The sequence below is a fragment of the Homalodisca vitripennis genome, chromosome 7 (genome assembly GCF_021130785.1).
Source record: "Homalodisca vitripennis isolate AUS2020 chromosome 7, UT_GWSS_2.1, whole genome shotgun sequence".
In the NCBI taxonomy this organism is placed as follows: Eukaryota; Metazoa; Arthropoda; class Insecta; order Hemiptera; family Cicadellidae; genus Homalodisca; species Homalodisca vitripennis.
In genome coordinates this window covers 18,431,659-18,575,837 of record NC_060213.1, presented here as the reverse complement: position 1 = coordinate 18,575,837, position 144,179 = coordinate 18,431,659, and the positions used below count along the sequence as shown (strand labels likewise).

General features: G+C 32.9%; 8 protein-coding genes across 10 annotated transcripts; 5 read left to right on the top strand and 3 right to left on the bottom strand.

The window, feature by feature from the left end:
- Positions 1-3,123: 3,123 nt before the first annotated feature.
- On the bottom strand, positions 3,124-5,451 carry LOC124366947 (zinc finger protein 431-like). Its single transcript, XM_046823566.1, has one exon. The coding sequence runs from the start codon at positions 5,293-5,295 to the stop codon at positions 4,258-4,260; it is 1,038 nt and encodes a 345-aa protein (XP_046679522.1). The 5' UTR covers positions 5,296-5,451; the 3' UTR covers positions 3,124-4,257.
- Positions 5,452-18,534: 13,083 nt separating this feature from the next.
- LOC124366948 (zinc finger protein 677-like) lies at positions 18,535-22,367 on the bottom strand. Its single transcript, XM_046823567.1, is given in 2 exon segments — positions 18,535-21,937; positions 21,939-22,367. Coding segments are annotated over 2 exon segments (702 nt in total). The 5' UTR covers positions 22,200-22,367; the 3' UTR covers positions 18,535-21,496.
- A 21,480-nt stretch (positions 22,368-43,847) lies between these two features.
- Positions 43,848-53,942, top strand: LOC124366945 (mitochondrial mRNA pseudouridine synthase Rpusd3-like). Its single transcript, XM_046823563.1, has 6 exons — positions 43,848-44,133; positions 45,808-46,060; positions 46,581-46,767; positions 48,687-48,803; positions 50,765-50,926; positions 53,702-53,942. Exons 1-6 carry the CDS (start codon positions 43,965-43,967, stop codon positions 53,924-53,926), a joined length of 1,113 nt encoding a protein of 370 aa, XP_046679519.1. The 5' UTR covers positions 43,848-43,964; the 3' UTR covers positions 53,927-53,942.
- Positions 53,943-58,691: 4,749 nt separating this feature from the next.
- Positions 58,692-62,677, bottom strand: LOC124366504. The gene is made up of 2 exons (XM_046823091.1): positions 62,464-62,677; positions 58,692-59,048 (listed from the first exon to the last, which is right to left on the bottom strand). Exons 1-2 carry the CDS (start codon positions 62,508-62,510, stop codon positions 58,742-58,744), a joined length of 354 nt encoding a protein of 117 aa, XP_046679047.1. The 5' UTR covers positions 62,511-62,677; the 3' UTR covers positions 58,692-58,741.
- A 4,353-nt stretch (positions 62,678-67,030) lies between these two features.
- Positions 67,031-93,999, top strand: LOC124366629. The gene is made up of 17 exons (XM_046823226.1): positions 67,031-67,212; positions 67,823-67,979; positions 69,862-70,114; positions 71,294-71,364; positions 71,607-71,718; positions 72,507-72,734; positions 73,491-73,599; positions 77,362-77,494; positions 79,752-80,214; positions 80,288-80,648; positions 80,751-80,991; positions 90,886-91,046; positions 91,706-91,862; positions 92,522-92,774; positions 92,900-93,010; positions 93,508-93,610; positions 93,777-93,999. Exons 1-17 carry the CDS (start codon positions 67,092-67,094, stop codon positions 93,941-93,943), a joined length of 3,201 nt encoding a protein of 1,066 aa, XP_046679182.1. The 5' UTR covers positions 67,031-67,091; the 3' UTR covers positions 93,944-93,999.
- An 8,957-nt stretch (positions 94,000-102,956) lies between these two features.
- On the top strand, positions 102,957-108,086 carry LOC124366944 (alpha-tocopherol transfer protein-like). 2 transcript variants are annotated; one of them, XM_046823562.1, is made up of 7 exons: positions 102,957-103,495; positions 104,589-104,735; positions 105,584-105,740; positions 106,389-106,641; positions 107,365-107,475; positions 107,757-107,859; positions 107,943-108,086. In XM_046823562.1, the coding sequence occupies exons 2-7, from the start codon at positions 104,621-104,623 to the stop codon at positions 108,044-108,046; spliced, it is 843 nt and encodes a 280-aa protein (XP_046679518.1). In that variant the 5' UTR covers positions 102,957-103,495; positions 104,589-104,620; the 3' UTR covers positions 108,047-108,086. The 2 variants fall into 2 exon arrangements, with proteins under 2 accessions (XP_046679518.1, XP_046679516.1); XM_046823560.1 differs by having other exon boundaries at positions 103,191-103,495; positions 104,597-104,735.
- Positions 108,087-108,188: 102 nt separating this feature from the next.
- LOC124366943 (alpha-tocopherol transfer protein-like) lies at positions 108,189-123,614 on the top strand. Its single transcript, XM_046823559.1, has 8 exons — positions 108,189-108,290; positions 115,314-115,460; positions 116,182-116,330; positions 118,536-118,692; positions 119,424-119,676; positions 120,796-120,906; positions 121,032-121,134; positions 122,882-123,614. Exons 3-8 carry the CDS (start codon positions 116,216-116,218, stop codon positions 123,040-123,042), a joined length of 900 nt encoding a protein of 299 aa, XP_046679515.1. The 5' UTR covers positions 108,189-108,290; positions 115,314-115,460; positions 116,182-116,215; the 3' UTR covers positions 123,043-123,614.
- A 7,888-nt stretch (positions 123,615-131,502) lies between these two features.
- On the top strand, positions 131,503-142,838 carry LOC124366942 (alpha-tocopherol transfer protein-like). 2 transcript variants are annotated; one of them, XM_046823558.1, is made up of 7 exons: positions 131,503-131,691; positions 133,825-133,967; positions 134,796-134,952; positions 135,564-135,816; positions 137,272-137,382; positions 137,752-137,854; positions 142,095-142,838. In XM_046823558.1, exons 2-7 carry the CDS (start codon positions 133,844-133,846, stop codon positions 142,256-142,258), a joined length of 912 nt encoding a protein of 303 aa, XP_046679514.1. In that variant the 5' UTR covers positions 131,503-131,691; positions 133,825-133,843; the 3' UTR covers positions 142,259-142,838. The 2 variants fall into 2 exon arrangements, with proteins under 2 accessions (XP_046679514.1, XP_046679513.1); XM_046823557.1 differs by having other exon boundaries at positions 131,504-131,691; positions 133,837-133,967; positions 142,095-142,837.
- Positions 142,839-144,179: the final 1,341 nt, after the last annotated feature.

Sequence of the window (144,179 nt, the reverse complement as noted above, 5' to 3'; positions counted from 1 at the left end):
CAAGAATTGAATTTTAAGTGGATTCTATCACAAATCTAATGACCAAATTTATGTGTGATCAAAATAACATTCACACAGAATTATTGTGACAAAACACGGTCGACATTTAGGTTCTCAGCGAGTAGCTCACAATAAAATAAATCGAATGAACTGCAGCTCCAGAGTATCTTACGCCAATTGCTCTCAGATCCCAGTTCCTTAATTTAAATTAGGCCTACATGAAATACATTAATATATGTTGCAAGTCACTTTTTTCTCTAATACATTAAAAACTAATAAATTCTTTGTTTATGTACCAACAATGAACGCCTTTATGAACAATGACAGACAACAACAAAATTCTTAGTTGACAATAATAAACTGCTTTATTTACCATAAGGCTTAAAATATTCACAATATATATTACAAAACTATATAAAAGAGACTTTAGATAATAAAAAACAAGCACAATCGTACAGTAATTTCATACAATAATTCTTGTATATATGACAACATCATAGATAAGCTGTTTTATTAGAAATGCACCTGATTGTCGCATGTCTAAATTTTAATAAACAAATATGTCACAGAACAATAGATATTAAGACAAAAAATTCATTAAACATTAAATATATGACTATCCTATCTGTAGGTAGGCCTGAAATATAAATTACAATTGTTTTGCATCTAAGGGCAAATGTACTGAGAAATACGAGTATTTATGTTTGTAATAAATGACAATTAAAAACTGTCATATTAATGCTTCATTAGTTTGATTCCATAAAATAGAATTTTGAAATGTAATTATTAAATTAAATATAAAACATTAAATTTATTATATTTCAATACATATTTAACGTTACTCAATTTATTATGTTTAAATACATATTTAATGTTACTCTAACAATGAACTGTTTTGTCTAAATCACGAGCCTAAATTGTTTGTCGGGAAACAGCGGCAAGTAAACAAAATTATATCATATTTTTAATTATAGATAATTAAACTTAGAAAAAAACACTCCATTTTCATTGAGCTATTAAATTAAATACGTAATTTAATTATGGTTTCATATAAAATAGCGTAGTTTTAATTATATCGAGAAACATGATCCGTTGAGTTTTCTCGATTGCATTAAACTTGCACTGTTACGCTCAGTGAATACACTTAACTAGACTATCAGTAGAGTTTCTATCGGAGAGGACACCCAATAAGCAATTCCTGTACAATAAAACTGACACAGAATATATACTTGACTAACTGTGCATTAAAAACCATAATATTTTACCTTCCTTAATATTCCAAAAAACGTATTTTGTCCAGCTAAAATAACCAAATCAACCAATGTCAAATCAAATTAAAACAGCTTTTATTTTCACTAACATCTATAACTGTACGTACAACAGTAAATATCATATATTGAAGAGGAAAAATAACATATTATAGTATGTATGATACAAATTTTTCCATACAAAATAATAAAAAACTTATATCTCAAAAGGATGAATAATGCATCGAAATTAAGATAGCCAATTAAAATTTAAAACAAATAAAAACAGCATTTATCATTAGTTTTGGTTTGCTGTCTAATTACTGTTTATTAAGAAATTTAAAAGAAAAAAGCCTACATGGGTTTTAATGAACTCTGCGTAGACTCAAATTTGAACATTGTAAGTTTATGTTCTTACTATCTTAATCAGTGCGTTGATTAATTTTATGAACATATTAATTGAAAAAATTAACTGATGAAGAATAAATTGTTGATATGATTTTAATTCATTCTGTTAATTAGGGAAATTTAGAAAAAATTCAGAACGCTACGTCATGAGTGACAATTATTTACAAAAATAGGACAATGTGTGCGAGAGGGAGGAATCTTAAAATATATTACTTCGTTAGTCGGAGCATTATTATGTAATATTAAGTCGTATGGTAATTTTGAAGAGAAATTAGGCATTACTATTCTTATTAGTTACAACTTAGATACTTACGTGATTAAAGTTGGGAAAGAATGTATCTTAATGAATTATTGCACATGCCTTTGCACAATTTATTTGAGAAAGGCTAACGTTTTACGTTTTTTCATTTTTTATTGTAGGCCATAAATAGTTCATGCCAAAATGAAGTATGATAAATGTAATTGATTTTGTAATTAATTATTGGATTAACGTAATACATTATTTGTTGCGTCAAACATGAAGATGAGGTTCCTCAACCATACAAAGGTATTGAATTTTCCAAAGAGTTAAAAAGGAACAGTAAAAGTTAAATGTGGATTACTGACCGTTAGAACTGTTAATTTTTTTCATAATCCTCTAGAATCGCTATTTTACTTTTACTGGACAATATATGACAAAGTTGTAAATGAATAATAAATTTATTAAGGTTTTGTTGAAAGTCTGGTACAGAGAGCTTAATAACATGAATTTGATTTTAAGTGCTCTTTTTACTCCCTCTCTCCTGAACCAAAACAGCACAGTTTCTCTTAAACAGTTACTTTTATTAAAATATATTATAAATCAAACCAGTTCAGAAGATATAAAGTTTGGCAGCCAACAACATAAAAATGAGTAAACCTTACTATCTACGTACTTTTCATTTAAATTTATGTTTAGGGAATCAATATAAGCCATATACAGTAGGTAGCCTATGTCAAAAAAGTAACATTTGTATGTGATACTAATGTGATCTTGAATTCTGTTAAAACTAAAAAACTTAATAACTGATCTATTTATTTTTTATGCTTAAAAAGAGCTGTTTGCCACATTTTATCTAGTATTATATCGTACTGGTAACGTACAAGTACATTATAAAATCTCATTTTTACAGCTACATTTAATTGTTTATAGTTTTATTAGTCAGTTCTATAGTGAATTCCATTTTTAATAATCTCATAAAGAAGATAATGCATTCTACAGTTTTATTTTAGTTTGTTCCTCCTAATATAGGTAAGTCAAACCCCATACGTAGTGTCGATTTTAGAAATTTCCAGGTCGACCATTGAAGTTGAATAAGAATTTGGACGACCGTAGGTGTTGAATAAGAATTTGGAACTTGTAGAACATCATGCACTTGCAGCCTGCAGGTTTATTGTACATTATAGGGAAATGGGAGGGAGTATGGTAGTAAAAATAACTGGCTGAATGTATCTTCCATATTGGGTTTATTAGACATATGACAGACAGTTGTTTCGTTAATAGATAATATGCAATTGTTATAACTTTTCCTAGACTCGTAATCCTCTCTAAACTAATTTTAAATTTTAAGCCAGTATCACTTTACTGAACATAATCACGCTTCTTTCCGTGGTAGTAGTTCCAAATTCTTACAAATAGGACGTCAACCTTGATCACTATTGCTATGACATTCATATGTGGTATGATATTGAATAAGAATTACACACTGATGTATTACAGTGCAAGTACCAGTCGAGCTGTTACTTCACCTGTTTGATTCACTCAGACGTTAGTAGACATCAGTATTTTGCTGAGAAACACTGAAAAACGTAGGTAGCAATATAGACTGGACATACTGTAAACTGTACCGAAATGTCTTCTATGAAAATGTACAGGCCTACTGAAGTCCGATAATACATGTGATTAATAATAAAGGTGTGTTTCAGTAAATGGCAGACTTAAGATTACAACAATTTGGGTGTTACCTAGAACTAAAACAAATTCTTCCGTTATTCTATGCGATTGAAAGACATAAATTTAATATCCTACACAATTAATTATTTATAGTTCATTAGAATTTTTGTAATGGTCAAAGTTAAACTTACCATAAAGTACGAGAAATAAACTATATAATGAATAATGGAGTGTGGACATTGTAAATTTCAAGTAAACTGAAATTTAAATAAGTTACCGCTGATTATAATATGCTAATAATAAAATAATCCACTGAGTTTTTTTAATGTTTGTAAGGCAGTGGTGCGAAAGTTACAATTTTGCCAGTGTTTGTAACTTATATATTACTACTTACAATATGAACAATATTAAAAACACAATGGTTGATTAGCATCCAAAGACCTTAACTTGAGGAACTGAAAAATTTCCAAAGGTGGGTTCACCATGTTTATCACCTATTGATGTGGATTCCTAAATATTTCACTTCATTTCGGTGTGTTAGTTGAATGATGTTAAACAAAACATGTGAACAGTTTCCCTTTGCATATGCTTTTTAAGTGTCACTGTCAGTACTCGCATACCTGCAAAGGAAACTTGCAATCTCACAGTACATACTAGGTTTTTTACATGCAGTTAATGTATGTTTTCTATTTACGGGTTTTCTACTTTATGCTTTTGCATATGCATTTTAAATTGTCTACTATCAGCACTTTCATAGCTGCAAAGAGAACACTTATAAGGATTTTCACTAGTATGTCTTGACATATGCCTTTTTAGGGCTCCACTATAAGCAGTCTCATACATGCAAAAGGAACACTTGTAGGGTTTTTCACCAGTATGCCTTGATATATGTTTTTTCAAATGCTCTTTTTGAGTACATGTATAGCTGCACTGGGAGCACTTATAAGGTTTTTCACCCGTATGTATTAACATATGTCTTTTTAAATGTCCACTATAAGCAGTCAGAAAGCTGCAAAGGGAACACTTGTAAGGTTTCTCGCCTGTATGCCTTAACATATGTCTTTTCAAAGACACACTTACAGAACATGCATAGTTACACTGGGAGCACTTATAGGGCTTTTCACCTGTATGTCTTAACATATGTTTTTTTAAACCTCCATTATACGCAGTAGTAAATCTGCAAAGAGAACACATGTAGGGAATTTCATTCGTATGTTTTAACATATGAATTTTTAAGGCTTCATTGTAAGCAGTCGCATAACTACAAAGAGAACACTTGTGAGGCTTTTCACCTGTATGTCTTGCTATATGTTTTTTCAAATTCTCTTTTTGAGTACATGTATAGCTGCACTGGGAGCACTTATAAGGTTTTTCACCCGTATGTCTTAACATATGCTTTTTTAAATCTCCACTATGAACAGTCGCATAATCGCAAATGAAACACCTGTAAGAATTTTCACCCGTATGCATCATTATGTGTTTTTGTAAATTTCCACTTGTGTAACTAGAATAGTTACAAAAGGAACACTTGAAAGGTTTTTCATCTGTATGCCTTAACATGTGCCTTTTTAAACTACTGCTTACAGCACTCGCAAAGCTGCAAAGGGAACACGTATAAGGCTTCTCACCCGTATGCATCAACATATGCTTTTTTAAACTGCCACTGACAGTACACGTGTAGCTGCACAGAGAGCACTTATAAGGTTTTTCACCTGTATGCGTCAACATATGTTTTCAAATTTCCACTTTGGCTACACGCATAGCTGCACATGGAACACTTATAAGGTTTTTCACCTGTGTGAATTACCATATGAGCTTTTAAACTCCATTTATAAGTACATGAACAACTACAGAGAGAACACTTGTAAGGTTTATCACCTGTATTGCTTAACATCTCTGGAAATTCCTCACTAGTAATAGCCAAATAACTGCAATGGGAACACCTGTAATGTTTCTTGAAAGTATGTGTCACTGTATATTTTTCTATAAGTTCCCACTTACGGTATTAGCATAGCTACAAAGAGATAATTTAAAAGTCTCACACTCGTATGTCTTAACATATGCTTTTTTTAATCTCCATAAAAAAGGCAAAGCCGAAGGGGACATTTGTAAGGTTATTCATCCGTATGTGTTAATATATGTTTTGCTAAACTTCCACTTTGTTACTTGCATAGCTACACAAGCAACATTTAAAAGGTTTTTCACTAGTATGCTTTGACACGATCTCTCGCTATTCGTAGTTGTATAGTTGCACAGAAAACATTTAATAAAGGCTTCACCTATGCGATATTCTTTGAGTTTACTGTAGTACTAGCTAAAGTAAATGTATCAAATACAATTGATTTTTAAAATTTGACTTAATTTTCTTTTCTTGCATGTACGTAGTAGCACAAGAACTAAATCACTCACTTATAGTAGTAAATTTCCAAATACTTATAGTTGTTCTGTTTTAGATCTTGTTTAAGGTAATAATTTTAAGTATATAACTAGCACTTTGTTTTCTGTAGACTATGTGGTTAGCTGACTCATGACGGTGAAACTATCTGAAAATAAAAAAAACATTAGAGACATATGAGTAATAATAGGCTGTAATAAGATACAGACAAGGTTGATGGGTTGTCAATTGTTTCACAAAGTAATTTGCAAATTTATTTAATATTACAGCATTCCTACAGCTCTCAACAGCCAAGCATTATAACAAGTTCACGAATATATATTTGATATTTTTCTACTAGGAAGTAAATACTTTACATTTTTCATGTACCTGTGATATATACATTATTCACAATGCATTTCAGTGTACATGATGTATAAATTAAATTAAACCAGGTTGGTCTTTAAGAAAGGAGTTGTATACCAATCACATTTATAGAAGATTACATTGTTTTCCTTAATTAATTTATTTACTCTGAAGGGATCTTGGATGCTATAAGAGATACATCAGAATATAATAAAAAAACTTAATTTTTGTATATGATATTAATGTTAAAACAGCGACTCAGTTTATATAATTTTAATTTTTTTAAAGCTTTCAATACGGCCATTTTAGATATTACACAACTTAACGATTTCAACACTCTTTGTTGCTTTGCACATATACAATTTTTAGTGATCACTGGTCTTGAAAAATTATTCATTACAATATTTAAAAACTAGAAGTTTCATGCAGAATTCATGTAAAAACTGTTCTAAATGGTACTAATAAGAGAGCGTCACTCTATCCTTGTTTTTCTCAAACTCAAGAAAGCATTTTACTTGGTTGAGAGAGACCCCTCCCTCACTCAACCACCCTCTCATCTTCAACCCAGCAAGAATGTCAATTTCATTGTATTGGTTTGTTTTAGATATTCAATTTAATTGTTGTTGCAGTTATATTTGTACTAAATTAGCCCATTATTTGTTCTTATAATTGTTATTGGCTCTTTGGCCATCTTGGCTGTTAATACTGTCAAAATTGTATTACAATGGGGATATAAGTAAAAATAAAATAAAGGAACCTTGACCACCTAACAGGCAATTAGGTCAGTTTACATGACAAGTATTTAAATAAATCAGAAAATATAACAACATCGTAAAACCAAGAAAAAGACAGTTAATTTTCTTCATTGATATTTAGTTTTAGTCTTCGCAAACTTGAATTTTATAAAGATGTAGTGATTTTTAAAACAAAATAATATATTTACATACTAAAAATTGTGTTAACAGGTTGGTATATACAGAACTACTTTTACAGCAATAAACAAGGTATTCACATATGCATTGTATTACTCCAACTAAGAAGGTAATTAAAAAACTGTAAATGGCAACAAAATAACAATGACAATATATTTAATACTAATGTAATCAATTGACAATAGCAACATCCACAAGTGTACAAAAATGTATAGGAAGTAATAAAAATAACCAAAGTAATATTATTAGTATAGCAATTTTGTAACAAGTTAACAAAAATAGTAACAAGAGTAACAACAATTTAAATAGTGATTATAATAATTTGTAACTAACTGTATTGATTTAATTTAATCATTATTGGTTGATTATACCAAAAGGTGTAAGTAAGCAACATTTTTTGCTAATATCGGTATAAAGGCCAAGCCCGTATAAAGCCGTCTTATTGTTTACCCAATTTTTGACGCTTATCATACTCTTACATATTTTTTAACCAGAGTCTATAACAAATCCTGTGGGCAATTGTTTACTTTAGCCACTTCACAATTTTTTTTTTTTTTAAGAAAAATGCTTAAAAATCCAATTGAAACTACAAATAGCAATTAAATTTCAGAAAGATTCTTAATCTCGTAAAAGGCACTAATAGATGAACGGGCTAATAGTAATGCCTCAGAGCATCCGTGCTGCCCCGCATTGATGACAACGAACGATAAACATCCCTCGAGATATACCGATCAGTAAAATATAGAATTACAAAAGGCTAATCACTAATGTTCACTAGGGGTTACAACTCACCTAGTCATATTAAACTTGTCTGAAACAAGAGTGTCTTCTCAGCTAGAGGACAATAGCCACAAATTGGCCAAGAATTGTAAAACTCTATGTCGAACTCAAAAGTACACAATATCAGATTGACATACCAACGCAACAAAACACTTGTTAAAGCAACCACTTCATAGGTAAAACACACTTTTTTACAACTTACTTACTTTTCTTTTTATTCTTTCCGGAGGGGTTGGCCTACATATCGGTTTCTGCTGGATTACTATTAGTTCTACAAGCTTACTATCACACGAACACAATGCAAGTCAAATAAAAAATGGCTAATGGCGACAACAAAGCACGAAGTAATCTTTATTTGAAATGCACAATGATGCAAAATCCAACCAATCACTAGACGGGAAAAATAATTTAATAATAAGATGTGCAAATAGGATACGAATAAAAAACATCCCTCGAGATTTGCACCGATCAGTAAAATATAAAACTCTAAAAGACTAATCACTAATGTTCACTAAATATTACTAATTTGCCTAAACCATGTTAAACTCATCTAAAACAATGAAATAGCAATGCATTGCATTGCTTAGTTAGAGGACAATCACCACCACATTTGTTGACATAGAAAAAGAATGTAGAATTATATGTGAACTCAAAACTACACAATATAAGAGCATCATTATAACACAATCAATAATCTTGATAGAGCAACAACAACACAGGTAAATCAGGTCTGTAGGTAAATCACAAGAAGTTATACAATACAAGCTTACTAGGGTGACCACTTAAAACATCTTTTCAAATTCCCGCTTTTTCCCGGTCGAAAATTTTCGATTCCCTAGTCTAATTTAAAATCAATTAGACAACAATTGTAATACTATATTAATTTAACCCTTACGCCGAGTTGAACAGTGACGGTTTATCGTCACTAGCTGTATTTATAAGAAATGCCACAAAGATGTGGTGCTCTAGCAATCTATCACTAGCGACATGCGAGAAACTAGGTGACGATTATTTTAGAATATTTATTAAACTTAAGTTTGTTTCTTACAATATTTATGGTAATTGTCACATTAACGGCCGAAGCGGCAAAATACGAGTTTCGCGTTATAAATTATTGAAATCGTCCTACAGAACAAAACAATATACGGTAAAACAATATACGGTACAACTCTTAAAATGCCCGACACACCAATTCACTACGATTTGTTGAACTAGTGGATGGTTGACCCATGATCGTCACGCACTCACTCGATCCAAACTACAGTACACGGTATCTAGTGAAGCACTGACTTCTGCCCCGGAGCGTTCAGATAACAGATACGCTATCAGTTCCAGCCGCAGATAATATTTACGACACACCAGTTCACTACGATTATTCGAACTAGTGGATGGTTGATCCATGATTGTCACGCACTCACTCGATCCAACCTACGCTACAAGGTATCTCTGACTTCTGCCCTAGAGCGCTCAGATAACAGATACGCTATCAGTCCCACACGCAGATAATATTTACAGATGTATAGACACAGCACACAAACAGAACATTAAAACTTAACTATTAATGTATATACCCTCTAAAATCATGTTATTTGTCATTTGCACCCCCTAAAACCATATATATTTTTGTTCAGGAGGATGATCAGAATACGTTGATAACATCAAATTCGTGATTTGCCAGGTCGACCTTTAATCTTATAATTTCCATATTTATTACTTTGTTATATCTAATTCAATTTGTATGCATTATTGTTTTCCCACACTGTAAACAAGATTCGGTGTTATTAACCTATTGTAATATTGTGTTGTAATAGTATAATGTTTACATAGAAAATTGTATTAATATTTGATAGGTTCTTTTAATAAATAAAATGTCTTTACCGCGATGCATTTCTTAAGGAAGTTTTTACAACTCTATCACCAGCCCTGATGTCATAGAGAAATGTCATTCCTTCGTAAACCTCTAGGATGCAGTATGAAGGTATGTACCAAATTTCATAACTCCATCTCTCAAGGATTTTACTAGGTGTTGATAAGTAATTCAGGACACTTATTCTATATAAATGAGTCTCGATAAACTAATTTGGTTAAAAAGACACAAATTCCATAAGTTTAAATTCACTTTCAGTCTAAGATATTTCAAGTACCATTGTACAGTTTGCTTTGTGCCCCGATCGAGAAAATTAGATCGGAGTAGGATAAGCGGGCCCGGTCTTGATATTGCTTTTTACAATAATCGATACTTATATATCGAATAACAGTGTGTTATGTGTGTAGTTTAAATGGGGGTTTAAAGAGACATATGTTGACCCATACAGATGAGAAACCCCATAGGTGTTACGTTTGCAACTTTGCATCTAATCAAAGTAGAGATCTAAAAATACATATGTTAACTCACACTGTTGAGAAACCACATACGTTAATGTTTTCTATGCAACTACGAGTGTACAAGGAAAGTAAGTTCAAAGTTACATTTATGTTAATTCACACAGATGAAAAACCTTTTAGTTGTTCTTAATGTAGCTTTGCGTGTGTTACAAGTGGAGGTTTAAAAAGACATACTTTAAGCCACACAGGCGAAAAACCGTATAGGTGTTCCTTATGCAGCTGTGGGTATACTAGAAGTGAAAGTTTGAAAACACACATGGTAACCCATAACAGGAGGAGTAGTATAGACATTTCATATCTGTTAGGTAATTTTAACTAAATATGGTTCACATGCTTTTACCATCTGCAAGTAAAATGTCTTTGGTGGTAATTCAATTCTCAATGACAAGTACTAAAATGTACATCATCATAATAATACATAAAATTTATGAACTGTTTACCTATTCTTATAAGCTGTGTGTGTCGTTTTTACTTACTTTTTACTTCTTCCATTTGAACATTAGGCGTTGGAATCATCAATATGTGCATCATTATATATATTTAAGTTACAGTTCACATGTTGTTTCAGTATAAAAACAAAATTTAATAAATAATTACATTTAAATTTTCATATTCGTTTATTTACAGCGTTTTGTAATTTGTTGTATTGAATACACTATAATCTATATTCATAACATGAAACCATGGACTGAAGTAGCATACAATTTTTGAATTTTTGCTCTGTTTTAAGTGTTTAATAATACATTTTTTTATTATAATCCAATATATGTAATATATTGTTCCCACAAAAGTTTAAAATTTAAAAGGATAAAAACATCACTATATGAACAAATCTTATTTAGTTTTGCATACAATTATTTGACAATAACTAATTTTACTAAGGATATACATTTTCCTCTAATATTTTTTTAAGGAAGGAGGTACACCTAGAATATAATTATTTGTAGTAAATAACAACTTTCAAGATGGTGAGTTTTTAAATATTAATTGTATTAAAATATATAGATATAAGGTGGTATTATAAACAATAGTAAACTTTTCTAGTCCAAACTAAAATGAAAAATCAATATGTAGTATTTATTATTACTAAATAATACTACATTTATTACAAACTGACTAAAGGATATGCTGTAATAAAATTCCAAATTCACTGCTATAATACTTAGCAGTGCCTGCTGTTTAGAAAAATTATGTTATATTGTGTGTATGTTAACGATGACCGTTCTCGGGGAGCCAGTCGCGAAAATATATAAAAAAAATGGATATATTAAAAATAATATTTTTTAATTCTATGTTTCTTCCAGATTAAGAATATATATGACACTTTATAGTTATTATATTTCGTTATTGATATAAAATATTGTTAGTAAACCCTTACTCAATTTTGAAGCTCGCTCTAAGACTGGCCTGCGTTAGGAGTGATTTGTTATAGTATAGTGTTTCACTTTGGAATTTATTTTTCGGCTTAGGTTGGCTACATTGGTTTGTTTATATTCTGCATTGTAAATAATCATTTGACAACATTGTCATGTGTCATCTACCAGACTGTTTGTTTACTTTAGCGATCAAGTGTTATAGTTTGAATTTGTGTTTTAGTGAAAGATTCCTTTTATTTGTCAGAGTGTCTTATCTTATATTGTTACATAAACTAATTTGCTTGTTAACTATGCCTAGAATTAAAAAGTTTAACCATAACAGTAAGTTTAGAGGTAATCAGTTTACACGCACTAGGCCTAACGCTAACTCTTCGAACAATGATCCTACGCCATCTACAAGCTCTAACAGGCCAAAGAAGTCATCTGGTTATAAGAAACTGAACAGTTCTAAACTGCCTGTTGTTAGTGAGTATAACAATACAAATATGTACATTTCATTGTCAACCTGGAGGAAGTGTCCGCATTGATTCGAAATGCAAGTTTTGTGACTGTACAGATTGTCTTGAGATTAGCCTTGATGACACATTCAAGTCAGGTATTGTTCATCGCATGGTTTTAACGTGTACTAATTGCCAACATTTTCAGACCAAAATAAATTCCAAGGTTGTAAACAGAGCTTACGAGTTGAACTTGAGGTACATATATGCACTTAGGTCGATAGGAAAAGGAACTCAGGCTGGAAGAACATTTTCCGCTGTAATGAACATGGCTGAACCGACCAACAAACCTAACTTGCACAAAAAGTTAATTTTAAGTGCGGCCACTGACGTATGTGATGCATCACTCAGAAATGCTGCAACTGAAGCTATAGAGGATAATGAGGGAAACCGAGATGTGCCTGCTGCGTTCGATGGAACCTGGCAAAAGCGGGGACACACATCGATGAACGGCATTGTTACTGTAACTTCGTTTGACTCAGGAAAGTCTTGGACTTTGAGTGCATTTCTAAATATTGCAATTTTTGTGCTCAAGGAAGTTTGTCATCAATGCCGGAAAGAAAAGAGGCACATAAGAACTCTGGCCTATGCACCCAAACTTATTCAGGATCCAGTGGTGGGATGGAGGTGGTCGGAGCTAAAATCCTTTGTGCACGACCTGAGGCAAAGCTAGGCCTACGCTACATCCAATACTTGGGTGATGGCGACTCAAAGGTTTTGCAGCGGTTCTGGAGATTAAGCCATATGGTGATAATGTTAGTATATGTAAGTTAGAATGTGTTGGACACGTACAGAAACGTGTAGGCACCAGATTGCGGAAGTTGAAGAAAGAAAATAAAGGCGTGAAATTGAGCGATGGTAAGTTATTGGCAGGAAAAGGAAGACTAAAAGATGAAGAGATAGACCAGTTGCAAAGGTACTATGGCCTATCTATTAGGAAAAATACAGAAAGCGATATATATGGTCACCTTTTACCATAAATTGTCTTCTGACGAGAAGCCTCAGCACCAGCTGTGTCCTAATGATAGCGAAACATGGTGTCAATTCAATAAGCAGAAACAAAAAGGAGAAGCCTACAGCCACAAACACTCTTTGCCAGATGCTGTCATGGATTTGATCAAACCTGTTTTTAGAGATTTGTCAAATCCAAATCTTTTGAAACGGTGCTTACACGGGAAAACTCAGAACCTGAACGAGAGTCTGAATGGTGTTATTTGGCACAGATTGCCAAAAACTGTTTTTGTAGGACTAAATGTAATTAAATTAGGTGCAACTGATACTGTCATGTGCTTCAATGAGGGATCCATAGCCAAAACTAATTTCTTCAAGCTCCTGGGGTTTCAACCCAGAAAGTTTATGGTCGAAGGCCTACGAAACATTGATAGTGAAAGGATAAAAAGAGCCAGCATAGAAATAAGAGAGGGAAACAAGAAGGAGAGAGTAAGAAGGAGGCTTTTGAAGAAGAAACGAGAAGAGAGTGAAAGTGCTGATTACTGTCCTGGTGGATTTTAGAAGTAGTGTTTAGATTTTTTGACTTTAAACTCAATTTCCCGAAACCTGTGTTTTTTAAACTTAGGAACCATTATTTTAAAAACTATTCAACGTATCATCTTCAAATGTTGTATATACCTCCTCCATACTATGGTGAGTAATGTCATGCATTGTTGTTAGATTTTAACCAACATATGTTATAATAAAAAATATATAACTTTTTCACCGGTTATTCATTTTTAAGCAATGATTAGTTTTGTTTTATAATTTGAAACATTTATTAAATAACACTCAAATTGCATGAAAATATGCCTTAAGTAATAACAATCACACACCAAAAATTTCAAGTCTGTATCTTTAATACTTTTTAGTTATACGGTACCTATGTGTCGTTATGTTTCTCCATATAAATAGAATGGGAGGAGCCGTCGCAACTGGCTCCCATTTAGGTGCAACAACTATGACGTCACAGTAGTAAGTAGCTGTCTGTTATTATTAAAAATGGGTTGTAGTAAGTAGTTCTTTTGATGAGTTGAAAACGTTTATCAATAATAAAGCAAATACAGACAATATTATTAAGCTAAGAATAAATTATTCAAGACAATTATGCGCGCTCATAAACATGAGAACATAAGATTTATTAATGAACTTAAAATGAAATGAAAATATAAAATTTCGTACTTATGTATAAATGGTGTACAAAGAATCAGCAAATCATCTGGTCAAAGGTGAGATTATTTAAATTTTGTTTATTATTTTAACGGTTATCTAGGTAATTAATAACCTAATATAACCAAGTAAGAAGTGTAAGATTTGTTGTAATCTTTCCTACAGACAAAGAGCAATGCCCTAAAACAGTTACAGGCATATTTTAAGCAATGTAGATATAATATTTTAACTGTTGTGTAATGAATGGCAAAGTTTTCATTGTTTACATGTTTTTTTTAAAATTTTTCATAATGTTTGTAATTTTTACGGGATTAACCTTCAAGACCCTCAACTGCCCGCCATTTTTAAATGTAGTATGATAATATATAATTAATTTTTCTCGTGATTTTAGACTGATAGAAAAATAATTGTCCCAAATTAATTTTTATATATTTACTGGTTTTGTTCAATTTAAAATAATAACTAAGAAACACAGACAGACATATGGTAAACCAAAAAGATAAACCATTGATTGCATTTAGTTTTTAGCTCATCTTGATCCATGGAACACCCTATAAGTTTTAAGGTACACCTATATAATAGTTTAAAACATTTTATAGGTACTTTAATGTTTGAATATCCAGGCAGACTTAAGTAAAAAGTGTCCCTAAATAATCAATACTTATATTACTAGTAGAATATGAGTTTAAAATTGATTTTATTAATCAATAACTTTATAATCGAATTTTTATTATAGTACTAAAGTTATAATGTTTGTGATAGCCAGGCAAAATTGTTTCTATCTATTTGATTCACTATTTTACAACTTTTGTGTTTATCAAGCAAATAATCACGTTGGTATAAATCAATTTCAGCATACAAATTACAAAGTTTAAAATACATTGGCATTGTTATTTAAATAATAGTAGATCAAGTATTAATTACTACCAAATTTTATTTATGTATTTACTGTACACATCTGCTTTTTCAATTATTTTGCATGTTGTATATTGAATTTTGATCGCTTTAATTCTATTACTCGTATATGCACAATTTTATTGTTAGCATAATATTTTGAACTATATATTGTCTATGCGTAACACCTATCTTGTTTTAGTAAAAACCATTATGTATAATGTTTTAAACATTAGATTTTTTTATTTTTCCATGTACAACATATTTACTTGAAAAGGAAATACAGTTATAGTTTAATGGGCTAACGTTTGGCTACCTATTTAGTGTACTATAGCTGAATTTATATTAGTGCATAGTAAGATGAATAGTACTCAATAATAATTAGTAATAATACTACATTTATGGTAATTATTTGTGCAGATAATGACATTTGATAGGTAGAACAAGTTTACTTGCCTACAAGATAAGGCAATGTGTACGAGAAAGAAACAATGCAATTTACTGACTACTTCTGGTATTCGGCCCACTCACTACCTGCTGGTGGCATATTTCTGAGGGTCGTAGCCTCGAGTATTGTATGAATATACATAATATTTTACAAATTATGTTTTTAAAATAAATAATATTAATGTAGACAAAATAAAAATGTCCAACCGGGATATTTTTATTTCCTTAATTCACGCATTCCTATAAAATATACTTATTGTCTCATTTTTATGTAACGAACAAATTATATTCTATTGTGTAGAATTATACCCACAACTAAGAATACTGGACCAAGAAGCATAAGAACTTTTCAGAAGGATATTATATAAGGTTATGTACAAGATAATTGTTTTTCTTAAAATAGAAATACTAAACACATATAATAGTGTAAAGTGTTCATATATGTCAAAGAACTTAACGCGTTTTATATTATAGAAAATAATACAACTTTTTTACTAAGTTTGAGCAGAGTAGTACTTACAAATATCTTAACAGGTATATTTACAAAATATATATTTATTTGTATGTTTATTTACAAAAGACAACTTGTTGTACAGTCAAAGGAAATGTTAACAGGTTATTTTACATTGTTTTTTATAATGTAGATAAATCCAAAGAAAATGAGAAATGTCCTAAAAAATAAAGGTGTAATGTGTTTTGAAGTTTAACATTGTTCTTAGCCTGAAGGAAATATTACAGCAAATCATACACTCATTACTTGGCTGTTTTAGGTTATTAATTGCCTAAATCACAAACAAAATAACATAATCTGAGTTATCTTACCTTTGTCCAGATGATTTGCTGATTCTTTGTCCACTGTGGATATATCTGTACGTAATTTCAGAATATTTTAATTGTTCATTAATAAATCTTACGATCCCATGTTTATTAGTACATGTAATTGTTCTGGAATGACTGATTTGTTTAACTGAATATTATCCGAATTATTTTTTTCTCAAAGTTAGCACAAATGGCTAACACACGTTGGGGAAACCCTTGCTGCCTTGTAGTACAAAGGTTTTGCTGTGGTTGTCACTTTAGTATTAAAATACAAACAAATAATTTGAATAGTTGGTAAAAGTTTAAATTGTATTATGAAAAGTGTTAGTGGAATGAACATACATGTTTATAAATCTCTCTATGTTTTATAGTATTTGTTGTTTACGCTAAAGAAGGAAATTAGGAAATCAATGTATAGATGGCCACAGGATATTGTGAAGGTGCGAGGTTGCTTCTCGTCTAGGGCCCTTGAGGCATTCCTATCCCGAAAGAGAGCCACGGAATAAGCACAGTTTCCAGGAAACAGTGAGACATGGCACGGGGGGGACAACTGTTTGCTCTTTGTAAAAGATAGACTATGCACTGCCACCGCTTACCTTACTCGCTGGCTAGGGCTGGTGATTAAACACAAACCGATGTTTTTACGCATGACTGTACCAGTCGCTAGCATAGATACATGCATCCCGGACCACCACTGCCTACAGCTCCACTTATTTCAACCAAATATGGCATATAACTGTTCTTATTAGTTGCAAACTAGGATACTTACGTGATTTAAGTTGGGAAAGAGCGTATCTTAATGAACTATTGCATGACTTTGTACAATTTATTTGAGAAAGGGTGACGTTTTAGGTTTTTTCATTTTTTATTGTAGGCCATAAATAGTTCATGCCAAAATGGAATATAATAAATTTAATGTCATTGATTTTGTAATCAATTATTGGATTAACGTAATACATTATTTGTTGCGTCAAACATGAAGATGAGGTTCCACAACCATACAAAGGTATTGAATTTTCCAAAGAGTTAAAAAGGAACAGTAAAAGTTAAATGTGGATTACTGACTGTTAGAAATGTTAATTTTTTTCATAATCCTCTAGAATCGCTATTTTACTTTTACTGGACAATATATGTCAAAGTTGTAAATGAATAATAAATTTGTTAAGGTTTTGTTGAAAGTCTGGTACAGAGAGCTTAATAACATGAATTTGATTTTAAGTGCTCTTTTTACTCTCTCTCATGAACCAAAACAGCACAGTTTCTCTTAAACAGTTACTTTTATTAAAATATATTATAAATCAAACCAGTTCAGAAGATATAAAGTTTGGCAGCAAACAACATAAAAATGAGTAAACCTTACTATCTACGTACTTTTCATTTAAATTTATGTTTAGGGAATCAATATAAGCCATATACAGTAGGTAGCCTATGTCAAAAAAGTAACATTTATATGTGATACTAATGTGATCTTGAATTCTATTAAAACTAAAAAAAACTTAATAACTGATCTATTTATTTTTGATGCTTAAAAGAGCTGTTTGCCACATTTTATCTAGTATTATATCGTACTGGTAACGTACAAGTACATTGTAAAATCTCATTTTTACAGCTACATTTAATTGTTTTTACTTATTATGTTGAAAGTTTATAGTCAGTTCTATAGTGAATTCCATTTTTAATAATCTCATAAAGAAGATAATGCGTTCTACAGTTTTATTTTAGTTTGTTCCTCCTAATATAGGTAAGTCAAACCCCATACGTTGTGTCGATTTTAGAAATTTCCAGGTCGACCATTGAAGTTGAATAAGAATTTGGACGACCGTAGGTGTTGAATAAGAATTTGGAACTTGTAGAACATCATGCACTTGCCGCCTGCAGGTTTATTGTACATTATAGGAAAATGGGAGGGAGTATGGTAGTAAAAATAACTGGCTGAATGTATCTTCCATATTGGGTTTATTAGACATATGACAGACAGTTGTTTCGTTAATAGATAATATGCAATTGTTATAACTTTTCCTAGACTCGTTCCTCTCTAAACTAATTTTAAATTTTAAGCAGTCTCACTTTACTGAACATAATCACGCTTCTTTCCGTGGTAGTAGTTCCAAATTCTTACAAGTAGGACGTCAACCTTGATCACTATTGCTATGACATTCATATATGGTATGATATTGAATAAGAATTACACACAGATGTATTACACTACAAGTACCAGTCGGGCTGTTACTTCACGTGTTTGATTCACTCAGACGTTAGTAGACTGACAGTATTTTGCTGAGAAACACTGAAAAATGTAGGTAGCGATATAGACTGGACATACTGTAAACTGTACCGAAATGCCTTCTATGAAAATTTACAGGCCTACTGAAGTCCGATAATACATGTGATTAATAATAAAGGTGTGTTTATTCAGTAATTGGCAGACTTAAGATTATAACCATTTGGGTGTTACCTGGAACTAAAACAAATTCTTCCGTTATTCTATGCGATTGAAGGACATACATTTAATATCCTACACAATTATTTATAGTTGATTAGGTTTTTTCTTAATGGTCATAAAGTTTAACAAAGTACTATACGAGAAATAACCATTGTTAAACATACCATTATAAGTACGAGAAATAACCTATATAATTAACAACAGGTGTGGATTCTCGTATATTGTTAATTTCAAGTAAACTGACATTTAAATACATTACCGATAACTACAGTATGAACGCACAATATGCTATTAAAATAATCCACAAATTGAGTTTTTTTAATATTTGTAAGGCAGTGGTGTGAAAGTGACAATTTTGGCAGTTGTTTATTACTATACATATGTAATAGATTATACTTAGTACTTACAATCTATTGAATAAAAATATAAACAATATTAGAAAAAAAACTATGGTTGGTTAGCATCCAAAGACCTTACGGGGAGCAGACCACTTTAAAATTTAATTTTTATGGGTTTTCTGTTCTTGATACTACTGGAAAGATTCAAGTTTCCTCTTTAAAATGATATGTAACATGATATGGTTTGAAATTGGCTTATTTGCAAAAAAATATATTTGTAAGGGCTTGCAACAAATTTATTCTATCGAAAACACCGCGCAAAAAGCAAAATTCACATAATGTACCATATTGTGCTAAATATGTTGAACTGTTTTATTTGAGTATCTTTGCAATCAGCTGTTCTAAGCATGTTGACTCAATGAAAGTGACTAGTTTGTAAATAGCAACTTTTAGGTTATGTTTAGTTTACTAATGCTGAAGGATTGTGTAGTTGTGATTACAAGTGCATTGTGTTATTAGTGTTGTGTTTTCATAGTACTTTATTTATTTCTCATCTACTTCTATAGGTCTAATAATGCCAAGACAAACAAAACTTTTTAAAAAACGAAAAACTATTGGTTGGCAAAATCGTGATAAACCTATCAAGTCTGAGCCTAACCTAGACCAGCCTGGAAAAGCAAATATTGATGACATTCCCTGCCCCAAAGACAGTGCATCCAAGGTGAAATTGGGCAATCTATTAGAGTACGAGCAAAAGCGTATGGGCAAACGCTTGAGAACATATAAATTAAAAAAAGTTCTATCAGATGGGAAGAAGATTGGTGGACAAGGCCGTCTAACAGGGCATGCTATAGACACCATACAAATATTTTATGGCCTAGCTATCAGGCGGAATGCCACGAAAGGTGTTGAAGCTATGAAAACTGGAATATGGGCTGAATATTTCCATCTTGGCTCCACCGACGAAACCCCTGAACACGGATTATGCCCGAAAGATGACAATACTTAATGCAAGTTCCAAAAATCAAAACTAGATGGTACTGAATACAAACATTCAGAGCATACTCACCTCCCCTCTGCAGTTCTTGAAGAAATAAAACCTATTTTTAGGGACTTGGCCAATCCTGTCCTACTTGCCAAATGTTCACACGGTGGAACGCAAAATATCAGCGAGTCGCTCAACAATATTATATGGAGCAGACTACCAAAAAAAGTATTTGTAAGACTAGGAACCCTTGAACTAGGTGTGTATGAGGCAATAGCAGGGTACAACAAGGGAAACATTACAAAGTGCCATATGTTCAAGCAAATGGGTGTATTCGCTGGTGAAAACTGTGTTTCCGCGATGAAAATGTTTGACGTCCGAAGAGTAAAAAAAGCAGAAAAGTCAATACAAGAACTCCAAAAGAAGTGTAGGCAGCAAACTACCTTAAAAGATGGAGGTTAGAAGATGAGTTTGAGGAAAATGAAGATCCTGAAAACCCAGGACACTATTAAATTTGTTTCTGTCATTTTCCGTAAGTTGCATTTTTTCATTTTAAGGTACAATTTTTTTCCAAAACCACTTAGAGAGCTGAAAATTGGTACACCTATAGATCTCACTGTTTTACACAAGTGGACATGTGGAAAGTTTTCTACTTTTTCATTTTTATTTTGTACAACTTTTTCCTCTAAAAATTTGAAGTTTTTTATATTAAAACAAAAAATTACTTTTTTTAATTTTGTTAAAATATTACAAATTGAACATGTCCACATAAATGTAAAAAGGTGCATTCTATTAGTGTGCCAAATTTCAACTCTCTAAGTCAAGTGGTTCATTATAAATATGTACCTAAGTTAACATGTACAAGTGGATTGCTCCCCTTAATAACTTGAGGAAATGACAAATTTCCAAAGGTGGATTCACCATGTTTATCACCTATTAATGTAGATTCCCAAATATTTCACTTCATTTTGTGTGCTAGTTAATTTGAATGTTATTAAGCAAAACATGTGAATAGTTTCCCTTTGCATATGCTTTTTAAATGTCACTGTCAGCACTCGCATAGCTGCAAAGGAAACTTTCAAACTCATAGTACATACAAGGTTTTTTACGTGCAGTTAACATATGTTTTCTATTTATGGGTTTTCTACTTTATGCTTTTGGATATGCATTTCAAATTGTCTACTATCAGCACTTTCATAGTTGCAAAGAGAACACTTATAAGGATTTTTACTCATATGTCTTGATATATGTTTTTTCAAACTCTCTTTTTTAGTACATGCATAGCTGCACTGGGAGCACTTATAAGGTTTTTCACCCATATGTATTGACATATGCTCTTTTAAATGCCCAATACGAACAGTTGCATAGTCGCAGTGGGAACACCTGTAAGGATTTTTACTTGTATGCGTCAATATGTGTTTTTGTAAACTTACACTTCTGCAAGTAGAATAGTTACATAAGGAACACTTAAAAGCTTTTTCATCTGTATGCCTTAACATGTGTCTTTTTAAACTACTGCTTACAGCACTCGCAAAGCTGCAAAGGGAACACGTATAAGGCTTCTCACCCGTATGCATTAACATATGCTGTTTTAAAACTGCTACTGACAATACATGAATAGCTGCACTGAGAGCACTTATATGGTTTTTCACCTGTATGCCTCAACATATGCCGTTTTAAACTAATACTATCAATACACGAATAGCCGCACTGGGAGCACTTATATGGTTTTTCACCTGTATGCTTCAACATATGCTGTTTTAAACTGCCACTGACAATACACGAATAGCTGCACTGAGAGCACTTATATGGTTTTTCACCTGTATGCGTCAACATATGATTTTTTAAACCCCATTTATAAGTACATGAATAACTACAGAGAAAACACTTGTAAGGTTTATCACCTGTATTGCTTAACATATCTCTTAAATTTCTCACTTGTAATAGCCAAATAACTGCAATGGGAACACCTGTAATGTTTCTTGACAGTATGTATTGCTATATATTTTTTCTATAAGTTCCCAATTACGGAACACGTGCTTTTTTTAATCTCAACTAATAGGCAGAGCAGCTAAAGGGACATTTGTAAGGTTATTCACCCGTATGTGATAATATAAGTTTTGCTAAACTTCCACTTTGTTACTCGCATAGCTACACAAGCAACACTTAAAAAGTTTTTTACTTGTATGTTTTGACATGATCTCTCATTATTCGTAGTTGTATAGTTGCACAGAAAACATTTAATGCAGGCTTCACCTGTGCAATATTCTTTGAGTTTACTGTAGTACTAGCTAAAGTAAATGTATCAAATACAATTGATTTTTAAAATTTGACTTAATTTTCTTTTCTTGCATGTACGTAGAAGAACTAAATTACTCACTTATAGTAGTACACTTCCAAATACTTATAGTTGTTCTGTTTTAGATGTTGTTTAAGGTAATGGTTTTAGATATATAACTTGTGGACTGTGTGGTTAGCTGACTCATGAAACTATCTGAAAAAAGAAAACATTAGGGACATATGAGTAATAATACGCTGTAATAAGATACAGACAAGGTTGATGGGTTGTCAATTGTTTGACAAAGTAATTTGCAAATACATTTAATGTTACAACACACCTACAGCTCTCAACAGCCAAGCATTATAACAACTTCATGAATATATTTAATATTTTTCGTTTGATAAAAAGTATATTTTTACATTAAAAATATTTTGCTATGCTCGGGAGTAAATATTTTACATTTTTATGTACTTGTGGTATATACAATATTCACATTGCATTTCTGCATACATGACGTATAAATTAAATTACACCAGCTTGCTCTTTAAGAAAGGACTCGTATACAAATCACATTTATAGAAGATTATAGTGTTTTTCTAAATTTATTTACACACTGAAAGGGATCTTGGATGCTATAAGAGATACAGCAGGATATAATAAATATATTACACATTCGAGTCTACGCTCGAGCCAGACTCAAGCGCCGTTGTTTAATCACTGGGCCGGCGCTCGAGCGTGACTCGAGCACAGCTTTGCCGATTGATATACGGAGTTGCCCGAGTGATATTCGAGTGCCGTCTGCTGCATTAAAAAAGCCAGCTTTGTTGGTTAGTTCAGAAAAATTCCGCTAGGCGCTACTACGTCATTCCCGCTTGAGGCTTTTGTTTATCGACTGACGTGGCCTTGTGCGTCGTCAGTCTGTCTACGACAACAGTCATGGAGAGGCACGCATTTCAAAAAACAATGGAAGATTGCAGTATATTAGCTGAATTAGAGTTAGATACGGACTCTAATATTGTTGATGACACCGATGATGATCCGGATTTCAGCAGGTTCTACTTACTGCAAGGACTGTAATGTGGCACTCTGCGTACCTGACTGTTTTGAAGAGTATCACACTAAAAAGGATTTTGTGTGATTTTTTTAGAATTTGAAATTTTTTGGCAATTAAAATTATTTGTAAATATGTATATAGTAAATGCATTTAAAAAAATTGTAATTACTTGTTTTATTTATTCAAAAGTTAGTTTTCAAGTAACACAAAACATGCAGGAGTTTTTATTTTTCTTCAAAAAATGTAAGTTTTGAAATTAAAAAAAAAATTAATTAGATTTTATAAGAATAAAGTTTTACATATCAATTTAAAGAGGAAAGATAGAACTTTCAAGAAAATATAATATCATATACATAATATCTAACAGTTTTCTAAAAAAAAATCTGAAAACCCATTAATTTATGCAGACCAGGCTATAAAAACAGCAAATAGCGAGCCAGACTCCAATGTGTTAAATACATAATTTTAATTATATAAATATAAATTTATAGTATATTTATAAATTTAATTTATAAAAGTAAATAATATATTAATTAAATAAATATAAATATATTAATTGTTGTATGTGATATTAATGTTAACATAAAGACTCAGTTTATAAGTAGATTTTAATTTTTAAAAAGCTTTCAGTATGGCCCTTTTTGATATTACATAACTTACGGTTTCAACACTTTTTGTTACTTTGCACTTATACAAATGAAGGGTCGCCGGAAAGAACAGGCTCAGTCCCAAAATTTTTTCAATATTTGTTTTATTGGTTAAAAACGTAGCCTGTCATGTGTAGCATATGTTGATATAACAAGTTTGGGAAAAAACCCGCTCAGTCCATTAAAAAAAAATAGAAAAGAATTCGTTCAGGGGAATGAAACAGGCTCAGTCTCGACATTGATGGAAACAACTGGCTGAGTCACAGGCTTTAGTTGGTCCTACAAGCCACACGGAGCGCTCCTGTTTGCTGTCCTCCCATTGTTTATGTTCTGTTATGTGTTTATTTTTTATGTGCCTGGGATTTCATCGTGTTATTAGCTAGTGTTGATTTAATACATTGTATCTATAGAGCATTATTACTACACACAGTTCAATGGAGTTTCAAGATTTGTCCGACATATCTCCAGTACAGAATGGAAGTACTAGGAAAAGAAAAAGGTTAGGTAGGATGTCTGAGGTAAAGAAAAAGCTTAACCTAAGTTCACATGAAATGGGTAATGATTGCCAGTGTTCTTTAAAAAATGTTTTGATAAAATTCCTGCAGAATCACGTAAAGTCATTTTAAAGGAATTTAACGCAATGGCGTCAGTTGATATGCAGAATAGCTATTTGTGTGGTTTAATATCTGTTCTACCTGTTGCTCGCAGGCGCGCCAAGGAATGCAGAAGGTGCCAGACAAAACAGAGCATCTTATAAGTACCGAGTCAAGGCTCATATTAATGGCACTGTGGACGAAATTAGATGTTTGTCGCAAAGCTTTTATTTCTATACATGGTATTGGTAAAGGGAAGATCGAGTACCTCGTTTCTAACCTTGTGTCTACTGGGGAATTCTCCTTTAGATAAAAGAGGAAAACATGATAACAGACCATGGAGACTTCCAGATGAAACTAGAGAAGCTGTTAGAGCTCATATAAAGTCATTTAAAGGTCGTGGAAGCCACTATGGATTAAAAAGACTCTACGAAAATTTATTTACCTGATGAGTTAAATCTTATGAAAATGTATAATATGTTTAAAAGAGGACTACCCGACAATAAAAAGTATATGATCGAAGCTACAGAGAAATCTTCAACACTGAATTTAACATTTCGTTTGGGTACCCACGTACCGACACCTGCAGTCAGTGTGATGAATTTAGTGCAAAATTAAAAAGCAGAAGAAATTAAAAGAAGTGAGTGCACTGATCCAAACGATATAATTAAAATTGATGCAGACATACAACGTTTACAAACAGAAAATCTTCTGCACAGGAAAAAAGCAAACTAGTTTTAATGAGAATAAAAAAAAGCTAGATTGAGAGCCAAAAAAAGAAATCGAATTTGAAGCTATTTGCATGGACTTTAGTAAGAACTTACCATGTCCAAACGTGCCTACAAATGATGTATACTACCGTAGGCAGTTGTCTGTGTACAGTTTTAACATCCATGTTTTGTCAAGCAGTGACAGTGTATTTTTTTTATGTACCCAGAATGTACTGCAAAAAAAGGAAGTGATGAAGTGTGTTCAATGTTGCATACATTTTTGTTACGAATACCTCGACCTTTCAGTAAAAAATCTGGAGATATTTTGTGATGGCTGCTCAGGCCAAAACAAAATAAAACCCTCATTAGGTTCCTCCATAACTTGGTACATACCGAAAAAAGATTTAACTATGGTCAAAGTATGTTTTCCCTATTAGAGGGCATTCTTATTTGGAAACAGATATAAGAACCTGGGCATAATCAACCAAAAATCTCGGGCTGAAATTCCCGATGATTGGCTTGATATTTTCAGACATGCTAGGACAAACCCATGCCTGTTTACTGTCCACAAAGCGAATATTGACACTTTCCGTCAGTGGACATCTCATTTGGGCACACCATATACAAGAAAAAGTGCCCATTTCCAACCCGACCAGTGCGAGAAGTACTTATTGAACGAGATGAAGAATCCACTGACAGTGAAAACTTTCTACAATACAGGTGTACATTCCATGGAGCTTGGGAAAAGATTCAAGTGCTAACGTCTGTTCCCAATAGAAGTGTTCAGAGCAGAGTTTTCTTTGCCAGATTATTCATATGGATGGTAAGTAAAGTTCTAAATCTTAAAACAGGTGTAGTTAATATTAGGCACCTGTACTTATATAATACAGAATAAAATAAAATGATTTGTTCGCAAAACATTGTCAGTGAAATATTATGTACAATAGTGATCACTTTATGTATTCACATTCAAGAAAACATCTACTTATAGAAATCATAGGCCTAAATCGAGTTTTTATTTTTTAGGAGATATACCAATTTCAAAGCCAAAGTACGACGATTTGCAAGTACTTAAGAAGTTTTGTCAACCCGAAGCGAAAAGATACTTGGAAAACCTGGCCTACCAATAATTGTCTGTCTTTGTAACTTTCAAAATAATAAATTACCTTGTGTTTTTTTTGCTCTATTCATAATAAAGTAAAAATGTTTTCATTGTTGTCTGCATCTCTGTGAGTCATCTTTATTTAATTTTTCGGAAAAGAACTGGCTCAGTCCACTGGACTAAGCTTGTTCTTTCTCTCAAACTTTGTATTAGCAACAATAAATCAACTATTGTGATCTTATTTAATAAAAACTTTATTCAAAACTAACTTATAAACTTTACTGAAACATAAGTTTTAACTAATTAGTTAAGCAAAAGTTTAATTTAAATATTTTTCTTTTGAGCCTAGTAAGAAGTAAACACTTAAAATGCTCCCCTGAAAAATTTACAAAATGTGACTGAGCCTGTTCTTTCCGACAGCCCTTCAAATATTAGTGATCGCTGCTCTTGAAAAATTATTCATTCCAATATTTAAAAACTAGAAGTTTCATGCATTATTCATGTAAAACCCGTCCTAAATAGTACTAATAATCATCACTCTATCCTTGTTCTCCTCAAACTCAAGAAAGCATTTTACTTGGTTAAGAGAGACCTCTCCCTCCCTCTCTCACCCACCCTCTCATCTTTAACCTAGCAAGAATTTCAACTTCATTATATTGGTTTGTTTTAGATATTCAATTTAATTGTTGTTGCAGTTATATTTGTACTAAATTAGCCCATTATTTGTTCTTGTAATTGCTATTGGCTCTGGGCATCTTTGTTGTTAGTATGTTAACAAAATTGTATTACCATGGGGATATAAGTAAAAATAAAATAAAGGAACCTTGACCACCTATCAGACAATTAGGTCAGTTTACATGACAAATATTTAAACAAAACAGAAAACATAACAAAAACACTGTAAAACTAAGAAAAAGATAGTTAATTTTCTTCATTGATATTTAGTTTTCTTAAGCAAACTTGAATTTTTTATTGAGATGAAGTGACTTAAAACAAAATAATATATTTACATACTAAAAATGGATTAACAGGTTGATGTATACAGCAATAAACAATTTCACATATGCATTGGGTAAATATTAAGATCAGCGACTACCGCTCTAATCGCCGTAATTTTTTTGCATACTAACACAGGTTAACGTAATTTCACCGAAAAAAATTGTCCCGATTATCGCTAATATATAAAAACCAGTTTTTCGGCAGTACAATGTTGGCAATACAAAACACTTAAATAACAAGATTTTCGACTATCAAACTATAAACAATGGCCGACCATGGTCGTTTTGATGAGTTGACAGTAGTCACGTGACAAACAGGAAAGTTTCCGATTGGCCGGGCGGATCACGTGACCTGTAGGACGGCTTCGATAGACCGCCAGACGTAAACAAACAAACCCACATGGACAAGGAATAATTAGTGAAGTTATTGAAATGGCGTGCGATGGTTCTTGTCACACGCTAAAAAGACCCTAGCTTCCCTATTCAAAACTCAGATCACGCGATGCTTGCCCGCTGCGCAGCGCTTTGCGCTGCTTGCTCTTTTAGAAAAAAAATTAACTCGAGCTTGCAAAGTCCAAGCCCAGATCACGCCATGACTGCTTACACACACAAAACTCAGACAGAACTAACGCAGGTTTCATTACAGGCAAAAGATAAGCGGCGCGCGTTTATTACTGATAAGATAAGACGAGTTTATACTAGAATTAGTACATGGACTACTGCCCTACGAACTAATAATAACACCAAAAAAACGAATAAATGCATTGTCAGTCAGGTTTTTCAAATTTTGTTTTTTCCAAAAATTTTTTGGGGGGGGGGAGTAAACGGCTACGGCGATAATCGGGACTACTTTTTTCGGTGAAATTACGTGCCCTGCGAACTAATAACACCAAAAAAACGAATAAATGCACTGTCAGTCAGGTTTTATTAATTTTATTTTTTTCCAAAAAATATTTTTGGTGGGGGAGGGAGTAAACGGCTTCGGCGATAATCGGGACTATTTTTTTCGGTGAAATTACGTTAACCTGTGTTAGAATGCAAAAAATTACGGCGATCGGAGCGGTAGTCGCTGTTCTTAAGATTTGCCATGCATTGTATTAATCCAACTAAGAAGGTAATTAGAAAAATTGTAACTGGCAACAAAATAACAATAACAATATTTTTAATACCAATGTAATCTGTTGTCAATAACAACAGTTACAAGTGTGCAAAAAAAAATATATATATATATGCAGTAGTAATATAGCAATTTTGTAACAAGAATAACAACTATGTTAATAGTGATTATAATAATTTGTAACTATATTGTTTGGTTGATTATACCAAAGGTTGTAACTAAGCAACATTGTTTGCTAATATCAGTATAAAAGCGGGGCCCGTAAAAAGCCGTTGTATCGTTTACCTAATTTTTCATGCTTATCATACTCTAACATATTTCTTAACCAGAGGGTTTATATAAAATTGCTTGTGGGCAATTGTTTAATTTAGCCACTTCACAATATTTGCTAATTAAAAAAAAAGAAAAATGCTTAAAAATTCAATTGAAACAACAGATAGCAATTAAACCTGAAAGATTCATAATCTCGTAAAAGGCACTAGTAGTTAAATGGACTAACAGTAATGTCTCCGACCATTGATGCTGCCCCACATTGATGGCGACAAACGAATAACATCCCTCGAGATATACAGATTAATAAAATATAGGATTCCAAAAGGCTGATCACTAATGTTCACTTAATGTTAAAACACACCTAGCCATATTAAACTGGTTTGAAACAAGAGGTAACTGGTTTGTAAAATTCTATGTCAAACTCAAAACTACACAATATCAGATCGACATACTAACGCAAAAAACAGATCAGTCCATTTTTTAATCCTTTGAGCGCTTATTATTGGGTATATGCTGTACCCATCTTGTAGTACTTCTTCCTCCGTGACCTCAGGTTCCACATACACTACTCTTTATTTGCGGGTATGAACACTAGGTATGATTTTAAGTATTGAGAATCTACAAAAGAATTAGTTGCGTAGTATGTTTTGCAAACTACCTTCAAGTTCCTGCCAACCCTAGTCATATGGTCTACATCCTCACAGTGGTGTTTTATTATTTTTCCTACCATAATTGGGTTAATTTTTTTTCTTATCCCTATTTTGAATCACTACCTCAAAAGGTCCCTTGGATTGGGCTTTATAATATCTGGAAATTTTCGGTTTTATATTTTTGTCATGTAGGCCTAGGCCTATATTGGTTACAGCAGGAGTGGAATCACCTGTGCCACTTATTTCCTGTCCAGCCTAAAGACCTACTATTTTGTGTCGAGTTCTACTATGTTATTGGTACTTACAATCTATATAAATACCTTATTACTGGTGTGAAGAAGTGTTTACAACTAACAAGACTATGTTAAAATAGTTTGCTACATATCAAATTCTATTACATAAAATTGTAACACAAATTATCGTGCACCAACAAGATAAAGGCAACTACAATAAAATTATTACTACTTACTTAACTCACGCAACCTGCTCTCTACAATGATACAATCAAGTGAATGTTAAGTCATTTGCTGTTGTTTTACTAAAGTGAAGTTAGCGTCGTTTTGTCGTGCAGACCTTGAAGTTATAAGCTCTCTGAATCCTAAGCATAAATGTTGCAGTTCTCAGTTTGAAGGCGCTTCCAATAATTAAATTCTGATAGACAATTAGACAATTTTGACAAATGGGTCACTGTAAATTGTAAATAAGTTTTGTAAAACGATTACCAGAACAAAAAATTATTTCTGAATTACTAACAGAAAATCTATTTCACAAGCAGTGAAAAAAGTGTTTATTGATTTTTCAATCAGGATTTTTATGTAAACAGACTGCATTAATCGAATCAAAAACTCAAAAATACAGAAAGAAAAATCAGTTCACTTATCACTTAAATGAAAACCATACCCCAATTGTCATACAATGATTGGTATCTTAATGATGACAATAATAATTAACACAACAACAAAAATACATTGGAAAGACTCTTGTATCTTTTGTTAAAAAATGTTTAAATGATTAAATGATTGAGCTTAAGAGTACACAAGGCACGTAAGTGTAGTGGGTACATCATTCAACTAAGTAGATAAAAAACAATAGTTTTAAATAGGGAAAATCATAACTTCTAGTGGATACACTTTCAAAAAAATAAGATTATCTTAGAAGAGGATAGTCTATCTGAAGTTTGTACTAAATGGTATAAAATCTATGCAATTAAAAATACTCATTCTAAAAATACTGATCCACAATTTTACTTAAGTAAATTCATTAAAAGTGGAAACTTATGACCAACAACTTATTTATAGACATTTTTAATGAGGCTGAAGTCAATTTTCTCCTTTCTCATCAGAGAAACTTTACTTAAAAAAAAAACAAAAGATCAATTTAAAAAATTAAACTTCAACTTGATTCTTTTTTCATAACTAACATAGAATATTGATCTGGTTTCCAGTGGAGGTTTATTATAAAATTTGTAACCTATGTAATTTGTTTTCTTGGAATAAAATTCCATACTGTGAGGATTTAATGCATTTTCTCCTCTAATTCTTGTATCACAGTTATGGTTGGTATAGATTTTGAAGAAGAAGCTCAAATACTTTCTCAAGTCTATAGAAGAGTTAAGATGTAATAAATAATAATAATATAAATTGTAATTTTTGACTTAAGCTAATTGCAAAAAAATACGTTTTAAGCTATGGCTTTAATTTATTACCTTTGACACCATTCATTTGTATGTTTGTGAATAAAGAAAGTTTGAATTTGAATTAATTTAGACACTAGATCTTCGGACGAAAGTTATGTTTGGTATTTGTATGTCATAGTAAAATGACAGAAAATGTCCTGAAATGGCTGAGGTCTTATCTGTCTGGCAGAAGGCAGTGTGTACAAGTAAGTGACATAACATCCGACTGGCTGAGTGTTGAGTGTGGTGTCCCTCAGGGTTCCATACTTGGTCCTCTCTCGTTTGTGTTGTACGTTAATGACTTGAGCACGGTACTGGTACACTGCAAGTCCCACATGTATGCTGATGACCTCCAGATATATCTCCATGTTAACATACACCAAATCGATGATGGCATTACCATGATCAACTCTGACATATAAAATGTAATGGACTGGACTAGTAAACATGGACTTAAACTAAACCACGACAAAATTAAACCGATTGTGATATCTCATTACCGCTCTCGATCTTTGATCGATTTTTACATCTATACGTAACGTTACTGAGAATGGAATTGTACTACCTTATTACGATAAAGTTAGGAACTTAGGGCTGACAATAAACTGTACTCTTAGCTGGACTGATGCAGTGACAGAGACGTGTAAGAAAGTTTTTGCATCAATGCATTCACTGAAAAAACTGCAGAGGTTTTTGCCACTTCACATAAAACTGTTGTTGGTTAAAGTACTCATACTGCCTCATTTTTCTTACTGTAACAGTGTGATGAACGACATGTCTGTGGCTTTGGATGAAAAACTCCAGAGAACCCAAAATTATTGTATGAGATATGCATTTGAACTCAGGAGAGATGAGCATATAACACCCTATTATATTAATTCAAAGATTTTGAAGTTGAATGACCTCAGATCAATAAAAATCTTAACATTGGTCCATTCAATTTTAAATTCTGGCTTTCCAAATTATTTCTTAAACGATTTCCAATTTGTCTCTCAAAATGGTGTGGATAGAACTCGCTCTGGTTCGTCTGTGCTCCGCATGCCGTTGCACAGAACTGTTATATGTGACAAGTCTTTTGTAGTAACGGCATGTCGTCTGTGGAATTCCCTTCCTCGTAGTATAACATCCTTGGAGAGTCGTCCTCGGTTCGTGGCGTCGCTGAGAGAGCACTATCTGGGGCGGATGGTTGGGGCGGGGTCGGCATAGGTCTCTTCGCTGCGGTTTCACTGGCATGAGTAGAGAGTGTGAGATGTGTGAGTTGTGTTTTTTATATTCATTATATACAAGTACATGTTATTATTTTGCGTGTGAGTATGTGATTATAAATATGTTTATATACCTTTTCATCGTTATACATTTTTTTTAAATAAAGTTGTACTTTTTGTTCATATTGAAAATGTTTACAATAAAATATTTAGTTTTATTATTATTTAAAAATAAAAATATTTTTGTTCTAGTTTTTATATGAGGTTAAATGTAAGAAAAGGCCATGAGGCCCTAATTTCGCCTCAAATAAAGAAATATTTCATTTCATTTTTCATAGTATAGCTTAGAGAGCATATGTGTACAAAATTTCATTGAAGGGCATAGTTCAGTATAGCGTCAGGAGTGACTCTTAACAGTATACGCGAGTCTGGTGGCAATTTTATTTAGACGATACAACCCCGGACGGTCGACACCTCTTGCTTGGTGACTGTATGTTATAATATAGCTTACAGAGCATCTGTGTGCAAAATTCAATTCAGGCTAAATGTGTAGAATTGCATCAAGATTGATTTTTGACCATTACGTGCGTCTAACGAGTAATTAATTTATTAATTTTTAGAATAGATCTTCAGACAGTCAATGGTTTTGTTTTATTATAGAACTAACAGGGAATAATTGTACATAATTGAAATAGGACAGAAGGCGTAGATTTGTTGAAAGAGCGATTTTTCTTAATATTTAGTTTTATGCTGATTATTCTCATTTTTTAATTTTTCAAGTGCCTTCATGTTGAGAACAGCAACATTTACGCATAGAATACAAAAAGCCACGATCTGGACGACAAAGTAACGCTAACTTCACGGTGGTGTAAACAATTGGCTGTTAAAAAATGGCTGGTTGTATCAAATTAGTTTTTTGTAGTTGCAATATTTATCAATAATTTGGAAAGTAGAGATAATATTTAATTAAAAAATAAGTGATTCGAGATGAATTACGTGTGCTTATAAACGTTAGGTCGTAAGATTTATTAACAAATAATTAAAAATAAAATTAGTACAGATCTGTCCATAGCAGACAATCAACAAATCATCTGGTCAAAGGTGAGATAACTTGAATTTTGTTTATTATTTTGTCTGTGATCTGGGCAATTAATAACTTGAAACAGCCTCAAAATAAGTGTGTGATTTGCTGTGACATTTTCTACAGGTAAGGACAATGTTAAATTCAAAAACACTTCACACCATATTCTTTAGGATATTTCTCGGGTAGGGTACGATAAGCGGACCCGGTTTTTTATATAGAAATTGGCAAACGATATTACTTAATCATAACAATCGATATCATCAATCGATACTGATTAATTATTTTGAACAATTAACTTAAATAATCTATATCAACAGCTGTAAAAAATTTCAAATAATACTCGTGATGTAATATTTCAATTTTATATAAGTAACTTTATTATTAAAAATGGCAGTCAATTTTATAAAACTTCACGACAGTACTCTGAAGGATGATAAGACATATTTTCGTGACTTCAACATGTTGTACTCGTACCGAAAACCCCATTATGTGAAATTTGTGGGAAAGAAACAACTGTAACTGTGACAGGAGCAAATATGGTCGTCTTTAGTTTTCCTAATTTTGGTTATAATAATTTGTTTGATCACTGTAAATATTAGATTCATATTTTAATTTAAAACATAATGTTTGTTATTGAGGACTATAGATACTTTATATTGATTGATAGTCTAGGATTTGATATGCGAATATTAGGTATTGATGATGACATTCTTCGATATAAAAAACCGGGTCCGCTTATCGTACACTTCTGTAAAGATGGTTCGACTCTTAAAGTTCGGTTTGCTAACCCATCTTTCCACTAATTTGGATTTAGTACCCAAACGAATGTCCACACGATTTCTCATATTTTCGATAGTTTTTCCAAAAACTGAGTTGTTCATAAGTTTGAAAAAGTCTTTCTTAAAATCATTTTTCGCCTTTGTACGCTCCATGGTATTCAGATTAATGTACGGTTGCAACCAATTGCTTTGACTGAAACTAAGAACTCTATGAACATGTTTTAGTTTCATGCCCAGACTCAAATAAAGCTTTAAATTTTTGTAGTGTACGACATACTTTTCTTTGCTGTAGAGAGTTGTCAGAAGCTTTGCCATTTTCGATCCTGGTGGGACTCTACGTTCTGGAGCGAGAGGTAGATCAGAGTGTACATCGTGTAGTTCTTCAGGATATTCCAAATCAACTTCTAACATGTAGCCTGTGGGTGAATCGTCACTAACTTTCATTACATCGATGTCTGTACTGCTCCACTGAAAGTTTGCATATGGTAGTTTTACAGACATTGCCCACCCATACAGATTGTTTGCATCCAAGTACATAAGGTAATTGTTTGGTTTCGATTTGTCGTAGTCTTTCATGTAGGGATTGTTTGCCTTCGCATATCGATGAGAACAATGTGAAATACTACCACGAATACCCTTTTCAACCATGAGTACCATATCGATGTCAGTCAATAGGGACAGTTCGACTTTTGTAATTTTTAGCATTGCGTTCCAAGCCAACCCAGGTGCTGTGAAATACCATGCAGGATCTAATTTGTATGTATTGAGACATACATCCCTAAAGTTTTCCATAACATCTGCAAGCAGCAAGACATCGGTTTCGTTATATAGCATTGTATATTCTTTAATGTTCTGAATGTTAAAGGCGGTCCATACATCGCACGCATGTGTGTAATCTTCATTTGTTATGTGTTGTTTATTCAGTCTATTGTAAAATTCTTCTTGACTAGGTAGTGATGTTTCACTATATTTTTCTATACTGTCCATGTAGTCGTAAGGGTACACTCCTTTTCGTAGCAATAAATTGAGGTCCTTACCACTGTAATATGTTGAGATGTGTTTGAATTGAGATCTAGTCAGATTCTTTGCCAACCTATCGAGACTTTGTGACATGAATTTGAATGAATCGATGAATCGTAGTTCAATTCCACCTTCCACACTGACCGTAAAGGAAATGTACCGCTCCTCGTTGTTGGGTATCAGTGATATGCGATTTTTGAACTTACCAAACTCTTTAATGAATAGGCGAGTGTCGTAACCTGCTAAATTATGAATGAAAACAGGAATGAACCTAGGTTTTTTGAAATTGATGTTACACTTGTTGTGAGCTGCTCCTCTAAACAACCCCGTCAAATGGTTATGGTCTTTAACACGATCATCACCAAGAAAATTTCCACAGATATGACACGTAGTAGTAGATTCAAACATTTCCTGTTGCTCTTTTGTCATCAACTGCATGGGGACTATTGCTTCACTCTTGTAAAGTTCATTAATCCTTATCGACTCCTCAATCAATGATTTTACAAATACATGTGCAGCATCGTCTCCAAAGTATTTAATTGGTGGTTTGGAAAAGCCGTCCTCTGACACTCCATACATACAGAAGGAAATTTCATTATGTTTCTGATATTTAATAGTGAACGACTGGTGATTACCATTACAATCCACTTTACACACGGTTGACATGTTGAAATAGGTGCTAGACAGCATTCAAAGTCTGCGTAATACACAAAGGGCACTCTCATTGAGCAATTGAAATCTTTAAATCTAATTACAGTTCCTGGCTCTGGTAGTTCCAATTTCACAGCATCGTGTGTGTTACAGTCTTCCCTATGCTTGATGAGTAAATCCTCTCTCGTAAAGTGTTGCAAACACCTATTGCATATCCATATCTTGTCCATTTCGTGAGATCTGTGAACTAACCAAACGGGACATATCTTTGATCCAGCAGTAGTGAGTGTTTGTTTTTTCTCTGGTAAAAAGTAGATTAACATGGTTTTCCATCTCGTTATCAGTTATTCTCAGCGGGAATATATCGAACTTGTCATCATAAGCATAGACATTAACAGAAATTCCACTACGTCTTTCAAACTTTGCTATATCATCAAGTTTCATGGGGCATTCGCAAGTTGCTAGTGCATGAAGCAGCTCTCGTTTGAAAGGTTCGTAATTGCTGATTCTTTCTGGATGAACCTTAACTGGATGTAAAGCTGCCAGAATAGACCACATAAAACATTTCTGATCTTCGTTTTTTACATTAATAACAGCCTTTTTGGAATCTGCTTTGGTAGAACCACATAGCTGGATCCGTGAAAAGGAACGTATCGGTTGACTCTGATCTCCAAGTCTTTCACACTTTTTAGTGACCATTGAGAACCGTTTGCCTCAAACTCCTCCATCTCAACCAACATCTTAAGTTTTGCTGAGTTATAATAGTCAGACAGAGACGTTGTCGAGTAAAGAATTTCATTTTTTGTGTTAAAGTTCATGACGAGTCACCTCCACATCGTTTATTATTTTCTTGAATTCAGCATGATAAACCACGTTTACCTTAAGATTTTTTTTTCTTTTACAGCTTCCTGAAGTTTTTCAACAACGAGTGGTTTGCATATCTCAAGAAACATTTTTGGATCTTTGATCCCACGTTTGTTCATAATCACATGCGTTTTCAATCTTCCCATGAATGCCGACTGGACTTCTGATATTTCATCAAGTATTGTCTGTGACTCCTCTGGAGTACGTACCGGAACCAGATGAGGTGTTGAAGGTGATTCTGTTTCAGACAGAAGCTGTCTCTCTTCCATGGCAGGACTAATCGAATTCTCACTATTAATAATTGTACTAGTCGGTGTCTCACTAATAATCTTTTTCACACCTGTAGGAATCTTTTGTGGTCTAGTCGGTTTTCGGATCATCGCTTCAAGAGCTATGTCGTTTGTATTGACCTTCGGTACTTGTTTGACTTCCCTTGGTCGTTTTGGGTATTTCTTTACCAGCATGTTGATGTCTGGAGTGGGTGCCGGCAGTTTTGGTGTCAGTCTCGTAATGAGTAATATTTCACTCCTGTATCGAGGACCTTCATGAAGTGCTGACAAACGGATATGGCGTTTCGATTGTTTGTGACGGTTCCAGTTGGATGACTCTATTGGTGTTTCACAAATCCAACACATTTTAGTTTTAGGAGCTGGTTTGATTTCCATCTTTTTCAGACGTTCGTTATATGTCGTACCACGCTGGTTGCTGGCACATTTCTGAGATTTTTGGTGCCGAGCCATGTTGGAAACCGTTATTTCCTTACTGCATTTTGGACATGGTTTCTTCTGGGTTTTTTTTTGAGCACGTACATCGGTCGGACTAAGCACGTTGTATGTTGGACTCTCTGGGAAATGTAGTGGTGAACTGTATACACGACTATATGGTATATGCAGTGAATAGTCTGACTTATCCGGAACTTCAAATAGTGGTGGACCAAGTATTGATTTAATTTTCGATGAATCGGGGTGTATCCTTTTTACTGGTGGTTCAAACTTTGGAGCGTCAGCTGTAGATGGGCCAATTATAGTTCTAATTTTGGAATAGAAATCTGGAGTGTCTAACATAGACAAATCAAAATCAGCAATCGCGTTTTGTTCTTCAGGTCTGAGATTTGAATATTACTCTGGCAACATAGACAAATCAAAATCAGCTATCGCGTCTTGTTCTTCAGGTCTGAGATTTGAATAGGACTCTGGCAACATAGACATATCAAAATCAGCAATCATGTTCTGGAATTGTCACTCACAGCTTTAGCGTAGTTTTCCAACATAGACATATCAAAATCCAGAGTTTGTCTGTCTAACGTGGACATGCATTTCTTTGTTTTTTTATGGCGGGACATGGAGGAGTTCCTGACTTCAGCACCACACCTTGAACATACTTGTTTCATCGAAGGAGGTCTTTCATTGAATCCGTTGGAAGAAGCATGAGCTGGTGGATTTGACGCTGACATACACTTCTTTGTTTTTTGGTGGCGGGATAGGTTAGATGCAGTAACCTCTGCTCCACAATTCGGACATGTCTTGACTGATGATCTTCGAAGACCATCCGTAGCATTGAGAAATGCTGTTTGCTTGCTTGCAGTAGAAAACACCATTATTATAGAGCTGGTTACTCTCTTATTGTATGGGCGATTGACGATGGAAAAGGATAAGGTACGGATGGATGAGAATAGGAAGAGGAGTAAGAAGAGGGTGGGTGTGTGGGATGAGTGGAAGGAAGGATGAGAGCATTATTAATACATTTGACTCTGAAAGGAAGAGGAGTAGGAAGAGGGTGGGTGAGTGGGATGAGTGGAAGGAAGGATGAGAGCATTATTAATACATTTGACTCTGAACTAAAACATAATTTTTTGTAACTCTTTTTCATAAAACGATCCTGTTATTTCCTCACCAGACTGGTCTGCGATTTTGTAGGTAACAGGGCAAGTTTTGTTGACAGCCACAATCCGAAAAATTTCTCTTGTCCAATTTCTGCGGTATTTATTTGCAAATACATCTTTCTTTATAGTAATTCTTACGCGGTCTCCAACCGAAAGTCTGGGTCTGAATACTAGACATCGTCCAGTGTTTGCGTACATGTTTCTTAAAGTTTGTTCATTGCTTGAATTCACTTCTGATGGGCTCATCTTTATAGTGCTATGAAATTTACTCTTGTATTGACGTAGAAGCTTCTGTAAATGTGACACTCATCTAAAAGAGTTTTGAATTTCAAAGTGCACTTTCATTTTTTCATTGAGAGTTCTATGGAAACGCTCTATAATGGCACTTTTTTCCTCATTTTCAGTATGGTATAACTTTATTTGATTTTTGTGTAAAAACTCTCTAAATTCCTTATTAACAAATTCTCGTCCTTTATCCGTGTGAAGAAGGTTCGGGGGTTTGTGACCAACCAATTTCGCTCTTCTTAATATTTTACCAAATGATTTAGTAACTTCTTGTGAGCCTTTAGTTTTTAATGGTTCTGACCACGCATATTTTGAAAACGTATCAATTACATTAACTATGTATCTGAATCCATCATTTTCCTTTGAAAACCTAATCATTACAACAAGGTCTGCAGCCCACAAATCATCAATACCCAAAGTTACAATTTTTCTCTTAGGGAATCGCTTAACCACGGGTTTATGAACCTCTAATGCTCGAAGCAGGATTTCTTTCCGGCTTTTCTGCTTCATTAATTCCTGACACTATTCACAATACACTTACAGTATACCAAACTAGTAATTTATAAAGTGCGGTGTCTCGCGCGGCGCGGCGGTGACTGGACAGTGACGAGGCGCGTACCGATTGTTTGTATACTTATAGAAACAACACGCGGTGTCTCGCACTTGTTCAGCAGTCGCGCGGCGCGGTGCTGACGAGGCGCGTGCCGATTGCTTGTATACTTACAGTAACAACGCGTTGTGTCTGCGCGGTGGCGGTGACGGGACAGCGATGACATGCGTGGTGATTCGCGCGGCGCGGTGGTGACCACCCATTCTCACACTCTTAGTCGCTGAACCGCTCAATTCTGTCCCAGATTCGGTCTCACACGGTTTGTCCCAGAACCGGTCTCAGGTGCTTTGTCCCAGAAACGGCCATAGTATACTACTGTCCTGTCTTAAAGAGCAAGCAGTTTATTTATAGTTTATTAATCACACAAACATCATTGTATATAGGAAATAGAATGTGAATACTGTATTTGCCGCAAGTACATCAACAAAATGTAAAGTATTTACTCCCTTAAATAACATAAATTTTAATGTAAAACTATATTTTTATCAAATAATTAAAAATATCAAATATATCCATGAACTTGTTATAACGCTTGGTTGTTGAGAGCTGTAGGAGTGTAACCCTTGGCAAATTAGTGTTGTCAAATTATTGACAGCTCATCAACCTTGTTTATACACATTTATATAAATATTTTATTACAGCCTATTATTACTTATATGTCCCTAATGTTTTTTTTTTTTTTTTTTTTTTTTTTTTTTTTTTTTTTTTTTTAATAGTTTCACTGCTGTAAAAGGCAGCTAACTACATAGTCTACAGAAAACCAAGTGACAATTGTATATACAAAATCATTTACCTAAACAAGATCTGAAACAGATAAACTACAAGTATTTTCAGATGTACTACAACAACTTACTATAAGTGAGTGATAGCATATTAACGCATACCTCCCTCCCTCCTTTTAGAACTTGTGAGTTCAGAAAAAAATACGAGAAACTGATATCTAAACCAATTTTCAAAATTAGAATCATTTATAGTTAACAATTTTATTACGTACTGTAATGTTCACAAGAAAATATTGTTTTCAATAAACCGATGTATGTTGGTTTTACTGTTCCGGAACTGAGTAAATATCATATGTACAATTTTTATTATAATATTATATAAAACAGTAATAAGAATAAAGTAAGCATCCTGTGTGTTGACGTCAATTCATTGTTCTATCATATATCCGCTATCTCTACGATGATTTTTTTTTATGTTGAACTTACAGTGCGCTTAGATTTTTCAGACTATCCACCAGATCATAAATGTTTTTCAGTCAGTAATAAGAAAACTTTGGGAGAATTTAAGACAAATGTGTTGGTTTTATAATAGTTGAGTTCATGGGACTCAGATATAAATTGTTCACCTTTACAACAGATCTAGAAAATGTTAAAAATTGACTGAAAAAAGCTTAAGGTGTTTTTAAACCGGTTATCAGAAATCAAAAAATTTCTTATTTCTTATTATCAAAAATGTTCAGTTAAAAAAATAAATTGTTTTGTTCAACGAAACATAGTGTACAAAACAATGGCTGTGAATAAATTAGCGCTTAGCAGTAACAGTGACACACGTCACATTTGTAATAATGGTATAAACACTTTGTTAGAATGTTCAGATTTATCGGTCATCTACGGTTGACTGTTTACTTGTAGTTTATTTCACTGTATAATATCAGTATTATAAATTAAATTAAGTTATTGACATCTGGAAGAGTGCTACTATTTGTTAAGTTATCAGTATTTGTATTCTTCGTGTTCTATACCATGTTAATGTAAAATCAAGAAATAAAAGACATGTTTTGGCATTTTTTCTTCTTACTCAGCTACCGGTATATCTTCTTATTCTTTTATTTCAGAAGGATATGTAATAAATACAAAGAAAAAATACATTATTTGAACTTATCTGTATTACATAATCTTTTTTACCAAACCAGACAATAGTAAATACTGTATTATACTAGCATAATGAATCATTAAACAATATGCAACTGTGTTAGCAGTTACATCTTTAGAGGTTTGAATATCTATACGCATATGAAATGATCTAGTTTTTATGAATCCACTTGTTTAGAACAGTCAAATGTACGTATATCAAATGATCCAGTTTTTTATGACTTCACTTGTTTAAAACAGTCAATAACAAAGAAGGTATTTCTTTGTTAGAAATGTATTATCTAAACAAGGTTGGTCATCACAGCCTGAAAATAACTCGTACACCAGAGATTTGTTTCCATTAAAATTATAATTTGGATAGTATGTGCTATTTAAATATAACTTTACATTTTCTGAATCATAAAAATCAAAGTGAGATTCATTTTTATCAACATTTTCTTTGCCCTTAGTTTGAAATCCTGTATCATAAACGTGGCTTCTTCGTCATAGAACTGGTCTTTACAGTCCTTGTTTGAAACAGAAGCTAGTACGAAAGGGTATTCGTTTAGTTGCCACTGCCTATAAGGAATGGAAATGGGTTGGTCTCTCTCGACAATTTTTCAAAGTGATAATTTCATATTATCTTCAACACGTAGCCTACATAGGGCATTTTCCAAATTACTTTGTTTAAGTCTGTTTTAAAGTCGTGTTTGACACGTTTAAATAGCTGCATTTTGATCACCAGAAGCTCAGTAATACCAACTATTGTTTTACTCAAGAAAATATTATTATAATACTAGTAGTTACCCGCGGCTTCCGCACGCAATTTTCTGTTAAAAAACAGGACACTATATTCATGTTTTCTTTTTCTACGACATTCTAAGCACTCCTGAGATAATTGAAAGTCACTCAAAGCTATTCCAATCTCCTGATTCATTTTAGATTTAAGTTGAAAGAACAGTGTTTTGAGACCCTGAAGTCGTAGAGTTAAAACGGTTTTTATAAGATTCGAATTTCTCTCCAACATTCCATGATAGTGAATTACTCCAACGATTTCAGTAACTGCACTATTTTAGGCAAGTGTGGAGAATCCTTAAGTCAAAGACAATATATAAAATATATATGTATATTGGGAATCCGACAAGGAATTTCAGTGGTACGCAAGAGCAGTTTTTTTTTTTTTTTTTTTTTTTTTTTTTTTTTTTTTTTTTTTTTTTTTTTTTTTTTTACCTAAAACATCAACTGCTATAGTTTTCCATCCAGTTGACATCGCTGGGACAAGACCTAACTATATTTTTTTTGTACTTGTAACGCCAACAGTTACAACTCTTATTAATTTCTGTGTCACACAATTCGTATCCCATTTCAATCATACAAAAACTCCATTGCAATTTTTGCAATATTGACTAAATTTTTAGTGGTATCATCGGATTTATCTGCAGCCTTTAAACATTTTCCTTAATTAATCAATAAAAACTTACTAGGAAATGTGAATACATCTTGTTGATAAATTGGTATCCTTATATCATCGCAATTTTTTCATGAGTTCAAAGAGTTTGGATTGTGAGAGTACCACTCTATGTAAATTATCGAATCATCAAAATTAACACTTTCATTTATATCTAGTATTCTTTTCGAGAGGCTTTAAATAAATAAGACCTCATTACGATAAAGTTGTTACGAGAGCTCCCCAGAATAAGAATTATTTCCTTAACTATTCGAAGACGAGTACATTCCATCTCCGTGGAAGGTAGCCAAAATAGTGTTGTTATCCCAAAACCTGGTTAACACCACCTGTTTAGCGTTTAGTCTCAGGTGTGATTTTTAGACGAGAACACATGTCTAACGGGTTATTTGATTATGTTTATTTGAATGTGCATCTACTTAAACGATACATTCTATAGGTCGAATTCTTAAACTTTTTATTATACAGCTAATAAGACACCTTTGTGCAAATGTTCAATACGAAAAACTGAGTAGATTTGGAGAACGATTGCTTTTTAGTAATTAGTTTTATACATTTTATCCAAGTTTTTGATTTATTGGAAGCGCCTTCAAATGAAGAACTGCAACATTTACGTACAGATACAAAGGGATGTTAACTTTAAGGTTTGGACGACAAAATGACGCTAACTTCACGGTGGTAAAAAAAAGTAAAGGATAGGCACTACTATGTAAATATACCTTATGTTTATAACCTAGTTAATAATAAATTAGTGTTTTAGTGCATTAGTAAGTTAATAAAAAGACTATATTGTTTTAGGAAAGATGAGTGCTTTATTTAAGTCTATTTTAAAGGATGCGTTATTTGTTAGAAGTGTTGTTTGCAATTCCTGTTTAGAGCGGGGAAGTCATCAATATAGGAAGACAATAACTTGGGAAAACACAATTCAATTTTCCGAATTTTTAACTAAGTCTGTTGTTTATCATGACAATGGTAATGTATAAATATTATATAACCTTTTAAGTGTTGACTATTCATTTGTAGTGTTACACTTTTTTTAGGAATTTTGCAAGCATATGTTGAAAATATATGTTATACTCGTAAAAATGAACTCTTAAGCTGATGGCGTTTTCCACAAGTTGCATCAATTTGTCGCTTTTTTTATAGGAAATTAAAAGTTGAAGATCTACCTGGCAAATCACGAATTTGACGTTAACAACGTATTCTGCTCATCCTCCTGAACAAAAAATATATATGGTTTTAGGGGGTGCAAATGACAAATAACATGATTTTAGAGGGTGTATACATAAATAGTTAAGTTCTTAATTTTTTAATGTTCTGTTTGTGTGCTGTGTCTGGATATCTGTAAATATTATCTGCGGGTGGGACTGATAGCTCCGGGGCAGAAGTCAGTGCTTCACTAGATATCGTACACTGTAGTTTGGATCGAGTGAGTGCGTGACGATCATGGATCAACCATCCACTAGTTCGATCAATCATAGTTAATTGGTGTGTCGGAGTGTTTTGTTGGGCATGTTAAGAGTTAAGAGTCTAGAACTTTGTTATTTCTCATTTCCTCCCCGTCAAACCTTATATTGTTTTGTTCTGTAGGACGATTCCAATAAGTTAATAACGCAAAACTCGTATTTTGCCGCTCCGGCCATTAATCTGACAATTACCTTTTTATAAAATACAGCAACTTTTTCTGTCATCCACTTGTGGAGAGAGAAATCTTCCTCTAAGTTATGGTTTCCCGCTGAGTGTTGGTAAAGATCAGATAAAATTGGAAGATGTGTTGCTGTGCAAACAGCTTGTGGAGAACTGTTCTCCCTCCACTACGCACCCCAGACATGATGTCGGGTACTAGTATCCCTCCCCCCCACTTAACCCATGTATGTACTTCAGCTGCAGGTGTTTTTGGTGATTTCGTGTGTGTTTTCTTTGTTTGTGTCAAGATTTAAGGCTGTAGTGAGAATGAATGGACCAGGACCAATACCAGTAAACTAACTGAACTTTATCACACTGGTAGCCTCGGCAATAATTGAGTCCTCTTTGTCCGGTATTTTCTTGACACTACTGCCTAAACCTTTCGCATCAAGTCTTTGGCAACAAGTTTTCCACTTGTTGGTCTAAATTTGAGAAAATTTTGAGCAACTTTTAGTTTTCTATAAAAAATCTTTTACTTGTTGCTCTTTTTTGAGAAGAGCAATTTATAGTTGACAATTTTTGTGTTAATGTGCCTTTAGAGAGCTGGATATAAATTTCTATAGCCTATTTCTCCCTTGCATGTAATTAGTTTAGTACAGTAGTTAATCATTTTTTTTGCACCTGAGGAGACTGCCACTTCACTTATTTATAGGTGTCTTTGATGTCGAAACAAAGTAAAGATTTGGCTTGAGTTTCTTTCTCTGGATTTCTTCGGACAAACATGATTCCAGGAGTCAAATCTGAGAAAGCATCAGATACTAGATGCTGCAATAAAAGGGAGCTGAAATGTTACTATTCAACATCCAAAAAATAATGTTATTGTTGACTGATTAAATTTTTTAATTACCTCATCATAGTGCTCCATAGATATATCCGTCTTACGCATCTTGAAGCTATGTTAAATCTTACAACATCAATAACAGTTACACTAATTATAAATTAAATTACAATTTTTTGCAGGTTTACTGGTTCTGAACAAACCGTACGGAGTATCGTTTTCAAGAAGCAGTGGTAGTAACAATGCTGACAAATCAAGTCTGGACCCTGAAGAAAGTGTTTTTAATAAACAAAAGAAAAACAATGTCAAGAATTCAAATTCAATTTATGCAACTAGTGGAATTGTTAGTGACAGTTTAAATCTAGTGGATTGCCTCCCATATCTGAAACAGCAGTTTGGATACAACAAGCTATACATTGCTCGTGTGCCTGAAAAGTGAGAATTCTTTTATTCAGTATTATTTGTACACCAAATTTATTTGCATGTGTGAGCATTCAGTTTTACTCAGCTATGTACAATATCCATGTATTATATAATATGTTGTATGTTGGCCACACACTTTAGTTCTAATAGCTATATATTATTTCTATAAATTCTATTACAGATTGAGTTTTTTGTTGTTGAGATAATTAGTGAAGGGTAATAGGATTTCGGACATATGTCATTGGTATATGTTATAAAAATACTAAGTTATTTGTGTGTACATCAGAACTAAAGCCATCTTTTTGGTTCTTTCTTCATCAGATTCCTCTACATGTTTTTTGGAGATTGTAAGAGATGGTTGTGCTGCCTTTGCCCAACACGGGTTATCTTTATTCAGATCAGGATTCATGGTGATATAAGACATTTTCAGCAATATGTGTTTTGTAGCGAGTAAATGTTGTAGGACACTATAATTATATTGAAGTACTCAAAATAAAATTATAGTTATGGATTAATGTATTTCTGTTCTTAGATATGTAAGTGGGGTTGCAATTCTTACAACTTCGCCAGAGCTGGTTGAACACATCAACAAGGGCCGAGCCCATGCTCCGACTGGTAAAGACAAATACCTGGCCGTCGTCGTCGGTGTGCCCAGATATGCCAGTGGCACAATCAAGCTTGGATTCAAACTGGAGCAGCATCCCAAGAAAGGGAAAAGAGTAAGTTTGGGGGAATTAATAAATTATTTAGCAAATTTACAGTAGTAAAACAAATTCCCAAACACAGTATAAGCACATTTTTTTATTGGATTTAACATTTTAACATGTGTATTTTATTATATCATGACCCAAAAGTACAACATTTCCAACTAAAACTCTTCGCTCCTACAATAGTTTGATTTAGCCAGTTCAAGAACACGCTTATGAGAATTCTAAGAAGGTGAGGCTATGTGCCGAATTTGAAGAAATTAGGTTTAAAAATGTAAGTGTGCTTGTAGTTTAAGTGTCTGTACAAACTAATATGAAGTTTTAAAAACACTGTGCAAAATATGCTGTTGAGCCCAGAATAGCTGTCACGGAACCGTTCCGTGATACAAGGCCAATGGGTTAAATGTGTGTTGTACGTTGTTATGAGACAACAAATGTGTATGTATTGTAATTGAATAGAAACAAATGAGGCTTCTTATTACGTCATATTAGTGATGTCTTTGTTACGTTTTCCACAAGGATAATTATTTTTACTTTCTTGTTTGCCTTTTTTATCATCTTCAATATTAAAAATTAACAAAATATACAAGTAACAATAATATATGGGTTGTTAATGTATCACGTATTAGTGATTATATAAATATTTGAATTTGAATATAAATATAATACAAATAAATAAGTTTAAACCTAAATAAATATTAAAACATATAAAATGTCATGTAATAAAACACTTGTACAGTCAGTTTCATTAAAATAATTTAGCAAATAATACTATAATAAAACTGTTCTTATTTGAGCTGGTCTAATAAAAAATAAATATAGATGAAAACTTTCAAAATAATACTAGTCCAGTTTAGATTTTCAAGCAAATAGTTTATGGCAGATGTTATACTCGTATTTGATCTGAGTATCTTCAGATTTACCATGGAAGCCTCTATCCCTGAGCTATCTCAGATGGTTGATAATAGCGGGTTATCAGTTACTGATAAGTTTCTTTAATATCTGACAATGGCTCTGATGTCAGGTCTAAACAGTTATGTAGTGTCAGTTAATGTTTTCACTACATAAAAAACAAACTCATAAGTAAAAAAATTTGAAAGCACTTCTCTTATTGTTCGATTTAGAAATATCACTGCTAATAATTGTTAAATTTTCTTCCCATATATTCATTCAATTAACAGTAGGTCATAATTTTCGAGCAATTTTCTTTGGAAAATATAAATTAAATTCTTAGTAAAATTCAAAATTTCTTTATTCAGCCATGTAACAGATTACAAGAATAGCGTCACAATAAATCTCAATATAAATTTATAATTGCTATATTAAAACATAAAAATCAGTTTGACACTCACTGAAAAAGTAAGATTTGGCTATGTAGCCTTCTGCAGAGTAAGTTAAAACAATTTTTAAATCAAGACAGTTATTAGTTAAGGTACATGTTATTTCAGATAATTTATCAAAGGAAACGTTCCCTGATTGAACATGAAACAAAAACAAAGAATTTTTAACGTAACACTTGTCAAAAATATTGCACGCACAAAATCAGTCTTACTTTTAGTCAATAGCAGCCTATAAGTATCTATTTTTATGATAAGAAAATTTTACAATGTATTTATGAGTGTTGCAATGGAAATAAATAATGTAGGTTTTAGGTTTTATGTCAAACCAACTCAACTCTAATATTTGTAATAAAAATTACGGTTATAGTGTTCTAAGAAATTTAATACACTATTAGTTTGTGAAACAATAATTAAAGACATAAATGAGTACCAATCTAAATAGTAGACTTTGATTCATGTTGACTTTCTATTCATCACGCCTTCCTCATCACCTTTGCTATCCGATTATATTATAGTGTTTTCCTTGTTCTTCCGTAGACTGAGCTACTATGTGACTGAGCACAGAGTTTTTCAAAGTTCTTCTGCTTCCAGGTAGTGTTGCTTCAGAAATGGGCTAACAGAGCGTATAAAAGAGGGGAAATTCGAATCGGAACATTTCATCACCAACTTATCAGTTCTGGGTATAACGATTTAGCCAGCCTTGTACAGGTAATAGTAGAATATTGTTCATGAAACAAGTAAAAAGTATTCTTATATTTTTAGTTTAGTTGTACCTGTTGTCAAAAAAATGAGATTTTATAACCGTTTATACAAGTTTTGAAATTCCTCTTGGCAATTCATGTGGACCATGTTACAGATAAAGAATGATGTGCGTTAGTATCATGTCTACAGAGTGTTCTGTGCTGACTATCTACATTCACCTGTTCTGGGTGACAACTTGTTTGGCAGTAGGGTGCAGACTGTAATGGGAGTGCCGTCGACTATTCATAATTTTAATGATGTTGCAGATAAATATTGACCTGCGTAAATATCATGCCTACAGAGTGTTCTGTGCTGACTATCTACATTCAACTGTTCTGGGTGACAACTTGTTTGGCAGTAGGGTGCAGACTGTAATGGGAGTGCCGTCGACTATTCATAATTTTAATGATGTTGCAGATAAATATTGACCTGCGTAAATATCATGCCTACAGAGTGTTCTGTGCTGACTACCTACATTCACCTGTTCTGGGTGACAACTTGTTTGGCAGTAGGGTGCAGACTGTAATGGGAGTGCTGTCGACTATTCATAATTTTAATGATGTTGCAGATAAATATTGACCTGCGTAAATATCATGCCTACAGAGTGTTCTGTGCTGACTATCTACATTCACCTGTTCTGGGTGACAACTTGTTTGGCAGTAGGGTGCAGACTGTAATGGGAGTGCCGTCGACTATTCATAATTTTAATGATGTTGCAGATAAATATTGACCTGCGTAAATATCATGCCTACAGAGTGTTCTGTGCTGACTATCTACATTCACCTGTTCTGGGTGACAACTTGTTTGGCAGTAGGGTGCAGACTGTAATGGGAGTGCCGTCGACTATTCAAAAATTTTAGTGATGTTGCAGATAAATGTTGACCTGCGTAAATATCATGCCTACAGAGTGTTCTGTGCTGACTATCTACATTCACCTGTTCTGGGTGACAACTTGTTTGGCAGTAGGGTGCAGACTGTAATGGGAGTGCCGTCGACTATTCTTCATTTTAATGATGTTGCAGATAAATGTTGACCTGCGTAAATATCATGCCTACAGAGTGTTCTGTGCTGACTATCTACATTCACCTGTTCTGGGTGATATCTTGTTTGGCAGTAGGGTGCAGACTGTAATGGGAGTGCCGTCGACTATTCATAATATTAATGATGTTGCAGATAAATGTTGACCTGCGTAAATATCATGCCTACAGAGTGTTCTGTGCTGACTATCTACATTCACCTGTTCTGGGTGATATCTTGTTTGGCAGTAGGGTGCAGACTGTAATGGGAGTGCCGTCGATTATGTATCATTTTAATGATGTTGCAGATAAATGTTGACCTGCGTAAATATCATGCCTACAGAGTGTTCTGTGCTGACTATCTACATTCACCTGTTCTGGGTGATATCTTGTTTGGCAGTAGGGTGCAGACTGTAATGGGAGTGCCGTCGACTATTCATCATTTTAATGATGTTGCAGATAAATGTTGACTTTCGTAAATATCATGCCTACAGAGTGTTCTGTGCTGACTATCTACATTCACCTGTTCTGGGTGACAACTTGTTTGGCAGTAGGGTGCAGACTGTAATGGGAGTGCCGTCGATTATGTATCATTTTAATGATGTTGCAGATAAATGTTGACCTGCGTAAATATCATGCCTACAGAGTGTTCTGTGCTGACTATCTACATTCACCTGTTCTGGGTGATATCTTGTTTGGCAGTAGAGTGCAGACTGTAATGGGAGTGCCGTCGATTATGTATCATTTTAATGATGTTGCAGATAAATGTTGACCTGCGTAAATATCATGCCTACAGAGTGTTCTGTGCTGACTATCTACATTCACCTGTTCTGGGTGACAATCTTGTCTGGCAGTAGAGTGCAGACTGTAATGGGAGTGCCGTCGACTATTATCATTTTAATGATGTTGCAGATAAATGTTGACCTGCGTAAATATCATGCCTACAGAGTGTTCTGTGCTGACTATCTACATTCACCTGTTCTGGGTGACAACTTGTTTGGCAGTAGGGTGCAGACTCTAATGAGTGTGCCCACGACCGTTCATCATTTTAATGACGTTGCCGATAATCCACAGGTGTGTTAGTCGAATAATATAGTAATTAATTGTTGTATAAAAGATTATAAATTTTAGCTTTTGAACACTATTTTTGATATATTAGTCAGTTTAGTTTTTGGAACTCTGTACGTTGGCCAGATTTTCTATATTATTTATTCAAAAGAGCATATTTCATAAAAAATTTACATTCCATAGATTTGGTAACTTTATTTAATCCTTTTTGAGTCTGTGTAGTACATAAGTAAACAAATCTCGTCGTCACATGTTGCTCTCTCATTCTCACTTTGTTTTTATTGTCACATGCTATTGATTATATCTTGTGTTGTAGATCATCGATTGTATTTAAACTGGGAATATGTTAGTGTTATAGTGTGTTTGTTGGATAATGTGTAATGCAAATGAATACTACACATGCTACATGGATGAGCCGCTTTGAAAACGACCTGCGCGAAGATTATTTGTTCGTACGTGGGGGGGGAGGAGGAGGAGAGGAGTCCCACCATGCTCTTCTACTGCCACCCCTCTTTCATTGCTCGATCTACTTTCTTTACAAGTGGAAACCAAATGCTTTGCTCACCTGCGTTGGTGTTATTGGAGAATAACACTGTGTTTGTTATTGTCGTAGTTAAGGAATAACTAATATTATTAGTTTTGTTAAGAATAATAGTGTATCTATTTAATATGTTAGTATTATTAAGAAGTCTTTTGACAAATACTTATTGTTAACAGCTGTTGTTTTATTACTGGGTTTGTAAAACAGCTGTTGTTATTATTACTGGGTTTGTAAAACAGCTGTTGTTATTATTACTGGGTTTGTAAAACAGCTGTTGTTATTATTACTGGGTTTGTAAAACAGCTGTTATGAAACACATACCCGACGAGTGGTAAAGTGGTGACTGAAGAGTGGTTGGTAAGGACTGTGGAGGGGGAACTGAGTACGCTTTTCTTCTCTCTGTCTTTCACCCCCCCCCCCCCCCCCACTGTTCACCAAATAGGTTGCTTTCAAAGCAGCTTATCTTTAATTGTTAGATCAAACTATTTTTCTGATCAGTCATTGATATTGTGTTCTTCCATACAATATGAAATTGGAGGTGTATAAATTGCACAAATTCACACAACATTGCAAATATCATTTTTCCTAAATTACCAAATCGCCTTAAGCTACCAAGTGTTTACAAACTCGACACTTATAAAAAGAATATAATGTTATGGCTACTAAACATAGATAAGAGCGAATTAGAATATTTTGTAACTTCTTTGTGTGTACACTAGCTTAATTATGAAAGTGTCATGATATTGTAACTTTATAGGATTGTGTGTTGAGAGAGTGTCTTTTGATGGTGGTAAATGTAGGGACCGAGGGGGGGGGGGGGGGGAGAGCGATAAATGTTGGTTATGTGTGGGGTGAGTGTATAAGTGTGTGACAAGTTCCAAGCCTCCTAATAAACTTATCAATATAATCTTTTTCTTTTGGATAAAATAAGTTAACACTGTTGCTATTTATTAATCACTCATCGCCACATTATCATTTCTACTGTTGTTATCTGGTAGTCCTCTTATTGTCTAACACTTGCTTTATTGTAGCTATGATGTATTTGTTTTTTTTCTTTTTTATGATATTACGAGTATATATACGTTACATTAACCCTCCATCGGGCGCTTAAAATTAGAAACACCATCAGGCGCTCACGGAGGTTTCCTCCAGGTTGGCGAATAATGGATATCATAGTCGTTTAAACTGTTTTTATTTGTTTAAATACTCATACTGATTTAATTACAATGTAATATATTCATTTTTAGAAATATAATAAAAATTACACTCTTATGTAATGAATTTTCGAAATAAGAAATTCAAAATCTTAAAAAATGTTATTGTATAATAACAACATGATTAATTTTAAGGAATAATGCAATTAATTGTAAAAATGTTTAACCTACTTTAAATATGTATGGAAATTAACTTAGTTTTTAACTTCTTACAAAACAACTTACTTCAATTCTTGAGATATTATACAATTGTAATGTCAATTATTGCTCTGAAATAAAAATTTATTCTTTACTAAAAATTTTTTTACACACTGCACAAAATTTCAAAAAATTTTCCTTCTGGTTCTTATAACGGCAATGTTCACTCCATAATCATTACTAAAATGTTCCCTAGCACACTGGTACTGTACTGACAAGTCTCTCGTCTTCATTCTCCATTTCAAAAAATTCAAATAAAATATATGGTATAATTTAAAAAGAAACCATCACAGGTCACACATTTAGGCGCACACGGATTATTACTCCATAAAAACTAAACACAATAAGGCGCTCACGGAGATTTCGTCCAAGCACTACAAACACACCATCGGGCGCTCACGGAGGAATCGTCCAGTCACGCACGGAAGTAGACCTCATACTGACACATTTTGATAAATAAAAGCGGGAGGGTATTGTTTCGTTTCCCCGAAAGATGCTCGTGAAGTACACTGCGGGAAACGACTGCCGACATCAGAAAAGTAGTACTATTTTTAATAATAAAACATACACCGAGGAAAACTCCGTTTAGCGCCCGATGGAGGGTTAATACATATTTACGTTGTAAATTTCATGTTTTCATTACTTTACATTATTTTTCCATACAAAGATTTTACAGTACTTATTATTATTAATCTCCACACACAGGCTACACCCATGATGGAGTATGTGTGATCTGTGTTTCTATGAGGAAATAAATATTCATTCATTCAATAATACTGTACATTTTTAATTTTTTAACTATTTTTATCAATGTGGGTTTAATTGCAGAGACTGCCACAAGAGATGTACAGACACCTGGGACTGACCTCAGGAGAGGCCTCCATCATCCCTATCCACGTCCACCTGGAGGAGATGCTGCTTCCCAGGTTCTTCCAGAAGGGTCAATCTCTGAGGTTGCGAGCCCCTGTACCACCTCATTTCCTGTGGACCTGCGAAAGGCTGGGGCTTACACAACAGGCTGACAATAGATTACTGGAACAAGTTGAACAATAAATAGTCCGAGATAATAGTAATTGTTCTTTCTCATACCCGCTATTTTACTGTCAACTCCTAATTGTTCAGAGTACATAAAACGGTGATGTCTCAAATAAAGATTACACACAATTTTGGTTAATTCCGGTGCTATTAAACTACAAAAATAGTAGAACCCTGCTAAATCATCAAATTTGGGACTGAGAGAGCATGGTCGGGACAGTAAAGAGGTCGGAAGAGCACATTTATTAAGATACAAAAATGTGATAACACTGTAATGTAACGGAAAATATTAGATATGTATATTTTACAATGCTCCAAATCTTTTTAAACACTGCTAGTATTAAATTAAATATGTTATAATTATATAGCGATTTATATAATGTTACATTGTGTACTTTTCTTCTTTAACCCTCAAACAGTCATTTTTTTCTCATATGGCAGGTCATTTTCAGTGTTATGTACTTTAACCCTAGAACTGGCAATGGTGTCACTCTGTACTGGCAGCTCTATTTTAACAGCCTCGTAGACGTTTCTTATAATGTATCACATTTCATAACTGTTAGTCCAAATATAAACTATTATATGTCAATGTATTTACAACTATATGGAGAGCATTATAATAACAATATCTTATTGTTTCCATGGAAACATATTTTATATTTTTTTTACAAAATGTAAGAAAAATGTTTTTTGGACATTTTTTTGTAAATATTCCGTTGTGTAACTGCTTAGCAATAAGATTTACATCAAAACCGTAAATAAATAACTTATTCGAAATTTTGTCCTGATTCCAAAAATATATAATTATTGTAACTTTTACCTCAAAACGTATGTGTTACAGGGCTTTGTATGAAAAAGCACCCATATTTACTTATTTTCAAAAATGCGTACATTTCTAAATAAATATTATTGTTTGTGGGTAAACATAATCTCTTGACTGCATTTATACTTATATAAGTATGACAGTTAAAACAAAAATAAAATAAAATAATACATTTTAATCTTACCTTATTTACATATGTGCAATATATACAAAGTTTCATTTTTCACTCAGCGTCACTAGATCCCTCCCTGCGAGCTCTCTATGATCATTTGATCGGTCTCTAAAGTTTTCACCCATATTGAATAACTAAAACTACAACCTAAGAAAGCTCAAAAAACAATAATAACAACACCAAATACTACTGGATTCGTAAACTCAAACACAAAACCCGGCACTTGTTCACAGTTTCACAACAATGTGGTTGACCCGTACTACGTTCACGTCAGCTGTCCAAAAAAAACGATGTTTTACGGTAAACAAAGAAGACAATAATCGAAGTAAGAACAGTAAATCGGTACTATAGTTATTGCTCTTCCAGAATATATCAAATAAAAATCATTTATATGACCTTAATTGCCTACAATTTCAATAACGGTACTTTGGCGACGAATATTCATCGTTGCCAAATCGGACGGGCCTTTGGTGACGAAAATTCGTTTCATACCTCTAGGGTTAAACATTTTGTAAAAAAAACAATAACTTTTTTTAACTATAAACCTAATGTGTAATAGATTTTTTTGGAAAAATGTGGTGATAATTATGATATTATGTATTGTATAAACCACAAATAACAAAAAATATATAATTTTTTATGCTAAATATTACCAAAATGTAGCATACTATATCCCAAAACAAAGCTATAAAACAACATAATAAACAATACCCATGATATATTATTAATTTTCAATAGTTCAATAATTCTCAACAATACACTCTATTATTCAACCTATAACTTTCCTATCCCACTGGATGTTATCTGATAATTCTTTCCCAAAATTACTAAAGTATTCCAAAATAGTTCCAATCTATAAAAAGGACAAAGAAGATTCTGTAGTTACTGCCCTATTTTGTTAATACTCATACTTGGCAAAATTTTTAAAAGAGCAAATGTATGATTTCTTATTTATAAATAATCTTTTTTGTTGAGCAATTTGGATTTCTTAAACAATCATACACGATAAAAGCAATAGAAAATTGTTGAAAGTTTTTTTTACAGAATGTTGAAAACAAATTATTATTGTCTGCAACATTGATAAATTTAAGGCATTTGACTGTAATTTCATCTTATTTGTCTGATAGGAAACAAATAGTTGTTAAAGGAGAAAACAGGTAAAATTTTAAGAAAATACATATTATTTCGCAGTTCTGTCCTGAGAGCTTTTTTGTTTATTGTTGCAGTCAGTGATTTTTCTTTCATGTCCCTTTAGGTTCAGTATGGTATGCAGATGATACAACTCTTAAAAGAAAAAAATATATATAACAAAACTAAAACTCGAAGGGAATATTTTGAGTCTAGCTCTAAAATGGTTTAATGCAAACGGTTTGACTGTCAAACATAGTAAGACTGAATCCATAACTTTTTCCCTTAGAAAATCTATAGACAACAGGAAAGAGTTTTCAAGTTATTAAGAAGAAATGTAGCCAGTAAATTAAGCTATGGCTATCATTTTAGTTATCTATGCAAAAAATTATCTAGAGTTGTTTTCTCTTAAGTAAATTAAAAAATTGTGTCAAGCAATAAATTTCTATAACAGCATATTATGCATTTCCCACTCTCATTTACAGCATGGTATTACTCTTTGGGGGAGCAGTGCAAAAAAAGGTTTTTATTTGTCAGAAAGCTTTGAATGTTATGAAGAATGTGTATTAAGCGTGAATCTTACTAATATTTAAGCAATTTCAAATATGACTGCTAATTTATATATTTATTGTATGACAAAACATACACTTATGCTAGACAAGAAAGAACCATTTGCTAGATCTACCATTAGTTAGATATAAAAGTAAAAACGGTCATGTGTTTTTAAGAATAAAACTGTTCAATAAGTTACTAGAAAAATATTAGATGTTACAATAAGAATATTTAAAATTACCCTCGAAAAGTGAAAATCCAACATTTTGACTACATAAATAATGAAATGGCCTGTGATATTAGTACTTTAAATTTGTAATCCTGTTTTAATTTAGTTTCTAGATAGTTGTATAATTTAATATTACACATCTTATTGCTTTGTAAACATTTTTTACTAGTAGTTACTTGAATATTGTTACTCTTTTCTCTTTTTCCATTAAAGGAATAGCTTATACTATATTATAAAAAAATAATATGCAATATAATTTGTTGACTTTGTCTATTGCATGATTTGTAATTGTGCTTAATGACAATACAAATATTTTGTGTCTTGATACAAGAACTGCAATTGGGCGCAAACGTTACTGTATTTCATGTACTTAAGAATAGAATTTTCAGTAGGAAGTTTTCAGGATCGGTTAACCCAAAACTGAAACAAGTCCAAAACTGTTCAGGTATTTCGGATAGCAAACATGGTTTTACATTACTTGTATACTGTGTGCTTGAAAAGTCCTGGAACGGTTTAATAATTTTTACCAATTTTTGTAGAGCAACGAGACTTGGTATATCAATATTATACATAAAAATCTTTCTATGCAACTGTCACATTTTTATCTCATCGGGGAGACAGTCTGGAAGGAGTCAGAAGATAATCTTAAATTAGAGCATAGGTACATCAAATAAAGGTCTTTTTTAGTAGAACACAATGTCGCAAAAGTGCTAATTTTTTAGACAGAGGTACTGGAACACTGTTCCATTATGTCCAACTCAAATTGAATACCACATGTGGTTTTTATGTTATGTTTAAAAATCTGGAAGAAGGGGTTTTTGGCTATATACTTAATGGATGACCAAACTTAATTATCATATCCTGATTAGTGATATGATAGTATAATATTAATGTTTCTCTTGATTTGTGGCAAGAAAAATAATTGTATAAATTTGAGTTTTTTGTCTTTCCTCGTTTCAGAAATAAAAACACATACAGACGGTTAACAAAAAGATATAATCCTGTTGACCCATGGAACAGTATAGTAAATTCAATAATTTTACACATAAAACCATGCAGGGTGTCCACAAATAATTCTATTAGACTTCACCATTTGATTTGTCAGGTCAAAATAAATAAGAAATTTCCTGTAAAGTATAGTCCCATCTAGCTTAATTTATTCTCTATCTGTCTGTTTGTTAGTAAAATGTACATTTAAGGCGCTCGGTAAACCTTTGCTATTCTATTATTATTTGTCATAGCCAAATAAATGTGGTATGATAATGTTCATATGAAAGTAAACCAATTCATTAAATTTAAAGATATCATTTTGTTTACTCAAAATACACAAAGAGGCAGACAGACGGTAAACTGAGCTTTATGGGACATTTTTTACTTATTTTGACCTTACAAATGAGATGGTGAAGTTTGATAGAGTAATTTGTGGACACCCTGCATGTTTGGCATTTTTAATAGACTACCCAATTATGGATTAAACTATAAATTAACAATGTTTTTCTACAAAAATGTACGATATTCTTGATTATATCCGTAACATCCCTTCACGAAATTACAAGACTTAAGAGCATGAGGATTTCTGTGATTAGAAGAAGGTATCCCGGTACTAGTCTTAAAGAGCCACATGTAAATATTTCTTACCACACCACACTACAGTTCTATAAAATATTGTTTTAGTATTGTAGGGATTTCTAAAGTGAATTTCCAAACGTTAACAATATTGTTACTAAAATTACTGATCTCATTGATAGGTTACTTGTCCATTTTTAATAACACGTCTTTACATCATCTTGAAAAAGTTGTTTTTATTTACACTTTCTTGTTCACCAATCAATGTATTGCTATAAAGGTGTGATCAAATAATACACTTAAACTCGCCAAATCACAATAAGCCTAATTTATTGATAACAAGGATTAATTACACAAAACATTCTAATGAGACAGGACATGCCTCCCTTTAAGATATCGTCTCATGAGGACAGCACGGCCACCCCTCGTCTTCATTCTGTTCCAGAAGTTCAACCTCTGTCTCTTCACTTCACTAGGCCGTGGGAAGTTGTTTCGGATATTGTTTCTGACAGAAATAAGCGACCAGGAACCCCCCGGAGCTCCTGTCCCTGCGAGACCATTGAGCCTGGACAGGATACTGGAGCACTGTGCGGTATTGGCAACCGAGTGAAAGCCATTCCTCCAACAAGCCTGTCCGATATAGCTCATCATAGGTATGCTCTGATGTACACTGCAAACAAAAACAAAAACCTTATAAGTAATTGTTTCTCAACAAACTGTGTGTTAAATCTTATGTTTCTGTTCCTACTAGAATCTAAACACATCGACTCTAAGTTACATATTCAGCCAAATTGTTACTTAGACAGACTTACAACAGTGAATTGGGTTTTCTGCACATTAAGTAGCTATGGTAAGAAGGGTAGAGCTAGACTCAAAATATTCTCTTCAAGTTTTAGTTTTGTTATATATTTTTCATTTCTTTTAAGAGTTGTATCAACATTCAATGTTGAGTTTAGCTGTACTCAAATTGGTGCAGATGAGTTGCGGGGCGGAAGTAAAGGGGTCCAATTGATATTTTGATATAAAATGAGTTAACTTTTGGAACTCATACTAGATACACACAAAAGCTTGGTGACAAAGGGATCTGAGCTAAGACACGAGCTTAGATTGGTGCTGCACTCTAGCGGTGAACATTTTAACTACTTACAAAAATTACTTACCTCAGTTCAGTGTCACTTGGAGCCCTATATCTCTTTTCTAGAATTTTAATTCTTATTAAATGAATGAATTTACATTAAACTAGTTTAATTAAACAGTTAATAATCAGTTATAAGACTAGATGTCAATATAATAAAGTAGGATAGTTTATCACGACTAAAGATGACAAAAGGCTGGTGAAACATTCTGAGCCAAAATATAATTTGCTTAATTTTACCAATATTTAATTGTGATTAAACTAGTAAAAAAAAAATTAAAATTTATTTCCATTTAATTATCAGATGACAATTTATTAACTAACTCCCTTCAAATTATAACCTAATATTAATTTAAAAGTTACAGTTTCTTTTGTACAGTAATAAAAGCTGTAAAAACCGCCTATGTATGGGATTAACCCTTTAAGTGCCAAAGGAATACTTCTAGTTGTACTCCACCAGTGCCAGGCATTTATTATAAGAGTGTGCCTGTCAGCACTGGAGGATTTCTATCTCATTTTGTGAATTGTGGGTAAAAATGATGTATCTATGTTATTTATTACACAAATTTAATGGTTTTTATACCTAATTATAGATAAAATAAAGTTAGTCTATTGGAATAAAATACTAAACATGAATTTACCTTACCCAAATTCAATTATTTTTCACTACAAACAAATTTTAAAGTGTTTCATGGTTTATTCGTTTGGACCTCCTCAAGGTGATACAAAAGTAGCTGTGCTCTATTCAATAACTTTACAGTAAGTACATTAAGTTATGAACATCCTGTTGAAACTTCACAATAAAATATTCAAAAATAAAAATGTGCTATTACACAAAATGTAAGGTATTTTTAAATTTGTACCTTTTTATTTATGGTGATAAAAAATACCTAAGCTCTATTTAATCAGTTGATTACAAATACCATTACATTAAGTTATGAAGATCCTGTTAACCATTTCCATAGTAAAATGTTCAAAAATAAAAATGTTACATACTAGCAAATTTGTTTTAATATAAAAACGGCAAATTTGTTGAAGCCTTTCAAAAATATTTTTATATATTTTTTATAATGTCAGTGAGGAATTGATCAAAGTTTTCATCGTATAGGTTAGCCAATTTTTATAATTAGTTTAATATAAAACTAAAAATAATTGGTAATTGTGATGTTAGTTGCATATATAATAAGAGGTCACCACCACAATAGAATCATAGTATATCCTTAAAAATAATAAAAAGTAACTAAATGTTAAACTGTTTTATTTATTACATTTTATAGATACATATATAACATAGATAGTTTTTATATTTAACATAATTCGTGTCAACATTTTTGTTTAGATAATTATAAATATGATTCTATTGTGGTGGTGGCCTCTTATACTGCAGCCGTGAAGTTAACGACAGACGCGGCAAAATATGAATTTCGTGTTATTAACCTATTTTTATCGTTCTCCTGAACAAAACTATACCAGTCTCTACACCTACCCTGCCTATGTTGTGTCTCAGTCTTTTATTTTATTATTGTTTTTTCAAAACTGTTACTACGTAATAGTTCATTTCTTGTTTTGCATCGTTCTTGTTAAGCATCTTTCTTTGTTATTGTTATAATATTTATCTATTTATTGTTACACATTACTTGTTATCCATTTATACTTTCTTGTTATGGATCTTACAATTCATATCTACCTATTTGTTTCATTATGTATCTATTGTTTTGTTTACTGGTTGCATATTCTATTGTTTTTTGTCTACTAACTTAATTAGTTTCTTTGTGGTCAATTGTTATATGCATCTAAGATCAAATAGAAACTTACTTGTTAAAATGGTTATGCCGTTGAAATAATAAAAATATATATGGTTTCAATGGGTGGAAATAACAAATAACGAAGTTATAGAACATTAAACTCGTATATTTATTTTTGTTCAGGAGGATGAGCAAAATATGCTAATAACGTTAAAATTCTGATTTGCTATTCCGGCCGTTAGCCCCACTGATAGCAAATAATTAATTGTGTAAACACAGATACAATCACTATTACAAAGAAATAAAACTCCTATTATGCGCAACACAACACAAAAAAAGCAGTTTCAAGAGTTCAATGAAAAAACTCGTCAAACACGCCATCATATTGTTTAAAATGCTGGTCAGAAGCTACAAAAACCTACAATTGAATAATAACTACATCATTTGTACCAACTGTATACACATTTTCATATTCTAAACAAGATTTGTCCTAAAAGTAACTTCTTTTATATAAAAAAGATAGTTAACTACTAGAAAACTATTTAACTAAATAACACTTATTGATGATTTACTGTGTCTTTCTCAGTTTCAAGATGTTTGTTTTGTTGCTACATTTTCTTTACTATTTAAATGACATTTTACTTGTAATTTGTCTTAATTTTATCGTGACGTCCGGATGTTAGCATTGTAGGCATAGTTTTTAGAACATCCAATAAACCAAATATTGGTACTTTATGCAGTTTTTTTAAACATCCAGATAGCAGGACATTAGCCCTAAAAGGGTTACAAAAATTCTTTTAATTCTATCGCCTAGATGCATTGAAATTAAATTGTAATAGGCTATGCAGCCTATAATGTCCACAAACAATAGTAAAACGTGAAAGTGAATAAACAAAGTGTTGGGAAAAAACTAATAAATATTTAATCGGGATTGTAAATTAAAGAGCTTTTTGTTTCTCCTTTAAAATTCCATCAATGTTACTTAGGCCTTCCTGTTTATTGAGGGATGATAGCCTATATCCTAACTTACTCTGTGTCAGGGTTGCACGTAAATTAACTTATATAGATTAGTTTTGCAGTGCATTAGATCAAGATAAATGAACAGACTTAATATAAAATATGCGATAATATATCTAAGCTAATTTAAACTGCAATGCTTAACTAAGTTTCTTCAGAAGAAGTTATTTATCTTAGTTAAAACTAACCTTAAAACTTGTTTAATTGATGGGAACACCGATCGTAAAAAATACATAGTGTATAATAGCTAAACACAACCAGATTTTTATTTAACCTACGATTCACTGGATACTAATCAAATTAGTGATTAAAAAACATTAGATCCACCATTTCATTTGATAATAAGTTAAAGATGAATCGATGAATGATACCCGTGTTTTTTATGTTTTTACTTCCTACTTTTTTTCTTCTCTGTTTGTTATATATATGGGCTAGTTACAAAACATGCAATCGCGAAGTTCCCTTGTATCATGTGGTGGTCTTTATAATATTACAATATTTAGAAGTATAATATTACTACGTAACACTAATATCGTACTACATAAGGTTTGAATTAAATAATTAACTTATATCAGGTATCCTATAAGTCCACAAGTTGCAAACCACAACAACAGTTACTTCCGAATAATATTGCATGAACTACTACTATAAAACTGGGAGTTTTTTTTAATGATTTTTCATTTCAATTCTGGTCATAATGTCGGGAAATCTCGTTTAACTAAATACAGGTGGATACCATCACCGTTTTCTCTCTGAACTAAAAGTAATATCGATTTTAATGTATTTTAAATAATCCAATTTTTAATACAATAATTTGTGCTTCAATGAAAACTCTTATAACCTCTAGAAGTAAAGAAACATGTAATGTATTCTATAGTTATTCCTTTATCTGTTTTAATTAAAATCGTAAAATCGGGATTGTTTAGTTTTGTTAGCAGAGAATTTTTGTGGAAACGATTCTTAAAATGTATTTTAAAAGCAATTAAAAGAATTTGGATAGTGTTGTCAGCAAATCTAAACTAATTTGAAACATTCCACTTGGTGTCTTAATCTACTGCTAAATCTATAAAGAGCTTTTTTCAGAAAAAATCCGTCTTTTTACTCTGTTATAATTTATTTTAAATTATATCGCATGTATTTATTTATCACCTACTTATACTACACATAACTTAACTATAGTTTCTTTTATTGCAGCGTCTTATTTCAGACTTGATTCCTGGAATCTGGAGACATGACATCTGAAAAGATGCGAATTAAGTACGCGGCAAAGAAGCTAAAAATGAACAATTACGTAGTTTCATCAGAGACACGTAGATTGCAAGATACAACTCAATATAGTGTACCTATACTACCTATATTGGTTTTTCGTGGACTTAGATTCAGGGTGTATTGTTTAGCTATGTTGCATGAAATGTAAATTCCTGTTTAATTCTATTTAATATATTTCTTTGTTGTTATAATTGTTTATAAAATAATAAAATCGTTGGAAATAAGTAAAAATAAAACCTTGACCTTTTAATTACCGGGCGCATACAAAAATTATACATTATATCGTATACTAACTCATCCATTGAATGATCATAATATCCTATTTGTTGGCTTCTCATTATTGAGCCAAGTTGCTCTCAACATTGATAGAAGATTTCTCAGCAGCTTGTGTGTAACACTGTGTCGTAGCGCTAGCAGTAGTATTCAAGGATTGGATGGCAGAAAGAGGTTGAGGTTTAGTAGAAAATGGCCTCCTTATCAGGGTTGCGCTAGTTAGTGAATAATTTTCGTCTTCTTGTTTCGTTGTGTTTCACGATGTTATCGAAACGTGTGTTGTTTAATGAGACTCATTAAAGTGTATAAAATACAAATTTGTATAGTGTTAAGTGGTTCTTCATCATGAACTGTCATCAAATTTTAAGTGGAGCTTGCAACGCAGGCGATCGTTGCTTTGCTGTCGGTAGTGTTGAAGGGATACCTTTCACAGTAAGTAAATATTTCTGTATATGTTATGTAATAAACGTCCCACGCTTTTCATTTTGTAATTGTTAAGTTTAGTTGTTTAATGTTGTTAACTTTTTTCTTTCATTTGAAAAGGTGTCAGCCTTGATCTCATTTGATTGACCTGTCATTTTGTTTTTATGTCAACATTGCTTATTTATTTGGTGTTAGTAACAAATTAACTTTTGTGTTGTTTATTCAATAAAATAGATAAATTTAGTTAAGAAAGCAAAATTTTCAATTTTTTCATCATATCAGTAAGTGTGATATTATAGTTAACTCTCTCATTGGTATACTGTAGTAAATCAATTAGGCCTACATGTTTTTATTTGTTTATTGACAATGTTACAATTTTACTTATTTAGGCTATGCAAAGTAGTCTAGGTTGACCTCTTCTCTTAATATCCCTAATGTTATTATAAAGCAACACAGCACTTATCTGGGGGAATTGACTATCACTAACCTTTAAATCCTCACCAATTATGTATTCCCTTAGGTAATTTGTAGGTTTACGTGGCCAGTGTCATAATCTGGTTTTCAGTTTAATATTTCTTGGCCGAAGATGGCTCTGTAAAGTGAGGCCAAAATCTGTTATGATTTTAATTGTTTATAAAAGTGGTGTAAATTGTTCAATATTTCAATGTGGTATCAGCATTGATTGACTGGAGATACTTGAATTGATTTTCATGTTCCTATCAGAACCCATCCTATGCAGCAGTTCTCCAGACATTGCACTACCAGGTTGCAGTATAACATGTGGCTACCACGACAGTCGAATCATTGATATTCATGATTATCTGAAACTACTGAAACCAAAATTTAGAACCAATGTACGTCATAGTTATTTTAAATGACAGTATAATTGGAATGTATTTACATCTTAAAAAGTAATAATTTAATGATAGATAAAAATCTATCTAGGGTATGTATATTTATAAAATGTAACAAATAAAACAGTGTTAACATTTAGTTACTAGTTACTTTTACTATTTCAAAGGATAAATGTGTTTGACACATTGACACAAAGAATACATGTACATTGCCATTACTCAAATACTATACACAGGATTTTACTTTGAATTATTTTGGAATTACGGTTTAAGAACCGAATTACATTATAAGCTTTTAAGATTGTTTTACAGTGAAGCTATATTTTTGTATGTAAAACAAATTAGGAATTTAAGATTATGGAAAATAATAATACTTAAGTTATATTTTTATTAAAAATAGAAAACAAACATATCTACAAAATGATAGTCAATCTGCAATGATATATCTGCACGTACCGATGCTGTCAAAACTAAATTCATTCGTTAGACGATCATAGTTTGGTTTGGAATAAAATAGTACATTATTCATTTAACCAAATTTATAATGTTAAAAAAATTCTTGTCAGGTTTTTTTGTAATATCATGTTTGTTTTGACTTTTCTTGCAGTGAAATACAAGGCCTATTTTGTTTCCACTTTTAATTCTATTTTATCTCCTCACTACAAACACTTTGGATTTATAGGAGCAAGATTATTATATTGTAACCATTTTAAACATTGTTTAATATTTAAAAATACATTTACACAAAAGCACATGTTCTAGGCGATGTCATTACTCACGTAATTGATTTAACTTTGTTTGAAATAACTTAATTTTTTTAGGGAAAGAGTTTCAAGACCATGGCAACTCTGAGTTACCAGAAAAAACGAATACTTCTAGCCAAATCTACCCAAATATTTTAGAAGATAAAAAGAGTTCTTAAATGTGCTACTAAAGTCATGGTCTTAAAAATTAATGATTATTAAATTTTTTCAGACTTTTTAGAGAAAGAGTTTTACTGATTTTCTTGCACAATAGGAGAAAGTAAAATACAGTCTTTTGAAGGGTATTTAATGCTGAACACACTAGTTTTAAAATTATTCTGATATCTTCACAAACCCTGTTTTTTCATTATTGTACAAAATCACCATTTTAAAAATTTTAAATGGAATTTGTTCTGTGTGAAATAAATTGGTCAAATATGGAATATTTTGCATATTGATCATTTAAGCAGTTATTGAACTATTTGGGAAAACAATGGTAGTAGTGATACTGTATGGTAATTGTCTGGGGTTTCATTCCTCTTGTAAGTGCTCTATTTAACCTGGTTTTAATTAGTAAGGAAACCCCTCATCAAAGTATTAGATTAATTATATTTTAAAAAGGAGAAATGGAGATTTAACTCACCTGGGGGGGGGGGGGGTGGGGGGGGGGGGGGGTGGGGGGGGGGGGGGGTGGGGGGGGGGGGGGGTGGGGGGGGGGGGGGGTGGGGGGGGGGGGGGGTGGGGAAAACGTTTTCTGAAAGTTCTTAGTCTTTATAAGTGAAAATTGCCAAAGACTCGTATTGCATAGGTTTAGAGAATATGTTAGTAAGCTGGCCTCAGCAATTCTGAGGCTCCACTTTTGACATCGGGCTAAAGTATAAAACTGCACTACATACAGCAATCCATCTAAAATCCATAAATGTTACACTACAGAAACTTAGTGTCTTAGTACTGATGAATTGTTAAAAATTACTTATTTCTTAATACTAATAGTTTATAATTTATATTCAATATCGATTTTCCTATAAGAAACTCTGTAAATGATAAAACATTAGTATTGACAGATAATTCTATTTTTAACCTAAACCACTAGTAATTAAGTTTGTATAGCGAAACATTGAATTTATGGAGTTGAGACAGATTGCTGTTTATACCCCATGTTAAAGTGGAGCCTTAGATGTGTGGCCAGCACTTGAGTAACACTTGTGATGACAGGTGTTTCTGTGTGCAACTGTCACGACGCACACAGGAGAGATGGGAGAGTTAGTAACTGCGGCTGACGAGTACGCTAAGGACCCCAAGTTGCGGCCCGCAGACATCGCCCAGCTGAGAGAGTGGCTAACCAAACAACCCCATCTGCCTCAGTGTATAACAGGTAACAACCGTAACAACTATCACTGCAAACATTGACATTCTCATTTGAGCATATTATTCTAATCACCTTCTGTGAGTTTATCGTAATACAATTGAAAATTTATGTGTATCATTTACTGTTTATTGCGTATGGAATGCACCACAAAAGTTAATTTATGCTTATTGTGAAATAATAATTTCAAAATTACACAACTGATAAAGCTTACTTAATTGTTTTAGTATTACAAAGTATGCTCATTCTTTCCGTAAAATGATGGTTGAACTCGTTAAGTAATAATAAATCTTCAAAACTTCCTAATACACTGTCTTTCCTTTTTTGTCCATACACAAATCACACAATAAATTTTGTACTGCTCAGTTATTGTAAACAAATAATGACGTATGTAAATTAAAATTACATAATTCGTTCAATTAACGCACAAATTGTTCCTTCAGGCAATACCTGAGTAAAATTTCAATTAATTCCTAAGTGATTTTCAACTTCTTGAAAATTCAATCTAAATACATGGGGTACTTGTTTTTACCTGCTATGTTGGTTTACAAACAAATTTCTCCAACATTTCTTTTGTGTCAGTATTGTGTATGAACAACTCGCACATTTTTGATAACAGATGAGTTCCTGATAACAATCCTGCACAGTAGCGAGTACAGTGTGGAGCAGAGCAAACACCTACTGGACACCAACATTACTTGCCGCACCAACTTCACAGAATTCTTCTCCAACAGAGACCCACTAGCCGCTGACAAGCAAGCTGTCTGGGATTATGTGTTAGTATTATGCATTAAAATACTGCGATTAGAACACTTGGAAAATTAATTTCCTCGTATTAGTGTACGTTCTATTTGAACAAAACTGTGACATTTTTAAGAGAATTTAATATTTTGGTAAATGGACAAAGATTTTGTTAAAACAACACAATAATGCCCATAAAACAAAGAACCAATTTATGTACATGGTCTGTTAACAGTTGTATACAATATTCAACTGGAAAAAGCTCACTTTTTATCAGACATTTCAGTAGAATTTTCAAAATATTCACGTCAGTGCTCTACACATTTACTTTAGCACTCCTACAAATATTCTAGAGGACTCACATACAAATATTCTTGAATATTTTTAAGTGAAATTTTAAAGTGAGGGAAATTTTAGTTGGCAGTCACTTACTAAGCAGGAAAGCTTATGTAACAGTTAAATATTTATTCTGGAAAAAGTTAAAGTTGAATTTTGGAACAAAATTGGCAGCAACTCTTCATAATAGACAATAGACTTTATTTTCATATTCATCAAGAACAGAGACAGCGTCAAATCTTAAAAAGTATAAGTTAAAACATTTTTGTTAACTTTTATTAGTAGGTGTTGATGGTCATAAATTCTTCTAGGCTGTATACAGTCTTTTCCACTAGCCACTTGAACATTTTCCTCTTCAAAACTTGTGGGCCAAGGTTCTTAAGTTCTCCTGGTAGAATGTTGTATAACCTGGCACCTGCATAGGTTGGCTTCTTGGCGAATAGAGCTGATCTGTGGGCTGGCAGATTGAAGTCATTGCCATGTCTTGTTTGGCGTTCATGGATATCACGGTTCCTCAAGCAGTTTTTGTCTGATAGCCAGTAATATTACCTCCGTAATGTAAATAGACACCACTGTGAGTATGCCCAAGTTCTTAAAAGCATCTCTACAGCTTTCTTGAGGATTTAAATCAGCCATGATTCGCACTGCACGCTTCTGCATAACTAGGACTCGCTGAAGGTTGGTGATAGAAGAGCCCCCCCAAAGCACTATTCCATAGCATATAAATGGATCAATCGATACGCTGAATAAACCAAACCTATAATGGTTTTTACATATGTAACAACTTTATAGCCTCACCATTTCAACTTGCAGGTCTGTTAAAAGAGAGGTTTTCTAAAGCACAACCATTTTGAAGCCAATTAAGCTATTTCTTAATTTATGTAACAGCTATAGTTTGACCTTCTTGAAAGCCTGTTGAATTTTATAGACGGTCTCAACTTAAAAATCACCAGGTTTTTGGAAATTTTGATGAAATATTACAGTTCTGATCCTGTGTATCACACGCTTACTAAAATGATTAAAATTCATATGTCTAGATCTGAAACTAACAAAAGTAGTAATTACGTAGCCAGGATATATGTACACTTTATCAATTGACTACTAACATCGACATGCCACTCTGTAACGTACTTTTAAAATCATATTGTTATGAAAAGTTTAATATTTTGAGAATGCCATTTTTTTGTTATATTTTACAAAGCCTCAAACATCAGCAGATTAGACTTTGAAATCTGTGTATGCAAGCAGTTAAAGTTATGGTGGAACAAAATAAATATTTCAATTTTTATATAATCTCTAGAATATTTCACAGGATGGCAAAATGAACCTACTATACATTATCACATGTGTGAGGTTGAACATAATAGTATCATGCTGTGATATTAACAATCACTTTTAATGTACAAATGAACCCTAAACTTAATAAAATTTGAATAAGACATTGTAATTTTCGTTAGCATTATAAGTTCTACACGGAGTATTACAACACTTATGTGAACATATCGTTTCTGATCACTCAATATTAAGAATTTGTGTTTATTTACGACTACGACAGATACAAAGTAACCGTTGGAATTCCAGGAATTTCTGGGTGAGCTCACGAGTGACTGCTGACAAGTACCGTATCTTCTACGGTGGCCTGAGACACTCCGACTCGGAGCCATTCGACTTTGCCAACCTGGTCAACATGTTGCTTAGCTCGGTGGACACCATATTATGGGAGCAGGGCGTTTGTCCCGGTTACGCCATTCTGCTCAACTGTCACGGCTTCACGCTCGGACACCTGACCAAGTGCAACATCTCCCTCATACGCAACATTATCCACTACGTACAGGTCAGAGATTTACTAGCTGTCCACACTGATTATACTTTTATATAGTACATGTGTTCATACTCTTATATGTATACTATTTAAAAACTAGAAGAAGAAAAAAAATTAATTAAATGTATACAAAAGGCTTGTTTTATCTACTAACGACGATGTGTGTGACCCTATCGGCAATCTTTCACAAACGCCGTCATGTACATGATCGGGTGGACACCGGCTTTCATAAAACGAGTTGTGCGTCCGATGGTGTACACATTGCTATGCATTTCCTTATTGCGTTTTTATTGTTTGCCTGTCTTGGTGGTTTGTTAAATTTGATCCTGAGCTTAAATAACCTCAAGACAATCGTGTCCCCATCGAGCATACGATTGCTTAATTTTGTAGTTACCCCTTGGTGTAGACGGAGAAGAAGCATTGAAAAAACATATTAAAATAACTTTATTGTGCAAAATTGAGAAGCCTATATACTTTTCTCGTTATACGTAAAGGTTTAACATAAAATAACTGATTTTTTGCCATTATTATTGAAAAATTGGCATAGAAAAAAGTACAGAAATTAGCTGTTGCTGTGAATGTGTTAGTCTACCTATAAAACATAGACAACAATTACATTATACTTCTTTCAAGAAATCATGACACCAAGATATTCATTCTCAACTTATTGCTCCTTGATGGTAGAGTAATTAAAATTTTAACTATAAATTCAAATTGATTATTTTTGCTTCTGTAAATTAAAGTAAGTCATTATCTGTGGTGTTTTTGATGGTTAAGCTATCTAAGTATTATGCATAGTGAACTGTTCTACTTATATCATTAACATGAATTAGGTATTCAAGAATCAAGAATTTTATGTCAAAAATGTATAAAGCCATAAATGGATAGTTAGCAATTGGAAAAAAGAGTAGGAAGATTACTTTAGGCTATTCAGGTTATGTACCAGGATATTCGTACTTGGCGACAGTAAGGTTTAGTCTATCTCTGGTGAGGATCTTGTGTACATCAACCAATCATCTATTAAAACCTATATCTACTAGCCAATTCAACAACTATACAATAATCCAATAACAAATGTATGTTACAGGACGCGATTTGTATCAAAATCAAAGCGATCCATGTGATCAACTGTTCATCCATCATTGATCAAATCCAACAGTGACATAATCCAATCACAAATGTATGTTACAGGATGCGATTTGTTTCAAAATCAAAGCGATCCATGTGATCAACTGTTCATCCATCATAGACAAAATCCAACAGTGACATAATCCAATCACAAATGTATGTTACAGGATGTGATTTGTTTCAAAATCAAAGCGATCCATCTGATCAACTGTTCATCCATCATTGATAAAATCCAACAGTGACATAATCCAATCACAAATGTATGTTACAGGATGCGATTTGTTTCAAAATCAAAGCGATCCATGTGATCAAACTGTTCATCCATCATTGATAAAATCCAACAGTGACATAATCCAATCACAAATGTATGTTACAGGATGCGATTTGTTTCAAAATCAAAAGCGATCCATGTGATCAACTGTTCATCCATCATTGACAAAATCATGTTCATCATTAAACCATTCCTCAAGAAAGAGTTACTGGACATGGTGAGTTCGTTTTTTTCAGCCTTTTCCATTATTTATACATGTATTCCTCTCTACTGTAACTTTAATTTCACTCCAAATTTTACAAATATTTGAATTTTGCTACAAGAATAAGTAAGACAACTATGAATTGAATATTTTGAGTTCTGTTAGCATGATGCATTAAAAATAATCATTATTTTGTTTAAATCTTTATAAATGCATAAGACTTTTCAGACTGCTTTCTGGAAAAAATCAAAGATATCACAAAGCCATAATTATTGGCTCTCTTCTTAACTGTTGCTTCTCCATTCAAATTAAACATTTATACTTTAAAACAAGAATGTAATTTTACTTATATTATGTGCTTATTTTAATTATGTGACAAGAGTGTGTTGAGACTCTACTCATTTCACTATCAATAAGAGGTGTGTCCAATACATATGCAAAGTAAGACCATAACAATTTAATTTAACAACATTATTGCTACACTAATTTTGACTCCTGAAAATTGTATTTCACAGTGAGAACACCTTACAAATGAAAAACCAGAAGCAAGACATTGATTTTCTATCAACTAAATCGATTTTTTCTTTAGGGCTCATTATTTCATATATGGCATATACAGGGTTTGTCCGGAAAGTAATAGGACTGATTTTCTTTTGCCGAGACTATACTTCGGAGCGTGCGTGCACCGACTGGATTCGGTAGAGGGCGTTTCTAGCTAACGAACAAGCGGCTGGTCAGTTGTCTCCGAGCACCTGAAGAGTCAGGAGAGGCATTTTCGCGTGACGTGTTTCTGTGGGTGGTAGAAGCCGAAAATGCAGCGTTCGTTAGAGCAGAGGTACGCGATCACATTCAGTGTGAAACTCGGTAAATCTGCGACAGAGACATTTGATATAACCAAGCAGGCTTACCTAGATGGTGCTTTAGCAAGAAGTGGTGTGTTTCGATGGCACCAGGTCTTTTTGGAGGGCCAGGAAGAGGTTGCTGATGAAGACCTTGCTGGAAGACCTTCGTCTTCGACAAACACCGACAATGTGACTCGTGTGCGCAAAGTTTTTAACTAAGACCGTCGACTAAGTATTCGTTTAATTGCCCAGATGTTAAATTTACCGAAATCTGTGGTTCATGAAATTGTGACGGAGCATTTGAACATGCGCAAGATGTGTGCGAAGACGGTCCCAAAAGTGCTCACTGACGACCAGAAATTGCGGCTCACACCACCTTTCTTGTGAACAGCTACTTGACCAAGGCCGGCATCCCAACTCTTCCACAGCCGCCCTAAAGCACAGATGTGGCTCCTTGGACTTTTTTTTGTTTCCTCATCTGAAAAGGCTAATGAAAGCCAAGCATTTTGAGACGACAGAGGGGATCCAAGCAGCATGCACCGCGGCTCTCAAGGCTATTCCGGAGAATGCCTTCTGTGTCGCCTTCAATGCTTGGAAATCGCGCTGGGAGCTCTGCATAGACGCAGAAGGAGCCTATTTTTAAATTTTTTAAAGAATTGTAACGATTTGCTCAATACATTTTTCTTAATTGACTCAGTCCTATTACTTTCCGGACAAACCCTGTATTTTTGCGACTTAAGTTCCAGGTTATACTTGTATTCATTCACATGAGTACCGGTGCTAGGCATCATGAGTTTAGTGGGCAGGGCATTATCATGTCACAGCTGCTATATTAGATCAGTTAGCGTATTTACTGGGGAGACCTTTGTTTGCTTTGGAACTTTTATACGTTGCAACTGGAAAATAATCATAATCTATCTACAACACAGACATTTGTTTGCACAGTTGTTTTTCCACTATGGTGAGATGAAGGACTTCTACCGAGCTATGCCCAGAGACCTGCTACCAGACGAGATCGGAGGCACTTCTGGGGACCACATAGACCTCCTAGCGAGTGAGTAGAACACCATTTATTTGTCTCAAGGCTGAAGTGGAACACTAACACTCTAACTAGCTTAGAACATACATTTCCAAATCTTGTATTTGTGGAGAAACCCATTGTGAAGGTTTAATAAAATACACAAGGTAAGGACTGAGTGGATGTGACTATGTAACAACCACCAACAATAAAACTTCGGAGCAATTTAGAAAGAACAATAAATACTGTAAAAGGAGCAAATCTGATCAAATCTACCAAACTTTTATGATTCTTTAATGCTGACACTTTCAAAAATAAATTTCACCACGAAAAATCATTGCAAATGAAAACTCTGTACAACTTTTCCTATGGACGATAAACAGTATATACAGTAGTCAAAGTGCGAGTCTCAATAGTTCAAGATTTTGTGTATTTTAAAGTGGTTTTGGTGAGAAAAACAAGTAAAAACAAAAATTTCGGTTAATTTATGCTTCAAGAGGAAGTCTGCATTCTCATAACATTAGAAATAATCGTTCAATAAATAAAGATTTTGTTAAACTGTGTAAAATTCAGTCAAATTCTCAGGTAATGTCTGTTACACTTTTTAATAAATTAGATTATATAGCACACACTTTTAAAACAAATAGATTTAAAAGAAATGTAGGGGACTGTTTACTCAAGCACCCCTTTTATTCTACACACGAGTATCTATTATATAATGATACTGACTGTATATTCTAATTTGGATGTCTGTTCTGTTGAAATTCTGATGTTTGATGACGTGGGTTGATGAAAACAATTATCACGTTCTGTTGTTGTTTTAGATGTTTAATTTGTTGTTGATCTTTTATTTATTTATTGCTTATTTTTAATGTATCGTTGACTTGTTAATGTACAGTTGATTTTTATTTTTAAACATATCTGTTGTGTTGTTGACATATCTCTTCTTGTTATTATTGTTACGTTTATATTGGTTTACTTTAGATATGTACTGCTACTTTAGTCCTGGCGAGTATTTATCTCTGAATGTACGGCCTGTTACTTTTTTATAAGTTTGTAGCCATTGTATTTTTATTAATGAAATGATCATGACGACTTTCTTGATTTCTTAAATTACTCATCAGGACACTATACAGGAGTCAAGTTATGTTAAATCTTTCATATATTTAACCATATTTAATGAAAAATTGAACTAAAAACAGTTAGACTCTTAAGTTGTTTCTCAATTAAATTTTCATTTGTAGGGTGTTGAAATTGGATGTATCTAGTGGTTACTCGTCTAGTGGTAGTGTCTCAGAGATTTATAAATTTTCTCATGTACAATTGTGAGTTATAGAAGCAAAAGAGCTATTATTTATCATACACATTTATGATAATTAATAGAAGGTCTAGTAGACTAATGATTCTCCAGATCATCAAAGTCTACAATATCTTCTTAGAATCTTTGTTAGTGGTGATTGATTGCCTTGTGAGCAGTCATTGTTAAACCAATTGCAGTAATTTGTTAATTATTTTGTTCTGATTACACTTACAATACAAGGTTAATGTAATACAAATAAAGTTTGCTGAATCACCCTGTATTTCAGAAAACAATTCCCTCCCACTACAACAATCATGCAGAACTAACAAAGACTTCCAGCAGATCTTCACTTGCCTTGTGGTCCTACAAGTGTTTATAACAACTAAACATAGATTGAGATAGCTAATATCCAAGTCCAATTGCTATAACAATCATGCAGAACTAAGAAAGACTTCCAGCAGATCATCACTTGCCTTGTGGTCCTACAAGTGTTTATAACAACTAAACATAGATTGAGATAGCTAATATCCAAGTCCAATTGCTATAACAATCATGCAGAACTAAGAAAGACTTCCAGCAGATCATCACTTGCCTTGTGGTCCTACAAGTGTTTATAACAACTAAACATAGATTGAGATAGCTAATATCCAAGTCCAATTGCTATAACAATCATGCAGAACTAAGAAAGACTTCCAGCAGATCATCACTTGCCTTGTGGTCCTACAAGTGTTTATAACAACTAAACATAGATTGAGATAGCTAATATCCAAGTCCAATTGCTATAACAATCATGCAGAAATAACAAAGACTTCCAGCATATCTTCACTTGCCTTGTGGTCCTACAAGTGTTTATAACAACTAAATATAGACTGAGATAGCTCCAAGTCCAATTGATAACAACCAATTCTCTCCTACTATAACAATCATGCAGAACTAAGCAAGACTTCCAATGCCAATGGCGCAGTGTAGTGGGTACGGCGGTTATCGCAAGATAACCAGATCAAGCAACGCCGAGCGTGGCTGCTGCTTGGACAGGTGACCGCTGAGCGATCCTGTCCTTGCAAGCGGCCCGCCTGCCCGGCCATTGGTGGTGGTTCGGAAGTCACCTTTAAGGCCGTTGGTCCCCAGGTTAAGTGTTAGAGAGGGCTTCTTAGCCCTAACTTCGCCTGGTAAAATAAGACATTATTTACTTTTTTTTTTTTTTACTTCCAGCAGCAGATCACCACTTGACTTACCACCACTTGTCCTACAAGTGTTTACAAGGACTAAACATAGATTGAGATAGCTAATCTCCAAGTCTAATTGATAACAAACATTTTCCTCCCTTCTGACTACCTAGGACTTCCTCTAACCAACTGAACTCAATAACCGCCATTTCAAAAAATTGTTTTTGTATTCAATAGAGTTCTTTCAGTTGAAGAAAATTAATATTAATGTAAATGTTTTTATGTAAAACAATGTCCATGTAAATTAGTATATTTATATAAAAAAACTTGTTTTATCTCATTATTTTCTTCCTCGATGAGTAATGCTAGAGGGTTAGATATAGTTATATGTATACTGCAATATAATTAATGCTTTCCTGAATAAATGAATTTTGAATTTGAAAACATTTAATTGAAAATCTGTTTAGGCTCCATGTTTACTTTCAATTACTGTACATATATAACAAAAAACAATAATATTACTATGCAAGTACCAAATTAATATACACTTATGGAAGGAATTAATTTTTTAAAATAAATATTTACTAGAAACTGACATCAAATTCACACTGAACTTTATTCAATAAACTGATCTCATCGTGGCAACATTACAGGTTACTCTCTGTAACCGTTAGAGTATGTTAAAAATAATGAATATTCAAATTCTGTGACACCATTAATTACAATGCGCGAAATATGATAGCAAGCTAGAAAAATTTATTCATTTATTAAAACCGACAACAGAATGCAGTTGAATCAATTCACTCGCTTAGCCACTGAGTGGAAACAAACCATGGTACTAAATCAATCAACTGGAACTGGCCAACCAGTTTCAGTCATTTGAGCAAAACCACTGGATAAAAACTCAACCAATTGATTCAATTGTTTTGAATTGGTTGTTCTCATCGCTATTACAGTCTATAACAGTTTTATTACTTAATTAGTGTTAGGTTTAAATCTTACTTTTGAATAGTAATCCTTTATATCTGTATTATTTCATACTTTTACAGTTGTTAAACTACTAGAAATAAAAATACAATCCAAATTATATAATATTCGCATATGATAAAAATAAATCATAACTTATTTTTGCACTAACACTTGTTCACACACTAAACCATTACAATAATTCACACACCTACATCAAATAACAAATAAATATTACCTTATTTAACAATTTTAAAGATCATATAAAACGACAAAAGAAATCTTTTCAATAGAGATGTGCCTTCCCTGACTAATTTTTTGCTAGGGAGAGTACAAAGTCACAACAATGGATTGTGTTTGTTCCAGAACAATTGCGGGCTCGCGTGGAACGTAGACAGCACACACTGATCGACTCACAGAAACTGAAAACCGACGAGAAAAAGCGTCTCGGAGGCAAAAAAGACATTTACAGCATCGCTGGACACTTCCGTAAATTAGAGTTGGACTGAGAGGGGCACTCATGGCTAGACCTACATGGCTCTTCACTCTTTGTCACAATTACTTGCTGTGATATAAGCTATTTTGAAAAAGTAAAATTATTAAATTACAGTACTACTTAAAACAATTAAATTGTTTATTTCTTTATTTCACAACAATTATAACATTATTTTTATATTCATCAGTAGTATATTGAAGTTTGATTTATTTAGTTATACAATTTTTATATTGTGCAATCAATTAAAACCACCAAGTTAATATTTATTGTAACGTCATTTCAAACAAAGTATATTTTTAGTAACCAATATAATCACAGAAAATTCCTGTATTAATATAAAAATAAGTCATCTTCCAAATTTAGTTATGAACAAAAAAAGTTTGTTTAGTTTATTTTGTGAAACTAAATTGTTTTGCATTAAAAACTGAAAATCTGATATTTATATATTAAATAGAACTGAACACATTTAATATTTACCTATATTTATTAATAAACATACAAAACGTAATATAAAGTTTTACTCCTTGGTTTTCCAAGGAAAAAAGGTAATGAAAATTGTAACATTTCTAGATATGATTAAACAAATTTGAAAAAGATATTTTAATGGTTCCTCCCTTAGCTATAGATAACCAACTAACATGTTTAAATGAAAGGTAGCCTTAGTTCATTCAAATACACTCATTCTTCACTGGCATTTATTTGCATTTTGTTGAGCACCACCTCAATGAGCTCCACTGTGCAAAGACCAGCTTTAACATGAAATACCAATGTCTTGTTCTTTGTTTTATAACTGATTATTTTATGGAATCCTTGTTAAATCTCTTTCTGATATGCAATTTTAATAGCCAAACTGGTTGAAATTCAAATTCAGACATCTTTATTTATCACACCTTATATACAGAAAAATACAAATTGAATACAATTATTATATTGGCTAAAATTAATACCATCAAAACAAACTTATTCTAAAATGTTATGGCTGACAAATATTTGTAATTAAAAAGGAACAAGTTACAATGAGCAATATTTTGATTTAACAATGTAAATAATATTATCATTTTCCAGTTGTGAATGTAAAATTAGCTCATGTTTGATACTGAAACTTTGTGTTCTGTCCCTAAAAATATTATTCTTCAAATTTACAAAAAAGGATGTTCAATTAAGTATTTTTTAAGGTTTCACTTGAAAAGATGTTTTCTTCTATGTTCTGAAAGTCAGATGGAATAAAATACCAAAATTTCAAACCAACATTTTAATGTGTAACTCCAAGTTATGGTCCTCAAAGACTAACTTATTCCTGGTATTATATTCATGATTTACAGAATTGCCCTTCTTGTTATATTTAGTATATTTTACTGTTTCAAATATGTATATTGATACAGTGATGACCACGTTGCTCGGTGCATGGTTTGCACATACGCGTTAATCACATTTCTCCCTCAAAACAGTAAAGAACGTCATTTTATAAAATCAACATCATCTTGCATAAAACAAAATCATACGCATTTGTTTTTGTCTAAAACATGTGTTTCAATGATTTTGCATTGCGTACATTTTCATGTGATCAAACTAAGACGAGAGTGAAATATGAAAGTTAGATTTGGAACACACTGTAAACAATTAATGTAGAGGAATAATGGAGGGGGTATTCCTATCTCTCTTGCACCATCTCTCCTACACACTGAGTATCGTGGTGTGGCCCACACTGTAGTACAATGAAATATATTTCACTCAGAAAATATGTGCTCCACAGTTTCTTTCTACTTTAAGTTTCTTTTGGATACTTTTGTTTTTCTTGACTAGTTATCAAATACGTTATATATGGAAACTTGACTAGTTGGTTAAGTAATGTTAACGCTACCATGTTACTGTGTGGATTCTAACCTATTTAGTAAAAGAACAAATAAATGTTTATTACAAAGAAAATTTGACAAGTTATAAACAAATAAGACTTTTTTAACCATCCAAGCGAAAACCATCTCGATTGGAGTGTTTAAAACATCACTTCATTAATTATATTGTTATTTCATTCATTCTCTTTATATCAAGATATATTTTATACAGTGTTACTCAGAAAAAATTCTCTATGAAAATATGACACAATACATATAATATACTAATCGTACATTCATAGCTGCAGCTGCGGTCAGCTGTATTTATGCGAGTTGCACGTCTTTTGTCAATCTGTCTTTTATATAATGACATTTATTACTTATGTCCTTTGAAATAATGGTTAACTTCATTCAAACCTCATTCTCAGGCCTCATCACAGTCCACAGCTGTCCTCATCAGATTGTTCACAGTCCTCATCAAACAGCTCACAGGCCTCATCAGACAGTTCACAGTTCTCATCAGACAGTTCTCTGGCCTCATCAGACAGTTCTCAGGCTTCATCAGATAGTTCTCAGGTTTCATCAGACAGTTCACAGGCTTCATCAGACAGTTCTCAGGCTTTATCAGATAGTTCTCAGGATTCATCAGACAGTTCACACTCCTCATCAGACAGTTCTCAGGCTTCATCAGATAGTTCTCAGGTTTCATCAGATAGTTCTCAGGCCTCATCAGACAGTTCACAGTCCCCATCAGACAGTTCTCAGGCTTCATCAGACAGTTCTCAGGCTTCATCAGATAGTTCTCAGGATTCATCAGACAGTTCACACTCCTCATCAGACAGTTCTCAGGCTTCATCAGATAGTTCTCAGGCTTCATCAGATAGTTCTCAGGTTTCATCAGATAGTTCTCAGGCCTCATCAGACAGTTCACAGTCCCCATCAGACAGCTCACTGTCCTCATCAGATAAGTTCTCAGGCCTCATCAGACAGTTCACAGTCCTCATCAGACAGTTCTCAGGCCTCATCAGATAGTTCTCAGGCCTCACCAGACAGCTCTCAGGCCTCACCAGACAGTTCACACTCCTCATCAGATAGTTCTCAGGCTTCATCAGATAGTTCTCAGACCTCATCAGACAGCTCACAGTCCTCATCAGACAGTTCTCAGGCCTCATCAGATAGTTCTCAGGCTTTATCAGATAAATCTCAGGCTTCATCAGACAGTTCTCAGGCCTCATCAGCCAGTTCACAATCCTCATCAGACAGTTCTCATGCCTCATCAGATAGTTCACAGTCCTCGTCAGACAGCTCACAGTCCTCATCATACAGTTAACAGTCCTCATCAGATAGTTCTCAGGCCTCATCAGACAGTGCTCAGGCTTCATCAGACAGTTCACACTCCTCATCAGACAGTTCACACTCCTCATCAGACAGTTCACACTCCTCATCAGATAGTTCACAGTCCCCATCAGACAGTTCACAGTCCTCATCAGATAGTTCTCAGGCCTCATCAGACAGTGCTCAGGATTCATCAGACAGTTCACACTCCTCATCAGAAAGTTCTCAGGCCTCACCAGACAGCTCTCAGGCCTCACCAGACAGTTCACACTCCTCATCAGATAGTTCTCAGGCTTCATCAGATAGTTCTCAGACCTCATCAGACAGCTCACAGTCCTTCATCAGACAGTTCTCAGGCCTCATCAGATAGTTCTCAGGCCCTCATCAGATAGTTCTCAGGCTTTATCAGATAAATCTCAGGCTTTATCAGACAGTTCTCAGGCCTCATCAGCCAGTTCACAATCCTCATCAGACAGTTCTCATGCCTCATCAGATAGTTCACAGTCCTCATCAGACAGCTCACAGTCCTCATCATACAGTTAACAGTCCTCATCAGATAGTTCTCAGGCCTCATCAGACAGTGCTCAGGCTTCATCAGACAGTTCACACTCCTCATCAGACAGTTCACACTCCTCATCAGACAGTTCACACTCCTCATCAGATAGTTCACAGTCCCCATCAGACAGTTCACAGTCCTCATCAGATAGTTCTCAGGCTTCATCAGACACTCCACAAAAGGACTTTTATGAAGTGTCTAATGAGGACAGCTCTGCCGTTGAAAGGCCTCACCAAAAAAGGATAGTTATTAGTCTTCTTGTTATCCTAAATTAAGTAACATTCATAGTAAAATTTAAACATTGCTGGAGGTTGTATGTGACCAAATTGCTGTATGTATTTTTATAAGTAAAGAAATAAAACATTTATTTGTATAAAAATAAATGTCTAATGAAAGAACAGCATGCAAAGTGAAAATTGAAATTGTTATAAGTGTATAATCGTATTCATAATTTAAAACTCTTTAAAATTATTTCATGGAATATTTCCAAACTGAATGTAGGAGGCTTCGAACTCTTATTTAGTGGTCAAGACTAACATAGGTGAAGTCTATGAATATGAGACAAGATAAGACAAACTCTCTGGTAACTAATATTGTTAATTACAAAAGTATTCCCAAATATTTCACAGAGTGTGGCAAACTGCCACGGTGCAATATCTCGCGCGTCGCACATTTTAAGATGACTCTAAACACTAGTTCATATCCATTATTTTACAATGTGAAATGCTTTAAAAGGTACGCTATTGGTTAATAGGCAAATTGATAATTACAAAATGTAAACGTTTAGCATTATAATGTTTAAATCCGCTATGATAATCAATTGGGAGAAATAAAGAACTTTTATTACAGAATGATCAATTACTGCCACACAGTGAATATTAAATGTTTTTAGTAAAGTTTGTACGGTACTGTAACAAATTATATTGGTTACTTATTTTTATTACCAATTTTGAAATACATAATTCAAATGACATATTAAGATCTATCATATCCAGTACTACAGCACGGAAATTACAGCTGCTAGAACTAAAAGTGTGATTCAACAATTTCAAGCAAAATTAGATGTAGTTCTCTGATAAAGATAATTCTAAGCGAACTATGGATGTTTATATTGGTTAAGGCAGAGTACAGACTACTATCTAAGATAGTATATGTTTACTGTTTACATAGGAGGATGCTAAACCGCTGACTCAAGGTCAATTGTCACACTGACATTGTCTCCTTACAGTGGCTTCACTCACAACTGTGTCTAGCTTAGAATACTGATTGTACAGTACGTTACTCTAAACCTTGATATATATATATATATATATATATATATATATATATACACAAGGATGTTGAAAAGTTTAGAGACGGTTTAATATTTTTATTATTAATTGGGCTACAGCATTAAAACTTTCTACTTTCTGTGAAAATTTGGAACCTATACCATGTTCATGAACAAACATTATGCAATTAAATCAAATTACTGCTTAATTTTGTAAATGTTGAGTTTCGCTTCAATTCACCTTCCCATTAATCCATTAATCTGACGATTTCGCAGACTTTCTGCACTAAGGTGAAGGTGAACTGGAGCGAAACTCAACACGCACATCCAATCAACCCTTCCCACCTTAGTTATGTGTACCAAATTTTCTTAATTAGAAATGCTAATTAGGTATCATTTTTAAAAGTTTTTCTTTTTTTAATTCTAATTTAAACTGAAATTATTACAAGAAAATAACCAATGCCAAGGGATCATTTGGATCAAGAGACCAAATGGTCATCATTTTGTTAACACGAAATGATGGTGGTAAATTTGTTTGTCTAATTTGGGAATTCCTACCTAAACATTGCAATGTTTTCAGTGATTGCTTGCTTTCTGTGTCAGTTGAACTTTGCCCATTAACTGGACAATAAAACAAACATTAAAGTTGTATCCATATCAGGAATAAATTTGCTAGTTTTGTTGCCTTTTAAACATTTGAACACCTTCTATAACATTTGTAGTAAGTGATTTTGTATTGAAATGGTTACAAACCACTTTTAGGAAAATGTTAAATGTAGGGAAATTAAACCAATTACTACAAATTCTCGGCTTAATTTTACAGATTATTATCAAAAGTCTTTGCATAATTGTCACTTTTAAATGAACGATCGACCCTTTTTATGATCGTTTTGCAGGATTCTTCTTTGCTTGATCAGAGCTTAACAATTATATGCGTATTAACCTATGCTAACATTTTAAATTACTGTATCTATTAACTCCTCATGAGCTGTTCTCCATCGTAGGTAGTCAATAACAAAGTAAAAAATCAGATTTTATAGTTCCCAATTGTGTCTGAAAAATTTTAATCTTGTAGCTCAAGATATAATACAAAATATTAAACTCTGTACAGACTTTTCAGTACTCCAGTATACATATCCATGTTTTTAATTAAAGAAAAAAACAAATAAACTCGGAAATGGTTTAAGTTATGCCACTGTAATTTTGCATGTTTATATTTCTTTAGAATGTACGGTCTGCTGAAAAAATTTACTGTTAATAGTATTATTCTGGCAATCTTTTACAACTGAAAGTTTAATTTCATAAAAACTGACAGGAAGAGAAAAAATTGTGATGATGTATAAAAGGCAGCTTAAAAAAATAACCTGTTCAATACCTTATTTCGGAACCTGTGTTACTTACATGCAATGACAGCTATCATCATGAAATTGTATATATTTATATTGTGAACTTCTATTTTTAAATTCTTACTGGAAAATATTATAGACTTACTTCATATCGACAGATTTACAGAGTCAATTTTGGATATAGAAATAAAACGAAAGACCTTAAAATAATCCTTCAGTAAAAGAGAAAACTGGGGGTCATCCTCCAGGAAATGTTTGAAGTTCAATAAAATATTCACATTTCATGTTCATTACAGGAGCGGTACTTTTCTTCAAAAACATAAACCATTAATCAATTTTGAAAATAGTAATAATTAACCCACACTACATAGTACCGTACGTAACAGTCTTCACTGAGGATGTTCCAAAACTACAGGTCATTTCATTCTTGAGATGTCCTAGGGACAGGCAGACAGACAATTATACAAAAAAGAAATTTTTACCTCTCCCGGGTATCACCACGCGAGAAATTGTGTCAGCCTTCAATGACCCTGACCCAATTTCCATAGTTGGACATATTCCATTATGAACTCATTTTTGTCTACATAGAAATGAAGTTTCATGCAAAATTTAAAGTCAAGAGATGAGATCTTGCTAAAAATATCTTGCCACATGACGGATTCAAAATTTTGTTCATTAACCCTCCATCGGGCGCTTAAAATTAGAAACACCATCAGGCGCTCACGGAGGTTTCCTCCAGGTTAGTGAATAATGGATATTATAGTCGTTTAAATAACTGTTTTTATTTGTTTTTATAAATATTCATACGATTTAATTACAATGTAATATATTCAATTTTTAGAATTTAAATAAAAATTACTCTCTTATGTAATGAATTTTCCAAATAAGAATTTCGAAATTTAAAAAACTGTTATTGTATAGTAACAAACATGATTTATTTTTAAGGAATATTGCAATTAATTGTAAAAATGTTTAAGCCTTCTGTAATAATATATAGAAATTAACTTAGTTTTTCACTTCTTACAAAAACAACTTACTTCAATTTTTGAAAATATTATACAATTGTAATGTCAATTATTATTCTAAAATCAAAATTTATTCTTTACTAAAAATTTTTGAACACTACACAAAGTTTCAAAACATTTTCCTTCTGGTTCTTATAACGACATATGTTCATCCATAAAACAGTACTTGAAATGAAGGAAACAGGATTTTTTTCTTCCGGACATTTGCCATCGTTAAGTGAAACAAGAAAACAGTAACACTACGTTTCGAGATCTGCAATCTGATCTCTTCTTCAGGTAAAGAACTAACCTAATAAATAAAAAAAACATAATTACAAACTAGGTTAAAAATAAACAAATCTTACTAAAGCGTTGTGGCACGCCTGAGTCAGGAATCACAACCTACATGCAAACGAACCAGAAGAAGAATTCATTACCTGAGTCAGAAAAACAGAATTGTGATTAAATTTGCGTTTATGTCAATCCCTTATGTGCCGGGATTATCGGAGAGAAAATTAGAAGAGTAGGTAGAAAGTACAACATTAGAAAACCGCGTTTAAAACACAACAACAACACCTCTTAGACAAAGTCTCGTAAAAACAAAACCAAAAAATGGCACACAGGATTCCAAAAACTGTGTTTACAAGTATAAAATGTAAGCTGCAATAGGGAATACATAGGCGAGACAAAAGACCACTAAACATAAGGATAAAAGAAACACAAAGAAAAACACGAGAAAGGGTTTCACAGAAAAAGTCAAAAATTGCACACCATTGTGGTCCGAAGACCATCATATGAATTGGGATGAAGCCCACATAATAACATCGGGAACCACATTTCTTCAAAAAGGAAATTAATTGAGGCAACATACATTAAATTGGCAGACCAACCAATCAGTCAACCATCAGTCGAGATTAGGCCGCTTTGGTTGCCAATTCTAAAAAATGAACTAAAGAGAATACCAAAAGTATCAAACGGATCGGATATTTGCAATAAACCAATGCGGAGTCACAATATGGTTTTAAGAAGTTCATAACTCGCATGAACCAATAATAATCGAAAGGGCCCCATTTCCTGTTCCCCTTCCCTTGTATTTCCGCCATCTTGTTTTAGCCGGGCGTCACGTTCACGATTACCATTGGCTACCCCCTCTGGTCAGTCGTAGATGGTTAGTAAACGTGTGAAAGACTATTGTGACCTGTATTCCGTAGTTTAGTTTAATGATTAGTTGGTTTTGTATAGTTTTTTTTTATTAAGTGCATGTCTTCTTTAGTGTTAGTGAAGTTGGACATACAACATGTAGGTTGTGATTTCCTGACTCAGGCGTGCCACAACGCTTTAGTAAGATTTGTTTATTTTAACCTAGTTTTTGTAATTATGTATTTAGGTTAGTTCCTTTACCTGAAGAAGAGATCAGATTGCAGATCTCGAAACGTAGTGTTACTGTTTTTTCTTGTTTCACTTAACGATGGCAAATGTCCGGAAAAATCCTGTTTCCTTCACAATCCTTCCATCGTCAAAAATAACCTTCAAACAAAGGAAGTACTGAAATGTTCCCTAGCACACGGGTACTGTACTGACAATTTTCTCTCTCATCGTCTTCATTCTCCATTTCACAAAATTTCAAATAAAATATATTGTAAAACCTTTTTTTTAAAAAAAGAACCCATCACAGGGTCAGGCATTTAGGCGCACACGGATTATTACTACATTAAAAACTAAACACTATAAGGCGCTCACGGAGATTTCGTCCAAACACGACATCGGGCGCTCACGGAGGAATCGTCCAGTCTTGCACGGAAGTAGACCTCATACTGACAGATTTTGACAAAGATATAAGCGGGCGGCTATTGTTTCGCTTCCCCGAAAGATTGCCGTGAAGTACACTGCGGGACACGACTGCCAACATCAGAAAAGTAGTACTATTTTTAATAATAAACAATACACGGAGGAAAACTCCGTTTAAGCGCCCGATGGAGGGTTAAGATAGGTTTAATATTCTATAAGTTCTGGTGAGCTAGGGAGGGTATTACAACGCAAGAGTGCTCTGAAATCGAAAATCTTGTTGAATCTGAACATTGACTTTCCACACTATTATTTTTTCTCTTTACTCTATGAATAGAAATGAAATATGTTAACATTTTCAAATGCATCTACTGAGTCTGTTTACAAATTTATTTATTCTATTTTCATGTAAAATTTGACGTTTGTAGGTTAATTTGTTTTTGAGATATCATGCAGACAGACAGACATAAATACAATTTTTCCAGCTCCATAAGTGATAGGCTTCGCTAACGCTCAGCCAATAATAAAATAACTGCCTTAAGCCAAATATTTTAAAACGTAGGATATATTTTTTGTTCACCTATAACTATTTTTAACAAAGTATAAACAGTTTGTTGCTAACTTGGTTTTCAAGAAATGTTAGTAAAAATATTGAGATTACAGATAATATTACTATGTGTATACTATTTCTTTAATAGAAATTAGGCCAAGGAATAGACAGTAAAGATCCAATACATATAAAAGAAAACGTAACTGCATTTAACTACTTTTTGCTTAATTTTAATTTTCCTCTTAATGCAATTATTAAAGTTTACACAAACACAACACTGTAGCTCTGTTGCAAGAGGACTAAGTTTACTAATCATAAACTTTTCATAACAGAAAATAATTGTCTATTGATAATAGCGTGTTGGACAAAAGTGTTCACCCCCTTGAATTGTGTCTCATAAGAAAAATGTCTTAATTGAGTTTCCAAACGTTCTTATTTTTCATAATTATTTTAAAATAGGTTTTAGCACCAAACTTAATTTTTATTGCATAAAATACACACAATGTACTTTCTTAAAACACGAAAATATAACACCCTTTTCTGATATATTTTACCCAATCAAAGCAAAAGTTAACAATTTAGAGGGTTTAACACAAGATAAAATGCTGTCCTATTTACTGTTATTTGCTGCATCAAACCAATTTTTAACATTGGGTGAAAGAAAACTAATCGTGATTACGTCAACAGTAGGGAAATTATTTGAATTTCCACTGTCAAATTCACGACAAATACGGAACTGGAACGTGCGTCAGTAATGCTATTCATTAGCGGCACGAGTTAATGAAATCCCGCGATATCCAGTAACGGTGAGTCAGGCCAGGCCGGTGCTGCTTACGTCATGTCTACGCGAGAAGACAGAGAGAGAGAAAGAGAAAGGGTGAGGCAGAGAGGAGGGAGTGGTTGGAGGGGTGGGTGGGTGAGGTGAGGGGGGGGGTGTTCGCTTAATCACTATTTGGCGCAATCCGCTTGGAGGAACGGTCGCACTCTTATCTCCTCACCATTTTAGTGTCACAGTAACTGCGGTTATAGTGTTGTGTATATTATCCGCTGGAGTGTGACAACAACACACAGTCAGTACAGTTCGGACAGGCGATACAGGAGGCCGTGAAGCAGCTGCTGTCTCTGTCTGTCTGTCAGCTGTTCCTCTATCCCTCGCTGGCTATTCCACTTCTGCAACTGCACTTATAGGTTATGTCGCACGGTTGAGTGGTGCAGTGTTATTAGCAAGGATTACGTGTCTTCCCCCGTTTTAGAGTTTGTCGATAGTGAATGAAGTGACGTCTGCAGGTAAGTTCGTATTTGTGATTGTTGGTTAAGGTCCAGAAATAACTTGTCACAACACTTGCAGCCTTCCTCTCTTGGTTCGCTCTCAACCTTACATATATTTTGACCAAATGTCTGATCGAGAGAAGTGTTTTCTAGTATACCAAAACAACGTAGCTACAACCCCCTTTTTAATGTATTGTAAACATGTATACACACATTTACCAAACATTGTTTAAGAGTAAATTCTCAATAGAATTCCTCCTTTTACTCTTTAACACCCTGTTTATTAACTGTGAATTAGTTTATATAATTGAATAATATTTTCAACATAAGTGTTATTAATGATTTTTTTTTGTGAGAAATTACTACAGTAGTTAAGGCAAATTAACTTATACAAGTTTCTGAAGTTTATTTACATTTACGTTTGTTGTTACATAGTTGTATAAAACCACACAACCAATAATACAACTCAATCTTTTAAAAATATACATTCCTGACAATTTAGAAATTTTAATCCATCCTTAGAAACTGTAATAGACTAACCTAATTAATGCTTCTGAAAACTGAATTATGAATTAACTGAAGACGTTTGAAATGCAAGCCAGGGCGGTAACAGCGGTAACAGTGGTAGAACCGGTCAGGTCAGACACACTTGCATCAAGGAAAGGACATACAATGCAACATTGGGCTGAGATCAGACCTACTTTCACTTGCTTTATTGGTAGAAGCTGTGAATTACACAACCCTGCACCTTCACTGGGCACACCTCCGCTCTGACCAAGGTCTTGGTGCAGCCTTGTCCAAAGTCAATGTTCCACATCAATTGGTTTTATGGCTGGCGTGACTAACAATTCAACGTTACCTTGACAATACCTCTTGACCATGTAAATGAAGGTTTTCCTAGTAACCAGGTCACAAAATTTTAGAACGTGTATCAAATAGCTACATATTTGGTAAGCCTAACAATAATCATACTTTTCCGATAATTAAAGGTTATAACAGTGGGCGTATACATAGATAGTTACTTTACATACATAGAGTAGGCCTGTAAACTGGGTAGGTTTCCGTGGTATATAATACCTCTGAAATAGTGTCTCTCTGGAAATTGTTTCTTATAAATCTGTTTTAGAGTTGCGTTCACGTACCTATATAATAGCTTTGTATAAATTCTGGAGCACCACTATATTGTCAGTAACTGAACTTAGTACTAGAGACAAGCTGTACGTGTTTCGTGATAAGCACAAATCAAGAACATTATTAAGCATAATTCAAGAAATTAGGCACATAAAGCTTGTCTGAAAACTGTTAACTATTAACCTCTTGTACTGAAATATTTAAAACATTTGGTTTTGAATGGACGGACTATAATGAATTTTAGAAATTACTTGTTTTCAAAAATAAAGCCAATATAAGGATAATAGAGAAATTATAATAAGAGGGTCATGTCAAAATGCTTTCAGAGATTTACAGACATTGGTTCTACTTAGTAATTATATATATATATATATATATATATATATATTGTATTAAAAATGCATGTACCAGGTCGGAAAAATATTGATAGTTAAATACAATATAATTAAATTATTAGACCTCAATGACATGGATTAAATTTATTAATTTTGTAATCTCAATATTTAGCACTTCTCATTCAAACTGAGATCAGATTATTCAGTATTTCATATGAATAGTACAACTAGAAAACAATTAAAGAATAAAAAAAAAAACAATTGTTTAAATTTAGTAAGTAGAAACTCGTGTAGAGCCATATCACTCTTTACAATGATACGGTTTTACTGATTATAACAGAGTAAGTCTGACTAAACCACCCATAATGCTACCTTATCTAAAGTGATAGATAGAAGCTTTAATTTTCAGATCTCCATTATCAACACTGTAATTCGTTTAATACCATTCACGTATTAAAACAATCAATAAACTTCTTTTTCAACAGTAAACATTTGTCTTTACTAGGAATAAACAGGAACGACTAACAATTACGAAAAGTACTTGGATTGGTTGGCTGCAAACAGCACTTATTCAAGCTTTGCCAAAAACTTAAATTCACTCGGTTACCTCAGAAAAACTTGTGAGATCTAAACTAAAACCTCTTTCCTAACTGTGGACTTAAGAAACCCTCATTCGTTGAGTCACAGTCGAACCAGGAATGTGCGAAACAATAAAATCTGAATCAATGTATATATTTCCTAAAACATGCCATCCTAACATACACTGCACATCTAATATTCACCTTCCTTTATTTGGTAACACTATAGAGATTCAGCTAAAATTAGTACCCAAACTACATGGGGTGTTGCAATTGACTCAGGATTCAAAGGGCAGTTGAAAATTTGAATCATCCAACACAACTCACACTGTTTAATTTAGAAAAGTGGTAAATTAAATTAAGAAATCTCTAGAGAGAATGCTATGTTTGTGTTGACCGACAGGCTGACTACGGCTAGGACGACGACCACCTCCACTGACATGGAAGCTATGTGGAAGATCACTCTCGAGGAGGAACACAAGAAGAATCCAGAACTGAGAGGGGAAGACATAGACGAAGTACAGTCATGGATGAAGAAACAAGCTCACCTGCCTTCCATTACAAGTTGGTCATGTTTCAACTCAAATAAGCTGCTATGTTTAGTTAGAAAATACAGGCAGATTACTGCCTGCTTGGACCCAATTATACTTACATTGCCCTTTATTTAAAATAATTGTATTGAAACAAAATTAAAAAATTATGTTAAATATTTACTTGTTGATACAATTACTCGTAAAATTCTAAATAAACATGAATTATGGTAAAACAATTTATTAAGTTAAATATTGTATTGTATTGTATTGTAAATACATAAGATGAATTTTTACCATTTAGCAATTATAAAATTACAATTTTACTATCAGGATATTCAACACTATCATTAATCAATAAAGTATCAAAATATTGTTACATTGCAGCAAAACACACACTATACTCGTATGCAAACACTCCTTTAAAGTTGACATGTAAAAAAATGTTGCAATTTAGTTTCAGTAATTTATTCTACTCAGAACGATTTGTCACTGAACAAATTCGCATGACTCAGGTTGCTTGGAACTCTTTTCCAAGCACCTTAGTTTATACTTCAGCTTATCTGTTTAGTGATAAGAAAACAAGTACTCCACCTCAACATTATATATTGTTGTTAAATACCAGTATAAACTATGATTATGTCATGTGATAGAAAGAATCCTCTTTCACAATTCGGATCAATTTTTTGTCAGACTTGGATGTGGTCATGTTCCTGCAAGCCTGCCAGTGGGACCTGACTCAGACCAAAGAGACCATCGAATCCTACTACACCTACAGGACCTCTCTCGTCGACTTCTTCTCCTCCAGGGACCCCATATCCAAGGAAATACAGGAAATCGCTAAAGTCATGTTGGTATTCTTTTGGCTGTACTAGACAAAAGTTTCATCACATCCTTACCAATCAAAATCAAGCATTTATGGTGATGGAATGTGAAATGAAAATTATAACTGTTACTTAACGAATTAGCTATAAAAATGAAATGATAATAAAGACGCTATTGATATCTTCCCTAAGATAAAAAATCCTTTTGGTTAAAACATATGATGTGTTTAAACGATTTGGCAGAAATGTGCAATCGTATCTTTGAAATTCTTTTATGATGCAAATAATCTAAATTTACTTCTAAAGGGAACAATAAATACTTTAAAACTTTAAAGTCCTTCTTCTTTTTCATAAACAGTTTACCTTCCAAGTCAGAAAAATCAAGACGCAAATAAAAAGATATTGATCCACTATGATGGGAATTAACAAGATCAATACACCACAGACATGAATTATATACAAAGTGTACATGGAAAACAAAGTAATCCAATAATAACAATTGTTAAAATCAATTATTCATAGTTTGGCATTTAACAAATCTACTCTATATTGTCTTCCAAACACACCCTTAATGTTTCAACTTAAAGAAAATAACTATTGCCTCCAAATTAAACTAAAAATTCCCGCATATTATCTACATAGAGACACCACATTTTAACTTTATAAAACGAATGCTGTGTTTCAGAAATGTCACAATCCTGCCAAAAAGTGATCCTGAAGGCAACAGAATCCTGTGGGGTAGTCTGGTCGATCCGGATCCGAACCACTACAACTTCGCGACAGCGGTCAAGTACTTCACAATGACCAGTGAAGTCTTCCAGCTGGAGCACGGGACAGTCCCGGGGTTCATCGTCGTCTACGACGTCAAGAACCTTTCTTTCTCCCACCTCCTTAAGACTCCACTCACCCAGGTGTCCAAGTACACGCATTACGCTCAGGTGAGGAAACTAAGACAGTATTGTGTTCTTTGGTAAACATTGATAACGCTAGCAAGCAAGCATATTGGGCAACATCGTATCCAGGCCACAAACATCAATGTCAGTGATAACGTTATCTGTTACAGGAAGCGGCCTCCTTTCCAGTGAAGGGAATTCACTACCTCAACACGAACGCAGTGTTGGACAAGCTGGTCGCGTTCACCAAACCTTTCCTGCGCTCAAACATCCTGGATGTGGTGAGTGTAAGTGCCCCACCTCTTCCTGTCCTTCTCTCCTGTCCGAAAACCCGACTCATAGTAATGTAATAGAAATCTCTATAATTATAAATGTTGTTAACTCTGTGACGAGTCTTTTCAATCTGTTATGTTCTTGCTATCACAAATCTTACAACATTTATTACATTACTATTTATAACTTTACAAAATTATTCTATACTTATTTAAATTTTTACCTAAACATAGTAGTTTAAAGCAGAATACAACTCATGATAAAAAGATAAAACTGTTTGCTATTCGTATTGACAAAATCTATTATTGCATCACCATATGCTTAATGATAAATAAAATCTTAAATCTTAATTGTTACATTTCTTACAGACAAAATTAAAATAAACAATTAATATAATTGTGTTCATCATAAGAGAGATTTTTAATATTTACAAAACATTGAAATGTTTTACAAAAAGAAATGTATGAAATACAAGCCATTATTAAAAGATGTCTTATATTTGCAGTTACAACTACACTCGAACTTGGAAACGTTTTTCAAGTCGGTACCGAGAGAGATAGTACCCAAGGACTACGGTGGGGACGAACCAACTTTGAAGGAAATGAACGGTGAGTGCTTTAGTAACACAGTAATACTTCTCTGACAGTTTATAATAATAATAAAAATAAAAATCGTAATTCTTGTCTCTATTTTTCAAGGTGGTAGTTACTTTACAATATAATAATGTTATTTCTTTCAACACTGTCGTTATTAAGTCTCCGTGTTTGATTTCAGACGTGAACTTGCGCAAGATAGAAGACTACAGGGAGTTCTTCCAGGAGGAACAGAAGATCCGCGTGGACGAAAGTAAACGAGTTGGCAAGAAAGGGAAGTCTTCTGCTTCGACCGTTAACGGACTCGATTCTGCCAAGGGATCGTTTAAGAAACTATCCATCGACTAGGCTAACTGACTTATGGTGCTAACAGAGTGATTAAATTTTACGTTAAGTTACCAACAGTTTGTTTGTTCCCTCTGGTGACCTTCTTCCACTAGTAATAGTAAACATTTCTTATAGTACGTGAGGGATCTTTACAGTATTAATTGACTTTTTAGTGGCCAGTAAACATCTTGGAAGTCATTTAACATAGAGAATGCTTTCAGAGTTGATATTTTAAATAAAGATCGTATTTCAAAGCATTGATCTGTGAAACAAAATACATTAACTGGATTTTCACAACATAGTGAAAACGAATTACACAGATTCTGCAATAGTGGTAATGATTAGACACCATATAATAATAACACCAAGACCTTTTCAATTAATTCAAATAAATACTTGCAGGAAGAAATAGTACGATAAAACACCAACATTTTAAAATTATTGTTCTAAATTGTATAAGCTTATTTATTCCATCTTTTAAAACTAAAATCACTGAATATAAAAGAGAGAGCTAGAGATCATAATTCTAGCGGAGAACCTTGCAAGAAAAGAAAAGAAAGCCCATGTGCAACAGAGCTCAATTCAAGTCAATTGAGGTTAATTTCGGTGATAAAAGTCCGAACGTAACAAATAAGTACCTACCAGGCAAACTTCACTGTACCAGTTTACTTTTCTAGCTGTTGGTTTAGTCATTACAAATGTCAATTTAATATCAGAATCGGAAATAATTTATTCCACGTAGGATTCATTTAATTACAATACTTGAATTGTAACTTTGGATAGGTGAAATTGCCATTCCTAAAATTTAGATTAACCTATACTTGTTATTATTGTAAAACATGATCAGATAGTTACAATAATCACTGTATGTTTACTTCATTGATTAGTTTTACAATGATAGTAGACTGAGGAGATGTAAACATTATTCATTTATACAGACTAATAAACATTGTTAACAAACAATTCTTTGATTTTCTTTTTAATTGGACAATTGTGGCACTGTTTCTTGAAGAATGTGGTGTGGCAGTTTATTTTACAGGGTGTTTCAAAACTCCTGGTACAAACTTTAAGAGATTGTCCCATGGGCCAGGATTCTAAATATCTGTATCCGTCTGTCTATCTGTTTTTAACCCATATTTTTAAAAATAATTAAGCAACTTTAACCAGCTCTTTATATTGACAGAATCTATCATCAAAAAAAGTTTGGTTGCATCTGTAAAGTGAATTTATAAATAGGGTCTATTAACCATTAAATAGGAGATATTTAACCTAAAATATATTAAAAAATTAGTAGTTTTATAATGGATAAAAATGTGTTGTAACGAATGAATTAGTAAACCATATGACACTTGATGCAAATGACTGACTTTTTGTAAATTTAATGTGACTATGCATGTATAATCTTATAATAATGTAACAGCTCAACGGTGTAATAGATAACAGCTAAAAAATTATTTTAAATGTGTTATTAATCAAACTATTTATGTTAGGTCCACTGTTGTTCAACAAAACTTTTTTTATTTATAGATCCTGTCAACATGGTGTTTACTAAAGTTTGGTTAAAGACTAGTTTTAAAAGTAGTATAAAAAAACAAATACTGACAGACAGATGGTAAACAAAAAAAAGAGCATTGGTTGCATTTGGTTTTTGGCACATCTTGGTCAACTGAACAATATCCTAAAAGTCTGTAAAGAGAGTTTGGAAACACTCTGTACAAACTGTAATACTGTATACTAGGAGCTTCTCCTAACCAAATGAAAGTGATGAATTATGGAAATGCTTTTAGTAATCTGGTAAGCTGCATTTCCATTCCCATGGACTCAAACCATTAACTCAAAAAGTAAATCCCAGTCAAAGTCAATATTTTTATGATCTTAAAAATGCATGGAAGGTTTCTGTGAACTCTATTAATTATAACTCAAACAACTATGTTTGAGTTATACATAAAGAGTCCATACTTTATTTTAGATATAAAAAAGTTCAAAGGCTGCAGGTCTGCAACACACGATTTAAATGGAGCTTCTAATTCAATGAATGGCGATGTACGAAGCCAATTTAAATTTAATTTCGACAATGTTGATGATGCTCTTTATAACAAACAAGGTTAGTTTTTCAATCATGTACGATAAGCAGTTTGTGATTTCTGATTTAAATTTAACAACTTGTGTTTTTAATGTTCAATTTAGACAAATTAAAAGCAATGAATAAACACAACATTATGAATTAAAATTTTACACAAATATTTTGAACTATGAACAGAACATTAATAAAAAAAGGAAATAATTTGTTGTTTTCTAAAATAATTTTACTTATTCCTACTAATGTCTTTGTTTCATATATTTATACATATTGATCTCTAGCCTACATTCTTTTAAAATTCAACTTAAAGTATTATAACCACAACAAAAAACATTGTTTTTCATTTGGAATAAAATGTATACAAGGACATAAAAATTCCACGTTAAATAAGGATGAAAACATCAAAATTCCACACTAAATAAGGATGAAAACATCAAAATTCCACACTTAAATAAGGAAGGGCACTTAATTTCAACACAATTCCTACTTCACTGACAAAATAATGGAATGATTAAATAAGCACCAATACGTTTGTAAAAATAAAACGTTGGAAACTGGAGGAAATAATTTTTCTGTACAAAGCCCCGTCCACTGTAATAGACTTGATGATTGTAGCAGTGAACCTACTGAATAAATGAATACCTTGCATAAGCCTCACCATACGTAACCTGGCCTAACTATTCTGTGGCATACGTCTAGCATTTGTAGCTCATGAATACTGAAGAATAATGCTTAATTCCATCTTACAAAACAAATACTTCTAACTAGTAGTTCAACACATTTCCAATGTTCTTTATGTTGGACGAGGCCTTTCGAAACCAAAGATTTCATCATCAGATGACTCCACAAATAAATATTCACATTATATTTGTTACAGTTAATATTAAAATACCATATGGTGTAAATATGCAAATACATAAATTTTGGAAATATTTCTGCCAGTATGAAAAATTAGATATGACTACAGTTTAACTTTTGAATACATTAAGATATAATAATATAAATAAAAAGGCCTCATCCAAAAAATATACCATGTGTCCGCGAATACACTAGATAAATGAGAGGCCACCTACTAATTTAATTGGCTGAGCATTAACGAAGCCTACCACTCGAGGCTGGAAAAATATTATTCATTTCTGTCTGTCTTATCAGCAAGGTACTTTGAAAAAAAAAACAGACCTATAGGCTTGAAATTTTGCATGAAGCATCATTTCTACACAGGCAACACTAAGTTTGATGACTGTTCAAGTCATTCCATGGGAGCTTTATCTAATATTTGTACATTGGTCTTATGGGTTACCATGATGGCGATGAGAAAATAGCAGAATAAATATATTTGTAAACAAACTGAGTACACTTATACGAGCTACGACTAAGTAACATAGAGAACAAATATTAGAGCGGAAAATCAATATTAAAAGTCGGTGACAAAATCCGATTTCAGTGCACTCTTTCGTTACAGTGCCCTCCTTAATTAAACAGAACTTTTAATATTTGAACACTGCAATGAAACCTAGTAATGAACAAAAAAAAAATGTGAATACATCATGTGACAAGATATCTCGAGAAAGATTTCATCTATGGAGTTTACATTTTGCATGAAACTTTATTTGTACTTAAAGAAGAATGAATTATATAACGTGGTGCATGTCCAATCACGGAATTTGACTGAGTGTCATTGTAGCCTAGTGTCATTGTAGCCTATCACTTAGTAGGCTTACCAATTTCTCTTTTGTCTGCCGGAGGGATGTAAAAATTTCTTTCCTGTCTGTCTATCTGTCCGCTGGATAGCTTGAGAATGAAATGAGCTACAGACTTGAAGTTCAAACAACCTTAGCCTGTTACGTGACACGTGCTATGATAATCTCTTACTTTGTAAATATATAGGAATATATTGTCAGCATGAGTTTATAATTTCTGTTATGGTGAATCATGAATTTCAGTATCATACAATCAAAAAACCATTTCAACGCGATTTAGTTGGTTGACGTTCAAGACAAAATACCGATACATCATATTTGTTACTGCAAGGTTTTAGAATTCATGCACTTTTTACACAATGATGTTGAATTAAAAATAGTAAAATGGTAATAATACGGAGCTAAACGTGTTAATAACTCCTGGGCTTAACTGTAACACTCTCACACCCATGTGAATATAGCGGATCAGGATAATTACACTTTTTGCAGATTATCATAGACTGTCATGGCTGGAAGTGCTCAATACAGTATATTCTTTTATTCCCCGACTTGGAAATATACAACCAAATTTACAAAAACAGCTCCATAAAATAGCTAGTTTTAGATTTATGAAGAAAGTATGTGAATTAAGAAAGAAATGTGTACCCTGAACAAGTTTGCAAATTGTGTATAATTTTAAAATATTTACAGTAATATATATTCTTTATAAACCTGAACCAGATTATTTAGTGTGTCCACCAAGCAAGAATCTATACACCAATCCACGTTCATCGTGCAGTATGGAGTGGCCATAACCCACGTTATTCAAACAGCACTTTCAGCGATATTGACGAAAGCCGTCCTAAAAACATTTTTTTTTGTTTCTATTACAATCTTAACTCACATGAGTTTTCATTTCACTGTATACAGTATGTTTCCTTTTACACTATTGTAAATAAGCTTATTTTGTATGAACATGTGTTTTATGTATAAAAAGTAGTAAAATATACGTAAACGTATTCACACAGGTCATAAGGACATTTGACACACCCACATGACACTAAACATTATGTTCCGGTAAAGGTGGTGGCATGCCTCCATTATTAAACCTGTACTGCAGATGAATGTGGAATCGACTATAACTCATGTATTACGAGTAAATAAAACTAGTACTTTTAAAACAGTACATAAAATATACTTTATATATTACCTAACATTTTATATCTTAACTGAATTTCAACAATAATTCAACTTAGTTAAAAAAAATTTAAAAAAAGTTTACTTTAGAGTATTACATAGAAATTAATTTTTTCCTCCTAATAGCTGGGCATATGGGAGATAAACTGTACTAAAAAACTGATCGCTACACAGATAAGACTTTTTTGGATATAACCATTTTAAAACTGTACAACTTTTAAATAAAGATATTTTGAAAGTAATAAACAACATAGCCTTTTAATTTTACAACCAGTACAAGTCTGAATTATTACACAACTAATAGTGGCCAAGACTAACATCAGATGAGATTCTTGCACTTGGCTTTCTACCAATTAAAATGCTGGCAATGCCCACTTGATCTCTGATCTGAGCTGTGAACGAGCTGAACTCACTATTCATCCAGATCATATAAAAGTGACAAATTTATAATGAAATTAAACAAAAAATTGATTCCTGGCTTTTAGTAAATCCATTTTATTCTTTAAAGGAATTTTTGACTGTGGAAGTGTTAGTTTCTAGATATAACCTATTTAGTTAAACAATTAGATTTTAAATGTTAATGTCATTTTCTAGTTTTTATATTTTATACATGACTTGTATCAATGCTTATGTAAGCTTCATTACAATAAACAGTCTTATTCTTTAATTTTTCAGAAAACATTGTAAAAAGACTCTTGGGTGTGGCAGTGAAAGAGTTAAAAGAGTGGAGGGCATTTACATGATTGTTCACGACGATGTGTACCCCATCGGGTACACATGATCTTTACAACTGCTGTTGTGTACTTAATCGGGTACACTCTGGGCTTTTGTGTACCCAGTGTGTCGTGCACCCAACGAGGTACATACCGGGCTTTTGCATTGTGCGTCGTGTGCCTGATTGGGTACACATTGCTATGCATTTCATTATTGCGTTTTTATTGTTTGCCTGCCTTGGTAGTTTGTTAAATTTGATTCCACCTTTCAATAGATATCTCAGACTATCGTGTACCCTGTCAGGCACATGTTGCTCAATTTTTAAGGTGCCCCTTGGGTTGAACGGAGAAACATTAAAAAAACATGTTGAAATATATGTTTTTGTGCAAAATTGTGAAGCCTAAATACCTTTCTTGTTATACTTTTAGACGTTTGATATAAAAATCCGATTACAGAATGAAACGACGTGGAGTTTTGACTTCTGAAATTTTTGCTTGAAAAAAAATGTAATTTTTTGCAATATTAAGACAATGAAAACAATATACTTCTCCCTAATACAGTCATATACAGACTATGGATTTGCTGTCTATAGGGCCAATTACTACAACAGACCTCGACAAAATTTGAATAGCACAAAAATAAGCAATTTGTATTGTGCTCAAACTTAAGTGGGAAGACTCTGTGAGGGATTCTGTTGTTGATCATGACTGTTTATGGTTTGTATATTTATCAAACTATATTACATTTCAGGGCAACCCAAGAATCAACTACAGAAGTCAACACAATTCATCATCACTATTATAACATTTGAAATTATTCCCTGGTTAACAAACAGACAAAATTTGGATTTTTTTTTTAACCAATCTAAATTGGACAGTTTTTAAATTAAAATTACCAAACACTATAAAAAAAGAAGATAATTTATATTTTTTTAAATAAACTAAAAATATATAAATAGTCACCCTTTTTATAACACTGATGAATTTTTAGTGGCACCGTTAAATTAAGATGTGCGCTTAGTCCCGTTTCCCGTTGGGCTTTTACCTTGCCCAATATAAAAATACATATATAGTAATATCTAATTATGTAATAGTATTACTTTACATTGACACTATTCCTGTACAAATGTATAAAATTTGGAATAAAGATATTTTGAATTTGAGAGTTTTACTTCACAAGAACTATGCTAAACTTCCCACCCTTTTATGCGGTTATTTCTAGTGATAGAATCTTATGCTCATCACTGAATCAAGAAGGCATTCCAACAAAAGTTATAATATTGATTTATTTTAATTAAAATTGTCTCCTAAGTAAAATTTGAGACATGTATTTGTACAAAATGATTATGAGCTCCAAACAATCACCATTAAATAATAGCCTATTGTTCTTGTGTCAATTTGGGTCACATTATTGCTGGCACAGATCAGGTTAGTTTATATTGTATTGGTAGAAGAGAAAAATGCTTTAAAACATATTTAGTTGATTTACTAGTGATAATAAATTTAAATCTTTCCAATACTTCAAGAATACTTGTATTTGGTTGATATTATTCTATAAGTTAAGAACCTAAAGATGGTAAATTATTATTGATTTTATATTAAATATACATAATTTTGCTAATTGACATAAAAAAATCATATCACTAAGTTTGGAAGAAAAACAAGAGTAGTTAGTATCTGAATTTTCCTTCAGCCTTCATAAAATATTGATGCAATAAGTGAGCACAACAATGTTGTTTGTTGTATCAGTTATATGAAGGGGCACAATTTGAATCCAAAATATAATACATTGATTTGATTTACTTTTTCTTCCATAAATATTGATAGTCTAACATTTATTCTCTCTTTTGAATGTACTTCATAAACTTAGAACTCACGGAATGGTCCTGTGATACGGACTTTGGCACCACCTCGACCATTACGTAATCTTCCATGATAATTTGCCAATGGGTCCAAATACAAGAGAAGCGTGTGGGTTTTGGATATGTGTACATCTTGCATATATCTGATGAAACTATATGGGTCAAATAAAGTCGAGAACAACCTTATAATTTACAGGACAGTGCGCGAATGTATGATATTTTAATTTCAAAGTTAAAATATTACGTGACACAAATCAAAAGATATAAACACACCATGAATCCAATGAAGTATAGACAGACTTTGTTGGAACATTCAAATTCCAGAAATATAAACCAAAACTTTTAATTATAATAATACGAGATATGTAAATGCTTCACTATACTATCAGCCGACAGCGAAGGGGCCTTGGGGATCCAGATTTGATCCACGAAGAGAAAATTAGATTACATGTAGGGATGGATCTTCTTAAGTCAAATTTCTTTTATTCAGGTAAACAATTTGTCTCAAACATTATTTAATTTTAAGAATGCTAATTCAATAAAGTTTTAGAATACTATAATTTCAATGAGTAAACAAAAAAGGGATTCTGTGCTGCAGTGGGATTTATTCTTTTCTCACAGGCAACACTGTTTACGTACTCAACACTCAAGGGCACACACTCCACGTGCAAATGGGGTCTTATACAATGTTGGTAAACAGCAGGTCCCTACACGTGATCTGTGCCTCTGTGGTCTAAACCTACTTCTACTCTACATCATGAGTTGCCCAGAATATCTCTATTACACATGAAGCATTTCAATTAGTATTTTTATTACCTGACAATGTAATCAATGTAACTAAAAGATAAGTTATTCTTATAGCCTTGAAATTTATTATATGTATAATAATATAAAAAAAGCATGTTCTTATAATACAGAATACCCTGTTATTTCTACAATAATTTATGAAGTATTCCAGACTCCGGAAAGGTTCTCAAGATAAGTCAGACAATTGCCGACCAATATCTGTAATTCCAGTTTTGTCAAACTATTTGAAATATTAATATATGACCAAATAAGATTTTTAGGAAAAACCAGGTTAATGACCAAATTAATTTTAGGAAAACTAAAATGAATTGTGTTTTGAATTTATCTCAATTTGGCTTTCAAAAAGGGAGAGATCACTATAACTGCTATAGATAAAGCTTTTTACAGATGTTCTTGTAACATTTGCCCTTCCTCAGGCAATGTTCAAGAAGAATCAAGAAGCTTTATTGTCATTAAATACACAAGTGTACAATAGACATTGTCATGAACATAGTAAACATGTATTATAAATAAAAACTATATTACAATACAATTATTTTCCTTTAGGTGGTTCATGTATTTGTGATCTGAAGATAAACATTATTCCAGTGTTAAAAATTAAAAATTGATAAACTAAAATACACAATTTATCAAATAGAAATACACGAAAACAGGACAAATGTGTCCTCTTATGTGTCCTGAGCAAACAAATATAGTGATTGTGTTAGACATGATGATATTATTCTAAATTACAATATTATAATATCAGAATTGCACCTTTAAATTTTGTAATGTCATCTAAGAAACAAGATCAGAGAGCGTACATTAATGATGAGAGGGATTATTCAATTTAACTACAGTGCTTACCTTGTATATATAAAACAATTGCTTAAACAAACTAAAATATGATAATCAATTGACAAAATATTTGTATACTGTAATATATGTTAATTAAATGCCTCTTGAGTTCAAATCCGTAACCTATGATTCATACTTATTATATACTGGTTTATATTATAAAAATGCTGGTATTTATTTTTGTAATCAGAGTGTGTCATCATAAACCTTTCATTTGAATAATATTTATTTATACTAGAGAAAGATAACACTGTTTTGTAATCTAACAATAAAATGCAGATATTTCTTCCTTTGTTCAAATGTGTGGCTAACAAGTGCTACTAATATTCTCCTGAAGTGGCACACCAGTTTAGGTCTTCTTGCAAGAGGTTCATTGAATCCTTTACAAAATACTCACGGTAAGTCTAAATCTTGTATAGTGTTATATATCATTTTTATCAAATTTAAACGTTTATACATTTCTGTGTAACTAAGTACACTTCTCCAGACAAATAAGTGTATAAATATTTACAAAAAAATTTTAATTGAAGAAAGTATAGACTTAAGTAAGAAAAATAAATATAATACATAAACACAATAGATAAACATGATTAAGAACGGAAAAATTTGGAGATGAGTAGGAAGACATCTTAATTTTTATCTTAAATTTAGACCTCTTGAATGTCTTGTTTGTAGTACTAATTGGTAGGAAGTTTCACTTTTCTTCAATTCGAGTCGGTTTAGATTTACTTTAGAATTTTCTTTCACTTTTCTATACCTTTAATGGTGTGATAGGTTTTAGTAAATTTTGGTTGTGTTAAGACGTGGCTGGCTAATGGCTTTTCTGTACCTCCATGGTTGATAATGAATCAATACCCGGTGACTCTTATATGTAAGGGATTTGGCATATATATATATATATTAGCTGTTTCCCGCGGCTTCGCACGCTTTTCGTAAGTTTTGCCCGCGTATGAGCATTTCTGGTTGAAGTAAATTATATTTCCAACCCCGATGTAGATTTTACCTTGATGTCACGATCAAGAAAATATGTCAAAAATGTATTGTACATGCATAATGTATTTTATTACAAAGTGGTCTACCACTCAACCTTTAAGTTCAACCAAAAATTTAGTTTAGACAATTATACATCATAACTTAGCGCCTTCAAATAGTGTTTCACTGTTTAATATACGTATCTATCTCGTAATTGCAGGTCATAATGTGCAGGCGCTTTGAAAACTTTTCTTCATTTTATTCGTTTATATTCACGACATAAGCGAATAATTCAGATAATAACTATCCTATCTTCTAAGTTAGACTAAATTACGGATACATGTGAAATTTGAATGAAATTGGTTCAGTCGTTTTGGAGTTTATTGGCAACATACATCGTGACTCAAGATTTTTATATATATAAGATATATATATATATATATATATATAAAGTTTCAATTTTTACTTAGTTCTCATTTTACACGCAAGACTGACAATATAACAGAAAATAATGACAAGTTTTGCAGACAAGCTGTGCTTCACATCCAAGAATGTTCAAGGTCACGCTAGAAGATGAGTTCAAGAAGAATCCAGAACTCAAGGCAGAAGACATACAAGATGTCCAGATATGGATCAAAAGTCAACCCCACCTACCTCCTGTACCGGGTTAGTGATGAAATGTTTAATTTGACACAAAAGAGCAGCATTATCTTATTATTAGAAAAATATTATTTAACTTGTTGTGTCCTAAAATGATATAATCCTTAGCTATAATTATTAGAGTACACAACCATCTGGCATTGTTACTAAAAATGATCATCTTCTAAGTAACATTATGCTTTTAATTGGCCTTTTTATCAGTTTTCATAGACTTTTTTCAGTAAAGAATGGTAAAAGACATTTTGTCAACATCTCTATTAGACTTCATTTAGTTAATTCTATTATTCTATTTCATGAGAAAAAGTTATTTTTAAAATAAGGAAGAAAAATAAACTGAAATATAAGACATTTTTTAATGATAAATTTGAAATATTTATTAGGTTAATAACTGAAATACATCTGACTTTCGGTTTTTGTAACTTGAGCTGACTGAACTGAAGAAATCCCGAATCACAAATCGAACAGAGAGTTCCACTGCAATGAAAGGTTAAGCAGAACGATTCCAGCGCTATTACTATGCTGTTACGATGGTTCCACAATCGAAATAAACAGTGACTGACTAATTTCTCAAGTAACTTTAACCCTTTAACTGTCACACACATGTTAGAACGAGCGATCACACTTTGCGTTCAACTACCAGTCTGTGTTACCAAGTGCCAAACAGCTGCTTCACTACACGATGATACACACTGGCCTCTAGTAGTGATAATTTGAACTACTAAAAATCCACATAGTGCTGTTTACCTGATTGTCAACTAAGGAACTATCACAAAAGCTCATGGTAGAGAAATCTAATGTATTACTTTCAGTTCTCACTTAATTGACGATCCTGTTAGACCAATATCCAATTCCAGATCTAACGATCGTGCTGTTTCTGCAAGCCTGTCGGTGGGACCTGGACACCACAAAGAACACCATAGACCTCTACTACACCTGTCGGACTAAGTACACCGACTTCTTCTCCGACCGGGACCCCCTGTCTGAGGAGATCCAGGACATTGCTAAAGCTGTGTAGGTACAAATATTTGTTTGTTTGTAAGAGTAGTACATCGATGTACAGAAAATTCTAGACAATTAATTACCTACTCTTTTCAAGGGAGCAAAGTCCTCCATCAAGCAGGAAAATCTAGTAAGGTGCTAGACTAGATTTAATATAAAAACTAAAACTTGAAACAAAAACTGTCAAAACGTGTATTTTATATTTCTTGAATTCATGTACTGTTTTCAACACAGAACCAAACCAAATGCATTTAAATTATAGTGTAATAACCTGTTTACTTAATAGTTATGTGTTAATAATATCTTTACTTATTCGTACTATGACGAGACAAAAAATTAAGAACAAACAGATTTAACTTCCAAAATATCTCCTAGATTGCCTTTTATAGATGATCCAGTTTATAAGTGAAGAATCACTAGGGGAATTCGATAAAGTGACAAACAATGCTCTGGTATTTTCTTTCATCTAACAATGTGGTGATTGGTTTTGAGAGAAAAAAGTTTTTGCACTTAATTCTCTTCCGCTTAAATTGTATAGCCATTCCATACTCAACGTTCTTTGTATTGCATCTGTTTATAGGATTAAAAAATTAATGTTTTTGGGGAATATCAGATTATACTCTATGCTACATGACATTGACAACTGTATGTTAATTACAGTCAAGTAGCATTCCTACCCCTAAGTGATCCGGAAGGGAACCGGATCTTGTGGACCCGCATAGTTGATCCAGACCCTACAAACTACAATTTCATTGCATTAATCAAGTATATGACGATGACAATGGAGGTCTTCCAGTTAGAAAATGGCACTGTTCCTGGCTTGGTCGTGGTTTGTGATACCGACAATTTCACAACTTCTCATTTCCCGAGAATTCCCTTCAAACACGCCAAGAACAACATGCACTACTCCCAGGTACGGGATGATTATGTTATACTGTTTAATACCCTTGTTGGAAATGTACCATCTCTGATGAACAAATAACAAGACCACTGCCAAATATCAGAACATGATAGTTCAATGGCAGTGAACAATACATTTCTGTATATAGTTTTGTACCAGCTGTATTTACAAATTACAATTTTAAGTCCTTTCTTCCAATTTGTTTCTTACAATGATGGTTTAGACTGCAATAATTAAGATCCAACTTTTCAAAATCATTACATTGAGAAAATGTTGTAAATTTGTAAAAAGAAAGAAAGAAGACTAAATTGTCTGCAATATTAATTTATCATTTATTTTTACTTGAATGTAACAATCAAGTAAATTTTCCGGTTCATACTGGGAATTTGTTAACGTAACCTAAATAGTGTGATATTTTGAGCTCTGTGTGAAAAGCCTTCATCAATTTTGTCGACTGAAGATCGTTGTGGGGCTGAAATATTTAAATATTTGAATTGTGTTAGCAATTATGTGAACGGAAAACTGTCATCATAGTCGTGACACACATTGCGTAAGGCTAGACTTGTGAATGTTACTAGTTTTATTATTAGTAATTTACATATTTAAGCTCATAACACTGACAATAAATTAGGAAATACACATTAATCAATTGAATAACCTAGCACCATTTACAACGCTTTTCTTTGAGAAGTACAAGAAGAAAACTCTAATAAACATATGTACTGTATGTTGCAGAACGCATCTTCAATTCTTTTAAAGATGATTCACTACATCAACGCGAATTCGTTCATCCACAAAGTTTTCAAGATCTTTAAACCTTTGTTTCGGTCAGCGGTTTTCGACATGGTGAGTATAAATGTGTCATTTTGTTTGTGGATTGATAACACTCTGCAAATAATTATTTCTAATATCTTTAAGCAAATGTTCTACCAAGCACTGGGCCTTAGGTTTGAAGATGAGTTTTAAGAGAGTCGTGTAAAATTGCCTTCAGGGAGCTTGGATTTCTAACCTTACCCAGCCTCTATATTCTCGACAATAATTAACCCAAGTTTCAAATATAGGATACATTTCTCCAGCACATAATAAAAACACAAGTTAATGAAGAAACATCTTCTCCTTGTCTTTAGACACAGTTGCATTCAAATTTGGAGCCACTCTTCCAAGTAATACCAAAGGAAATAGTGCCTCAGGAATACGGAGGGAAAGCCATGTCACTGGCGGAGATGAATGGTAAGTGATTCTGCAATGTGATCATCTGATTTGTAATTAACACTAAGATAAAATCTGTACTAAATAAACTATACTGGTTTCAGAGTTGAACTTAAAGAAACTAGAAGAATATCGGCAGTACTTCAAGGACCAACAAGTAATTGTTGTGGATGAAAAGAAACGAATCAGGAAAAATGCCAAGTCATAAAGTCAATCATTAGGATAAGAAAATATGACAGCTTCTTAGTAATACGCTATCAGTAAAATAAATGATTTGTCAATTTAAAAATGAAAAATGTCACTTGACATTTATTATCAGTTTTCCAATGAAGATTAGATAAATGCAAACCCTGCATGCAGTGTGACAAGAAATTACATTTTCCATCAAGGCTTGGCTCATAATTTGTACATTTACTAGTGGATGATAAGAGTTTTGAAAAAAAATACAGAAGGTAAGGAACTGTTTATTTCTAAGACACACCGATCTTATCATGGGGTTAAATTATTAGGTGCGCAAGGTGTTGCTATATCATTTTTTATGTCTTATCTTAGTGACCTGTACAAAAAGTGTGTGTTAATGAGATGTGGTCAAAAGAAACCAAGGATAAGTGGGGTGTTCCCCAGAGCTCTATATTGGACCCTTTGTTATTTTTAATATCAATTAACGATTTGCCTAATTCACGAAATACATTAACAACCTTGTATGCGTCTACAGCACTTTTTTTACAAATATTAGCTAAAATATAAATTAACTAAAAGAAATCTATATATATAAAAATGAAACTGTTCGTGTGTAACAGCATCACTCACAAACGGCTCGACGGATTCGCCTAATTTTTTTTTTAAATTTGTTCGTCTTGATCTGTAGAAGGTTATAGGATACTTTTTATCCCTTTCCCGATTCAGGATTCCGCCCCACTGGTTACAGAAATACCCGTAAGAAATGCATTGCAGCAAACATATGTTATTAAGTGAAAGAGTCTTTTCAAATTTTTAATCAGCTGTTCTTTGTAAACATATATAATGCGACAAAAAAATTGTTGTTATTTTTGACAGTAACTAAGTAAACATAAATATTTTTGACGTTTCTATGTAAACAAACATTTTTTGACATTTACAACGAGATAGATACGTATATTAAACAGTGAAACACTATTTGAAGGCGCTAAGTTATGATGTATAATTGTCTAAACTAAATTTTTGGTTGAACTTAAAGGTTGAGTGGTAGACCACTTTGTAATAAAATACATTATGCATGTACAATACATTTTTGACATATTTTCTTGATCGTGACATCAAGGTAAAATCTACATCGGGGTTGGAAATATAATTTACTTCAACCAGAAATGCTCATACGCGGGCAAAACTTGCGAAAAGCGTGCGAAGCCGCGGGAAACAGCTAGTTGTTAATAAAACAGTGACTAACACTTCAGGGTGGTTTAATCAAATGGATTTCCAATTAATATAGAAAAAACTCAAAATACACTGTTTAGTTTAAGACCAGTGGTTGTTGTTATCAATGTAGACAGCAGAGTTAAGTTTTTAAGGGTTTTCGTTGATGATAAATTGACTTGGGATACACATGTGGATTACGAGTATATAGCATCAAAATTGTCAAGAACAACTTATTGATTGAGACTTATTGTATATTTCAAAACTAAGTAAGAATTGTTTACTTCTATTTTCAGTCCACTCTAAGGTATGGTCTTAAAGTATTGGGTAATTGCAGTAGGATAAACTAAATTTTAATTGTTCAAAAGAAAGCTGTAAGACTTACTTCAGAGTCAAACACCTTAGACTACTGTATCACCCATTTGGTACCTCAGGAAATACCTTCAGCAATCAATTTTTATATATTTGATTTGGTAGTGTCCATTATGAAAACTCTAAGAAAATTAAACGTGAGATTTGATATTATAACTATAATACCAGGAATCGAAATAACCAACAAATTAATTTAAGTGTCTAAGTAAAATCATGAATAGTCACAAAGTAGTTTCATTAAAAGTTTTTAATAAATGTTAATGCCTTTGGTTGATAAATAACCTGACTTAATTTTCAGAAAGAAACTTTATAGGTGGTTATTGGTTAATCCATTTTACAGTCTTGAAGAGTTTTTGCAGTTGATCATATTGCTTTTTGAGAATCGTTTAACCTTTTTTATTGTTTAGTTACTATTCATTGGTTGCTTTTCCCTCGTTATTTCTAATTAGTTGTTATTTATTAACTGTTATTGTTACTATTTAATTTATTTATCTTTTATTAGTTGAGGTTAAGTGGTAGAGAGGACTTTATAGTCCTAACTTCGCCTCTAATAAAGTCATTTTTCATTTCATTAGTTCTTGTATTACAGTTTTGTTATTGTTATTAGTGTAATTCTTTTAAATGTGATTTAATTTTAATAATTTATTAAGTTAACTAATTGATAGTGTTGTTTTAACTACTCCTATTATACTTTAACATATATAAAATTATGAAAAAGTATGATTTAAAAATATTATAAATTATCTGTAGCCTAATTTATAGTTATAAGTATACATGGACTTGGCAATGTACTGTATTACTGACGTTGTTAATACTTGTAAAAGTCTTATAACAATAAATTTATTATTATTATTATTTACAGCACAAAACATGTAGAGACTGTCCTATCTTATTTATGCAATCTACAAATAATTAATTCAGATTATACATATATTAGTTATATAATTAACTAATTTTTAACTTTTGAAAAACTTCTTTACTTACATTTAATACTTTAACCGAACTTGTGTTGCTGTGTGTTCTAAAAGGCTACTCTTGGACACTAGAGTTAGCCTTGGAGTCACGAATTCAATTCCCGCACCTGACATTAAAGATTTTTGTGGTCTGGTGTACACTTATGAGTCACTGGTCTGTGGTAAACCACCTTAAATTAACGGTGGTTGGCCTGGATGGAAGTTGGCATGGATCAGTGATTTTCTTACATAAGTGTACCAGATCCAAAATACCCTTTTTGAATTTTTTTTCTTCACTATTAATAAAGACACCACTTGATCTATGTCCATTTTATTCTCTATGAGACATTTATTATTGAATCATGACCTTAATAATAGCTTAAAGAGTTAAACAACCATTTATACTACTTGTACACTATTAAGTGTTAAGTAAAGGGGTTAATTGAACATTTAAGTACTACCACATAGAGAAATTAGTACTTTTTAATGAGTTCCAAAAGGGTTAATAACTATTAAATTGTATATTTATTTTCCCAAGACGTCAACTCCAAGTTAGTTATCCTTTTTTATGATTTATTTAAAATGATATAGGAGATACAACAGTACACCACAGGCACCTGATTTACTGAATATGCCTGCAGCCTTCATAATATATGTATGCAGTCACCGAGCACGACAATGCGCTGTGTTGTAACAGACAAATGAAGGGGCACAACTTTCATCTCCTTCCACTCAATATTTCCATCGGGTGAGCTGTAACGAAGCCTATCCTTCGTGGGATGGAAAAAATTCATTTCTGTCTGTCCGCACGATAACTTGAAAACGAACTGACCTGCAGACTAGAAATTTTGCATCAAGCTTCATTTCTATTTGAGAAACACTGAGTTCAATGATGGTGCGCACCACTCCATGGGATTTGGCTGAGCCTTAGCGAATATTTTTTCAAAGTAACCATGATGGCAACGAAAAATAAAATAAATAAACCTGTAAACAAACTTAATACTCCATAAGAGATTCAAACATTTGATATATTAAAAGATGTTACCTAAATATCCCAACAAATACAATATCATTTTATAATGACTTGGTGTGTAGACTTTTATTAATATTATTTAATTAAACACTTATATGAAACCGAATTTTTATGATGAAAAAAAGTCTCAGTGCACCATGTGGCATTGTGTCGAGAAAGATTTCAAATGTTGACTTTAAATTTTCAATGAAAATTCATTTAAAAAAAAATTCTATTAAGAATGAGTTCTATAATAAATCATTTTCATGTCAACTTCTTTTTTGTAAGATTTTCTTTCTGTCTATCTGTCGGCAAGAAATCTCGAGAATGAAATGAGCTGTAGATTTGAAATTTTGCATACAACCTCAGCGAAGTCTGTTATGACACATGGTGTAGTGTACTTCTACCTCATATAAACAGGGCACTGTTTATTATGGTACATCTTAACTAACATTTTCGTTATCGATTTTAGATTACTTAAAACTCAAAAATCTTGGAAAGTAAGAGTGCATAGTTTGATAAGATAGATGAAACAATTTGAGATAAATAAGATAAGCTAGATTGGCATTGTCTATCTTCAACAAATACAGCAAACTGTGATTGTCTCTTTATTTCAGAGCAATAGTGAAGCTATCACGTGATATACACAGGTCTTCTGATATTACAATTATTTAAACATGAAATAAAACACAAATCTAAGTTTATAGCTTGTATTTTAATTTTTCTGTTGCAATAGTATTGAAAACTATTTATTACAATGGTCCTGATAAAATCATACATATGTGGGAATATTTTTATGTTGGGAGTAACTGATCAATAAGTGTGTTTCATGAAAAATATGTTCAGACGTAGGTATCATAGTACATGTGTATGGATAAACACTTCCAGTAGCCAAAATTATTATTATTTCATGATCTTGTATTTTAAAAAAACACTTGTGTTTGTAAAAAAAAATTGCAGATAAAAGTTTACTTAGTATATTTTTCAAAATTTACTTTTTTAAATTCAAAAATTTAGAAAAAATATGTTTTAAACCGATAAAATTTAATAAAGAAAAAATTACAATAAAACGATTGCAGCAGGTTTGGTCTATAGAATTTATTATTCTATACCCAATATTAGCAATATGGTTATGATGTTTAAGACTAATCAATTATATAGAATAAATTATTAATAACCTTGAACAAATGACATACTAACTTATATGTTTGCTGATAATTCACATCTTGTTGTACAAACATCTGATACCAAATTAGATACTATTCAACTAGAAATGTTACATTTACAGTAGTTCTTTTAGTAATATATAAGTTAACCACTTACCACTTCTCTTTTTTTAACTTAAGCTATGTTTTTAAATGAATTAATTTCACTGTTGTTTAGAGAGACAGCAACATTGTACAGTTTAGGTATATACTTTTTACGAAAAAAGTTACTTTTTAGAGCCTTTTTTCAAATTTTTGTTCTTTTTTTATTATTGTTTTATATATTGCCCACTAATTCATTTTCACTATCTGCCGTATCAATTCACTCAAACGAAGTCTATTTGTGCATCGCATATTTCCATGGTACAATAAGCACTAAAAATCCTAATAACATCATAAATGTGAAAGTGCCTTTTTTTTCCACACGTAAACTATACAACCGATTGTAGTGACATTTTACATGGACATTCTTATGGTTCCTGGGATGAATATAGGGCTATTCTTATTTCTAGAATCCCTCCGAGCTATGCCCCACTGGTCTCTAGAGTAGTGAAAATTCCCATCTTGGTTTCTAAAGTTGAGTAATTTTAATTGAATGAGCCAGTCAAATACAATCAACTGTTCTGTATAAACAATGTTTATTATTTTCAATTTGTTTACATTTATAGTGAGTGAGAACCTGTAAGGAGTAATCATTTTTTCACGACTTTTTATATTTCAACGTGTAGATAAGTAAAATATCTACCTTACAAAATGTCCTAAAACATAAGATGGTCAGAATTTGACACCAAAGACTCCCTTTGAAGCAGTCAGCAAGAACTATGCCAGATGAAAGTTTGCTGGATTGTGTTTTTGAACTAATGTACTAATTCTAGCTCTAAATGTTCTAACATATTAACAATATTTTTCCGTTTATAAAAAAACAAAAGCTTGGTGTCATTGTTAATGTACTTTTAACTGTACATTTTTACAAAATATTAAGAAGTAGACTTCCCTGATCTGTGATATATATTTTCTTGATCGGGAAACAAGGCAAAATTATGTATGGAATAAAACATAGAAAGAACAAAGTAAATTAGAATAGCCATAAATATAAACTTTTGGACGTATTTTCTTGATCGTGGCAACAAGGCAACTCAAACTTGGCTTCGGAAATAAAATTCACTCGAACTAGCAGTGCTCATACAGGTGCAAAAGGTATAAAATTGTGATGGCATTCAACAAGAATACGCAACAGTTGTGTGCACTGTGCGACTACAGTGAACTCACCTAGGTAGAAACACACATGACAGAGGACCAAAAAAATGCTGACATCTAGTAAAATCGTCATAACTACTTACACGAAGCGCACATAGAAATGCTTCTTGTGCAATATTACGGCAGACAACAGAATAGAACAGGAACAATATAATGATGTGTAATATTGTACACTTTAACACAATTACGTCAAAAACCGTGAAGAGCTTAACCTTCTAACATCACTGTCAGATCTTACTAAAGTAGCCTATTGGGTACAATCCGATATATTGGACCGCTAGCTCTAAGAAAAATACTTTAAACACACAATAGAGATGCGAAAACTTTACTTACTTCCAAGTACATAAGGTTTCTAAGATGTTTTTTTTTCTTTCCTCATGCACAATCCCATATAGTAAATGAAACAGGTGCATTTGAAATAGCTTTAAATAATATTAAAAACAAATTTCTTGTTCTACAAAAAAAAAAAAAAAAAAAACTGTATGAAAAATTTAAGAATCTAGCAGGGTGAATCTGTTGTATTTGTTTTTACAGAACTTAAAACATTAACTGTAAATCTAAAAGTAAATTTGCACATTTGTACATTCTAGAATGTATGTATATTAGAACCCAACCAGATAATGATCACAGTAATAATCATAAATACAAACAATCCAAGAATCAAAAAATTAAAAGTTTTACTTAATGTAATTTAGAATGTTTCACTGTTTTATCCTGATATTACATCATTAAGTTTCATTCTCAAAAACCAACAAAAAATGCAACAGAAAATAAAATAAAATAATATTTTGTAAAATTAAGAACTGTGTATTTGATGTAAATGAAATATTATACTTTCTAGACGAATTGTGATCCATTTTGTAGTATGGAATAAATTATTACTTTATAATTTATACAAAATAAAAACTTTTTCATTTTATTGGAGTGTTTGAACATATATTAAGCATTTATTACTTTATGTTCACATTTTAACCTAATTTAAATATAGTACTCTTGATTGCTATTATTTTTATATTACTTAACACACAAGCATTAACAATATATTATCTATAAAGATTTTATACCTTCACATAAGTACAGATCTTAAAAAAAGCACAAAAATACAGTAAAATGTTACACTTTAAAAGTTACACAAGAGAATGTAATATAAACCTCTATATGCATTGTCTTCGATATTCATTTAATAAGGAATTAAACTTGTGCATAGTCCTTTACAACTTTGACAGTTCAGGGTACACAGGAAAGTGAGATTCTCTAACACCAGAGTGGGAATTTTTCTTTCAGTGGCAACACTGCTTGTGTACTCAACACCAACATCAAGGCCACTCTACTCCAGAGATAATGAATGGTTGTCTATTAGCTTTACTCTGGCAGTAGTTGTGTCTTGGTAATCAGCTGAGAATTCGCAACTTAGACGGCAACATCACAGAGGTAAACTGTAGTACAATAAATGGTTCCAAGTGAATAGACTGTCACATATTCAATTTAGAAGAAACTTATTTGTTAAGCAATACTTTAAGAGATCAACAACAATGATTTGACAATTATTATCATTCTCAGAGTAGAATACGTAATTAGTAAGAAGCGTGAATTATTTATAATTACTTCCGATATAAAAATTAAATTAATAACATCTTCTAAACTATTATTCATGTACTACTGTAATACGTTTAAATTTTAACATTGTAAGACAAATAAAAACCAGAGTTAATCAAATTATACTTAAAACATTGTTTATTTAAAGTGAACTATACATGCTTTTTGATTTAAGTCTATCATCTTTTTCCTTTTTTTTTTGGATTAGCGATGTATGTACCTATGTATAAATAACCGTTATTTTCATTTGGCATGTTTCACATTTCGCTTTTTTTTACAATTTTGTCATCATAATCTTTTGTTTCTTTCAAAATATAAGATTCAAAAATATAAATGTCTGTGCTTACATTTTTGTATACCAATTATATGACACATCCAAATCAGCCTATTGCTAAGTGATTGTTACTGCAACCATAAAATTTCCAAATATGCAAAACTTAACCTCTCCTCATTTTTACAGTAAAGTGGTTCATCTGATAAAATAAAGAGCCCATTTTCATTTGTTCTTACAACATTTAACATGAAGTACTGACAATAACAGTTTGAACTGTATCAGTTTTGCAGACAAATCGGACAACCTAGTTCCAGGAATGTTCAAGGTCACACTAGAAGATGAGTTCAAGAAGAATCCAGAACTCAAGGCAGAAGACATACAAGATGTACAGGCATGGATCAAAAGTCAACCCCACCTACCTCCTGTACCGGGTTAGTGAAGAATGGGTTTAATTTGTCCCAAACGCGCGCAGTATTCCCACTTAATGTTTAAAATATACTATATTTCTTTTGTCCCAAAATGAATTTCTAATAATTGTAGCATGCTATATTGATTGCTCTATAACTTTCAATAAAATAAGACTGATTACAGTACCGTGACCAAGTATAATACAAGTATCTCCCCCTCATTTATTTCCTCCTTACTTTTGATTACCTTGTGGCATCAAATGATTAGTCCTCGGCAAATGACATAATTACTGCAATGTACATCTGTAAACCGACATTGCATTTAGCTTGTTTGATAATTCATTGTTGCTTTAACCCAGTCATCAGCTGTTGTGCAACATTTTTAATTATAAAAACAATGGACATGTCATTCACTTAATGTTTCAGTTTAAGTAAGGGAGTAGTTTAAAGGAAACCAGGTTGTTTTCAACCAAAAGTTTGACATGGTTTAGTATTTTTTTTTGAACAATCATATTTACTAATTGACATTTAGTTTTTTTTTTTTTTTAATACAACAATAGGGAATGGTATTCTGTATTGAAATTCTAACAGTCATTCAGGAGAAGAACATTTTATCTTAGAAAATCTCTTGAAAGCCTGGGCTCCAGTGATGCAAACATGAGTTTTAAATACATAAATACAATCCAAGGAGTCCGGAACCCCAAATTTTTTAATTTTTTCAATTACTTTTTTAGTAAACTATTATAATTATTTAAATAATTCAGTATTACTGACATGTGCTGCTGAAATATCATTCTGAACAAAAAACAGATCAAGAACTTTTTAAAGAACAAAATGGAGTAGTCCCCCCCCCCCCCTAGGAGTAGTTGATATTTCTCTACAAGGGCTACATACTACTTTGAAGAGAATAAAGAGTAGTTGCTAGTTTATCAGTCTAGTTGTATCTTATCATTTATAAGCCTTTGATTCAGCACACTTACAGTTCTTTGCAGTTGTTAGTTTGTACCGATTGTTTGTTTATTGACGTCAGATATGAACATTTTTATCATATTTGAAAGAGAGCCAATAAAATTAATCTAATGTCACATTTTAATAATTGTTAAGATGTTGATATCTTGCGCCCAATGCTCTTCATTTTAATTCAAAACCGAAATGTAGAGCCTTTTAAGAGGTCAAGAAAAGTACGGTAGGTCTTTGAACAATACATGAGGAAGACTCAGGCTTAGAATTACTTTACGGAATATGCAATAAAAACACGTTTTTGAGTATATTAATGGTGTATATACTTCACATATATGCACACACACATTTATATGGAGAAATAATTGTTCAATATAGCCCACACTCTATAATGTAAAATTTCTTGAGTGTAGAGTGTATAGTGAGTTTTAGAATCTAACATTTGAAGTTTGACTAAAACCATTTTCATTTCACATCTTTATGATCAAAAGGAATAATTATTAGCTGCTTAAACCAAATTAACCTTAATAAAAACAAATACAATTCTAATTTGAGGTTAATTGTTAATTTAATATAAACTAATATTTGCTTCTAGTTTTAAATCTGTTGCAGCTCAGAAAACAATTTCACTGACTAAAGTGGGAATATATTTATTATTCACATCTAAAAAGATGTCTGTACTCTTAACCAGATATAAAACTATTGAATGCAGTGCAGTATAACATACAACAAAATTTTGTTATCCGACAAAGAAAATAAATAATAGTTTGTAGAGACAAACAAAAAATATTTTAGTTCTTGATTGTGTTATTGTTAATAACTGGTTCCAGACCTAGTGGTTGTGCCGTTCTTGCAAGCCTGCCCAGTGGGACCTGGACCTCACCAAAAAGACTATAAACAATCATATGAGATGTAGCAGTTTGATAATGACTGATTCCAGACCTAGTGGTTGTGTTGTTCTTGCAAGCCTGCCCAGTGGGACCTGGACCTCACCAAAAAGACTATAAACAATCATATGAGATGTAGCAGTTTGATAATGACTGATTCCAGACCTAGTGGTTGTGTTGTTCTTGCAAGCCTGCCAGTGGGACCTGGACCTCACCAAAAAGACTATAAACAATCATATGAGATGTAGCAGTTTGATAATGACTGATTCCAGACCTAGTGGTTGTGCTGTTCTTGCAAGCCTGCCCAGTGGGACCTGGACCTCGCCAAAAAGACTATAAACAATCATATGAGATGTAGCAGTTTGATAATGACTGATTCCAGACCTAGTGGTTGTGCTGTTCTTGCAAGCCTGCCAGTGGGACCTGGACCTCACCAAGAAGACTATAGACCTCTACTACACCTGCCGAACCGAGTACACTGAATTCTTTTCCGACCGAGACCCCCTGTCTGAAGAGATCCTGGAAACTGCTAGAGCTCAGTAAGTTCTTAATAAAGGAATGCATCGATCTGATCTATATATTCCATGCATTGATATTCCAGATAATCATTCCTTCTTGTTCAAAATTGAGTGTAATTTTGTCTGTCAATTTTAAATAACTTAAATAAATACTAATAACCAGTGAAACCGATAAACAAGATTCTAAATCACACATTTTGTCTTATTCAAGCCAGTTTTGATGACTTTTTGCCATAGTCAATTCACTCGCTTTCGGATCGTTTCAATGATATAGTATAATGATTCCATCAGTGAGAAGGTACTGTGGTACCTTATCTCGAATCTAACAACGACTAGTAGCAACACAAAAAAAATTAGGTGTATGATTATTGTATTTTCATTTCTTTCGCTTTAATTTTAAGACAGTATTTTGTACTGTACTGGATGGTACTAAATTCAAATTAATATTTAGTCAATTTGTACTAATTTACTATAAGTTCAGTTGGTAAAATAAGGATTGAAAAGATGAATCTGCAGAATACTATACAAATTATTATTAGTATTATTATAACAGTTTTTTTTTTTTTTTTTTTTTTTTTTTTTAAGGATAAAAGTAATCATGCTTAATGAACAACCCATTTTATAACAACATATAACTGGTGGTAGCAGTAGTATGGTTTATACATAATTATGTTATTGACGACTATTACAACAACTGTATCATGAGCAGTACTGAATAAAGACTAAAACTGAAACCCTGATGCTGATTATAGGCAGGTGGTGTACCTACCGGAAAGGGACCCAGAGGGGAACCAAATCATCATCACCCGCACATCTGATCCTGATATCAAAAATTATAACTTTGCGGCCTTAGTCAAGTACATGACGATGTCAACAGAAGCCTTTCAGCTGGAGAATGGCACTGTCCCTGGCATGGTGATGGTATGTGATGTCGGCAACTTCAGGGCCTCCCATTTCTGGAGCATCCCCTTCAAACAGGGCAAGAACAACATGCGATACTCCCAGGTACAGTAAAATATCTTCCCTGGTGAAATGTCACTAAGGCTCTTTTCAGTATTGTTGTATAATCCTACAGAAAAACAATAAAAACTAAATCGAAATTTATTAGATGCCCAGACTGTTATGCTCTTGATTGTAACTTGAACCATCTTGAACTGAAAACTTATTTTTAAATAGTTGTAGTAAAAAGACAAATGTCAAAAGGCTCTAAATTATTGTTTAAAAAAAAACTGTTAAAATGATATACAATATTAATAGAAATAATCTATACAATATTATGGAACTGATGGAATTTGCATACTAATTTATCACCACTTTTAATTAAAATTTTCCGTATTTGAACAATTATGCACAATTTCATTACATGATATCATTTAAATCTTCTTAATATTGCAGAAAATTAGAATTAAAATGACAAAATACCTATATCATACCACAAATAATATCCGTTTGTATATGGTGAACGAAAACTATCAGTAAGTATTTCAGTTAAACAATTTGTTTTTAATCGAGCTTTTACACTAAATACAGGGTGCAACAATACTCTCTACACAAACTTTATGATATTGTTTCAAGGACCTAAAGGAACTAAAATGTAAACGCAACTAATGGTCTATCTTTTTTCGTTTGCCACGTGTCAGTCTGTAAGTGTTTCTTAGCTTTTTTTTACATTTTTAAAACTAGTACAGAACTTAAATTTGGTAAAATTACTTTTTTTGTAGTCTCAAATCAAGACAAAAATTAAATTAAATATACTATCATGTCAAGGTTCAAGATGGCGGACAGTGAAGTTTTTAAAGCTTAATACTGTAAAAACTTACAAGATTTTGAAACTTTTCAACAACACATTGTGTGCAGCGTGGTCACCAAATACCACTATTGTGTTAAAGCAGTGATGTGTTAAAGAATAATAAAAGTTGCTATATCTGATCAAAAATATTTTAACACGTAGATCATACAAATTTCATAGATCATACAAATCTCGTAGATCATACAAATCTCTGTCAGTAAATAATGTAGAGATAAGCTTTTAATGGTTGTAATGCCCAGCAAATTTTCATGGTTTATTTCTTTATGGCATAATTTTCTTTAAGGCATTATTAAAGAACTGTACGTATGTTGCAGGAGGCATCTTCATTCCGTATAGTAGCAGTACACCACATCAACATACATCCACTCATCCACAAAGTGTTACAGTTTTTAAAACCTTTCTTGAAGGCAGAGGTACAAGAAATGGTGAGTGTCACTGTGAACTGGTCAAACTCTAAAAAAAAGCAGTTTTAACATATGCCCATTTATTTGGAAAGCAGACTATGGAAGCATGAACTATTGATCAATATAGACCTATTCTTTGTTTCCAGATAACGTTGCATTCAAACCTAGAAACACTATTCCAAACAGTACCAAAAGAAATAATGCCAAAAGACTATGGGGGTGAAGCTCCGACTATGGAAGAGTTAAATGGTAAGTGACATTATGGGGGGGTGGGAATGTTTAACGGTGAATATTTATGCCCCTTTGATATTCGAAAGATTTGTTTGAGAGTGTAACATGGGGTTTATTACCTTTAATTTGTGGCTATATTGTCTTACACGAGTTTATTTTTTACAGATAAATGAATTCAAGTACTTGATTTAAAACATGTTGGAACACAGATCTTGATTTACCTTCTGGTAATAAATTTACAACCTCAACCGCAAATATCTGCTCCTGCTTATGCCTCTTTAAAATCCACAGTATTCAGGTCTCCAATTCAACAACCTTAGCATAATCCACACAGATTAATAACTAGTCAATCGGAATGGGCCTGGGACAATTATAGCTTATATCTCAAATATAGTATTTAAGAAATCTCTTTATTTTCCATCAGGTGCTTTGGAACATCTCATGGGGCTAGAATGAGCATCTTCATTTTTTAAAAGAAGGTTCTGATTACCCCAAAAAAAACCTTCTACTGACAAATGAAAAACAACCAACAGAACTCTCGAAAATCAAGTTTACAAAATACTGAGGCCCAAAAATGTAACACTTGAGAAACACGAGATCTTACTTAAAGCAAGTCGAGTGCGAGAATAAATTACAAATTACAATTCTTACGTCATTTTCATTCTCTGTAAAAACTTGTCAATGGTTTACAGCCTTTGATGCGAGAAATCTAACTATAGGAACTCTAAGAAAGAACTAACGAACATCTATGTTAAATGAAAGGCATATCCTGGAAATTTAAACCTATAGGATAGAACCTTGCAGAACTTTGCAGTAATACAAGTCCACCACAGTAAAATGAGCTAATAGAGCACAAAATTGAAGCTACTTTTGAACATCAACTCCAACAAGCTCAGGAAACTTCCAGAACATCCACAAAAATGGAACTTTCACAAGGTGGTTAAAAGGTTAACTACAAATTTTTCAACAGTACAGGGTGTCTTGCAACCATTTTAATTAATGCACTTACGCACCTTTACAATACCTTTTTCTTAATAAACGGGGAAGACAATATTGGTAGAAAAAATTTATTTTCTCAGTTATCCTTGAATTTATGACAAAACATGATACACCATTGGACTTGCCTTGAAATTGCCTTCATAATTTATATTTCAAAATTTTTTTGTCGAACTTGTAGATTTAAAAAATCTTTAAGAATTTTGAACTGCTGCCATTTTGAAACAGATATCTGCAGAGGGTTAATATTTTGCATGGTTGCATAACTCAGTACAATAAATGTTTCTGCTGTGTTCCACGAATTTATCTTAAACACTTCATCAGATAATAACTTTTTCCAAAACACACATACAGACATAACTTCTAAACTAAGCTAGATAAGACGCATATTATCATGTATTATTGGTTACTTTTTACTTGCTGAACAACGTGGTAAAGTTTAATGAACTGGTTGGGAGACAACCTGTAACATGTGCTTTGAACGTGTGCTTGACCTATATTACTAAGGGCCTGCACCCCTAGCGACAAACCCAGCTTTATTTAATGTAACTATACATACTTAGTATTTACGTTATCAATATCACTGAAATGAACTCCCCTTTCTATTCCCTTTGAAACCAACACCCTCTCCTCTACGATTCAGCCATCCATATTGAACCCTAATCAAAATTGCAATCTTTAGATCTTTAAAATTATTTTCTGATATGTATTTCTAATTAAATCAAAACTATATTTAGTAAATTTTGTTAATTGTGTGTTGGTTTCACAGAGCAAAATCTACAGAGAATACAAAAATACCGACAGTACTTCCTGGATGAACAGAAAGTTGTTGTGGACGAAAGTAAACGGATCAGCAAAAAGGCCAAACAATCTGAGGACCCTGAGGAGGAAAAGGGGTGGTGGCTACTTAAGAAGCTGTCGTTCAAATAGGTTATTGTTTATAGTTATATTATATTTGATTTTCTTAAGAAAATTGAACAAAACGTACAACAGGAAATATCCTTCCAATAATAAGCTGCTGGTAATAAAATTTCAAACTAAACAAAACGTTTCTAATTGCACTTGGCACTTACATTAATACAGCAGTACAAGAAGATCAACATGTCTAGATGTAGTTAAATATGGTGAGGGGCAAGATTTTGTAAATTTTATCAAATATTTCCAACAATATAAGTTTCACACTTAATCGTAATTACTTGAATTACTGTTAATTAACATAATGTCTTTACACAAGTTTAGAAGATGACTAATTTGTTGTATTAGATACTAAATAATTGGTAATACATATTTTAATTATGTATATAGTGTGTATCTCTACTACAAATATATTGTTACATATTTATGTTATAGAACTTTTTGTTTTTATCGATTGCATTAAATTCATGCAATTTTTGTAGTTGAGTAAAACAACAATGTTATGACGTTATATTTGAATATAACTAAAGTAAGTGTTGTACACTACCTATGTATTTAAATAAATAAAAAAAAAATTTTGTTGGTTATTTGACGTTTATTCCTCAAGCAAAATTATGCATTTCTTATCCCATAAATTGTACCTTAACTGAATGCATATAATTTCTGAATAATTAGTTATACAAATACGAACAAAACTTAGTTTGGAACAAAATACAAACCAGCTTTTAAAAAATTGAGGACTTGTTGATTTTTAGCAATATGTAAGACAATACATGTAACACGTACTGATGGATACTTGACAAATAGAAGGCTAATGCTTCAGACATTCTTGAAGACCAACTGCAATATCTATGAGTAACATTTTTTTTTCTCAAGGACACCCTTAGCTATTACTGGCAAGCATTTACCACTGTGAATCGAGTGTTTTAGACTTTTGATCAAAATTAACAGTTTATCGTTACCATAATTATATATATATATATATATATATATATATAAAATTAGCATACCGAGTGTTGTTGTCATGTTGCTGTGCTCCAGTTATCACTTCACTGGGTGATTTCAGGTGTACGTAGGTCACAGCTTCCAGGATGTATAGGGTAACCACAGTGAGAATCTTCAGTTCTTGAAAGGCTTGCCTGCATGATTCTCTTGTGCGTAGGCTTGCAAGGATCCGAATTGCTCTCTTTTGGTGTATTAGGACCCGTTGCAGGTTGCCTAGTGTGGTACCTCCCCAGACTGCTATACCGTATCGAAGATGTGATTCGTAGAGAGCATAGTATGCAGTTTTAGCTGTTCCTAGGTCGCTGATATGTTTCATCCTGCGGATCACATACAGTCCTGCACTAAACCTTTTACAGAGGTTGTCAATGTGGTGTGTCCACGTCAGAGAGTCATCTATTGTCACTCTGAGATACTTTGAAGTGCTGATTTCCTCCAGTTCAAGCAGTACTCCTACAGTATCTTTGTGTCTTCCAAAGAATAGCTGTTTTGTTTTTGTCTTGTTTACAACAAGGTCATTGCCATGGCAATATTGCACTGCCATATTAACAGCCGTGTAAGCAGCTATCTCTAGCTCGTCTTGATTCGTTTGAAGCACAGTATCATTAGCATACATCAGTGTACTGCTGAAACCCTCCATGTACTGAGGAAAATCGTTTGTGTAGAGGATAAAGATGATAATATTTTATATATATATATATATATATAAATATACTTTACATTAAATAATGTTTCATAATAGTACCATCACAAAAACTATCTCAATAATTAGATTTTAACTTTTAGAAAAATGTTGGAAAATTAATAATACATTATTGTTATGTACTGTAAATAAAGTACAAAATAGTAAGAAATGTATGATTTAGGTATGAGTACATAAAAGTTGGATTTTTATTAAATATAGAATAGTGAAAGATCAGAACACCAGCTATAACGTAAGGGCAGTAATAAACGCTAAAAGGTCCAGACTGCTTGCTATTTACTAGAAACTCCGAAGAGAAAGAAAACATTTTCAATTATCTGTTAACAGTCAATATAAATAAGTATTAATAAACATGTATCAAATTATGTAAAGGACTATGCAGAAAACTTTTCCAGCAAAGAAAACAATATGTGCCCGTGAATATGATTAATGTAGTATAGAAAGTTAAAACATCCAAGTCTAAAAGACAACTACATACAGTACATCAAGGAATTGATACCACATTCTACCTGTAACTTCAGAAAACTTAAAATCTTTTAATAACTGGACCATAGTTCATAAATATACTGCTATAATTCCTGTAACAATTAAGCAATATTTAATATTAATTGATCTATTTCCGATCATGGCATTTGGGATGCATAACACAATCTTGTGGGTGTGTACACATGCATACATATGTGTAAATATGATTTCGAAGAACTGCCAATATTGTTTCTGGATAGAAACCGAAGAAAATACTTTTATCTTATCTAATCACACTGCTGTTCACACTAATGAAATAATTGACTCATTTGGATAGGAAGTTTTGGATGGTGAACCTATAGCCCTAACCTTGCCCAAAATAGTTATCACCTTTTTCATCACTTAAAGCATCATCCTGGTGATCAAACTTTAATGATAATAGAGAAGTAAGAACTCTTGGTTACTAGAGAAGACGACAAATTTATTTAAAGAAAAGTTTTAAAATATCACAATTGCTTAAGATGAAGAGCTAGTCTGAATTTATCAAAGGACTTTGTTATAAATTAAAATTTGTCCCAATCTCATAAATGTTTCACTATAGCAACTTAGATTTTAGTATCTCAGCTTAATGAATTATTAAAAATATGATTATCTGTCAATACTAATTTTTGATGATTATATTCAGAGTAGATTTCCCATACAAATTTTAATTCGAATATAAATTAAAAACCATTACTTTTAACAGATAATCATATTTTTTTAACAATCCATTAGCAGTGAAACACTAAAATATAAGTTTCTTATGGATTTGAGATGAGTTTTTATTTCTAACACAGTTTTAAACTTTATCCCGATGTTAAATTCGGAGCCTGGGATGTGCAACCAGCAGGTGACTAAGATGACTAAACGTATTTAGAACCTGAAAATAAATTTGTTATTTTCTAATATTGCTTGGAATTTTTAAATGATAAGGGCGTAAAGTTGTAAATGTTAAAATAGCTTAAAGATGTACGTATTTTCAGAATAGTTCCATTAAAAAAAAAAGGTATTCTTGAAACTGTTGGTCATATTACATACATTGCAATCAAATAGTAAAAAAACTTACTAGTCATGAACACTCATAATTTAAAATTTTAATAAATAGAAAACTCGTTGAAAGTTGAAGTGTTTAGGTGGTTCAGTGCATGTACTGTATGACGCAAGGTCATAATGAAGGCTCTTCTCTAATACGATGATGAAGACAAAACTCTACCTAACAACAAGGAGGTTGAATGATTTGCGCACTTCAGTGAAAATGGCGTTCTAACAACAGTCATATCAGATTAGGTACAATTTTAGTTTTATCTGTCTGAAATAAGTAGATCAACAACTGAGTTGAGTTGAACTGATCAACAATTTAAGTTATATTATATTGAACTGATCAACAATTTAGGTTATATTATATTGAACTGATCAACAATTTAGGTTATATCATATTGAACTAATCAACAATTTAAGTTATATTATATTGAACTGATCAACAATTTAGGTTATATTATATTGAACTGATCAACAATTTAGGTTATATCATATTGAACTGATCAACAATTTAGGTTATATTATATTGAACTGATCAACAATTTAGGTTATATCATATTGAACTGATCAACAATTTAGGTTATATTATATTGAACTGATCAACAATTTAGGTTATATTATATTGAACTGATCAACAATTTAGGTTATATCATATTGAACTGATCAACAATTTAGGTTATATTATATGTCAAACTCTATTGTCAATCATACGTTTAATCACAATTTTGATTACTAAAGTGAATTACAGTAATACTTGAAACGTAATTTTAAAAAGTCAGTTTGAAAAAGTTGGTTAACCTGACACATATTTGGATGTAACACAGTGTAATAAACTATAAATTAAAGCTGTAACTTTGGCCTCATTTGAGACTTAATACATTTAAAATAACAAGGATGGGTTGATTTCGCTACTCGTCACCACAGACTTTTGCATTCGATTCCAATACCAATATTTTCAAACTATTTCATTACAAATAATTACTAAAATTAACAGAATTGCACATTTAGGAAGTCACAACATTATCAAAACGTCTAACATTACAATCTCAAAAACAGCCCAATTGTAACTATTTTGTATAAAACTTGTGTCTAAATTGGATCACAAGTTTCCAAGTTATAAATGTTCAAAGTTGCAATTTTGTTGAAAAATGTCAAAGGCGGATACATTTTTCGTTGTTCTTCACATAAAAACTAAACATTATGGTTAGTAAATAATTTAATTTATATCTAGAAGCAGAAATAAAAAACGAACTAAATTTTATTGTAATTCCGTTGTTGTATAGCTCTACTGATTAGATTGTGGTTACATGTCAAAGATTTTTTAATCTACGAGTAGCGATGTATCGAAGTTCAGTCACGAATCCACCGAATCGTCAAATAAATTTGCGGACCAACAGCTGATCGGCAGCAGATTACCGTTCACTAAAACGAGCTACTGCCGAACCTTATCTAAGGAAACCCGTAGTTAGATAAGATAATTGCCGTAGTTATTAAATAATATTTTGCTCGCAGTTCATATTTTATACACAGATATTTATGATCGCGCATTCTAATGCGTCTATTCGTGGACAACAGCTGATCGGCAGTACGCAGGTTACCGTTCACTAAAACGGGCTAATGCCGAACCTTATCTAAAGAAACCCGTAGTTAGATAAGATAATTGCCGTAGTTTCTGAAATAATATTTTGCTCGCAGTTAATATTTTATATAGTTATGATTTCGCATTCTAATGCGTCTTTTCGCCGACAACAGCTGACCGGCAATATGCAGATTACTGATTGCTAAAATCTGTCATTCCAGTATTTTGCGCATGCAGACATGTAGATAGAAAACCAAATTATCGTAGTTTTTAACGTAGTTGCATACAGTTTTATTTTAGTGGTAATTTCCTATGCCTAGTTGCGTACAGACGCGGACGTTCAGTGCTCGACGCAAACAAACAGACGTTCCCAATTTTCTCCAAGTCATTATCTCATAATGTTTGTAGTTGTATAAATGAGCTATAATGAACTATTTTTACACCTTAAACGGTCTTACCATCTCTAAAGGTGGGTGAAAACTCTTTGCAGCCGCTCCTACTGGGCAGATTTGTTTTAACGGTAACAAAACAAAACGAGTCATTCTTAGTTACAAACAATATAGGAACCGTTATCAAATTCAGAATTGAGACCACATCATATATATTTTATATTGGTATAGATATTGTTGTACCGCCGCACTCCCTAAAATATAATACAGAATTTTAAATGTGGAATAACGCTATAAGTGATCTCAACTAACATAGTTTGTGATCCCCAGAGGGTTCACTTCTGGCTGGTGTATACCTTCCAGTTGAACCCACACCGGGGTTCAAAAAACCGGTTGTAGGTTACAAAAACCGATGTGTCACTTAAATCTAGGCAACCTTATGGATGTCCGGAGCGGCACATCACTAGCCGCAAATGTCGAGATTCTGGGGTGTAAGGATAATTGGATAGGTCTACTGCGGGAGATGACTGTTGGGAGTTAGTAGGGTTCGTTCCCGAAGAGTCAAAGGTTCTTACAAACCTATGCATAAGGGTGTGCCACCCCCTGCCTGCTTTGGCTGGAGAGGCTGGCTCAGAGCTGGCTTTATCTTCTTCTGAGAGGAAATGACCTGAGATTAGTGCTCTAATTTTTTCCTCGTGAATCTATATAGGAGGCGGCCCCTACCCACAAACTTATCCATCCACAAAATCCGGTCACTTCGAAATAAGCGCAAAGTTCCTTTTAGGACTAGGTGTAGTTTGCTTACAAGAAAAAAACACGTTTTGTGGGAGAGGCCACCTGGGAAGAACTGCACACTCCCCATTACCCCCAGAATTGCCACGGCTCAATAATACCTTGAATCCCAAAGTGGCATTTCAAAAATACGACTGTCTATTTAAGTGGCATAAATCATGTAACGTTTAGTCCAGATTTAATAAAAGAAAAACACTCGAGTGTCCCGACATTATGCAACTCATCACTTGATTCAAGATACCTTTATCTGCTCAAGTGCCGGAAGAAAGTACTCAGTATAGTAATTACGGCACGGCAACTATATCCTGTATACGTAGAAAGGATCAGAGATATCTGATCGCATGGTATTTGATTTTTACGACCTTAAATTAACATTTGGGTTCTTATGAATTTTCATCTTCTTCCATCTCCTTTCTAAGCGTGCTAACTATATCAGAAATTCATTTGGGCCACTGTCTACTGTTACACACTGAAAGAGAATATTAAGCACACTGGCTTAGAACACACTAACTTGTGTGAGCTTAGGAACAGATAAATACATAAAGAGTGTAATAATACTTCTAAGACTAAAAAACTGATGCTCTTGCACTCGGAACTGGATAGCTTCGTTGTACAGGGTGAAATAAAGTAACTTCTCCCTCTCTTCAACTTCGTAATAAGCACGATAAAAATGATTTTGGAGATGTGTGTCATATTACAGACAGTAAATAGTATCTTACCTGTTTTTAATGATTAAATAAATAAACACAAAAAATATATAGTTTTGCATTAAAAAAAAAAACAGTTTATTCAACTTAATCGATAATATTTACATTAGCCACATTACGTATAACGATCTAAAACAACGTATATCAATTTCTAGAATAGTATGTTTTCATTTCCACAAAGAATTTTTAGGCGGCCTCACAATGTGTGACAATTGATATGTTTGAAACTTACATACCGAATAGTTCGTTAATCTAGGGGACAGAAGGGAATTGGGGTTTTAGGATGGGTGTAAATAACAGACTAAGGAGGGGTAGGCACTGGTGGAGGGAATAATCGGGATACCAATATTCACGCGAGAAAAGTATAGGGAATTTTAAAGGTCAGACTAGGACTATCAACAGCATATGAGGATCATTTAAGTTTCCGGTACTTTTTCGTCATTTTGCAACAGTTTCTACCTCTGCGGCGAAGTTTGATTGACGTTGTTTCCTCTGTTCTCTCGGTCTTGTTTGCCAATACGCGTCTCATTTGCCCATCTCGTTATTTTCCTGCTTCATGTTTGGTCATATTTTACTGCTTGTTCAAAATAAAGACGTTTTTCTTTGTATTTTGTCGTCGTCATTAGCCAATTTGTTTTCCAGTTGTGTTGTGTTTGTGTGATAGTAAGAATTGTGTTTAACCTACGGACAACGTGTGTATTGGGTGTCCTATCAAGTTTTCTGATTGTGTTAGAATGACCACTTCTGATATAGTATCGTTTTTAGTTCGATATAGAATTTTACATTCCTTTTCATAGTGCAACAAATATGGCGGCCATTGTCGTCCGCTGTTTTGTTGTATTAGACGGATTGAATATGGTTAGGTGAGTTTGTAATATCTAGTGAACATTAGTGATCAGCTTTTTGCCATTTTATATTGTACTGTCGGTACTATCTCGAGGAAAGTTTTTCGTTCATCGCCATCCGTACGGGGCAGCACCTAAGCCCGGAGGCATTACTGTTAGTCCGTTCAACTACTAGTGCCTTTTACGGGATTTAAGTTTTTTCCCAAAATGTAATTATTAAATGTCGCTGTTTAATTTAATTTTAAGCATTTTTCATAACATACCAACAATAAATATTGTGAAGTGGCTAAATTAAATAATTACCAATTTTATAAAAAAATATTCAACAGAAAATTTGAGTGGTGACTATAAAAAAAAATCTTACTTACAACTAAAGTATATTTTCCATATTGCATTCTGGATTAATAAAAGTTAATAAGGATTTTGGATCATTATTTTAATGGCAAATTATTTTTTTATTACCAGGTTTGATCTTTCCCATAGCCAAATAAAAAATTGGTTACCTTGCGCTAGTCAAACGTGAGTAATTAAAATGTTATATTTAGTTAAAAATAATTCTATTTACCATGACCCAAATACCTTACCTGAAGCAATCCGTTTATAAAGTATTTTTCAGCTGATAATTAACGTTCTTTTAAGTTGAAAAAAAAATTAAAAAAATCCTAGTGAAATCAGTTTAAAATAACTAGACAATTTGTGTAATGTTTTCTACTGCGACAGTTGAAAGGCTGACACATTTTAAATTACGTATTTACCCTAAGTCCAAACAAAATGAGTGAAAACGCTACATCGCAAAGTTGTAACCCTGCGCGCGTGTCGTGTAGATCAATTAACGCCATTAACATTAATTATTTGACATTCTGTCTGGAGTTACACACGGGACTAGGAGGGAATTTTCGACCGCGTCGGTGGTAACACTGCTGCTGAACAGCACGCAGTTTATCTAATCTGCGAACGCGAGGAAAGAAGGGAGCTCGCGAGTTATAAATAGAGGTTTAATCTGAAGATACCCTGGAGTTAGTGCCCTTCTGTTCGATTTGACATAGCCTATCAGTTTTCAGTTTACACGATACAAGTGGCAGTGACGAGTGAACAGCTGTTACAGGTAACAAACAATGTTCCGTCGTCATGTTATCAGCTGTCTCAGTTTTTTTTTTCTAAATCAACAAGAGTAAAACGTAAATTACTAGAGTTAGTGATAGGCTATTTCGAATTCAGTTAAAATTATGTACTATTCTATAACTATACTATAACTACTGTAATAGTAATCTCTAGAACTTAGTAACAAACAAGAAATTACCGTTTATTTACTTGGAACAAAACAAAGATAAACAGTTCCATACAAGTAGTCAGTTGACCGCGCGCCCTACCAACACAATCTAACAAATTAATACAACTATAACCTAGCGATAAACTCGAATGTCTTAAATATAAAATAACGACGATTGTACCAATTAACGGTGTACAACACTGTAACGATAACCCTATTTTATCTGTCGTGCAGGATGTTGTTACACTGCCTTAAATAAATATTCCATGGATGGAAAGTACCAAACAACGTTGAATAACAATCGTATAAAAGACTTAATTTTCAGTTTGTTTTTAAATAAAAGCTAGTAGACTGCATCTAGCAAAGTACAGGTTTTGTGTTATAAGGACCTAGACTTGGAGCCAAGTACAAGCAGTTTGATGTCATAATTACTGCTTTGTTGGCTAAAAATGACAACACATTTTAGCTCAAACAAACCATGCATCTTATGTAAAACTAAGATGCAATAGGCTAATATTGTAATATTTCACAAAAGCTCTAAGATGTATCATGTCAAATTATCAATTTTAAGGATATATTTGACTTTTTAAATTCATAAGCTTTACTTACAGGTGTCATGAATATATCTCATCAGGTTTTTCTGGTGCGTGTGTAAATCCTAACCGTGGCATCAGCTTACATCTTGGCAACTATAATGGAAGCCTGCAATAGCAGCTCACCGATAAATTCATCTATCCACCAGCACCGAACCAGGAATGCGAACAATTTCAACCTTCTTTCTAATCGCACAGCACTGTTTGCGAAGAAACCTTCCTACGCAGGTTCCAGATTCTTCAATCTCCTTCCGGATGAGCTGAAGAACTTAAGGGATTTCACCTTCAGACGACACCTGAGGAGGTGGTTTGTGCAGCGGCCATTCTATGCAGTGAATGAGTTTCTCTCTTGGAAGGACAATAACCTAACTTTTGCAAGTCTAGTCTAACTCAACATGTATTTGAAATTTGAAGACTGTATTGACGCTTATCAAATCTTGATGATTGTGAATAAAAGATGTTCTCTCTCTCTCTCTGGTTCAGACCCATTGAAGAATGTGTAGCACAATTCAAATCTTGAAATATTTAGGCTTCTCTATGGAGAACTATCTTCAGACAACTGAATTGTTGACTGAAAGAGGCCAAAATATTTTAAGATCTGAATTCTGAAAAAATCTTTCGACAGGTTTGAACAAAAATACCTTGACCTTTTTGCCTCTTGGATTATTTTGAAAAGATTCCTCCTTCAATATCAGGGTTTTGAAAGTTTTACAACAAAACACCACTTATGCAAGAATCGGTCTTTAAGAACTTGGCAATAATTTATAACTTGTTTATGTCAAATATATTCTATTATAAATTAAAATAACATTAATATGTTTAATGTACCATGGTTAATACTTAATTGTATTCAATAATTTACAAGATATGTTTATATCATTGTTTGGATTACTTATCAAATAGTATATATTCGTACAAGTTTTTAATAATGAAGTCAAATTCAGTACAATATACTCCTTAGTTAATATAACAAACGCTCTTATATTTTGAAAAGGGGCAGATATATAATTTTTGATACACAGAGTTATTAAAAATAACAAAAATACACTTAGATTAACATAAATCAATGAATTATACAATGAACCACAAATGTATTACAGTCATAAAGAAACACAGGATTCACCACTTTAAAAATAAACAATTAGACCAATAGGAATAATTCTGTTCTGGATTTTCTAAATTGACAATAATAGTACCGGTAATGGAATAATAAAAAAATATTAAAAAAACAATCTCTTCAGTTTCATTCATATTATTGTCCATAGGATTGTGTTTTGTACCCAACATGTTTTTGCATACAATGGAATTGAAAACAAAACAAGGAAAGCTTTGTGTAGAAACTACCTCTTCTAATATTGACCCTCATATTCATCAGTGCATTGTGCAGGCCAAAGATGGAGGGAATGTTCAAGGTCACGCTGGAAGATGAGTTCAAGAAGAATCCGGAACTCAAAGCGGAGGACATTGAGGAAATCCAAACCTGGATAAAAACTCAGCCTCACCTTCCCACTGTACCAGGCAAGTACACAAACACCACCCATATTCTCGCAAACAACAAATGAGGATTTGGCTTTAAAAAATTGATAATTGGCTGAGCTTTAGTTGACTAATCACCCATGGAATTGGAAAAATTTCATATCTGTCTGCCTCTAAAATTTTGCATGAAGCTTAATTTATATAATATTAACAAATCTGAGTTCGATGATGGTGCATGTCACTCCATAGAATTTGGCTGAGCATTAGTGAATATTTTTACATTTGTCTTATGGGTAACTTTGACGGCGAGGACAAAATAGCAGAATAAATAAATTTGTAAACAAACTCAATACGGCCATAAGAGATTCAAACATGTGACATATTAATACATGTAGCCTGACTGTATCAAAACGTACAAAATCATATTATAATGACTTGATGTATAGAATTTTATTATTTAAACACTGGTATGAAACTCAATTTTATGAACAAAAATCTAAATGTATAATACGCAAGATATGTCTAAGGAAGATTTCATGGGTAGACTTTAAATTTAGCAAGAAACATAATTTCTACACGAATGACTTCTGTGATGCATTATTTTTGTGTCAACTCTTTTCTGTAAATCTACTCGTCTGCAGGACATCTCGAGAATGACATAAGCTATAGATTTGAAATTTTGCTTGCGACCTCGGCGAAACCTGTTACGAGACGTGGTGTTGGGTACTTCTACCTTGTTTTAAACAGTTTTTAACATTTCCTCAAACAGTTGATATTTTTTATGTGTTGTTTACTATGAGGGTTCATTACCTTAACTTTGTGAATAAATACAAATATGGTCCATTTCTCTGAAACTTCATTTTATTGCAGACCTAATGATAGTACTGTTTCTGCATGCCTGCCAATGGAATTTGGAAGATACCAAGAAAACCATCGACATTTATTACACTCTGAAAACAGAAATCACCGAGTTCTTTGCTGACAGGGATCCTACATCGCAGGAAATAAAGGACATCGCTAAAGTGAAGTTAGTACATCCTTACAATTACTTGTTTCACATTAAACAAAAAAAGTGAACACAACTTTTTATTTCTTGAATAAAATTTATCCCTATTTATATGTTTATCCTATCTGTTATATGCTAATTTATTTTATTCATCAACTTGGCTCTTTTTTTAAACTTAACAATTATTTAAGATTAACCAACACACAAAATTAAAAAAAACTTTGAAAGTAATAAAAATTACATAACTTTCCAAAAATTAATTGATACACTACATTAATAATGGTCCATCAATTTAAATTTAACACATTCTAAAAAGTATATACACACAATTAAAAATACAATTAATTTGCAATTTTTTCCTTCTTACTGTAAATGCGGATAAAAATATCACTAACCACATTTGTGGGAAATCTTCTCATGTTATAAATTTAATTTTATTTGATACTACTTCTTAGACGACTGTGTGGCCAACCAAACGAAACCATACATTCATTATCTAGTGTGTAAAAAAAAAATAGTTTTATAATTTTGCATTGTTTATTTTTATAAGTTGTTGAAAAGAAGAGTAGTTTTATCAACGTTATATTGTTAAGAAACCCAAGATTACTGATCAGATGTTTGTTTCCTCTCAGCCCCATCGTCATGTTGCCACAGAGTGATCCACAAGGCAACCGTATTCTGTGGATCAGACTGAACGAGTGCGATCCCAAGCAATACGACTTTGCAGCCTCTGTGAAGTACAACACGATGACAACGGAAGTCTTTCAACTCGAGAACGGCACTGTGCCAGGGTTGGTGATTGTAAACGACTGTAAACACTTCAATGCATCAGTGTTCTGGAGTACACCCATGAAACTAGGCTCCAGCTACACACGTTTTACGCAGGTAACTGGAGAATGGCACTGTTCATAAACTTATATTTTATTAATTTACACAAAAATAGCAGAATTACAAATTAAAATTGTACAGACCATTGTTTAGACTGTATAGACCACTGTAAATGATCTCATAACTCAAAATGGTCAAGGACATGTGGTGTTTTTATTCTTTAACGTAAGAGATGTCTTTCTTTTGAACATAACAACAATAGCACCTATTGCATTGTAAGGGAACAAATTTTAATATATGCATAACCTACATTATACCTGAGTGCACAATTGACTAGGTACCAATAACCTATTTTCAGCAAACATCTGGATGGACATTATTCATTTTTCTATTGTGTTGATTTACGAGGGCTATCCAGAAAGTAACATACGTTTTTGAATAGTGCAACAGTGGGCGGGACTAGAGCCACCATCTTGATGTCAAAACAATCTGGCGTTCAGTAAGCTTGGAGCTATAGTCGCGCGCGGTCTGTATCTCTTTTACTTTTCTCACTGTGATTAGTTAAAATGTGCGCTGCAATTGAAAATCTCACCACTTGTGAAGTGTGTTCAGTGGTAAGGTTTTTGTTGGCAAAAACCATAAACCAATTGAAATCTTTTGCCAACTGTGTATTGTCTACGAAAATGGAATAATGAGTGAAAGCAGAGTAAGGCAATAGTGTATTGACTTTAAAAATGGCCACACTAATGTTCATGACGTAGCGGTCGGCCTAGCCTTGTGACTGAAGATTTGATGTTGAAAATCAATAACAAAGTTAATGAAAATCGCTGTTTCACAATGACTTAACTCTCGGAACATTTCCCACAAATTTTATGAAGTTTACTTAATAACTTCATAAAGTTATTAAGCGAGCGATACAAAACTAGAAGAGGGGAAAATTGAGCTCAAAAATTTTTGTTTATCCAAAACAAAGCAAGTCCCCATACAGCCAATCATACATGACAAGTCTTGGATGATTTTGATTGGTAAGTGTTTGATCATCCACATTATAGCTCAGATCTGGCACCAAGCGACTACCACCTCTTTCCAGTGATGAAGATCTGGCTCACAACGCAGCGCTTGGCATTCACGTTGGCATTAATCAGTGGTTAAGATCTCAGGCGGCAGATTTCTACAAAGCTGGAATCGACAAAATTGTGTCACGTTATGATTAAGGTCTCAATTTGAACAGGGATTACGTTGAAAAATACCCTAAGAGTGCAGCTTTTAAATGTATATAATGAAATGTTCCTATTTCAGTTGATTAATTTTATATTTCAAAATGTCTGACACTTTCTGGATAGCCCTCGTATAAAGTCTCTTCCTCAACTATTATTTTTTATTAATCTATTATTCTTATATTATTTGGAACACTTTTATTGGGTGACAAATATTGTAAGACTATGTACAGAATATAAGATTAATTTGCCTTGTCCTGGAATGTATGGTCACTTAAATGTTATACTATTACAGGAAGCTGCCTCATATCCCGTCAAGGCCTGCCATTACATCAATGCACATTCGTTTCTCGAGAAGTGTTTCTCAATCATAAAACCTCTATTTCGGTCCAAAGTCTACGAAATGGTGAGCTTCCCTTAATCTCTAATGTAATAATCAGTAAGTAGTTTTCCCTCTGTGTACAACATTTAGTTAACAGACTTCCAGGTAAATTGCATTTAACAGTTTTAATTAACAACCCTCTAATTTCTACTAAACCAAGAAGCAATTCCACTATGCAGTAACACCTCTTCCACTGGAGGACTAAATACACGCAATCACCAATCAGATTGCCAACCAAGATAATAACACTCAAAGAGAGATAATTTTTATATAATGCATATTTGACTTGTTGACACACAATCAAAGATATTTCATTGAAATATATAAAATAAGAACAGTTCACAAAAGTTAGTAAATGTGAGTTCATGTAACGTTTTTGAACGCTTATTTCAGTTCCACATGCACTCTAATATGGAGTCGCTCTTCAAAGTAATCCCAAGGGAAATAGTTCCTAAGGACTACGGTGGTGAAGGACTTACTCTGGAAGAGCTGAATGGTGAGTATTTTTCATAGCTGTCATAGAATATACTGTCCGAATACTTGCTGAACTGTTTTTCATAATTTGACCTTAAATACATTACACCATAACGTTTACTTTAACTGTTATGTATTAAACCAATGAGAGATCTTGAGGAGACAAAAACAACTTTAAAATATAAAATTTTTCCTCCTTTTCCTTCCTTTTATATGTTTAAAAATATTCAAGAACAAATTTTTTTTGAACTAAATTTAAATCTAGGAATCAAAAAGCTATCCATAATGAAACTGGATGAACTCCATGAATATTATATTCTTGTTCTTCTTCATGCAATAATCACTACTAAATTACCTACATATCTAAACTGAATGAACTTAGTGGATATTATATTCTTGTTCTTCTTCATGCAATAATCACTACTAAATTACCTACATATCTAAACTGAATGAACTCCGTGGATATTATATTCTTGTTCTTCTTCATGCAATAATCACTACTAAATTACCTACATATCTAAACTGAATGAACTCCGTGGATATTATATTCTTGTTCTTCTTCACGCAATAATCACTACTAAATTTCCTACATATCTCACCAGCGGCATAAATGTGTGCAAGATTTAAATGGATAGTTCATTAATTTAAAACTTATTAAAAATTTATACAGGGTGTACATAAAGTCCTGCACGGGTATAATATTTTCTGAACGATAACAGATAAATAAACAAGATTTGGTACATCAATACTACACCTAAAAATCTACTTTTTGAAGGAACTACCAGTTTTATGTAATATTATGGGGACGTCCCGCAAGGAGTCAGAAGGAAATCTTAAATAGGAGCATAGGTCAATATGGACATCATTTTAAAGGGCTTATCTAGCAGAGTTTAATGCCGCAAACCTCACTCAAAAAGATTGATCCAGTACAAAATGGCGGCTGTTCAAAGATTTTACTTGGTTACATTTTATTAATAGCCATAACCCCAGTAAAGCAAAACTGCAACCAAACAAATATTGCAGCTAACTACTACATTATGCTTGTCAGTTGTACAGAAGTGAATTATGACATTAGTTATCCTCAAGGGTTACAAATTTGGTCCTAATATATTGATAACGGGGAAAACCTGATAACAGTAACAATTAGAAATCTCAGCGACCTATGACGATCGGAAACACTTCCTGTTTCCATAAAGTGTTGAACAGTTCTCCCTACAGTTGTTCTAGAAATTGGCTGCCTCTCGTGAAAGTAGTCATTAAATAAATGGCATGCTTCATCGTGTGATCGTCTGTTATTTCCCCAACCAACCATCATAAGAAGTGTTATACGTTCACGTTCGTCAAGCGACATGGTGTAGTTGAAGAACTACAAGCAATACGACAAACTCTTTTGTACTAAAGCGCACTGATAAAATGGATGGACAGCACTACTAAAACAAGAAAACTAGAATAGCCTACTATGAATAGACTGGCTAATAGGAAAGTCCTAACTGCGACCAAAAGATAAGAGATTTCTAATTGTTACTGTTATCAGGTTTTCCCCGTTATCAATATATTAGGACCAAATTTGTAACCCTTGAGGATAATTAATGTCATAATTCACTTCTGTACAACTGACAAGCATAATGTAGTAGTTAGCTGTAGTATTCGTTTGGTTGCAGTTTTGCTTTACTGGTGTTATGGCTACTAATAAAATGTAACCAAGTAAAATCTTTGAACAGCCGCCATTTTGTACGGGATCAATCTTTTTGAGTGCGGTTTGCGGCATTAAACTCTGCTAGATAAGCCCTTTAAAATGATGTCCATATTGACCTATGCTCCTATTTAAGATTTCCTTCTGACTCCTTTCGGGACGTCCCCATGATATTACAGAAAACTGATAATTCCTTCAAAAAGTAGATTTTTAGGTGTAGTATTGATGTACCAAATCTTGTTTATTTATCTGTTATCGTTCAGAAAATATTATACCCGTGCAGGACTTTATGTACACCCTGTATGTAAGATTGTTTTAATTTGTGATTATCTTTTGTGTTATTACACATACAGATTTTCCGTTAAATATTAATTGCAAGTTGTGTTGTCAATAAGCTATTTATGTTTATGACATTTTATTCAGTTATTATGTTCTTTTCAAATAACTGTTATTTGGTTCTTTAATATTATTAATTGTATTGAAGTTAAGGGTTAGAGAGGACTGTAACTTTGATTCCGATAGAGCCAAGTTTCATTTCATTTCAAAGAGTTATGCCAAGAGATTTTGTGGTACAGCTCAAGTACAGTAACAGGACATATTAGTATTTATAAAATAAACAGTTAAAATGCAACAATGAAAGGTGACAATTAAATAACAGGATTGTGCATGCCATAACTATTAGACTTATCAAGCAGGAGTGGGAGTAGAATGTGAATGACCTGTGATCCTTCCTGAATAGAAAGTACCTTATTTCAGCTTCATATGTACCTTACTTTGTTTATAATACTGCTTCTGAGGGGCTAAGTCGTGTCAGAGTGGGGCAATCATGACAAGCTAAGAATTAGACCAGAGTGTTTATTTCAAATTCCTCGTAAAGTTAAAAAAAGTTCCAACTGAATGTTTTTAATTATTGAAAGGGGGCAGTGTTAGGTGATAATTGATATCGTATACTTGAATTTTTTAGTGGCAAACAATTTTAGCATGATCAGGAGGATGTTAAAGACAGATCGTTCTGTGATATTAAGAAATAACGAAAACATTAAATAAATGACAGAAATTGTGTGGAAAGATCGACGTTTGAATATTTGCAAGTTGGCAGGCATAAGCAACACTGACAAGGAGCATGTAAGAAAAAGAAGTAAAAGTGCACCAAACTAACAGTTGGATCCAGCAGTTTGCACCCAGGTGTGGTAGTGGATGAGCAAAACATCCATAGAACCACATGAGCAAAAGTAAACATCTACTTAGACATAATGGAGCAATTTACTGCAGACCCTGAACTAGTAGAAAAGATCATAACGTGAGATGAAATATGTATTTTCCAATACAATACCCTGAAACAAAACATAAAACCATCGAAGATACCAACTTTGCATAGGATGTTAAAAGTTTTGACAGAGCAAGTAAAAATTAATTTTTTTAAAGATTAAGTGTCATCACGATTGAGTGGATTTTACTTTGCTAAACGGTTAACCAGAAATACTACATTGAAGTCTTGGACAAGCTGAGAGAAAAATGAAGATCAGATCTGTCAAAGAGAATGGATTCTGCTCCAGAAACAATGTACCAGTTCACGTGCTTTCTGAAGAGGTTCTCAGTTGAGAGGGACATTCCTGTTTTTGATTCACCTGATTTCTCCCCTTGTTATTTCTATCTGTTATTTCATGACAGAGAAAGTACATTAAAGAGTGCAAATTTTAATCTGTAGAAAAGGTCGAAACAAAAACGGCAGACTCACAATGAAAGCTGATGATCTGTAACTCTGCTTCGAACAGTGGAACATTCACATACAGCAGTAGAGGCGAGTATGTTGGTGGACTACTTTTGAATAAAATACTTTTCAGACTAATCCCATTATTCTACCCAGCAGGGATCACTTCTGGCTGGTTTATACCTTCCAGTTGAAACTACCACTGGGCACAGCAAAAACCGATGTGTCACTTCAATCTGGGCAACCTTATGGATGTCCAGTAGCGGCACATCACTAACTGCATATGTTGAGATTTTGGGGTTCATGGGCAATTTGATAGGTCTAGTCTACTGTGGGAGATGTTGGAGTTGGTGGTTTGTTCCCTAACCTCAGAGGTTCTTGCTAACCTCACCAAGAGTATGCCACCCCTACCTATTTTGACTGGAGAGGCTGGTTCAGAGCTGGCATCCACTTCTTTTGAGGGGACATGACTTTGAGATGTAGTGCCCTAATTCTTCCTCATGGATCTCGATAGGAGGCGGCCCCCCCTACTCCCTAACCTTACCCATCCTGTCATTTCAGAAGCAGCGCAAAGGTTCTTACAGGACTAAGTGCAATTTATAAGCTTCTTGTCCTAAGAGAACAAAAAAAAAATCCCACTATTCAACTGTCACACCTCTGATATTGATATTCCGTTACCCTGTATAACACTGAAATATGAAACGTGTTGTTTGCTGTCAACAGTGCCGAATTCTTACACGGTTCCAATGTACTATTTGTGCCACAAATTCAATAGCATGCTTGTTAGTTATACAGTTACGGATATGTTAGAACTTATAGGAGACGAAATTCTAAAAGTACTAAATCATGTTTTTTCAGAACTGAACCTGCAGAAGTTAGAAAGCTACAGGCAGTACTTCCAAGATGAAAGGACGATGCGTGTGGACGAAAGCAAAAGGGTGGGGAAAGCACCAAAGTCAGAATTTATGGACTGGACGAAAGGATGGTGGCTTTCGGCCATGCGGAAACTCTCTTTCAAGTGAAACGGTTTAAGGAACTTAACTTCGATGTTCAGCTCGTGGCTGACTGTCTATCGTAAATGCTTCTTGTATCCGAGCAATTTGATGTTACTCACATTATACATGTGCCTTGTCAGTCTAGTTACAGAACCATTACAAACGTTGTACTACTATTGCATATAGTTCATGACGGCTCTAGAATAGTTTGACTGTATGTACAAAAAAAACCATTTATGAATCAGAATTTTGTCAAGAATTTTGTAACTTGCTGTCACCATCATTTTGATAGTTCCATTAGTGCTGCCCCCAGCAAAGGTTAAAACAAGCCCAATTGTCAGTTCCATTATTACTGTAAGGAGCTCACGAGTGACCTAGCTTGAGGAATGCGTGTCAGTCCGTCAGGGCTATCTGTCAATCATCTTTCATACATTTCTAAAAACATTGTGCTTGCTACAATATGAATAATTACTTACGTTTTTGTACAAAATAACATCATGTGTTTAATTTGTAATTACAATAGCTATAATTAGACTATTTTTAAATAGGAATAATTTTATATTTGCATAGTATTTTTTTTAATCATGTTGTTTTTGACTGTTTTTGTTTATTTATGTCTATTAGACTATTTTCATTAGTTAGTAATTCTAATGTCTGTAGTTATTGTAATATGATTATAACATTGTCTAGTATTATTAATTATATTTCTAATTTTTTAGTTATCAATTTATTTTATACCTATAAACTACATGACATAAAAGACATATATTGAGAAAATAAATGCAAATAGTCGGCAGCCTTGTAATAGTTACCATAAATAGGAAATTTACTTAAATATTAAGAGCATATTTAAATAGGAACAATAAATGTTAAACTATGATAGTTATCAATAAATTTTGATAATTCCTAAATTAACGAGTACTGATTAAATAATGCACTGTACCTTGGAAAGAGAGGATAGCGGTTTAAAATTAATATCATAAGAAATGTTCAATTTTAAATGGCATCACCATAAAATTTAATAAAAACATATAAATTAAATTTATTTTTTAATTTAAAAGCAAACAACAAATTTATATTAATTTTATACGCTGTAACTAATTTTGTTCATGTGTTTGTAAGGAAATTAAAAGGTTTCTTTTAAAATTAAGTGTTTATAATTTAATGGTTGCAGAACAAAAATTACTTTTTTGAAGAGTAAAATGCTAGAGTACGATAATAGTAATTGAAGATACAACAAAATTTTAACATGAAAACCAAGCTCTAGCCAACATTATAACAAATCAAACAGAAAAAGTATGACCAAACAGGTTTGGAGAATGATCAACATTGAACTGAATAGCTTAAAATGGTGGATAATTTGCTATACTACAATAATAAAATGTTAAATTTATTTAATCTTTAACTGTCATGATTAACAATCAATTTGCACAAACTGTGACCCAGGCCCAGTAATTTATTACTTGTCGGATGCTCTATCTAGTCTAATTTCTAGAAGAGGGATATCATACACTGCTTATTGTTGACAATGAAAGTAACAAAGTTATCAACATTTAATTTAGCCACTTTTCACTGTATATTTGAACAGTAAGCACGGTTCCAAAATTTGGAAAACAGAGTGAACATTCTTTGCAGTTTTTAAATACGCAAATATTTGTATTCATCTGTAACTTTGAGTTTGTTCAAATTTAATGTCATAACGCACGTTATGAAGTTTGCAACCAAACCTTCTGGATGACTTATATATTTTTCTTTGGAAAAGGGATTTTCCTTTTTATACCGACAATGCACAGAACTGTAAGAGGAGTTTAGACAATTTTGTACTGTTATCCTGGAATGTAATTGGCTTTGAATTTGTAAGCCTACAATGGCATGTGAAGTGCAATAAAATGAAATACGATAAGAGAGTTGTTATAGAATAGGGTGGACTCTGTTATAGACTCAAGAC

Excerpts from the sequence above, each read along its gene's own strand:
- LOC124366947 (XM_046823566.1), bottom strand. The coding sequence starts at position 5,295 with ATGTTGACGCATACAGGTGAAAAACCTTATAAGTGCTCTCTGTGCAGC.
- LOC124366945 (XM_046823563.1), top strand. The coding sequence starts at position 43,965 with ATGAGTGCTTTATTTAAGTCTATTTTAAAGGATGCGTTATTTGTTAGA. Across the intron at positions 44,134-45,807 it reads TGTTGTTTATCATGACAATG|GTTTACTGGTTCTGAACAAA; the intron begins GTAATGTATAAA and ends AATTTTTTGCAG. Across the intron at positions 46,768-48,686 it reads ATCCCAAGAAAGGGAAAAGA|GTAGTGTTGCTTCAGAAATG; the intron begins GTAAGTTTGGGG and ends TTCTGCTTCCAG.
- LOC124366504 (XM_046823091.1), bottom strand. The coding sequence starts at position 62,510 with ATGTATTTTTTACGATCGGTGTTCCCATCAATTAAACAAGTTTTAAG. Across the intron at positions 59,049-62,463 it reads TCAATTAAACAAGTTTTAAG|TGTACATCAGAGCATACCTA; the intron begins GTTAGTTTTAAC and ends TTTTGTTTGCAG.
- LOC124366629 (XM_046823226.1), top strand. The coding sequence starts at position 67,092 with ATGGGAGAGTTAGTAACTGCGGCTGACGAGTACGCTAAGGACCCCAAG. Across the intron at positions 71,719-72,506 it reads AGAAAGAGTTACTGGACATG|AAGCCGAAAATGCAGCGTTC; the intron begins GTGAGTTCGTTT and ends TGTGGGTGGTAG. Across the intron at positions 72,735-73,490 it reads CTTCGACAAACACCGACAAT|TTGTTTTTCCACTATGGTGA; the intron begins GTGACTCGTGTG and ends TTGTTTGCACAG.
- LOC124366944 (XM_046823562.1), top strand. The coding sequence starts at position 104,621 with ATGTTCAAGGTCACGCTAGAAGATGAGTTCAAGAAGAATCCAGAACTC. Across the intron at positions 105,741-106,388 it reads CAGGACATTGCTAAAGCTGT|TCAAGTAGCATTCCTACCCC; the intron begins GTAGGTACAAAT and ends TGTTAATTACAG. Across the intron at positions 106,642-107,364 it reads ACAACATGCACTACTCCCAG|AACGCATCTTCAATTCTTTT; the intron begins GTACGGGATGAT and ends TGTATGTTGCAG.
- LOC124366943 (XM_046823559.1), top strand. The coding sequence starts at position 116,216 with ATGTTCAAGGTCACACTAGAAGATGAGTTCAAGAAGAATCCAGAACTC. Across the intron at positions 116,331-118,535 it reads CCACCTACCTCCTGTACCGG|ACCTAGTGGTTGTGCTGTTC; the intron begins GTTAGTGAAGAA and ends GACTGATTCCAG. Across the intron at positions 120,907-121,031 it reads AGGCAGAGGTACAAGAAATG|ATAACGTTGCATTCAAACCT; the intron begins GTGAGTGTCACT and ends CTTTGTTTCCAG.
- LOC124366942 (XM_046823558.1), top strand. The coding sequence starts at position 133,844 with ATGGAGGGAATGTTCAAGGTCACGCTGGAAGATGAGTTCAAGAAGAAT. Across the intron at positions 134,953-135,563 it reads AAGGACATCGCTAAAGTGAA|CCCCATCGTCATGTTGCCAC; the intron begins GTTAGTACATCC and ends GTTTCCTCTCAG. Across the intron at positions 135,817-137,271 it reads GCTACACACGTTTTACGCAG|GAAGCTGCCTCATATCCCGT; the intron begins GTAACTGGAGAA and ends ATACTATTACAG.